We start from the raw sequence: 116,009 nt of genomic DNA, 5'->3' as shown, positions 1-116,009 counted from the left end.
TACGCAAATACTGACCAAGATATTGTAGATTGAAATCAATTTATAGATCATATAAATCGCATTTTGTCTGACTGGGCCAGAATCATTATTTCACGAATCTGCAGTGAATTTTTTAATAACAGTTTTAGTCTAAAAAGTTAAATAAAAATACCTCAGGAAATACCATAATAGGTCGGTCATTGGTTATTGGAAATTGGATAATATCTGTATAATATGTTATAATAAGACTTGAGAAATTGTAATATTTTAAAACGATTTAACAAACGATGATTACACAATTTTACTCATTTACCAACACGTTTTTTTTTCTGTCTGTATCGAAATAATTAACCACGTTTTCACTATTAACATTGTTAACAGTTTTTAGCGTTTTAAGTAGGTACTCAACCTTACTTGGCCTAATAACGTCGCAATATCATATGTGGGGGTACCTAAACGTATTTAGCCACTGGTTAGTTCCAGAACAAGTTATTTATTAATATTAATTTTTTAATGAAACCCAATGGCGCTAAAAAAAATAATAATAAGTAACAATATGCGAAAACCAACATTTACGGATTATTGTGGTTTGTGGTTGCTACTCAGCTAAATAATTTGTATTATTAGTAGGCAATAGTTGTTACATATTGTAGTACATATTATAACGGTTTACAAAAAACAGGATTTGTTGCCCGAATAGTTGAGTATTAAAAAAAAAAAAACTCTTATGTACCGCCCTCTCGTGGAATATTAAACTTAAAAATAAAGAACACGAGTATTTATTATTATATGGCTCTCGCAATCTATTTTTTTCGGTATTACAACTGATATAAATCTTAATTTATGGTGTCTTGAATCTTGATCTTTGACCGTGTTTTAGATATCAAATGTTACCCATATTATTTCGTTTAACATTGCAAATGGTCATTATTATTATTATTATTATTATTATTATTATTATTATTGGAGGGCACCCGTTCTTAAAGATTTAATATCGATTATCTGAATATTCTGAATAGCGATCAAACATTATTAATATCACACTACTGCAGAGTCACTAATATTAAATAATTCGATTTATTGTGCAGTATTTATATGTGATGCACTGCAATGTGCGCATTAGGTCTTAGGTATTGGCGTGTTGCATACTGCTGTGTCTTATACGATCATAGGTGCAAATAGAGGGTGGCTGTTAGCTCCCTCTAGAATTACTAGCTATAGCCCCACAAAAATATTATGATTTTACAACATAATACATTGGAAAGAAATATCACTTTTTGCGCATCACGAATGATTCGATTGGTGCATCGAGAACTACATGTTATCAACGGGTAAATTGGTGGGAAATGTCTGATAAGAATTGGTACTAAATAAGTTATTAGCCCTCCCAAATTTCAAACACTATTTGCGTTTATGTATAGGATATTGTAGTAAACTAATAAACCAATATAATGTTGTTTGTAATTATAAATAAATAAAATTATATTTCGAATTAAGTACGAGTTAAAATATACTATGTTGAGTATATTGATGTTGTGTCAGTTTTCCAGTAGAGATTATCAAACAATTTATAGTCAGTTTAGTTATCTACACTAAACGTATCGGCACTCATTAAATTCTCTTTGTTTTTGAATATAGGTTTTCAATTTCAGAATTTAAAAATGTTGACAACATAATGTATTAATTGTATAGTGACCGCAAATAATAATTATAATAGGTGCATAATTTTACTAATTAAAACGTTTAAAAAACAATCAATCAACTTTCCTAAGTAATTTTATAATTTTCACTTTTAATATGAGTACATTGAGCAATAAATATTTTTAATCTATAATATATTATTACATCGTTACAATAAAACTATTTACCTATGCGATTTAATACGACTGTGAATGCAAACAACGAAATGCAATAATAATATTACCAGCTGCGGCACAATATAATATTATAATGCAACATTACGCCTACATATAAAGCAATAGGTAACTAAACAACAATACATGTGTAACACATGCGTGCTATTCCTATTTCATTGTCCATATTATAACTAAAATGCGTGAAAGGAATAAGGATTATTGACTGAATATTCTAGCCAGATAACCGTAATAACTGCATACGTATACCAGCATACCTAGTACCCACGAGCCAAGAATGAGAATCATTATAATAATATATTATTATTATTCATATGGTGCAAAGGCTTAATATATTATATAAAATATATATGCCATAAACGCCAACCAAACATAAGTTTGGTTTCGTTTAGATAAAGGTGGGAAAGTTGTTGAAAATAATCAACTCAAGTTAAGTTCGATAAGTTAAAAGTTAACAATTAACAAATCATAAGCGTAACTCGATAAATTAAAAGCTTGTATGGAAAAAATTTAAATTAAATCAGTTTAAAAAAAGTTTATTATTTTTTTTAAAACTAGTATGTGGATTATACGAAAAGTTACTGCGTTCTTTCTAATTTCTTAAATTATAATAAACAATAGTTATTGAACTTTTAGCGAAATATACAAGTGTATTGTGTATCTATTTTACTGTTCATGATAATTAAATATTTAAACTGAAGGTAAAAATCTCAATTAATAATTTAAAAAATATTATTATTTTTTATATGGAACAACAAATTTAAATCATAATATTAAATAACACATATGTTTATTATAATATCGGATTATTTTAGATTCTGAGCGGAACGATGAATGTATTGATTTTACCATGATGTGTGATTTTATTTTATTTTTTTTTTGTCTGTCATCACGTTTTGGAGCAGTAAAAGTGCTTCGATTTTTGACTTCAATGTTCGACTTAAGTTGAACTATTCATAGACATATACAATTTTTGATCATTATTAGTTTTTTTTTTAAAATTAATATCGATAAAAATGTATTTTTTGGGTAGAAGATCTTGAAAATTTAATACATTATGTTACAATAGCAGTTGAAAAATAAAATAAATTCACAGTCATAATTTTTTTTTATAAGCATTCAAAGTTTGAATTTCGACAAAATACGTAAAAACCACGAAAATTCGCAAATTATTTTAAGCTAGAAATTCATAAAAGTTTTTCTTTTTAGATCTAAGATTTGAAAATTTAATACAAGATTCCTTACAAGTTTGTCAAACAAATGACCGCAGATACATGACATTTTCACTGAATGTTTATATAAGAATTTGATATATTTGATATAATTTTCAAAATATTTAGATTTGTTTTGAGCTGTTTACTGACATTTTAATTATTCAATTTTTTGCTTTTTTTTCTATAAATATCGATAAAAATTTATTTGTTGTGTAGAAAAGCTTGAAAATTTAATACAAGGCTTCTAACACATTGTAACAATATCAGCTGAAAAACATAAAAATTTTCTTTTTAAATCTAAGATTTGAAAATTTTTAATAATCTATAATATATCCTAGACATACCTACAAACCGTTTCCGCTTAGAATCAAATTATAGAATCAAAGAATTAAAATTTAATTCCATCCATTACAGTAACCCACTTGTAACCTACTGTACAGTAGAGCGACATTCACTTTCCCGCTTTTTATTTATTTATATATTAATATTTACCATGAAAATGAACAATTTCAAAACATAATATTTTATTTGCCGGATTATTTTTAATTAAACCGAGAAAAACTAAGTTTTTATTATTACAACTGTCAACTAAACTAGTTAAGACCATAATTTTATTAGTAACTGGTTAAGTTAAAATGTTAAAAATTATATTATTTTCAACTAAACTTTTTGATATTAAGTACTCTCTGAAATAGTCAACGGATTTGATATTTATTTTAAAGATTTTTGAATTTAAAATTGTTAATGTTTTGACACTCGTTGATTTTGGATTTTTTTTGTTGCAATAACTGCATATTAAGTTCCCCGTTTTGAACGCTTCACTTGAACGAATGCCTTTGCGATTTATCACATATCTTTTTCGATTGCCCCTCACTCTCTATAAAACGTTCTCGTTTAATTTCTTCTCTCAATTCCTTAAACGTCCCCTTCAATCTCTTCTCTATTTTAAACTCCAATTCTGAACAAGTTGTCACCATCATTGTTTCTTTTATCCAGGAGGCTGGCTTTGTCATTTGACCTTTTTATATTATTTATTTTTGTATTATAATTATATATATATATATATATATTTTATTATATAACTTGTTAATATTGTTCACACATTGTTAATTTATTTGGTTTAGATGTAAGATGCTTTCATTGTTGAGCCAAATTTTTATAAAGGCTAGTAAAAAAAAAAAAACTGCATAAGTACCTTATACTGATAAAGTAATAACACGTGAAACATCAGAAATTATGAATATTATTCATGATACGGTCACTGCAGTTCACCCTTTTCATTTTTACACAAAACAATTATTGACATTTTGAACCCACCGAGTACTTATATAGCTATTACATAAAGTGTGCTGTTCCTACTGCACACGACTTGAGTACCCGAATCACGACTACTAGTGCGACTACACAAGGTGTAACAAATAGAACTGACTTTTAGAATAACTTTTGTTCAAATTAATATTTTTTTTTTTCATTAAGAGACTAGTGCTACAGTTATAATTAATTTTTTTCTACTGAAAATAAAAAATTTAAATTAAATTAAAATTTTTTTGAATAAATTCAAAATAGCCTATTTTATATTTATTTATATATAAATATTTACTTTTATTGATGGATCTGATTATAAGGATAATTTTAATGGTAAAAAAATGTATCTAAGTCAAGTAAATTACTTTTTAGAATTTTTCCAAAATTCAATATTTTTTTTTGGTTAAATTTTTGGAACATCCATCTTTTTTAAAAATATGATTTTTGAGAGTTTTCTAACATGAGTATATTTCTTAAATTATTCACTTATCATATAATATTAACAACTTTTGTCATACGTTTAATGAGCATAATTATTTTTTGTCAGGTCTTTTTACTAAACAGTGAAATCTCATAGCACTATCTATTGTATTGTTTTGATGTATACATTATTAAAAAATAAATGTTGTGCTCAGTTTCTCCTCCTGTTGCTCGGTTTCGTTTAGTTACATATAGAACTACAATTTAAAAAAGAATATAATGGTGCTGGTTCAACGGGATAGGTACCTAAACGTGTTGAAGAGTTCGACGTGGGCTATTTTCCAAGTGTGTGTGTGCGGCTGTGCACGCATGTCATTTAAATGTTGTACTTAGTAGGTGATCATGATTCATGGCAGTTGGTGGGTAATGTTTTTCGCTAAATTGCATAATAATATATTTATGCGTTTTGGACATCACATTCCGATACAACTAGTAATGTGATAAATGATAATGTATCCGACTATTGACCGTTTTCAAATCTCCCGACACACTTTACAATATTCAAAATGTATTCATTACCCAACAAAAAATATTATGTTCCTTTAGTCTATAGGTACTATAACTTTTTTTTCATTATACAGTTTACTTCGTTTAATTTTAATTTCTTACATGATTTGTCTGAATAATTAATGTTTAAATTTTAAAATCGAAATTCAACGGGGAATTAAGTATCATCATTTGAAAAAAAAATTATAAATATGATGATAAATACCCAGTTAATTTCATACATAATTGAAATATATTTTGGGATTTATCACCTCATATAATTAGCGTTATGGATACGAAAATATAGTCATATTTTCTAAAAAAAAAAAAAAAAAACGGTCTATTTCGACTTCATGTAATGTCAACATTTTTAACGATTCGTACGGTTAAAAAGAGTAGATTTTAAAAGAAAAAACCTATATATTGTCTTCTAGTTTAACTCTTTCAAGATATCATCTAAACGTCGTACCGTCGAAAATCCAAAGTTCCCATTCAACAATTAATATAATGATAATAATAGGTAATAATCCATTATAAACGTACGGCGGCACTGTTGTCCGCGTGGGCGTTCAATCCACCCGGAGCAAGCAGAAACCGATGGTTGAGCGCATCGTGTGTCGTCGTCGTCGTCGTCGTCACAGGTATCGTAATTCATATAAGCCGATGGTTTTTACCGCGGTTCAGGGTCGGAGAGACCGCGTTTCTTATACCAAGGACGACCGAGTTCCGTCACGATTTCCACGTACGATCTGGAGAGCGGGGCTGCCGCTGCATCACGAACACACACATATTATATACAATATATATACATACAGAGTGATTCATTGCGTACCAGTGTGATACACGACAACTCTTATTTTGCTAAGTACGATTTTGTGGTTTTGAAAAAGATTTTGTTTTTATAGTTTGGAGAATATAATATTATGCTACATATTTTTTTACTATGTATTACACCATACCTATATGTATAGTGGCTAGTGTTATTTTTAACATTTTTTTTTTTAACCATTAGGTACCCTTATTTTTAATACAAAATATATAAATATATTTATTACTTTATGATATAAAACTATTGAATTTATTTTTATTTTTTACTGGTAAACATTTAAAATTCAGATGAGCGCAGTAAGTATATAAGACGGTGGTATATGGAAAAATAGCTCGAGAAAAAACCCCGGGAAAAATGTTTTTTAATTAGATAAATTTTATTACAATCTTTGTGTATGTGTATAATGTAAAAATGTTTATACCATAATATCTATATAGTGTGTCCCAAAAAACTTCCATATAAACCATTCTTGTTATATCTATACCAAATCATGCGGTTTTGTTTACAGCAATTTGTAAGTTAATTCTTATTGAATATACAATGTGTCTCAAGAAATAGAGCACACTTTATTATAACTCATTACCCTGCAAATATCTTTCAATTCTGTTTGTGGTATATTAAGCGGTAACTTCATTTTTTTGATATGGTAACCCTTATTTTAAATATCATTTCGGATCGATCAATTTTTTTCATGACATTTTCTAATTGTGTTGTAAACTCAAAATTGGCTAAATTAGAGCTATACAAATAATTAAAAATTTTTTTATTAAATTTGAATATTTGTATTATTATTTTTTAATTGTTCATATTATTTCCTTCTGAACACCGTGATGTAATCAAAATCATTATTATTCAGTTATAAATTATTTACATTTTTTTTTTTTTTAACAATACGATAAATATTTATTTACAATTTAATTTTCAGAAATTACAAAAACAGGGCTTGGAAGGAAATAATACGAGCAATAAAAAAAATTCAAATTTTATAAGATTTTTTTTTAAATTATACCTCTAATTTTGGCAATTTTGAGTTTACAACACAAGTCGATTAATCAAAATGTCATGAAAAAATCGATAAATCCAAAAATGGTATCTAAAATAGCGGTTGCCATTTAAAAAAAAATGAAGTTGTGTTCCGCATGCGTAAAACACACGAGTTTAAAGAGTTTCAAGTCATAGGAATTTATGATCAATTAGTCAGTATTTTATGTCAATAGTTTTTCATATTAAAATTAATATTATAACTAATAAATAATAATAGTGAACTCTCTAAGCCCACCACAAGTCTTTACTTAAAAGGATTAGGAATCGAGTGATATTAGATATATGTGACTAAAAATAATTAAGAACTGGCTTTTAAGTAAGATGCCATGTTACTCAATAATATCTTATGTAAATGCGTATGTGTCATAATTATTCTGATTCAAATAAATAAATATGATGTAAAAGTATAAAAATATATTAATATTAAATTTATTTAAAGCCCGGCTATTTACATAATGCCGAAATACACAATAAATAATATCAATAATTAGAGCATAATCATTGAATTTGTAGGTAATGGCTTTTTTCCGGAGATTTTTTTTCATAGATTCAAAACGGCAATAAAATGGTAGGTATTCCACATAATTAACTCAGTAAAACTAAAAAAAAATAGTATACATTATTTCTTTGTGGAAATGTACCTAGTGTTTTAAATTGTTCAAAATATATGTAGAAACTCAATAGATGACTAGGAATATCGCTGTGTAGCCAGTCAAACGAATCGCACCCTATACGCAATAACGACAATGCTACATTGTGCAAACCGACGAGGCAACGAGTTTAAAATAAAAATACGTACAATAATAACATCATTTCCTTCGTCTCTGGTGCTATTTTTATACGTTCAATGTCATCAGCGACGAAGACGATCTCATATAATATCGGTGTCATGATCACTATCTGAAGGATCGATCTCGACCAGGGTGAGTGCCATGCTTACCCAAGTCGGGCCGACAAATATGTATCATATTAGTCATTTTGTGGGTGCTTGCATGATATTGTGTATTATAGGCACCTACACAATATATTACGTGTTAATTTTTTTTTTCACAAGATTGTTTTATTCATTTTTACGATAAATCACCGAATTTTTAAGGTTATGGAAGTTTTACTGGATTATACTGCGAGAGAATAACCAGGCGACCGCGACCGAACTATTTCATGGAGATGGATTTTACCGAAGGTACTCTTCGTCAAACATTTATACAATATTCAGAGTTCTGAAAGATACTGAAAAATTAATATTAATATAATCTCGATTAGGTACCCTTTATATAGTTGCAGAAGTACATCTGATGCTTTTCTTTTTTCCATGCTATTATTTATTATTTTTATAACTTTGTTTTTATATGCTTTTTGTTCTATTTGAAATAGATTACATAATATAGAATTTTGAGGAGAAAAAACGGTACCCTTTTAAAATCCAATTTTTTCAAACTAAAATGCATATTTTTTTTAAATTTAACGATATCATGATAGTTATTATTTTAGCACAAAAAAAAAATAATATCTAGATACAAGAAACAATTTGCATCTTTGATACGTATCTTGATCTTTTAGATACTGCTCGACCATGCGTGTATAATTGAATATATCAATTGTGATCTGTTTATGTTAATCTCGTGTGGTAATAGAATATTTAATGTACACTTTAATAAGTATAATTACCTATCTAAAACCTACGTAATAATACATTTTTATTTACAAAGATTGAATAGTATATCATTATGTCGATCTGTCAGTGTTACATATTTCCATGATCTAGCTAGTATTCGAACAAACTGAATACTGATAATATTGTTTCCTTTTTATATCGATGTACACATTATTATACGATAAAACTGTTGTCAATCGATTTCTTAGCATTTATAATTTTTTGAATACATTATAATTTATAAAATAGTCATTATTTCATTAATGGAGAACACTATAATACACAAAGGCACATTGTCTCCGGAAGTTAAGTATGCTATAAAATATTATTATACATATTGTATTATTATGTTGTTACTTTTTATGCTTGTACGCAATTGTAACTATAGTGCTCGTGCCCGAATTCACAATTTTAGTAGGTATTTTTGATTATAATGTCCAATGAGTATTTTAATCAGTAATATTAAATGTAATATTAATTAATAATACATAATATTATCTAGGACGATATTGATAATATTGTCCCTTATATTCTAATGCGACTCAATAGTAAGTAATACTACTAGTTACTTGCTATAGGTTTATACTTATACTATACATAAGTAGGTATATTATACTAACCTAACCATAGTGTTCACTGTTCATATACTTACGTTTAATTATTGTTTTACTTAAATGTTATAACTGAATTTCAGTGAAATTATGATTGGTTTGAATGTAAATTTAAATATGTTGATTAAATTGGGGAGGAAACCCAGGCATATTTGGTATGATAATTTGATGAAGACAATAAATTGTATGGCATAAACGACATTGACGCTGATTTATCATTAAATTGCTGAATAATATGGAGAATTATAAAGTGTGTCAACTTGTGTGTTTAAAAAATTCAAATAAGTTTTAATATACTTTAATTTATTTTAGCCATACGTATAAAAATGTAAAGTGAATTAACTTCAAGCATATAATATAATATAGTTATATTTTGACAAGATAATATTTCAAATTATGATATACAAATAAATGCTAATAGTTGATAAGTTCAACATATCGACTATTCCTGGAAATTATACGCATACTTATTAAACTATAGGTACATAATATTATTTTTACCTTGTTATAACCTTAAATAATATTTAATTTTAAATACGCATTTGATAAAATATTAAATATTATACTTATTTCGTATTATATTATACTAAACACGAAACAGAACAAATTTCTCAATATCCTATTAGGTACCGGTAATTCACACGATTGCATATTTTATCGTAACATAAATAATATAATTATATATACATAATATTATAAAAAAATCATATATTTACATATATATATATATATATATATATATATATATATATATATATATATATATATATATATAGTATTAATATTATTGTGTATCTTTAATCACTTTAGCTTACTGTAGTAATAAATCATGAAATCTAGTTGTATTCTTCAAACAACAACGATCATACCTATGATATAAGGCTATTTAATTCCTGCAGTCCCCGAACCGGCCGAACTCAATGCATATTATGTTGATATTGTGCAACATATAACGAAATTCTTCTTTTTTTTATTATTTAAAAAAATACCAGTTTTTAAAATATGGTGGTGGCTTCATAAGATAAAATGCTCCAATTATAAATATACGGGGTGTTGCAGACTTATTTTAATTTTACTATAAATTTAAAAAAAGCATGGTAAAAATCTACCTCGATTTACTTCTTAAAAGCAAAAATCAACTCTATCTTAAACCCTCCCATTCTAGGACCATCGTCTTAAATATTATCGGTCGAACTAATCACAGTAATCAGACATCTTAACTAGACTGCTCTAATATTCAAACAATAGGCAAATAATCAAGTTTAATCAACTAATGGTATCTTAACTGCTGAGACATCCTCATCAAGTGATCATCATATAGGTAGTAATAATAATACCACTAAACTGTTTTAACAATAAATTGTACACAATAACTAAATATTGTACAAAACTAACAGATTGTAAATATTCAATAAATCGGTGTTATAAAATTAAAATACATAATATAATATATATATATTATATAAGAACAATGAACGTTAATAATAGGTGCGTTAGTATAGAAATTTTTATTTTTAAAACAAAAAATGGTCCAGGAACTTTTTTCAATTTTAAAATGTATTTTTCATCGTATTTACATGGTGCGCCATGCTGACTATTGGGTAAATATTCACAATAAACACTAACAATTCCCAAGTAGATTATTACAGTGCTTACTATGATGCGTATACAACTGTTGTCTGTTACATCCTATATACTCGTTAAAAATATAGTATTTATGCCCATCAATTGGATTAGGTATAGCTGTATACAATAACATGATATCGAAACAGGATTTTAATGTGTGGTTAAGATTTGGTAGTACGGGTATCAACCCAAATATCGTTACACATTACGTTATTTATAACGCGTTTAATAATGCGTACAATATTACGAATTTAATGACGTTACTGTTGAGAACAATTTTGAAAAAATAAAAAATTGTTTAATGGCGTTCATATGTGTAACGTATGTAATGCGTATCAATATCAGCTGTATAACTATTAAATACTGATGACGACTAATATTAGCGCGAGAATAAAATAAACGAAAGAGAAAGTCAACGAGTTTTAATCCACAAAAACAGTAAATTGGTTGTACGTTGAACTTGACTAACCACGTTAGTGCTCAAATTATGGAGGGGAGACCATGACCGCTATGACATTAGCACATTACTGTTTGATATCAGAATATTAAGAACATTAAAAAAAAAAGTTAGATGCTAGATTCCATTGACGTATCCACGTGTGTAAGTATAATATTTTATTATGTTTTTTACCTTATTTTCGTTGAGTTAAACTAAAATACACTTAATATGCAAATATTATTACTCGTAATCAACTAAAATAATATAATATACTTTTAAAACTCGTAAATTGGTTTTTTTTCAAAGTCATCATATATAATATATTTTAAAATAAAAGTGTATTTTGAAATTATTAATTCTATCAAGATATTTATATATATATTCCTAGTTTCGTTAAAAATGAACGTTAACTTATTCAACTCATATACGATTGTATTATAGTATTGTACCCGAATGTATTTTCATATTATTTATTGTGGAATATATTATTACGTAATGGCTATAGACTATGTTAATTATCCATGCACACATGTAATTAAGAAAATCAAAAATATTGAAATACATACATATATTTGTGTCTTAATCATCTTTACATTTTTAATCAATTCATATAGCTTATTTGTTCAAATATTTATATAACCTCTATAAATATATGAAAATAACAATTAGTTTCGATTTTATAACATTGGTTCGTAATTAACATTTTGCCAATAGGTACTATAATAAATCAGTATAGTAGGTAGACGAGGTATAAGTTTTTAAATTTTTTTTTTTTAAATAAAACACAGGACTGGATAAAATCTTAAATAAATATTTTCAAATAATAGATAATATATAATATATCGACCTAGTATATTATTTAGCGTTTAATGTGTTGTCGTTAAGTAGTTAGGACTAAAATAAAAAAGATCAATACTAGTCTGTTAATCGGCAAATTGATACTTGGTAAAATTCAATTTAATGTATCAGGCCGTGACTTTCATTACACTTATGTTAGGTATGTTAATATTTTTTAAATATTATTGTGAAAATTTCAATTATTATATTTTGTATTTTATATGCAACCAGTTGTTATATAACATCAACATTTGAAATTAAGTATTTCTTGTAACAAATTACTAAAAATACTATAATATCTGTTAAGCCAGTGTTTAATTAGGAATCGGTCCGGCTTGGCTAAGTTATAAATAAATAATGTATATAAATTGTATATTATATTTTAAATCTTGAATTGATCTACTAGCTGTAGGCAACATTATAGTCATATAACATTAGAATCTATTACTCGGTATACCATCTGAAATGGGAATTATATGGTCATTTAAGTAAATGAAGTAACGTAGATACCTATATGTACAATGCTGTGGACTTATAGTTGTCTGTTGGTTGTAGACTGTAAATGACTTTCGTTTTTAATGTTCAAATTATAATGGAATTTTTCAAATACTCTATTTTTTATTTTTTAAACTTTAATACTTACATTGAAATTGTACTAAAATATACCAACTAATTTAAATTAACAAACCTGTAATTATGATGTACCTATTCGTATGTACATAAATGATACTACTATATAATTATTTATCATATAAGAAGTTGTAAAAAATGATTTGACATAACCAAGAACTATATATTTAATTGAACAACATCCGATTTTTATGTTACATAATATGTAACATGCAATATTATGATTATTTTTATAGTATTAACTATTTATCTTGTTTGACTTTCTTGGACAATTAATAAATAATATTGGTTAGAGTATTTATTTTAATATTTAATATTTATTAAAATATAATTAAATTATTATTATTATTTTAAAACGTAAAAAACTATTTTATTTGAATAATAATTGTGCAACTAATAATAGTTTAATATTTGCATAGTTACATACTTATTTATACAGTTAGAAAAAAATGTCTGTTGTTTTTTTTTACACATTTGTATAACTACGGTAAAAATATAAAATTTATATTCATCATTATTTTGAATATAATATATTAAATACATTTTGTGTTTAAGGATTTAATTAATTTTGTGACTAACATTTCAAACATATAGTAAGTACCTATCTCACCCACTACAAATGTATTCAAATGATACAAAAAAAAAAAAACTACAAAACTACATACATAATGTGTACAAAAATTAACTTTTTGACTAATTTCGTAGTTTACAGTTCCACAAAATTAATTGAATAAGATAAGTTTTGAGCGATAGAGAGGAAAGTAATGGAGAAAGATTTTCTCATGTAATTGTCACTAAAATAAGTACTCGAACAGTGAACACCGTGAATTTTGTACTTCTGAAATTACATTTCAAAGTCATGAAAACATATTATGCACTCCAATACTTATAGGTACACGAATCTACATAAAAAATTGGAACATTTTAGACATTATAAAACTAAACAGAAAGCAAGCACACCTAGTAATATAAAAATATTCTTACTTCAAACATTGATAAAAAATATTATACTTTAGAGAGAAGGCTGTCTAATTTAAAACCATAATTAATGCACTCGGATTTTGTTATGTACGTATAGATTGTAAAGGTATTATGTATATTATAGTAATTTGTGGCCATTAGATATAACAAATAATTTGTTTAAAAGCCTTCAGACTATTATATTAATTGTTATGCTTTACATCTTCGTACATGTTTATGCAAATTGTTAAAGAAGAATACTTTTGACAAAAATTCCATTTTAGATTCTGAACGATGTGATGAATGTATTGATTTTACAATGATGTGTGTTTTTTTTTTTTGTGTGTGTGTTTGTGTACAGCATAACTATAGTCGAAATAATGCTTCAATTTCAAACTTTGGGGGTGGTTTCCGATGTAAAAGTGAATATCCTTGGTGCATTATAGAGGTCAAAAGTAAACATTTTTCTACAGTTTTCAAAAAAATCGAGAAAAACAACAAAAAAAAAATGACAGAAAAACGGGAATTTTCACGCAAAACCAGTTTTCGACCAAATCGATTTTTTTATATGGTTGTAATCCAAAAACTAATCACTTTAAATACTTGAAATTTTCACCAAATGTTTATATATATTAATTATATATATTTATTTTATTTTTCAACTGCTATTGTAAAAATATAATAGAAGCCTTGTATTAAATTTTCAAATCTTAGATTTAAAAAGAAAAACTTTTATGAATTCCTATCTAAGATAATTTGAATATTGCCGTAATTTTTACGTATTTAGTCAAAATTTGAATTTTAAATACTTATAAAAAAAAATTGTGCCTATGTATTTTTAATTTTTTTCAACTGATAGTGTTACAATGTGTTAGGATAGGAGCCTTGTATTAATTAATGTTTACTTTTGACCTCTATAATGCACCCAATGATTTTCACTTTTATATCGGAAACCACCCCCAAAGTTTGAAATTGAAGCATTATTTCGACTAGTTATGCTGTACACAAACACACAAAAAAAAACACACATCATTGAAAAATCAATACATTCATCACTTCGTTCAGAATCTAATATTTGTTTCAAAATAGAATATATGACAATATTTAAATATAATATATCCAAGACTGAAAAATCATCTCCGTTTAGAATCATTTTTCGTATACAATGATACCTATCATTGCATTCAAATCTAACCTACCCTAGTCAGAGGTCCACCCCACCACCTAATGTACAGCAGAGCGACATCCACTTACCCGCTTTTTTTTTATGGTTTTGGGAGGTCTATTAAATTGTAATAGTTTATTGATATTATGAGTTGCAACTGTATATTGATTTCAATTATGTATTTTATCGAATCAAATCCTACAGTATTATAATAAAAATATATCGATATTATATGTTATTAATATTATTATGTAACTAATCAATTAAAAACCTTCTTAATTCAAATCACATAAAAAAATATTAATTTTGTATGATGCACAAAAAACCAATATTATGTCTGTATAATAATATATTATTACGTATTACACGTGTAGTAGACAGAAACATTAATAATCACATATATTTTAGTGTAATAATTATGGTATTTAAGTATGATTTATGTCTGAATATTATTGTTCTATTATGTTAAAAAGTCTTTTTATTCTACATTCTTCGAATTCTTAATGTTACCATAGCTGGATCCAGTTCACATAACTATATAATAATATATATATGTATTAACTATTAAGACATAATGATATTTAATTACGATTTACATATAATTAACTGATTGGTGATATAGGTACCTATCGGGTACATTAATGTTTCAAATTTAAAAATCTAAGAATTTCAGGAAGTAGTGATATGAATTTAGTGTATTTTTTGATAAATGACATGACTTTTTGAATATTTATTGATATTTAATTTCTTAAATTATTAATATAAATGTTATTTATTATTTATAGGTCATTATTACAGAAAACATAAAACAAACGAATTTGGGCTATCGAATTTGATCAAGGTACTTCATATTAAAAAATACTTATGTGAATAAATACTTATATCATTATTATAGGTATGTCATTAAAAATAATTATAAAAATTGCAATTACTCTTTCTTATAAATATTGAATTACAATGAATTCCTAAAAAGTGATAAGTACCTATTTTGTGACACATCAAGTTAATGCATTTTATGCAACAATAATTGTATCGACCAAACCAGTTACAGTTGTCATTAAAAAATATAAAACATGTGACTATTTGAGACGGTTATTTAAATATTCATGTATATAATATATTATGATGAAGTGTAGGGATATGACAACAATTTCTTTGCGTCTTATTAACAGCGAATAGACCAACAAAGACAAATTATATAAAGAATAAAGATACATTTATTTGCATACTTTTCAGTCAGGTAAATTAGTTGTGCACTAATAGTTACAAAATAACACCATGAATAGAACAACATCGTGAGTATTTAAATGGTAACTAGTTACTAAAAACGCCAACGATAATAATGCTAACCACAGATTGTTAACATAAATTAATTGTTATCGTAGCTTTGTTGAAAGAAATTTAATAATAATACATTGATACATCATAGTATTATATTCTAACAAGGAAAATGTAATAATAATTTTTGCTCACAATTTAGCATTAAAAATATCTTGAAAATGCAGAACAAAAATTACATTTTACGTAAGAACCCATTTAAAATAGTTACATCGACATTGAAATATATTTATGATGGCTGGAGGATAAACTACAGTGCATAAGACGTGACTATGCGTGAACATATTATTATAGATTAAGCCGAAATAATTTTATTTGAATTACATGAATACATATTGCAATTATTAATAAATATTTAAATACATACTATAAGGATATGAATAAGACTGTATGATATACTTAATAATATTAATAAGACTTTTGAAACAATAGATGTAGCATCTTATAGGATAAATTAATTTCAATATATATATATTAGTATTATGAGTGTGTCGGTGCGTCTTATAAAGATAAACATTACTGTGGTTGATTGTTTTATATGATTATTCGTGTAGGTATTGGTACGCAATTTTATTGTATAAGTATTTGAGATTTTTTATCATTACTAAGATTGCTTTATTTATTTCTCCCAATTTTCAAACGTGAAAATTTAAATACTCTAGGAAATGTAAATAAATAATAACGATTTTATATTTATGCGTATGTATGCTGGATATAAAATATAAATTGAAGGTAAATTATATGATACGGTAGGTAAAAATAATTAAAATCGTGTTTTATATTATTATGAAATAGTAGTCTTAAGTACTGGTTTACTTATTTATACTAATAATAATTATATAGTGAAGATCATATTTGATTCGGCACGTGAGAGGTATTGAAAAATTAAATATTGCCTTTATAATATAATTATAATTATTCGTTTATTCAAATTACAAGACTAATTATTACGAACGTTATCATCAAAGTAAATCGCTTACTGCATGTTTAGTGTTATTAATAAGAATACCAACAATTTTAAAACATTTTAATTTCATGACAAAATATATCTACCTATAAATAAATATCTCTCTTTAAAAAAAAATTAATTATGATAATAATGTGATGCGTTTTCATCGATTTTATTATTCAAACACGCGCCATAAACTCAAAATCAAACACACATATATATATATATATATTTATATAATTTGTATATTAATCAGCTCGATATCAATTCATCATCCACATCCATTACTAATCTTCCATATCAAGACATAAAAAGAAGTATAAGCATATTTACTACTAATATGTGACAAACTTCCTGGCACGAAATACATACCTGCAAACATAAACAAATTAAAATCAATAAAAAAAGAAAATTACTAAATGGTATACTCAGCCCAATGCATCTAGATGTTCAGATATAATTAATACAAGAACAGCAATCGGACATACCAACCTCATCCACATTTACATCATTATAAACATAAAGAATAACCTATCTGTATTCAATGCAACGAACCTCTCACAATAAAACAAATATTCATATAGATTGTCCACTATACGTCAACGCAAGAATCATCTTCAACCAACCTTCTTCTATGGAGGAAACACTAAGAGAACACAATACTCACCTTATTCATAGCTTCTTCAAATCCATTGGCATCGACACAAAAATTTAAGTATTAAGCTAAATCTACGCATACCAAATAATAAATAATACTGTATCACTTAATCTATAATCACGTAACTTAAAATCATAACTAAAGTAATCCCTAATTAACTGTTGAAGCCTTATTCTCAATAATAATAATAAAAAAAAATATGTAGGTATGTTGTATACATATCTTCACACTATTAATATTTATGGTTTATTCGTATAATTTAACAATTTAATACCTTCAGAAAAATATATCTTACCAATAATGTTTTATAATAATTAGTCTGGTGGCTAATAAATTGCTGTCAATGGTTTTCAACACTGAGGTGGTAGTAAACACACACTATTACACAAATGTATTGAATTTATTAGGTCAAATATTATATTATGCTCAACAGTCTTATTTAATTTACAATGTCGGGTTTGTTTACATTTTTAAACTTGATCCATTCGATAACATATATTATAATATTTTGAAATCCAAATCAAAGCTGACTGCTAAATTTGTATCTCAGATGTGTCAATAAATGTACTTTCTAGGAAAAACAATTATAATTATGCAAGTGTAGTCTCGACTGGTGACCTCGAGTTTTTGTGAGATTTGTAACTTCTATAGAACTGCTTAAACGATTATCGCTGAAAGTATTAAGTACTACCAGGTGCGTACACGTACGTTGATGTTAATAATGAGTACACCATCAAATGTATATCAGTAAATTAAATTTCAATTAATCATAACTTCTGTGGTATTGTAGTGGATTATAAATGTTATACTAGAAGAACACAGTTTTCAAGACATGAAATGTATAATTAATTGCATTGACAGTCTTATATATATATGAATTATTAAATTAATATTATTCTGGTAAACCAAATTGAATAGTATAAGCCGATCAGAAATATCGCGTGTTAACTAAGTTATGATTCCAATAATGTCTTATATGACACTATCTAAACGTGATATATATTATGTATATTATAGTATATACAATATTATACCGTATATTTTCATAGGTAAAAATTGATTAGAATAAAATTAATCTGAATTTTCAGTTCTGATGTGTAGGGTTAAAAACATTCGCGCAAGAAATTACTGCAGGTTGGTTGATCACTATAGAATTTGTTTCGTGTGTGCACTGAAAATTATATAATTTGAAACAAAAGTGATAGTTCTCAAGAGATTAGTAATTATATGCTTTGAACAATTATTTTTATATATAATAATGAAATATAATAATGAAATATACTAATATAATATCTTTAAATATACCGACCGATATTATTTATATTATTTTTTATTATTATTAATTTATGCTATCTTTTTGTGTCAGCCATTGGGGGCATTGGAGGTGGAGATTTCTAGATATTTATTTACATTGGTACGGATTTTTAAAATCCACTTATATGCCATCATGAAATCGACTGTTATATTGATGAGACTTTGAGAAACATGATGATATTTATGAAAATAGTAAACTTCGTTGGGGGTAGTTTAACCATGCGTGTACTAACGTGTGACAATGATTATTATATACTATCGAATATTCTGGTGAAAAATATGTATAAAATATTGCGATTTTCAAAATGATTTCAATGGATCCTAGCAGGGTGCACAGTACGTATTATGACGTGCAACACTCGTAAACGTATATTAGGCATGCTGTATACGTGTGCACATGATTCAGGTGTATACTGCAATACCGTGTACAATGCACATGCAAAGTACCCATAATATATACCTACCTGTTTATTGAGTACGCGGATGAGGTCGTTTACGAGAGTGCAACAACGTGTCTTGTCCACTGCCGATCTACCGCGATGATAATTAGGTGTTTTTAAGTCATCTATTCAATTGAATGATTGCATCTAATACGTACATAATTATAATTTGATAATATGGAAAAATGCATGATCGAATCTCGCAAACAACACGAAACCGTCAGAACTTTACCGTGCAGCGTGTATAATATGGGTATATAGGTATGTGCCTACTCTTATTGATTCGACTATACTTACCGCTGTAGGTAATTAGTTCCTGCAAAGAGATCTATCGACGACTGGCTCGTATATAAGTATTAACTTCTTCATTATTCGTATATATTACCATGATATCCGACGCCGATAGTAAAAAAATATGCATAATTGTGATACCCTTGAAAACGTATTTTGTTTCAAATATTATTTTTATAGTCTGCTTGAACTTGTGCCGAGTATGACATTATAATATCATATAAACGTTGCACACATATTATTATGTGAATCAGCACGTCATAAACGGATACAAAATAAATTGCCCGGTCACTGGATGCCCAATTAGGAGTCCGTCAATAATAATTCACTCACGACCTATGTATTAAATAATATAAATGAAAAAACCATAACCGTCAATATTGCGTATACCGTCGTAATAATATTATCATGCACGTTTCGATATTATATTAATATAACGATTTTTAACTTAATTTTACCATATATATCGATTTGAAGATGAATCATGCCATATACGCGTATAAATACGTGTTTTATAGGTTCATTTGGTTTGAATCGACTCATGTCGTGTATAAGGAAGTGTTAAATACAAAGTAATCATAATTTTTCACAAATATTTTTTTCCATAAAAATAAAAATATATTAATGACATCACAAATTCAATATGTGTTTGTGTGTTATTTTTTATAATTTAATAAACCTGCCCACAAGAGTAAGTTGACGTCATCAAACACAGTAATAGTGAACGCGTAGCAACGATTGTGGAATGAAATTAAATTTAACAAAATATAATATGGGAACAAAAATCAATTTCAATAGTTATCGCGAGTTTTTTTTAAGTACCAGACGTTTTATCAATTATAGTTTTACTGAACTGCGATACAGTGTGCAACACAGTAAACAGTCAGAAAAGTTGGTACGCGAGATTCATGATTATATATTTAAATAAAATATGTTTCGCAAACAATTTTGAAAATTGAACACAATATTTACGAGTTAACTCTGACGAAACAATAACATCATGTTCCGCGAGGTTCTGTGTGTCAACGGATGTTTTCCCTCCTCGAAAAATTGTTCGAACGCAACAATATAAAATAATGTCATTTTATAACAGTTATTGGTATACGAGTATTTTATTATATTATTGCATATTTTATTCGTTGTAAAATTTGGCCAGGGCTAAATTTGGATGACTCCGACAACATGTTACAACAGCTAGTCCGTTTCACAATATTGCGTTGTACGCACGACGTTATGATCATAGATCGGACCCATATTCAATAAATACAGTGATAATAATATTGCTATTATTATATTTCTTTGACGAAAAAAAAAAAATAAAAAATTTGTTATTGTAATTTCTGCACGAATGGTTTTTATGGAGATCTCGACCGGCATATATTTTTCGAAAACGTTTTAAAATCGTATTAATAATTATTGTGAAAATATACATGTTTACCAATGTCCTATTCATATATGTATACTGCAGTATAGTGTCAAATCCTACAAGACGTGCAGGTAGTTTAAGTCACACCCATGACGTCATAATAAGTTATGATGTACTTACCTGTACAGAATATACACAACGTCGCATAGACGTGATTTATTTTAGTTACCCCGTCAATTTATAAGCGTATGTATATAGGTAATAATGTCGATAACTTTGAACAATGCTTAAGCTACGGTGATGTGATTTACATCACCACCGTGTCATAAACGTATGATATTATAATATGCTTATATTTAGTGACGAAACGAAATAATCTTACGGTTTTGTAGGTAGCAATATTGATTTTAAATCAATATCTTTCATTTTTTGTGTCCGCGGACGTCTTTTGACATTCGATTTGATACATTTTCTATTTGAAAACCAGTTATTTTAGTTATCAAGCATTAGTGGGCCGAGTCCAGGAGAATTTCTACTATCTTCTTTAAAATATCACTTCAAACAATATAATTTACTTACATTGTAACACATCGTGTCCTTCAGAAAAGTATTATATTAACATAAAAACAATTTCGATCAATGTCAAATATATAAACATACACATATATATATATATATATATATATAACATTTTTTCATTGAATTTAAGTTTTGTGACACTAAATATTAGGAGTCGGACGGGTAGTAAAACCGTGTTTGGAAACGAATAAAAAATAATCAAGTTCTGGAAATTAGTGGAATGAAAAGCAAAACGGGTTGGATTTTTTATTATATTAATTTACCAACGGTCGATGCATTTTTTATGGAGATTGAACACATAATATCATATATTATTAGGTAGGTACGTTATAAACACCACCGGGGCACTTTCTTTTTTTCATAAATTCGAGGCCTGTTATTGTTACACGAATGTCCGTCTGCAGTATTATGGTTTGCGGTGTAAAGCGCCGAGTCGTACCTATATTGATTAAAAAACATATTTTTAAGTCACAATTTTCTAATTGTTTTTCGCGGATTTTCGCGGAGGCCGAATATGTAATATACCTATACACATAATGTATACGGTACAGTGACGGTGTTGACTTACATGCGACTATAAATATTACATATTATCGGTATTATTGGTACAGGCGAAACAGTCATGATACGTTTATTCTTCTTAGAAAGCAACCGTGACTAGGTTAAATTTTAATTGGTATCTTATTATTGAAAAACACCTATCGTAAATCATCGGCATAATAATATCATACGCGCGTGTCGCTATAAATCAACGGTAATAATATTATTCCTGGACACATTTTGACATAACCAGACCGTTGCGTAACGTTTTTTGCGCGTTACAGTGATGTTATGATAATTAAAAAATAAAATCTTTTAAATTATTATTATTCACAGCTTCATCCATAGTAATATATTAATATAAAACATTCTAATAACACGTAAATGATATGCGCGTGTAGGAACACACACATTTTATTCTGCGGGTCTTTCCGACGATTCATGTCTCGTGTATAGGTAGGTAGGTAGGCAGGTAGGTATTACAGGTATCAGTCATCGTACATTCTGTCCGGCGGACCTCTTTAACAATTTTTCCCAATCGCCTTTCACACGAATCCAGATCACTCTCTTGTCATTTACTTGGTTTATATGTAAAAGAGAACGTTTTGTCTATTGTGCACAACTCTTGAGCTTTTCGTCGTGTCTTCGATCGTGTGTATAGGTATACACGGCGTACGTATTGTGTTATATTTATTATGCTTATCGCAGCACTCTGTATCATGGTACCTATTATTTTGCAAATCTTGTGCAACGGCGATATTGTTTTACGTAAAACGTTGTTGCATTTCTGTTGTTTCCTTACACCTGTAACCTGTTACTACGGTCCTTTGTTATTTAAATATATCAACGTAGTTTTTAACGATTAGATGTCCCAACGTATATACGTCCTATATACCAGAGACGAAATACTTTTCGCTGTATTCCAATTCGACAGCAACTCGGATACTATGAAGTACCCCTAACAGCATTTCACTCTGTTATTTACATTATTATGAACGTAATTGGGAGTTATTCCCTAAATTTATAAATTAATCACTCCTTAATGTACTCGTACAGCTACATATAATATTTAATAGATTTATTATATAATCTATTTTCAAGCTATTATTATTATTATATTAATATTGTTATCACACAGTATTAATGTTGATTATAGTCGAATACCATTAATTGTATGTATTAATATAATTATTTGTTGTATGTGGCACACCAAAAATGTTTAAAACCGTTTTTTTAATCTTAACCTTTTAATTTTGTTTGGCGATATTTGAAGTAAACCTCATAGAATATTACGTCTTATCCCTACACAGTGCTACTTATATAGTCTATATAGTTTGATAAGGTTGGCTGATCGCTTAATTTTAACAATCCAGTTGATCTAGGACATTTCTGCATGGCAATTTCAGCGTGAAGTACATTTCAAGCTATAAATGATAAAATACATGGAAATGTTGAATTATTTAAACCTGTAGTGATAGATAATTGTCGAATTAAATTTATTTTCTAGGACACAACTTACTAATATTCACTACTAACCTATATGTAGTTATCTAGGTATTCTAGGTATGTATATAAGTATTGTTAAATTAAAACAATTGTTAAAATAAAATTTAAATAGCGATGATGTTAGTCAGAATTCAATATTAAACGAATTGTTATACAATTTATTGTTAATAATTATAATTTATGAACAAAATAAATTTCCGAAACAGTTAGCATAGGTACATAATTGATGTGTGCCTATTTAATATATATATAGTATATTATGTATATTATGATAAATCAAAACACTTTTTACCTAATAGAAAAGAAATAAAAAATATTTTAGTATGGATCCATCGTTGAACTGAAATGCCGAATTGGACTATGCCTATAAAATTAGTCGATTTATAGCCTGATGATATATACTAGGCGTCTTATTATATTTATTCTTACGAGTTTATGCAATATGTGCAATATGTTAGGTATTTCGATGTCACCAATTCCTGAATGTATAAAATTAGACTGGTAAAAATGTTAATGAATTGATTATTTATTTGTTATTAAAATAATATCTTTTTTATGTTGTTATGATTATAAGAAAGACTAGGATTCAAAAAGATTACTGTATGATAATAATGAAATAGGTACATAAATATATCTTCTAAACCATATAAATACACTTTTCACAGTGTTTAATAATAATATATAAATATAATGTACTGCATTAATCACATATTCACTTAACTATTTAAGAATAAACCAAAATGTCCTAAGCTATATGCTTATATATATTTAAACACGCTCTTTTTAGATTCTGAGCGGAGCGATGAATGTATTGATTTTACCATGATGTGTGTTTTTATTTATTTATTTTTTGTGTCTGTCATCACGTTTTGGAGCAGTAAAAGTGCATCGATTTTTGACTTCAGTACCTCGTTCGATCAGAAAGTGAATCTAGTTGGTACTTTAGGGGGTCAAAAGTAAAAAATTCTTCTAAATAATCGGGATAAACAAACAAAAAATTAAGGGGAAAATGGGAAATTTTACGCATAATCAGTTTTCGAAAAACTCGATTTTTGTTTTTTATGTTATTTATGACCATAGATATATGAAATTTTCACCGAATGTTTATATAAGTATATTCTATCCACCATGCAATTTTCAAAAATTTTCGACTTAAGTTGAACTATTCATAGGCATATACACTTTTCGATCATTATTAGTTTTTTTAAAATTAATATCGATAAAAATTTATTTTTTGGGTAGAAGATCTTGGAAATTTAATAAAAGGTTTTAAACATATTGTTACAATAGCAGTTGAAAAATAAAATAAATTCATAGCCACAATTTTTTTATAAGCATTCAAAGTTTGAATTTTGACAAAATACGTAAAAATCACAAAAATTCACAAATTATTTTAAGCTGGAAATTCATAAAAAATTTTCCTTTTAAATCTAAGATTTGAAAGTCTAATACGAGATTCCTTACAAGTTTGTCAATCTTTATGACAAATAAAATTTCCGCCGGAAATTCAAATTAAATTTTTATGAGCATTTGGAATTTAAATTTTTACAACATTGGATTTTCACTGGATTTCACATTTAGCGATTTTCTTATTTTGGTGTAACTCTAAAACAAATGACTGCAGATATTTATATTCATTTTCACTGAATGTTTATATAAGCATTTTATATATTTAATAAAATTTTCAAAATATTTAGATTTGTTTTAGCTGTTTACTGACATTTTAATTTTTCAACTTTTTTGGTGTTTTTTTTCTATAAATATCGATAAAAATTTGTTGGGTAGAACAGCTTGAAAATTTAAAACAAGGCTCCTAATACATTTTTACAATAGTAGTTGAAAAATAAAATAAATGCATAGTTACAATTTTTTTTACAAGCATTCAAAGTCTGAATTTTGACAACATGTGTTAAAATTACGGCATTTTTCAAATTATCTTAGATAGAAATTCATAAAAGTTTTTCATTTTAAATCTAAGATTTAAAAATTTAATACAAGGCTTCTAACATATTTTTACAATAGCAGTTGATAAATAAAAGAAATGCATAGTCACAATTTTTTTATAAGCATTTAAAGTTCAAATTTTGACTAAAGATGTAAAAATCATGAAAATTCGTAAATTATTTTACGCTAGAAATTCATAAAAAGTTTTCCTTTTATATATAAGATTTGAAAATTTAATACAAGGCTCCTAAAATATTTTTACAATAGCAGTTGAAAATTAAAAGAAATGCATAGTCACAATTTTTTTATAAGCATTTAAAGTTCAAATTTTGACTAAAGATGTACAAATCACTAAAATTCGCAAATTATTTTAAGCTAGAAAATTCATAAAACATTTTCTTTTAAATCTAAGATTTGAAAATTTTTAATAATATATAATAATATATCCTAGATAGATAAACCGTTTCCGCTCAGAATCGTTTTTCGTATGCAATGATATAATATCATTGGATTCAAATTTAATTCCATCCATTACAGTAACGCACTTGTAACCTACTGTACAGCAGAGTGACATCTACGACTTACCCGTTTTTTTAAAAATTGATTTTAATCGCTTCGGGTATGTAAGGCAACACAATTTAATGAAGTTTTCATTTTTACATTAGTTAATACGATAAATCCAGGTGGAGAAAATTTTATAAACATAAACTTTTATTTAATGATAAAAACTGTATAAAAAATGATTATTATGTATACAAATACAATAATATAGTAATTCCAAAAATGTATTTCATACCAGTCGACAGTCATTAAATTATAGAGTTTTACATACCTTATACTTTGGTAAAATACTTATAAATGCACTATTTTTATCTTACCTCGTATACAGATAAATGCAAATAACAGTCGTATAGATGGTAACAAAAACTGTTTATAAATATGTATAATGCATATAATGTATAATATATAATAATAATAAGATATACAAACGAAATTTACGTCATCATCATGTGAAGTTAAGAATGCGCCAAAGTCGTGTTGTAAATACTCGTGTACGATGTTATGGCCCACTTGCGAAAACGTTGACCACCATTCTGACGATTAATGGTCAGGTGGAATATAATTGCACGAACAAATCGATCAAAAGCGAGCGGTGGATATCACCCCACGGCCCACAATATTATAATGCGATGCAAAGGTGATCAAAAATTCGGAACTCGTATACGTATTGTATAGTGACAGTGTATTATATTTCTTGATTTTATATTATTATTACAATATTATAATATCGACTATGTAGGTGTGTGTTGGTATAGATAAATAGTTGAAAAATTGATGTCAAATTTATTTTACAGTTGAAAAGATATTGTAGTTTGGTGCAACTTACGATGGTGAGTGAATTAGTGTGTTCGTGTAAAAGATATCACTATGTGATAATGTGTCATTCGTTCGACGATGATCTCCAGTATAGCATGATGCCCATATAGTGCGCTGTTTATATGCCAGCTAAACGATGAAACTATAGTATTGTTACTATGGCGGGTGGGGGGAGGGGAGCCAAAGAGCTAAAATAATAAAAGAAACTATTAGTGAATCCAGGGTTGCTTTACCCAAATACCCAATATGTACTAAAATGTAGCCTAACTAGAACCTCGCGAAAATAATATCGTCAAATATTTTCTATATTATTATTTATTACAAATATTAACCGTTTAACATTTTTTTTTTTTTTAAAACATACTCATTTATTCAAAGTATGTATGCATTATTTATATTGTACAATTCAATTGATTAGATACAAAAAATCGGTTAAGAATCAGATAGTCCCTATGTGACTACCTACTCATAATGTGACATAAAAACGTTAGAAAGTGCATAGACTTGTATTCAAATATCAAATGTATAGGTATAACTACTCGAGCCTACACAAGATTTTATATAATGCATATTTAAACTCCTTAAGAAAACATTGGTTATGTCATATGATGCTCTTTAAGTGGTATAGCAAAAATCTGAAGAATTTGAGAATATACGGTCATTCCAAAAATCAGATTTTCCATAACTGCATCATTGAAGGAAATGAAGCGGGCGATCATGACTTGGTGAATCACTCAGTCATTATGTATACACATACAGCGCAGTGCGCAAAGTTAATTTACCTACGCACGTTTTTATTATACCGGCAAAAAAAAAAAAAACATATTGTTAGTTCAATCAAAACCCACGAATACTGGTGCGAGAAAAAAGAACGTTTGCTCGTGAACGATATTATTCGTTATCTGATCACGCGGTCGGGGGAAAAAATGTATAATATTCGTATAACGCGTATAAAATATATAAAAAAAAAAATCAAGACAATAATTATTACGACGGCGGCGACCTACTTAAATGGCACAAGTTCGTTGATTGGTGGCGACCTCCCAGGGACGTTCGGTGCACCGTCAAACGTGTGGACGGACGGAGGGCGCCACTGATGCAACGGTTTTCGGATGAAATGCGATCGACATATTTTAGTTATTATTCGAATCGCTACCGAGTCCATATTATTATTTAATGTGACGGAGGTTATTTCGTTATGCGACACACCTTTTTATATCCACTGCACATCAAATACACACATCAAATAAAATATGATTAAATTGATTTACAATATAACATAATACTAGACGATATATTATTATGCATAAAATAATATACTGTGATGGTGATTGGGTATGCAGTGTATGTTAATTGCGATCTCTTTCTTCAGTCTGCTGCCTTCGTGTCGCCTCGCACACAAAATATTATAATATACATACCTGTAATAATATCATGATTTAAGTGGCGCCGCCGCGTGCAACACGACAAGTCGACAACATTCGATTTTTTCATTTCGCGAACCATTATTATTTTTATCGTAGTTTTAACAACTGCGCTATTATCAAGTCGAACTCAATATTCTGCAGTTGGAGACATTTTACCCAATGCCTTCTGACGAGGCGGTATGAAAACTAAATGGGGTACCAATTTTATATTTTACCTGGCTTTTATATGGCTATAAGAACACATTAACAAGTAACGATTGGCTCGTGATTGTTTTAATTATTTACCAATAATCTATATTATATAATATATTTTTATGTGCATGCAGGATTCAGGACTTATAAAATGTTCTTATCCATTTTAGATATGCATACCTAATACAACATAGCAGACTATCAGAGTGATGTACAAAATAAAATACATTTTTTTTTTATTATTATTGAACTTAAAAACATCAACATCAAAAGTTATTAGTTTTTTGTTTAATATATAATGAATGGACTAAAATTATACAATTAACATGATGTTTATTTTGTGTGATTTCCACTAACATTAATATTATGGTTATCGTTAGCTGAAGGTTCAACCTGTATTGTATAGGTAGGTTTGCTAACATATTTGCGATGTTTTCGATGCTTGGTCCTAATGTTTCAATTGTTTCATTTATGTTTGTTGGTGTGTTGAATTTTCTTAGTTCGTCGGAATATTGGTACCACTCTGTTATATATCGTATGTTGTACTGTTAGGGTAACCCCACAGACTGTATAATACATTTTATATATTATAGAGAATGCAAAATAAAAGAACAATTTTAAGTTTTCATGTTTTTACATATTATTATACAGTTTCCTATATTTGATAATGTTTGAAAAAATGTCATAGTTCAATGCGATCACACAGATAACGATTTTATTAGAGAAGGAACTATGTTGCCAATACTTCTCCTCCGGCCCCATCTATTATATAATGATCTAGATATATAATTTCTGACTATTTATTATTACAAACTTAATATAAAATAAAATAAATTATCCTTGATACGATAAATTGTATAATAAATTAATATGATAATACGCACGTAAACGTAAATATTTCTGAAGTAGCTGTCATATTTGAATCTAATCTTTCCTATAGATACTTCTTTCATAATATATTAAAAAATTAGCTTTAATTTTAGGTATCATTAATATGATAAATTTTATGGGTTTCACAAACCGTATTAAAAACACTGTCTATATTTATTTCCTTGGTTAGATCAAAGTTCAAATATGTTTCTTACTTATTTTCTTAAAGATTATTCTTCCAATGTTTAGAGAATTTTAAAAATCATTAGCTTCGTTTAATGGTTTTTAAATTTAATATTTAACATGTACCTTAAACTTCTTACCAAATATTGTCGGATAAATGTAATCTTTAAAGCTTATCAAAAAGAAAGAGTTGAATAACCTAACATATTTGTTTAAAATGTTAAATGGATTTGTAGTCTACTTTAGAACTATAGGTCCTAAATTTCATACATTTTATATCAACACGTCATATATCTTTAACAAATTATGCATTGGCTGATTCTATTCTATCAATAGAATGATATCTTTTGTTATAATGACTATGCACCAATAGATTTTTTTTAAATTCTAATCCTTCGTTCCACCGAATCCTTTAATATTTTTGTAAAAAAAAAAAAAAAAAATGGTTTTAAACTTAATTATTCTTGTAATAGCGTCATTATGTTGTATGTAATTAAATTATGCTAATGTCGTTTGTTTTTAAATTCATATCCTTGTGTACCTTGTGTACAGAACTTCGAAATTGTTTGCGATTGGGTGTTTTACCAATAATTATTTAATGAAATATACATAAATAAAAGATTTAATGTATCGATAAATGAAACGTGAGAAACCATAATGATCTTCGATCAGTTCCGTATTTGAAATTTACAAAATGTATACATCAAATAGGTACTCTTGTTTCCGGCGCACTATCTTGAGTGCAGAGTTATATTGAAAAATAAAATATTAATACACAAACGAAAAAGTCGAAAATTAAACACTAGTCTTTTAATTTCCGTGTTTCGCAGTTTTTACGCATAAATCAAAACACAGAAAACCTTGGTGCGATGATATGCACCACGCTGACTAGGTCACAATGTAATATTCGTATACACCTATATTGACACTGGTGGCTCGTATATTTTATATATTATGTTACAAGTAGCCGTTGTAATGATATACTTTTAATGCTACTACAACAGGTTAAATATGTATTGTATATAGTCGTAGTAAAAAAGGTCATTCCCAACGAAAATATGCGTTTGGTTGGTATCATATTTGAACATTACTTTCTTTCTATTTATGTTTTTAGATTATCAACTAGCATATAAAATTATGCGTAAAATGATTTATGGCTATAGGTACTCATGAAAATATCAAACCGTTAAATTTTGTCTGCTGGACATGAGAATTTAACTATAGCTTCCAAAATGCCTACATAGATACTTATTTTTGTGTTGTACTTGTCCTTGTAACATAAAAATATGAAATGTTTATTTTCAAATATTATCTATACGACCTGTACAAATTTACACAACAGTTGTAATATGATGCATTTATATATGTTAAAAGTACTTGAAATCCGTTATATTGTCCATCTTATCATATATTATACATTATTTATTGGTCATTACAACATTTTTCATTAAGGTTTCCAGAAGTCATTTAAAAGCAAAATAGACGCTTGAACATAAATATCATTAAAATCATTTTAATGACATTTTATGGTTACCCTTGGTCTATTTTCTAGACAAAGTTCTTTTTTAAGCATTATAATATTAGTATACATTTTGATCTTAGCTATACAACGCGCGACGTCTTAAATTTTGTCGGTGAAATAAAAATAATAATATTATATCAATATTGTATACCTAGGTAATAGATGATACTGTGTACATATATTATATAAAGAATAATATATAATAATTGTATATATATTTAGAATAATTTTTTTTTATTGAATTGATATAAAGTCTAGACAAAGATGAACCTAATGATCATATAAAAAAATGCATATTTAAAAACTTACGATTTTTTTTTAGGTTTGTCACTGTATTTATACACATACCTATTTATGCTAGACAAAATCAGATCGGATTTAAATTAATTATGTTTAAAAGTGTATAAAGTTGTATCGCAGGTATGGCAAATGGTGTTTGTCATTTTTGTGTATACAACATAAACATGCATTATATTTGTATATTATAGATGAATAGTTTTAATGATATTTATGTATGATGATCTATAGTGACCTACAATAATAAAAAATTTTAATGATACAATTACTGATGTCTTTAAAAGATGCAGAAATACTATTTCATTACATTGTACTACTAATAATACAGTTTGTCTGTTCACACAAAAACATTAAAATGTCAAGTCATTTGGATTTTTTCTTTCCTCAAGGTCTTTAATTTATACTATCTTCGTAATGTAAGTTTGAACGAAATCCAAATCCAGATATCCATCTGTACCTGTAAGTAACAACGCACAAGAATGTCTCTCACAAATACATTTGATTTATTATCTGAACATACCTTATATTTTTTATCAAAACATTTGCTATCACAGTTTTTTAGTGCCAGAATTTCACTCGCGAGGCTGTATCTTAGACATATTAGCATATAATATATATAAAAACTTAAAGATAATAATTTGTGAACAATTATTGTTTTCTCAATGAATGCAATAAATTATGGCAAAGCAATGAAGAGCTTTGGCTAAAAACGTGTTTCGGTATAGTAAACTCTCTGATACACTACGCGTTATTTAATTGAGTGTATAATACAAATGTAAGTATACGTTATAATATTGTTAAAACAAACAAATTGCAATTAACAATTAACTAAATATAATAGATTAAAACCTGATAATATTGAGATATTGTCCGTAGAATACCTGTCATTTGTTTATTATCCAAACATATTTATTTTATGAAAATAATATCATAGACTTATGATTTTAAATGTTTCTAAGTTTTGTATTTGATAGGTATATTTAATAGAAAAACAATTTCCTGCAAAACTTGAATGTTTATACATTTTTAAGCGAGTTATGGTTAGTTAATTTTAATCTTTTTTAGATTAGACCCTCAGAGTTCTCAGAGAAGAGAATAGAAATCGAGTGGGCATAACTGCCTATTCATGTTTATACATAAATATATAAATTAAAGTATATACATTATATTCTTTACTTATAAAACAGGTACCAATGAGCTTGCAATTATAAAATGAATTAAAAATATCATAATTTTTACTCGTTTCCATATTTAAATTTGATCTTAGTTTACATAACTTGTATATCCAAATTAAAATTTGGAATCTATTCACAAAAGTGTACATGCTTGCATTTCAAAATAAACGTATTTATTATTATTATGCTCATTTGAAGAATTTGTATTAAATGCATTTTTTTTTTTTTTGTCACATTATTACCAATGTTCAGGTACCATTGATATATCGAAAAGATTAACTATATAACTGAAGTGAAAACTACAGACATTTATTTTTTTATAGGTATGAGGTATCTAATGTTTGCACACCATAAATTATTATCATAGGGAACAAATTTTTTTTTTTGAAACTCATACAATTATATTATATAATTGACTCAAAAGAATTAAAAATATATTTAATTTTTGAAAAAACTGTAGTTTATATAATACTTACATTATAATCTATTGTAATAAAGTGTACTATAATCGTAGCTAGGATAAACAGATAATTAAATACAAAATATACAACTCTTACATCTATTATTGTTAAGTTGGCGTTATATTCACAAAATAGCTTTCGTTACTATTATATTCATTTATCAAACATTTATTTATCAAAGTCACAAAAGTGTTTTTTTTTATTATTATGCTATCTAATGTATTATAGATCAATACGTAAAGAAAAAGTTTTTTGACCTTTAACGTGTTTTATGATTTTAATAATAATATTATTTAGCATGTGAGGTGCCTACGTTTTATAAAACGTTAATTAGTTTTTGATATCATTTAATTGAAACTAGTTCTTGGCCTCATGTATGACATAGTTATGAGTTAGACTTGGACTAATTATGTCAAAAAGTTAACGAAAATATGTAAGACATGTAGGGGTTATTTTTTCCTTCAATTTCGAAAGGAATTAAGTACACCATTATATGATCCACCCGACATAAAAATAATAAAAGGGTCAAAGATCTATCAAAATATTCAATATTAACATAGACTTCTGCAAGTAAATATTTTGTTTTGATTAATTCAATTTTATATTATATTTATAATTTTTTTAAATAAAAAAGTGATAAGTTAGTGTCACAAAGTTGATTAAACAACATAATATTATATCCATTAAACTAAAAATTTCTGAAGTTATATGTTATATAATTATTACCTACTATTTGTCTATAGGCATCATAATGCTATAGGGCTAACGCTAACCAGAAAATAAGCTTACAATTAATGACAGCAGTTGTGTTCATCATCCTAACTTTTATACTTCAAGAAAAAAAAATATAGAATAATATACAAGAATTTTAATATAAAATTAAACTTCAATATTTCATACTTTTGAATAAAACATAACATTATACAAATAGTAGACAACATTTTAACTTTATAATTTTTTATTTTAAAATTTTATAGAGCTAATTGGCTATAAATCCGAACTTTTTTTTATTTACTAGGTTAAAGTTTTCAAGGACTGATGTCATTAGCCTGTGATATTTACAAATTAGTCTTAATGCTATAGAAGTACATCATGCTGAACAGTGGGACCGTTTGTGAAATAATACATACATTATTAGTTTATAACTATTTATTATACTTTTTTTTCACAGTCATTTTGCTAAGCCTTTGTTTTTGAAAATATTGTAAATACATTTTCAGAGTTTTCCTCCCCGAGTGCTTGTTGCGCTGTTAATAGGTTTCCGAAAATTCGTATAGAGCTGTTGAACTTGGGGCATTCAAGTGTATGATATGTTTGATAATTAGTTGTTAATCATCAAAGAGTATCATATACGTTATATGATTAGAAATATAGATGTTATAGTCAGTATTTGTAATTTATGTTACTTAATTATGGTCTTAAGACTAAGATTTAATGTATTGCCATGAATATTGTAATACAGATAACAAAGATATGACAACCATATAATACGACCGTTAGACAGGCTTTTAGTAGGTACACAATATTTATAACCATTTGACAGTAGTGCAGTCGCAGAAAAGGAATTTAGAAAATATGTACATATCATTATGAATTTATAATAGAACATTTTAATAAAATTTTGTAAATTAGATAAAATACATTTAGTTTTGATTTTAGATTCTAAACGGAGCGATGAATGTATTGATTTTACCATGATGTGTTTTTTTTTTGTGTCTGTCATCACGTTTTGGGGCAGTAAAAATGCTGCGATTTTTGACTTCAGTACCTCGTTCGATCAGAAAGTGAATCTTGTTGGTACTTTGGGGGGTTAAAAGTGAAAAATTCTTAATACTTTTCTCAATAATCGAGAAAAACAAACTAAAAATTAAGGGAAAGCGGGAAATTTTACGCACACTAATTTTTCGACAAAATTAATTTTGGTTTTTGATGTAACTTCAAAACGAATGACCATAGATACATGAAATTTTTACCGAATGTTTATATAAGTATATTCTATCCACCATGCAATTTTCAAAAGATTTCGACTTAAGTTGAACTATTCATAGGCATTTGAAATTTTCGATCATTATTAGTTTTTTTTAAATTAATATCGATAAAAATTTATTTGTTAGGCAGAAAAGCTTGAAAATTTAATACAAGGCTCTTAACATATCGTTACAACAGCAGTTGAAAAATAAAAGAAATTCATAGTCAAAATTTTTATTTATTAGCATTTAAAGTTCAAATTTTGACTAAATACGTAAAAATTACGGCAATGTTCAAATTATCATAGATAGAAATTCATAAAAGTTTTTCTTTTTAATTCTAAGATTTGAAAATTTAATACAAGGCCCCTAACATAATTTTACAATAGAAGTTGCAAAATAAAAGAAATAGATAGTCACAATTTTTTTTTTAAGCATTCAAAGTTTGAGTATTGACAACATATTATGTAAAAATCTATAATATGTTCTAAACAGATAAACCGTCTTCGCTCAGAATCGTTTTTCGTATACAATGATATAATATCATTGGATTCAAATTTAATTCCATCCATTACAGTAACCCACTTGTAACCTACTGTACTGCAGAGCGACATCCACGACTTATCCGCCTTTTTTACATTAAAAATTGATGATGTATAATATACATTACTAAATACTTATTATACAATATTTATTAAAATAAAATATATCATATTTCTCTATAATACCCATGAACATTGGAAATGATTATGAAATTCATACTATGAAATTATATTGCTGTAATATTAAATATTAATCAAGTAAGATACTTTTTTCCGAACAGTGAATAAATGGGGTTAATTATTAATATTATTTTTTTAATTTTTTAACTTATTTTGAGAGAAAAATTCTACAGCTCCTATATTTTATGGATATAAATGTTATAGAACCATTAGAACCTATACATTTGAACATTTCTTAATCCAGCCCTGACTCATTGAATGTTATCAATCGAACAATTTAACTTTTTCCCAATACTCTTAATTTTTATTGTTTTACCAACAAAATGTTTGTCATTTAATTTTCATCACCTTAAATTATAATTTTATTGGTATTATGGTAATGTACCATTTGTCGTTTTAATGTCATAATATCCACTTTCCCAACATATTCTTATATTATTTTTATATTATTGGTACATCATTTTTTTGCGTTTAAGTCATTGCAGTGTGTTGTTATTTATTACACGCAAACTTTAAATTTATTGACTATATTTAATTTTTTTCTCTATCTTTTAAGATGAAAAGTCATAAATGATTGATTTGTGAGTATACCCCAAGACAAATAAACAATTCTTTACAGTTGTAAAAATACTATTATTTGTAAGGATTTTAAATCAAAATTATAAAGAAAATATAATATTATGCCTTAAAATAAAATTCATCGAGTGTTAAAAGGTTAAACATGATGAAACCAACATGATCGATAAAGAATATGGTATTACATTTTATTGGTAGGAGAGTAATAAAATAGTATTGATTGCGAGTTGAAAGGACTTAATCGGATTTGAGATAATCAGAGAGGAATGCACATTCGTATAATAAATGGGCAACCATATAGTGATGTCGACGTATGAGAGGAGGCTTCACTTATTGAGTTAGTATAAAAGAGGAATGTTATTATTTATTATAATTCTGTATTTTGAAAAAATCAATTAAACAATAGGTACACATTTTACAGCTGTAATTATACGCATTCTACCTATGTTTTTATACAATCCTTATAAATATTATTTGTATAACCTTGTATATTATAAATTAAATATTATTCATTATAATAACTAATAATAGGAGTTTCATTCGTTAAGTAATAAGTGGGCGGCGCAGATAAATCGTAAATATTAATTAAACAAGACACATCGATGGTATTAAAATCGATTTCTTAATACAATAATACATAATGCGTACTAAAAAATATCATACTAAATCAACACGGATTGCTTTAAAACATAGAAATCAATTATAAACATAACAGAAATTATCTGAGGATTATTTTAGAACATCACCAAGTTTTTGTTTTTAATGATAATTAAAAATTTATAGTAAAAACATGCTTACTTAATCGTTTCCTATAATAGGCTATAGCTGTGAATCTGTGTTTGTGTATATGGGTGGGGGTAATTTTGTATACTTCTGCCAAATAAAAACAACTGATACTATTTAATAATCGTAACGATCATATTATACAATAGAAAATATGAATAACAACCAATACAGTAATTAGTCTTAACTTTTATCACGTCAGGTTTCTATTGTTCAAAATATCCAAAGGGAAAAAATATAACATCAGAATGTTTAAAAGTTTTAATAAATAATATAAATTTATATTTTCTAACTCTTTAGTAGGTATTATTAAAAACCGACCAAATGTATAAAATGTCTCGTAACTGCGTATAATGTATCAATATAATACATTATGATTGCAGCAGTTGTGCAGCATAAACGATCGAATGTCATATTCGCATGTCATATTATAATTTATAATATTATACTATTTTCATTGCCATCCCCTCAACTTCGATCATTTGTATTTGTAAACATTATTATTATTATCGTACACAACGGTGACCGATATTACGACGCGTCACTTGTTTACGCCAGTGATTATTCTTCGGGTGTCCGAGAGTGGAGACCTTCCTCCGGCCAGGGGTAACCGGTTTCCCTTATGTACATACATATATAACATTATTGTAATATGTATCGATTCTGGTCCAGAAAGAAAGCTTTCACCTCGGACATTACACATTGTTTAGAAAGTCGTAATCGGCGCATTGTTATCACATATATGGTATTACACAATGTCGCCTTAATTTTTGTTTTTTACTCCCAGGTTTTACACCGAAAATAAAATCGTGCACGTTATTCGAACGGTTTCTGATGAAACTCTATATAATATTATAATATAATATATTATAGACACGAATCTCGTCTAATTTTCTCGCCACGCCTAAAACTGTTTAAGCGCTTACACGCCATTTTATAATCAAAACAGATTAACCGTTTATCCAATTGAAAAACGTCAAAACTAAGTACACACACAAAAAAAAAAAAAAAAAATGGCTACATAAATAGCTGAATATATAATCAATTTAAGGTTTACGAGTATTATAGTAATTCCGAGTTTTGAACATCGTGAATTGATTATTAAAAAAAAATATACGTATAAAATAAAAAAATAGATTACAAGTTAATAAAAAGGCGTTGAAAACGATTGTGCAGTATTAAGTCAATAATAATAGTTTAGAGAGAATCGCATACAAAGTCACTAGTCATGAGGTGTGACGGTTTAATAACGGGTGATGGATAAATCCATTTATCGAAATACATGCGTGTATGAGGGTTCGTGAATTCTAACAGTAAATCAACACAAACAATCGTGGCTTAACAAAGAATTTATAATTTTAGTTAATATAGACCTCCCAGCAGTCCCAGGCTCCCGCCATTACCTTTGTAAACTTAGTCATATTTTGCCAAAAAATACTCATCTCAACTTGCAATATTTATTATTCAAGCGGTATACGTCGATCTTCATTAAACATAATATTTTACTATTATTTTAAATTTTGTATATCATTACATTTTGTGATTAATGCAATTTTAATATGAAAACACGACGCTTATAATTTTTTTTTATTACTTAAAAAAGTATGTTTCAAATTCAAATATTTTTGTACAAACATAACTTATTTATAAAAATGGAAAATTATAAAAGCGATACACATATGCTATTGTATAAAATAATATAATATAACATTATGACTCCATTAAATGTAATATTGTAATATTAGATTTGCATAATGTGAATACCTATATTATTACATTATTATTATAGTGCACAAATAACATGTTGTTATATCATTATACTGTATAATGCACTGATGTATGCATGCAGTTCTTGCATATCAATATATTGGTATATTATTATATATTATTATATAGCTCAATTTATTATTATATGGATGTGAATGGGTAATATACATACAACTATCCGAGTCCAACGTATGTGCTCTTTTATGCATTTATAGAAACGTCATCATTTATAAAAACTCCAACTGTTTCCTAGTCTTATTTTTTAATCACGTTTGAATATGCGCGTGCATCGGGATTATAGCTATTACATGCATCTATTATAAATAGGTATAGGATATTGTATAATATACGTAGGTACCTATGATTTTTTTCTAATTATTTCAAAAACTATTTCTATATTTCACTGACATATTTGATGGGTACACACTGCGTTATACCAAATGATTGTAATCGAAATGTAAAACGACACAATATCAACGTGTTTTCTAGTCTCCATTTAAAGCATCATTCAAGGCAAAACGTTGGTTTTCACTTTACAGTATACCTACTCACACCACGAACACTGGGCAAATACATAGGCTACTCGATGGCTACGTGCACAGTGTGCAATCTTCGATACGCATACGCACATACAAATATTTATGTATAATATTTACGATGTAATCCATTTAATATTTCGAATTTGAAGTGGTTATAAGACTATTATTAGCTTTTACAAGCAACTCTAATTCGGTTAATCATACTTCATAGTGACAATTTCAGATATTTTATAATTATTTTCATGTAAATCTGTCTTTTATTTTATTTTTATATTCGTGTACATATTATGCGTTTATTATTTTTTACCCACAATCATTACTTGAGACTTAAATGAGCAGAGTAAAATGACAATCCCTAATATACATATGCCGACAAAAGTATTTTACTTTCTGCTTATGTAATAGCAGGCTTGACAATATTTAAAATAAAAAAAATATTTTTACAATAGTTCTACTTATTTTATATTGATATACATCAGAATTTAATAAAATACTATTATAGATTTTCATTGGGGGAATTAAATACTTTAAACATTTTTATAGCATAAAATATCGTATTAGTAAATATTTTGCCATAACAAATGCAGGTAGTGAATTATAAATACTTTAATCCATGATGTATTATAAGTTTAATGACGACTTATTATTTTCAAAAACACGAAAACTATAAATCGTAAAACTACGGTAACGTAGCTATTTGAACACATCGTTTTGTACTTAACTATATAACTATATAAACAAATGTACACACTCATATATATATACACCTATATATATATATAATATATATATAACATGCATTATATTGTTATGTACAGAACGAACTTCTGCACAGTTTCATACAGAACGCTTATTTCGTATTCATCGCGATCGCTAAAAACGCCCGGACTCGTTTTTTTTTTCGGCCATCGTGAATTATTTTCATTTTCGGACGTCTTGGTTCGTATAATGACCGACTGCGCTCGCATTCCTCGGCATCCGTTCGTTCGCTGTTGACAATGAGACGTTTTTAAACATTCAAATCATACGCCCGAGCTCGGTCACCAGAAAAAAAATAATATAATTTATTGTCAGTTTGCTATTATTATTATTAAGCCCTCGGTTATTCGCTGTTATGAAAACGGTCTTGGCGGCGCTGAGGTCGTAGGTACTTAATATAATATTATAAAATCCCGAGAGACTGCTGATGACGTGGTGTCCCAAGGTTTTTAAACTTGACACTATTGTAATATAATGTATGTAGATGACCGTTTTCGGACTCGAACCACTATATGCAGGACGAGAACCGATTAGATTGAGGACGACGAATCATAATAATATAAAATATTTTATAGTTTCGCCTTCGAGGTGCGGGACCATCATGCAGATATGCCTATGCACAGATCCTATATTAACAACAATGCCTACAAATAAATTAATAGTATACGCAACGCACGTAGCCTTATATATATATATATATTAATAATATATGTAACGCGTTTTCGTCGGCCACCGCGTGAATGCCAATGTGATGAGTAGGTTCCTGATGGACTTAACGCATATATTACATACATTAATGTTCACGTGCAAGGCGAAAACATGACCGGTAAACCGTGAGGTTATAATAATTATAACACACACGCGTATGATATGTACTCGATTTTATTGATGAGCTTGTGCAGGAGGCTTCACGTACCCGCGGGCTGTGTACGGCTATTACGATATATTATGTCTAATATCATTGATTTCCCTACGGGTGAGTACCTACTTCCGGAGGCGGAAATCCGTGGTGACTTCGTCGTTCGACTATACGTCTATAACACATAGTATATTAGTATAATACAACGTTGCAATCGGTACCGTGCACTATGGATACCTACCGTCGTCCAAGAAGGTTATGAAAAACACGTATAATTTCACTAATAAATTCGATTGTTTATACGGTTTTAATTATAGTTTATGTACGTGCAAAATCGAAGATTAGCATATTTTACGAGTATTGCGTACCCATAGTGAATTACTAATCGAACGGCGTTTGCGTCTGAAATATTGACAACTCATTCGAGGATATATATTGTGACTGCGCACTGTGGCTGGTTAAAAAAATTATAATGTAGATATGATAATATTATAATTATTTATAAATGCAATATACCAACTAAATACCAATTTATGTTTAAATGAAATATAAATATAATGTATATTGATTTTTTTTTATATAAAAAATAAATCATGTATTAATATTTACTATTATAGTAAGAATTTAATTTATAGGTGTGCGGTATGCCATTACCAGGGCTGTGAATTTCATGCACTAAAAAAGTCTTGAATATGCATGCATTTATGCACTAAAAACAAGTGAAATATGCTTTAAAATATGCACTATAAATTATAAAATTTAAAAATATGCAAAATATGAAAAAAAAAATTATACTCACATATACTGGATGAAAAAACGTTTTATTTAAATAAATATTGTAATTACTAATTATAAAATGACTTGAAAAATGGACTTGTAATAATAATAATAAATGCTTCAATGTTCTATTGTTCTTCGACGCCTGAAAAAAAACATTAAATATAGATAGAACACATTGTTTTATAGATATTTAAACAATTTATTTGTTTACCTGCAAAATAAGTATTGCATTGTACAATCAGCGATTTCTTTATATTTTCAAACTTGAATGATCTCCTATTTGGCGCCAAGAGGTTTTTGTACACAGAAAATGAACGCTCTACATCAGCTGACGTGGTAGGGGCATACTTGAAATATCCCATGTCACTACTTGTTAAGTTTTCAGGTATATCTAAACAACCAACGTTTTCTTCTTCTCCGTTTAATATTTTTGAAATATTGCAAACAATTTGAAACCCTTTATTTTTAGTTAGAACTGTCTGTAATTTCTCGTTAATTTTGATTCCGGTCTGGCTTTTTAAATTATTGAATTTGGCTGAAACATCTTCAATAATCTGTATCGCTTCTATTAATGCCATGCCTTGTTTTTGAAGACGTGTTATAGCCGTAGGAAGGCACTCAAAGTTTGATTTTATAAATGCTAAGTTACCTTTAATCTGTGGTGCTTTAAAATATTTTTGAGCATTTCTAATTGAAATGATAAAATTACAACGGTAAAATTGTATCGTCCAAATTCAAGAAATTTTACAAATTAATGAGAAAAACATATTATTCAAATGAGAAAAAAGCAAAAACAAGAGGAACTCGCGAAATCATGCATTTATATGCCCTTACCGGTTAAATATGCAAAAATATGCAAAATAAGATTTCGTATTTAATTTATAAATAACGCAAAACAAATTTTGATCAAATCCATTTTCTTATACAATGTAGCAAAAAAAACATGCAAGTGCATGAAATTCACAGCCCTGGCCATTACCTAAAAAAGTATAATTAATTATATATTAATATATACCACAATTAAGTAAAAATATTTTCTAAAAATTATCTAAGTTGTTGTGTGTCTATGTCTATTATGTGAGAATGTGAGTTATAATTTAATAATATTATCTTATATGTATTTAAGCTCACAATATAATAAAATTTAAAACTTAAAATAAAATTGGTAGCTGTATACAAATTATCTGACAACTATATATTATACAAATCGACGGTAGATAATTTGTTTGATGAACACTGTACACGTCTGATATCACCACATTTTGTGTATAATTCGAAATCGAAATTGGAAAACGTAAACAACGATACAAAGATTTCTAAAAGTCCATTTGATAAATGATGAAGTACTTATTATCTATTGGTTAGGCGTGGCAAACAAAAAGTGTTCAACGTAAATATATGACTAATATTTATTCAGTTGGATTTAAATTATTTAAATTGAGTCTCACATAAATTCCTACGATGGTTTATTTTATTAAATTAAATAATTACCTACATAACTAGGCAATAACTAGCATAAAATAAAAATATGCTATAAAATAATATACATTTTTAAAAGGCAGAAATTAAAATCATTATAAAAATAAATTGAAATAAACATACAAATTACTTATGAAGACATAAAACATGTGATAGCGTCATTATTGTTACCTCGGTATTGGTAGACAAGTGGTATGGTAGGTTCATATTAATTAAACCATACTATCAAAGGTCTGTGTATTTCAATCGAGAAAACATTATATGTGTGTGCACATACTGCAGACATTTGTAAAATGTACTATTTATCTTATACCTATGCGGTGTATTCAATATCCCGGTAATCCGGTTAGATTTCGGTTATCAGGATCTTACGTCAAAGTAACATAGGTCGTATAAGCTGATGCAAGAGTCACGTGGTGTCCATATAGATGCATATAGAGGCCATTAATTGGATTTTGCAGAAAAAACAAAAGGTTCACAGTTTTAAGCGACAATCTCATTATCTCTAACGGTGACAGTGTTCAATGAACGGATAATGCAAATCCTAATAAATAATAACAGTCATTCGTTTTCTAGCATTGAATAACCATTCTGAACTTACCTACATGGTGTTTAGGTTTGTTGGCGATTGCAGGTTTTCAACGGAATATTTGACTAAATAATTGTTGTGAGTGCTCGTTACACTATAACATATATTAACGCAGGTATTGTTCGTAGAGATAGAAATTTCATATTATATGCAAATGGGTCAAACGCCGTCGTATGATTTTCACATTTTGATGATAATATTTCTCACAGTTTAATGCATGCTGAGGCGACACGATTAGAATAGTTTTTCGAATGGTAAAATATGTACCTATTATTTAAGTCCCACTCACATACAAAATCTATCATTCCAAAAACTTTTCAAGAAATCGTTAAAAAATGTTATACATTTTATATTTTTGACTTATGAAATCAACCGAACTTGTATAATAATGACGGGGAGTCGGGGAATAATCTTAGGCTGGTTTAGTCGGGACTTCACCGATTAAGTACCTTTCTCGCTCGCCTGTCCCTCTTACATGTCATCTGAGGGTACCGATCCTGCAATGTTTAAAGAGGTCGTTATGTATTCGAAATATTATGATATGTATACAGAGATAATATTCCGATTTTCTACCGAGACTGGAGAAATTTTAATTAGACCTGACTATATAGGATGTGATAAATGAAGCATATAAAAACATATAAAAGAAATGACATTCTGTCATATCTTTCTGCCACACATTGTATAGTGTATATTATATATATTATGTTACGAGTTACCAAAACTGCAGTGCATGGAACTTTACAAGCTGACAACAACTGCACTGACAATATTAACAACAAATCCAACAGATCTACATAATTTCGATTCAACCATCGTATATAAAACCATGGAGCTATATCATACCTGTATGTAGATTTTTCAATACTAAATGTTGAGAAATATTATCAATAAGTCTCAATCATCGTAGTTCACCACATACTGTAATAATATACCTATGCATATAGTTATTCCCCTATCAAAGCTTACTCTCGTTTTTTACTTCAATAATAAATTTATTCAAATTTTATTCCTGGAATTTTCAAATATACTCGGACCAACTAAAAAAATTCTTTTTAAAAAAAAAAACATAATAGCTACTCATTAAGTAGTACAAAAAAAATTCTGATTAAAAATTAAAATTCAACTGACATTTTATTTTCATCGATAAATATAGTGATTACGAGTACAAGTGTATGTCAATATAAGGGTGGTATAACATATTATGAGAATAATATTAGGTATGGTATATTTTCCATAAAGAAAATTTCACAAGATTTCAACGATTTTGGAAAGAATTAGTGTGTACTGTCATAATAATCGTCATGTATATAATATATATTATATAATATATTCCAGCGTCTAGTAGCGTGCCATTGTCCATATTTTGTTACTTTAGTCGTGTTTACATCGAAGATTAAAGCTTGAAACAAAACCAAGACCATTCCGGTTTTATTGAGTTATTGGTACGTTTGTATATCTGTACCACGTTAAATATTCATAACTGCATATCAGCCAACGAACCTGTTCTAATATCGATTTACTATGCTACTTATTACACCCACTCAGAGCAAAATGGAAATGCTCTTGTACCTAACGTTTACCACTCGGCTATTTTTATATATTAGCATAGGTCGACTAATTGCACATACAATGGAAACTTACCCAACTTATAGTTCACCCACTCATTTTGATTTGTAAACAACACTTATGTAATGCTGATACATAATATTATTATTATTATTAGATTAATCGAATCTTTTGTGTCTTACAATATTTATTGTGAGTGAAATGTTTTTTTTTGTTTGTACGATATAATACATGTACTATTCGATTAGTCGCTCAAATAAGAAAATCAAATAAATAGTGTGTAACACGTATACTATCGATGAGTTGTTCATGTCTATTTTATTGATTATCTACATAATTTTTACTTGCGCGTTATGCTTTTGGATTTACAGTGTGATTATAATACCTAGTCGTATGGAATATAATACATTTATTTATGGTTTTCATGAATTTCTTAATGAATAAAATACTGTAAGCTTTTAATAGGTTTTTGTTATTTTTACATTTACAGCATTTTTCGTAATATAATTTATGAAGTAGTATACTCGTAATTATATTAAATTATTATCGATAACCTTCAGAATATCACTTAATTTTTCTTCATATAACTTTATACGTAATTTATCGATGGAAACAAAAGCCAAAATATCAAAGCGAATTCAATAAAACACAAGTCTATAATTTTGTTTAGTCAATAATTAATTTAACTATTAATACGGAATAATAATAGTAATAATACATCGGGAGCAGGGTAATAAAAATATAATATAATCGTAGGTACATAATAATATCTAGGTGCTCATTTTATGGCCATCAACTAACGTAATTGGTCCAAGTATAATAATGGTGAGGAAAAATGTCCGCGTGAGGTCTTCGTTTATTAATATTTAATGGTGGAGAAGTTCTTCTAAACAATAGCATCCCAAACAAAAGTTAATATTCATTATAATAATTTCAATTATAGTATGTAACTTTATTGCATATAATTATATAATACGGTTGCATACTTGACATTGAATTTTTTATTTTTTTGAATGTTAATGGTTTGAACTTATAAAGGGTATTAATTTATGTTTTTATTCAATAATTTGTTTTGAATTTTAAAAATTCATTAAAAGGGAAAATAAACACCAAAATGGACGTATTTACGTCTAAAATATTGTTTTTATAGTTATTATTTTATAACTTCATGTTACTTACAATAATAGACTTCCATAAATTTGATTAATTCATTATACAGTAGAATCTAGTTTAATAATACAATATTATACAAATATAATTAGTTAATAATTTTTGGAGATTAATTTTTTTATACACATAAATTATTTCAAATACATGTGCATTAATCAAACCTATGCGATAAATAACGATTACGCATAGTATGAAACAAATGAACAACTTACTAGTCGATTTTCAACAATACAAAAATCAGTATGTTTTATAAGTAAAAAATACATCTAGTTTTCAATTCCATGCACTTTCAATAAGCTAAAGTTTTTGTTGGGAGATCAGTTCGTATCAGCTAACTTTACACAAACAGAACAAAAAACATAAAATATTTTAAATACTATACCTATAATTTGATATTGAATTATTCATTTATACTCAATGTTAATATTATTATTTTTAAATTTTAATGCACATTGAGGTTTGAGTGATATTTAATTACCGGTTTATTCACTATAAGGGAACACTATACATATGTTGTCTTCGTATATTAAAAACTAACTTTATGACAAATTTTAGATTAGTAGAATCTATTTTTTAGTGTTATCACTTACCTTTAATTAATATCACTTTATTGGATAAATAGATCTATTATTAAATTCAAAAGAATTTTTAGTAATGTTCATTAACAACTGTGTGTGGAGTTTGGTTTCTAACTGTACCTATTTATATTTTTAAGCGAGTTATGCATTTTTCAAACATTACATTTAAAAAAATTCTTCTTACTCATTTAAAAAATTAGAATATCGTAAGAACCCGAAGTGCAAACATGCGGGACAAGATTAAGTGTAAATATGATACTATTGATAAATTAACTCTCATATTCAGCTGACAACACAAAATTGGTATTTCTAAGCGCATATTTTCTATTAGGTGTGTAGGTATTCGTTTGTTAGAGAAGTAGACAACACTATTCGGGTGGGGTGTCTTTTATTAATTCCGTGAGTAAATAATTTTAAGACATATTTGTATTTTTATACCTATAAAAACCAAAAAGGAAAAAACAACTATACATTTTTCTTCCATAAAATATAATATCGATTAAAAATAGAGTTTCATTAGATCACGTTTTAGCAATTAAATACTTAAATATATTAATAATAAGTCAGATATAAATTAGCAACCTGCTGTATTAAATTTGAAGGATAAACAAGGCATAATATGCATACATGCATTTGCAACACAACGATGGTAATGCAATTCAATAAAATATAAATATGGTACTTTGTGCATACGTATGATAATGAGCATAGAAATGTTGTATAAAATCATCTATTGTTGTATTGCAATAGGTATGCCATTAATTGAATACGTGTCATTAATATGACCCGAAAGTCTTTAAATTCAATTATCCAATGTAATATAATTTGGCCCCGTTAATCACTTTTTGTTTCACTTAATTGATATTCCTCATCTATAACTTATAGGAATTTATCGAATATTTAAGTATAACGCGTATATTATAAACTAGATGTTTAATACATAACGTGTACCATAGCAGCTTACAAACATCATAAGCAGGTGCAGGTATTATCTAAGAACCTATATAAGTACCTATCCATGTATAATATAAATTTTATGTTGCTGATAAAATTCAAGTGCCCGTTGGAAAATAATCTTACTAATTCTCTATTACTATGTAAATTGTCGTTATAACGATAAAACATAAGTGTCAATAATAAGTGGTAACTATATTTACGACAATAATTATAAAGTTATGCAAACAAATCAATAAATACCCTGAAAATATTATATTGTGCTATATACATTTTTAATATTTCTGTTTGATACGCCACTGAATACAATAGGATTTTAATGATGTATGCCATTAAAGTATTATACAACTAATATAGTCCTTTTGTTGATCGTTTAATATTTAAGTATTAATCAATCATTTGTCATCACTCACCACTCGTCATAAAATAATTTTCTCTTTGAACTGCGATGCGTATATTTATGAGAAATTTGACCGTACTCACCTTTCTTCGACCTATACAACCTTTTGTTACGATGCAAATTTTCGTTTCGTATCATGACCGTATAACATATTTAATATACGTTACACACGAAGTACGTACAATATAAAATAATATGAGTAATAGGTAACCTGTTGGCTGTAGGCAATAGGCATATATAAACAATTTTTGAATAATAAATCATGATATAGGTTTTTGTTTTAGTAATCATACATAGATATACCAGTTAGGAGTTATGCTATAATCAGAAAAAAATTTAATACTATACGATAAACGCCAAGTTCATGCTTAAGTTTCTATACAGTTACTATAAGTAAGTAGGTAGTATAAAATTAATGCAAATTAATGAATCATACTTATGTGCTAATTACGATAATAGTGAGATAAGGTTTTATTTTTGGGAATTAGGTACATGGTGTGTATTATCATAATTTACAAAATATACTTATTAGGGACCTAATTATCATGTTCGCATTTTGTTTAATGAAATGATAACAAATATGCTTGTGTTTCTTATTTCTTTATAATTGCTAATGATTTTCTTTGGTCAGTATTTGTAGTCACTAAAAGGATTTAATCATTTTACGTCTACATCAATTTATTAGGTCAATGTAATTAGAAAAAATGTTTGTATTTTTTACCCAATATTAAGCGAAATAGATTAAAGCTCAATATCTTCCGACATCAGTGTGTTAGTTCTATTATTATATTAACAAACTATTTTTTGTCATAAATGAATTAGAAATATTTAAATTAATTTATTGTACGTTAAATAAAATATTCACATAACGTTATATATCGTAACCCAACCTAATTACGCTAAATAATTATACAGCGTAACACACATAATATATACGAGTATAATATATATATATATATATATTTCTTAAAGTTAAATTAGTTTATTAATATCTTTATCATATGCCCTTCCTTTTGGTATACAATAATAGATAAATGATTACATCTATACTCTATCATTAAAGTCTCCGGAAGACGATGAAGTTACCATTTCTTATTGTTTATATACCCAAGTTTCAAATATATTTACAAAAAATTTGATACTCTATAAAATTATTGTTTTTAATATCATATCTTGATATAGGAGTCTAACTAATAGAATTAAAATGTTATAGTTTAATAATTGACGATTATAATGAATCTTTTCAGTGTAAATGTAGTAAATGTATAGTACGCACAGTACTTGGCATTAAATCACCAATTTTTTACATTGTGTCCCCACCTGGAGTTTAAATTTTTTTTAGGGGGTAGAAACTGTTTATGTAATTAGCCTTATACGCATACTAACTTATATAATTTGCATATATTTTATTTAAATGTAGTGTCAAAAATTAGATAGAGGAGCGCGTTTATTTAATATTTGGCTACCATCTCTCAATCTCCTCACACATAACAAAAAAATGATTTCCAAATTTTATCTCAACAAATATTTAGCATGTTTTTGCATGGCAGGTCTTAAAACTAATAAAACTTATAGTTAAGCTTAATCTGTTGGTTCCCAAAATTTTTTCTCTTAATCAATATTAAGCATGTATTTATAGATTGTACGGAAGGTGCAAAAGGCAAACCATACATGTGGGATATTCGTATACCCTCCCACCATCAGTAATAATGTAAGCAGAAAATATCCAAAAACAAAAAATGTTACTATTTGTTTTTATTTAGATTAATTTTGTAGTAATAAAATGACAATAATGTGAATACTATAGTTATTTCCAAGCAAATATTAAATATTATCGTTACATATTATGTCCTACTTGTAAGTTATGTTTAAAAACAAAACATTTAAATTAATTCAATTTATACATTAATAATGTTAGGTATGAAATATATTTAAAAATTCAATGACAATTTCTAATTTACACATGCCTAATGTAAAAAATCTAAGATCTATTAAAAAATAAAATAAAAATTTTTAACTTCAGAAATTTATCTTTATAAGTTCATCACTATCCTAACCTATAGTGTTTATATACTCTTTCCCTAATTATATATTGTGAGTGCAAATATTCTACGAAAATCATGCATCCAATTTTAATTTCCCTATGTTATTTATATCTCCAGAATGAACTTTGGAATTTTTAGTTAGCCCGAATAGTGGCATATCCATGTATTTTGGATGATGGGTAGTATTTAACACATAAGTAATGGCACATTTAAATAAATAATGGTGGTAATATCAAAGATGTAATTATAAGAGTCTTCATGGGACAATTGGGAGAGATATTATAACCTCTAATTTCCCGTTCTGAGCATGCTTTTGTACCTACGCATGTAGATAATATTCTTCGAGCATACCTTGTACCTACCCTCATTATATATAGAGGGAAGAGTATAAATAACTTAGGGAATTTTACCAGTAAATTAAAGTATTCTACTAGTCTAGGAAAATCATACCTGGATATTCAAGCCCGGGGGTTTTATTTACAAATTTTTTTATTATTTCCAATGTGAGGAAAGGCTGTTGATATGTAAGTACGTCTATTTTCGAGTAACCACAATTTCTTAGAATAATATTTATCTTTATAATATTATATACAGTTATTGTAGATTTTTGAGCTGCAATTTTCAATTTCAAACCGTATCGATACTGCCGTGGCCTGGTATACGTGTCATTGAAGTAATTCAATTGTTGACAATAGTTGATTTAACTATTATAGACATTTTTTGTTATTGTCTATACTGGACGGGGAAAGATTATTAATCATCTCAAAATATGTTAAATGTTTCTACAATTAATAGTACAATGTATATTTAAGTAGGTTTGCAAGTGTTTACCAAGTCATTATAAGACCTATGATGCATTTCAAATGTTTACTATGAATACCTACCTATAATACTATTATAAAGGTAACTGGTGTACACCCCGAGGAGAGAAATATGTTTTCTCGTACACGTAGGTATAATAGATGTATAATAAAACGAGAGAAATAATGTTTACACAATATATAATAATAACATTAACAATAATATTAGGACAATACATTAATAATAATATTAACATATTTTGTTAATCATTATAGTCAATGATGGTTTACGAAGATTTCCTCATATCATCTTATCATATTTTCTGACATCACTGCAATATATTTAATATTATGTCATACAAATACTGAAAATCCGTCCATTAGTATAGCAGGTATACACATTTTGGTGTGCCCACATTATGGGCGAAAAGGATAGGAAAGTTACAAGGATTTGATATAGACAAAAACACATGTAAAACAAAAATACCTATAATATGATTAGGTATAATAAACGCGGTACCTATTCTCAGCTGGCCGGTCGGATGAGTTACGCAATTGCGAACGGCCAAGCATACCACAAACAGTGCAAGCGCCTCCTCTTCGTACAGCGGCGGCTGCGGCTTCGGCGGCACATCGAAAGTGACCGTCGGTTCACTCTCACTATCGTTGTTGCGCTCCCAAGTCGTACACACACGCGTACGAATCAAATATATGGTAGACACGAGCACACACTTTATTATCATTGCAATAATCACTGTCTATCCGATAACGAAGTGTACGTCGACGTACATTTTTCCAAAATTATAAAACAATATTAATACATTTTTTTTACGGTCTTTCTATTCTTGTCTCACTCTTTTTTTTCTCTCCATATTTTTGAAGAAAAAAAACTTTTGCCATTGGATTAGACAAAATATCTGCAGATGGAAGTCACGAAGTACGCGGTGCTTCTTCTGTGCACCACCGCAGTCATCTACACGCCCGCATTTTCGGTAAGTTCACCGCAGTTAGTACTTATATACCTATTATTGTGCACAGTGTTATAATATTATATCATTTTAAATGCATTTTTGGCGTCATAGGCATCGTCTTGAGCACATTTCGTACTTACCTCGTAATTGCGTACGGTTTGTTTATTGCGGTTTATCGGTTCGTTAGGGACGGGTTCCTTAGCAAAGAAAGTATTTTCTATAATATTATTTGAATTACCAGGATAAAAGGATAAACGATTTTATGTTATATAATATACAATATTTTAAAAAGATCAAAATAATATTTACTGATTTTTTATGACGAATAGACAATAATATTATGTTTTTGAATTTCATGTAGTAGGTTTTTAATAATGCTACAACCAGTCTTGGAGAAATATAATGATAAAATAAAAGTAATAAGTGTTTGGCGGTAACGGAAACGTTATGGTGTTTAATGTTGTAGTTACAAATATTTACGTTATTTCTGATTCAGAAATTTATTCATATATAGTTAATAATATTCAATAAATCAATATAACTTTTAATACTAACGAGTTGTAAAATGCATTTATTGTTAAAAAAGGAAAATTTTATAACATTAACGGATCTATTGGTATAATATATTTTATTCAATATTCATTGAATCGAAATTTTAATATTTTCAATTTTGTCGACTAATCAATTATGAGAATTCTATCTATTACCTCCATACATCTATTATCATAGTGACAATCGCCCATTAGTTTGTTGACTCGTGTTTTATTTTAAAATCAATTTTGCAAGATACACATCTAGAGTGATGTGTTAAAACATGAACGTCAGCTCTGTTGATACGTATATACAAGTATCATACTTAAAATATTAATAATTCATCGTTCAATATTTTTGATTCAATTAATCCTTATACATTATGATAATATACTAGGTACCCACGTACATTTTTTAAAATTGTTTTTCAACTTAACGTATACATCAAACATATAAAATAAAAATATGATAAAATTATCTTTACTAGAGAGTATAGAGACGTTTAATTTTAAATATTCGATATTAATATTACATAATAACAAAATAGTAAACAAAACTACCTATCTATTTATTTATACTTCTGAATACTTGAATGTTTGCATATGTATATAAATATTTGAAAGTTGATCTGTAAACAAGTATAGCTGGTAAATCGTCAAACGAACATACTAATGATTATTATTATTCGAACCGTTATATTAAAATTTATTATCCTAATATTGTACGTGGAAGCGGCAGAGTTGACCCACGGAAACGTTTAAGTTTTGTTCGTTAAATACAAACGCGTGACATAATCACAAAGCGAAATTTCACGGTCTCAAACGACACAGAAACCGGTCACTACATCGGTTTCCTGCCGAATAAATGATAAATTAGTATATTATAAGCATTTAAATTCAAAACGCGTCGAGTACTCCGGCAACGCGAAATTCCATGAATGCACTTCTCTGGTTGATCACATATTAATTAAAACATTTTTTTCCCCACAAATATATTGAGTGCGTATCAGAATGATTTGAAAGTAAAATATTTTCAAAAAAATAAATAATGTTCACCTGTTGTTACTGTATAATATAGAAAATGAATGTTTAACGACGAAAGTGTCACTCGCTGTATAATATATATGTATATATTATATAGTTACTGTTTATATAATTATTATAATATATTATTATTATTATTATTATTATTATTATTATACTTTCCTGTACCACCATACAAACGCGTGTGTGTGTACACTGCAAACGCGGACGCGAATGCATTAATCACGGTTTAATATTATATTATTATTGCTATTGGCGTGCATTCTATACACAGACACACACACATATATATATCATATAAATCCCGACGCGGAAGATGATATTATTAGAACCCATAAATCGCGCGGGTGCGAGGATGACTAGGTGTTATACTATTATTGTATTAATAAAGACGAGCATGAGGACGAGCAGCACACCGAACGGGTTACTCATAATCCGACGCGTACACAATAATATTTACAAACGAAACGAACGTCGCGGACGGACAAGGGCAAACGGCAGCGGCGCGACATTGGGAGCAGCGGCGCGACGGCGTGAAAGGGAGCAGCGGATAATAATATTATAATACCTATACCTACTGCCGACCGTTTTCCGATGATGTACCGCATTGTAACCATATCAATCACAATAATATCATAATAATAATAATAATATAATGGAATAATATATTGTGATAATCTAATGTAACAATAATGGTAGAATGTCACGCTGCTTTTTTAGGTGACGGGTATGTACCCCATAGCGGTTTTCCCGGTGTTTACGCCCGGTGCAGCACTAATAATCGTGTTCGATGAACGTTTCATTTTTTCTTCGTAATCCGCGTATATATTAAGATACTCGAAGACTACCCATATTATAGCGGACCGTTTTCAATGAAATGTATATCAACAGCCGATTCCTCAAGACTCTCGGTATTTATTTTGTTTTTTATTCATTAGCTGGCTAATATACAAAGTGGCTAAACTCAGGAATTTGGTTCATTTTTTAAATGGCACCCATATTGGTTACAGTTTATATTTTTTATGCTACTCCACAGTACAACTATATGGTACACAAGAATTGAAAATATGAGATACATAAAAATTAATAACGGGCAAAACGTAATTAATCATCTAGGTATATATAGAAATAAACGACGTGTACGAACTCAACGTGAACTGAGTAATTAAAAATATTATGTAAATATTGTAAATAATTGGTAAACACGTAGTAAAATTAGATAAATTAAACAGGCGGTACTACCTATATTTCTTTCAAAACTGTACGCGGGCGCGAAGCCTGGTAATTCTGCAGCTATAGTAATAATATGATTAACAACAATGATATTATCGCCGTCGCCACTCGCTTTCATCGGGGGGCGGTATTCTTGTCTAGTTGAGACGTTTTTTTTCGGTGTATACACGTCGATGGCCGCGACGATTAGTGCATCGTATTTTTCGACGACCACGACCTTGAACTTGCTTCAGCGCTCGAACGCTCCGCGGTCCAGCAGCGTCTTCACCGCGGGCCGTCACGACCGCCGCCGACCAAATGGCGTTTTTTTTTTTTTTTTTTTTTTTTCATAACACATACTGCATCGATATTATATTATTATTATTGTAAGCGACGGTCGCGGACGTAGCCTGTAATTACTATCGCGTACGTATTAAAATAATAATATAAACTCGTAATATCGTACCTATATAACATACGACGCGTGTGATAAGTCTTTTATCGCGAAAAACAAATATATACTTTGTATTGTGCTCACTGTTTTCGATGTTTTTTTTTTCCCACTGTTTGTTGTTTGGACGGGCGGCGGACGTCTCGGGAGACGTGTCATCGTTAACATCGTGCGAACAGTCCTCAAGTACCAACTGTAGAGCGTCGTCGTCCGAGAGATGATTTATGATTGCAACGACGTACGACGCATTACATTACTATAGTGAATATTAGGATGCACTGAGTTGCGTGCATTGCTTTTTAGGTAAATAGTGACTGTAGCTCTATACACCCGTTGTCTGAGTGGATTAGTGGATTTTTATGTTTTTTTAATAAAAAATGTTTCTATTTTGAAATCATTATATATCTATTACCCATATTTAAACATTTAATTCTTTAATTAATTTGTTTTTTCTTTTTTTCATAGAGATTTTCATTAAAATAGGTATATGTTTTATTTAGAATCACAATATTTTTCTGAAAATCGAACACTGAATATTAAAGTTTAAATCAGCGAAAAGAAACGTTTGGGCAACTTTAGTAGTGAATTTTTTCGCCCTTGTAAAATATCAATTATTTCGCTCATCTAAGTAAATTAAATACAGTATATTATTATATTATTAAAATATATTGTTCTGATTGCCACATAAAAATAACAGTTGTTGTTAATATCATTTAAATATGTATCGTATAGACACGATGAAATAAGAAATATTAATAATTTGAAAAAAACGTATAGTAGAATTAGATCAGATAGTTAAATGGACACACCACATGTTATTATATAATATATAATATATTTATATTTAATATTTATACAGTTTGGTCCGCGTGATGAAAGTTTAACGCGATACTATAAGTTGTGACGAATAAAGTCATTATATCGTCATCATGATACACTATCAATATGACATGCGATAAGGGATGATTAAAATCGATAGTGTGTGCAGCAATTGCAGTAAAGTTCATCGCGGTATGATCGAATTATTATTACTATTATAACACATAACCTACAAGTTCCTATTCTTCATAAACTGCACGTATATACTACGATATACATGATATTTCATTATTATACATATAATAATATAGCCATATAGGTAATATAGCACCAAATTCGTTCATTTTCAAACGCTAATATTATACACATGAAAGTCATAAATGGCAGGACTACAATGCATATTGTATAGATATTGATTTTTGAATGGCACGCTCAGATTGACGATAAATAAGTTATGTTAATTTCTTACGCATATTTTTTGTTTTTTAAATATAAGTAAAAATCTATGTACCTATTGTAGATTTTGAATATTGTGACATTGAGACGTAATATATTGTATACATTGCGCGTGTTCGGTTCTTTCAAAAAACACCAGAAATATGTACCATGTAAATTACATAATAATATGAAGGCTTTTAAATGTTTATCTACCGTGTTTTAGTTCTTTTTAGATTCATATTTATTGATTTTTAAATCTATTTTAAAATGTCCGCCCCACGAGCTTGAGAATTTCTATCATTTTATACTAACGCACATCGATATTATATATAATATATTTAGATTGATACAATAAAGAGATATAAAAACATTATAATACGTCATATTATCAAACTTTTGTTTTCGAAATAAAATATATATAATAACAAAGCGTATTTACAAAAACATTAAAACGTACTAAACGACGATCGATGTAACATTATTTTTCTCATCTTTTTTATAGTTATGACTTATAAATTGCGAAATAAATTACATCAGATGTATAAAGTTTTGACGATCCAGTCTGATCTGTATAGCGTGTGATGTTTGAAGGAAAATCGTTTTATTGCTCTAAACATGATCTTATACAAATACCTTCTTGGCAATCCGGAAACATAATATAATAATATATTATATTATTGCTTTGCTATTTACTCGGTTCTTTTACACAAGTAATCTAACACTAGTTTTTTTTTCTGTCATACATGTTTTTAAATCGAGACAACCGTTCGCGAAGACCAGTCACGACTTCATAATTTTACAAAAGAAATGACACCAACGCACCTATATAATGATCTCGTATAGTCCGCTGAGGCGTGTGACGAAACAATATTAATAGTAAAACTACTGATCAGCTTTACGCGGAGTGTAGACATTCCTGGCCGCACAGATAGACTTAACCCAGACGGTCTTGACCTAAAACCATATGTTCTTTATTGTATTTGTTTTCAAATCGTATAAGTTACATCTGTTATTATTATTAACGACGTGATTAGTATAATATGGGTAGGCACATCCAAAAGTGGAGTTTGATAATATATCGGTGATTTGGGCTTGTTAATTTCTAATGATTTTTTATTTGATTTTCGTAGAAATAGTTCACCAAGAAGTTGACCATTTTTATCATTCAATCACTGTCACCTGTCAGTAAATCAATTTACCGATAACCTTTTTAAGCTGGTCAAATGAAATTAGGGATATTATTATTATTTATTACATAGGTATCTATATACATTTACTGTATATTATTTTCGAATTAAAAATGTACGTATTTTTCAAAACAAAATATTTAGATGACGAAACTGAAACTTAATTTGATTTATACGGTGTTTTTGATGCCAAGGTTTTGTATTTTATCAATGCGTATTATATCCCTGTTTACTGTCGTTGACCACGTCATATTATTTTTATTAAAATATAATAAAGTGCTTTAAATTGTTTAAAATAATATAATATAATGATATTATTATTATTAATATTATTAAGGTGTAAAGTTTACTGTTTAGTACCCCTAAGTTATTTTAATAATACGTTAGGCGTATGTTATAATATGTGTATCGGATATAGCCACCGCTTGAGGAATATGCGGTGCACGGGGGCCATTAGATCACCGACCTTGGTCACGAGTGGACCATAAACGATGTAACACAGAGATACGAATGTTCCAAGGAATTTATTCAACTAAAATTTTAGAATGTTGGAAAAAATGTGCACCTAGTCAATGACTTCTGCGTACTTGTACGCATATTATGTATTTTGTTTTATTTTAATGGCGCTATTGTTGTTATCAATTATAATATATTATTTTATTATGCGGGGGCAATTAGTTTTTAACAAGGAATTTAATTGCTCCGACACATTAACTACTGCATGTTTTGACGTGTTGTGGCGTAAACCGCTGTCTGTTGTGAAACTTGCGCCTATATAAAAATATTATAATTTATAATCTATTATATAATATTATTATTTTACGCATTTAGCTTGGTTTTAATGGATCGTCAATTTGACACGGAAAAAAACATGACGAGTAATATAATTTATTACCAATATGATCTTATTCGCAAATTGACTCGTCACCTACGCTCGGTTAAATGGTCGGTGCACATTTTATTTCCAAGAAAAAATGAAAACGATTACGACACAAATAAAATAATATAAGTAATTACATTTAACACGTTTGAATTAGTACCTATTTGGATTGTGAAACGAGCGTGGACGTATATCATGTACGCCGTTCATCATGTATGCGCCTACTATCTCGTATATACATTATACAATATTGAAGTTCGGAATGCGATCGTCGTAATCATCATCTAACAAATTCATTACGATATTGTTTGCGACTTGACGGTCTGTATGGATATAATGGTATACCTAATAATAATATATTTAATTGTCGTTTACAATAACAACTACGGTGCCATTGAAATATCCGAAGCTATTGTTTCTTATACGTACATCTTCTATACCTATCGCATTTGCATGACATTAATTTACACATACGTTCCATCATTCACAAGTTCATCAGTCGTGAGATACGATAATATTATAATGTCGTCGATAATAATAATTATTATTATTGTCATTTCACATACGCAAACGTTGAAAAAAAAATATTAATAATAACAACGCGTGATTACATCTTGGAAGGTATATTTATATACACACACAGTGAGTTGTCATCGGCTATTGGCACAGATGTCCGGAAATAAAGTATCGTTATAACGGTTCGTGTGCAGTATGATATAAAGATTAATGCAAATTTTTATCGCATTATTATGATTTATATATTATGTATTTCTACAGACGACTATGTATTTATAGAAATGCAAATCGTACAGACGAAATAACATAGGTACAAGATAAAAAGCCCATAAATGGTCTTCGTGGTGTAGTGGATTTACGAGATTTTTTTTGGTTATTCATGAGAAAAACAGTTGTCCGGATTTTAGGTCAAGACCATTTGCGTTGCACAGATTAGGTAATTATCGTATTACAATAATTCTGCCATTTGTTTACTAAAGTGCCGTAATATGCATGTGCGTATACGTAGGTACAGTCTTTTAACCAAAGAGTCCAATGTCAACCGGGTCCGTGGTATAACAATTTTCGTTTTGGTAACATAAATAATATTATTGTTTAGTATAGTTAATTGAGGCACGTTCGGTGCCAAGCATAATATTCGTATTCAGATGTGTTTTGGTCCAATTAAAATCGCATTATTATATAGGTACCGTCCTTTACTCCTTTTTATATAAAATCAGGAGATAATAATGCAGAGTAGACGACGTCTTGCAGGAGAAAAAATATTATTATTTTTCACTAACGACGTAAAATGTTGTAGTTGGTATCTATACATATATGACTATGCGTGCAATATTCGCCTATTTATTGTTTTAGTTGTTGACAATCGGATAGGAATATTATCAACTATATTATAGCCACCTATTATATATTGTGGCTACATATATTATACAAACAATAATGATATAATGAAATAGTCATTTAATCGTCGTCGCCCGTCGGTTATTCTCTTGATGCTGTAGTTTCAAACGTAGGTACACTATATAAATTATATTATCATCAAGCGTCTTTCATCATTAATTAGCGGATGATATATCATCGGAGACAATGCGGTTATGGAGCGACCGCATCGGAAACCTCTCACACGATATATGTACGTATATAATAATAATAATAAACACAATGCGCACTATAAACATTGCAATATCCATAATAATATGTTATTATAATATAATTTATATCGCGAGTGCGTCTTTATTGATGCACGTCTCAACTCGCGTTATTCTATACGGATCTCAAACACTAAAAACGTATATGTATACTCATCACGATTGTGGTGCAGTATAATATTACCTACATGGCTACATGTATATATATTATATATTTTATTATTATTTCTTCGCGACGCGTTACGGCCGCAGAGACAATAATGACAATGATAATGTTATTATTAGGGCTAGGATTTTGTAGCATTTGCATTTTCTTTCATAGTACTCCAGGACATAGCTAATCTAAAACAAAATTCGATTCATTCATCACAGAGTTCAATATGCAATTTTGTTTTTTGTTTTTTTGCTTTTTCTTGTGATATTCGTAAATAAATGCTTTATTGGTACTTTTTTGTCAGTTTATTAGATTTTTGTTAATTATACGCATATTTAACATTTACGTATATATTTATCTAAATTATTATTTTTTCATTTATTTTAATTGTATAATTATATATATTTTGTGAATTCGTAGTGAAATATTATCGCCTTATCGGAAAATATTTCTGAAAATAGATTCTTAGATTTTGTGATGACAGGTACCTAAAATATAATAAAACAGTTTTTAATTTATTTTTTTCAATATTTATAAATTGTACTTAATTGGTGTGAACATATAAAAATGTGTTTAATTAATTATTTTTTGATTTTCACCTAAACTTAAAAATGTTTAAGTCTTTTTTAGTTGCATTTTCCTGGTTAAATGCTTTTTTTTGTAGCATTATTGGCAATTTTTTAATTCCTTTATTGTAGGTTTTTAGTGCTTCATTTTCCTAGCCCTAGTTATTATTATATTACGACGGCGGTGTTGAAGTAGGTGATCGCGGTAAGGGTCAAGCGTTGCTGTTGTATTACGCGGTATATGATGCAGTGCATCGCAGATAGACCTATATAGGTGTACGATATAATATTATACCGTATATGCATGTGTTCTGCGATCACGAAGCGTGTAGACAGTATTACATATTCATAAAATATTATTATCATCATCGAGTTTGTGAAACGCGAAAAAAATATACGCCGGAAACCGTTGTTTTGATGTCGTGTTTGGTGTTTCGGACTGCGACTTGCATGTTATGCAGTTTATTGTATGCTGCAGTAACATCGTGTGACAATACAGCAGATAATCATTTTTTTCGTGTTTTATGTGACCAGATAAGAGACGAGTGCAAAAAAATAAATGGATGATATTGCATCCTTCACAATATTTTATAACTGCCTATTATATTCATTGTAGACCAAAGTTTGTGGACGTTCTCATTGTGAGAATTTTAAACTTCTTTTCATATTTTTATATTTTTGTTTTTTTAATTTTTAAACCATAAAAATGACGAAGTTTTTATAATTTAAAATGTTTTCAACTGTATAGCTATAGGTAACTTGAAAGATAATATTATTATAATAGTAAAACTAATTATATTAAAGGAACAATACATTTAAATAAAATAAGAAATAACAAAATAAGTAAGTCAAGTGAAGGGTTTTTCGAAATTACTTTTATAGTTCTTTTTTTTTCGAAGAATTTTATTAGAATCGTTAGATTTTTTTGTTTTGAATTGTTAGATTAAGCCATGTTTTTAGAATTTTTATAGAAGCGTATTAACGAGAAACTATAAAAGCCATCATTTTATTATAATAGATAACACCAAGTAATGGTTAAAATAGTAAAACATGTAGTAATCTAACCATGATATACATTTACAAAAAATGTTTAAAAATATATTATGATGATGATGATGATAGTTATATCATGTTCAACTATGAAATATCATAATAATACTTATTTAGCCACAATGTTGCACAGTGTGGGCCCAAGCGGCAAGCACTCGACAATAATTGAAGTCTCCGCTATGTGCGGGTATAGGCGCGGCATAGGCATAGTTATGTTGTATACTTGCCTATATATTTATTATAATATTATTATAATGTCTGTCGACAATTATCACTTGTGTTTTAACGGTGAATTTTGATTTAACGGTGTAAACGGTTTGATATTTCCGACCAACCCGAATGAGACGTCATGACCGCGCGACACCGTCGACGGGGGTGGGCGCGGTGCGTTTCGGAAAGTCGCGTGCCACGGCGGCGACGGTCCATTGTCTGTGCGATGCAGTGTCGGTATTATATTAACGGAGACTTAGGTATATTTACTACACGAAACGCGTGCGGTGTATGCAAATCGACTTTCTACCGTTTTGTCATCATATAATATGCGACGGGTGTGTGTGGGCATAAAATATTATACACGTGTGCATATACGATCTTGACATTGCGGCGAGCGGACGACCGCGGAGATTCTCGCGCGCGGTCGCGAAAGCGATCGATCTGCCGCCAACATCTCCTCCTCCTTCGACGACGACGACGTTTCACCGGCACCTAAAATAATAATAATAATATCATAACGATACAAATTATTATAATGGCAATAATTAGGTGTATATACGTCATGTACCCATATTATACGCGCACGTAATTGCATATTATTATAACGTGCGCGTGTTCTATATAGTCCCACGCGAACCCCATCCGTCGATCGTCTTTAGATATTGTCGAACAATATTATTATTAGTATGATGTGGATACGTATAATATTATGGCAGTTTAGCACATTATTATATTGTATATATAGGTATAGGTATCCGTATCTGTGCCCATCGCGTTAGTGGCTAGTGGTTATCTACCGCTACCATACAATAAACATTTTAAATATTTAATCATATTTACCATCATTATTGATGTCCATGAAATTTCCCCTCATCCTCCCCACTGAAAAAAATTATTGATTCGATCCCAAACCAGTGCTGATAATTGTTTTCAATTTTCTCACAAACAATGTTTTACAGTAACTTTTAACTTAATATTTTCACTGTGATTAAAATTTTACAACATGGATGAGGATATCAACTTTACTAATAGCTCATCAAGTTGTCACGTCGGATCCAAATCGGTACAAATATTTTGCGACATTTCGCTATTCATTTACCACTATTGGGAATTTGACTTGATGACTCGAGAGGACCGACTTCACGGACATTGTTATTATTATTTAACATTATTATATGTACCGTGTACGGCAAGGCACTATCCCTAAAACAGGTACTTAAACTGGTAATCGTCATAATAGTGTCTATGTATAAATAAGGCAGTAACCTTTCAATGAAAAATAAAATCGTTTCCGTGATAAAAAAAAAAATACATATTTTAAAGTTTTATTTTATTGCATTGGAATGAGTAGTGCACATCACGTATGTAGTATTGCAATTTGCAGCTGCCGCCGTAGGTAAGTGGCTCCGACACTAATACATTTATATAGTGAACTTGTGTGTTCTATATTTATACATAAACATCATTGAATTGTATGTAATAATTTGCATTGAAGTACTAAAATTTCAAAACGTATTATTGTCATTTCTCCTACGATAAACGTAATAATGTGGTCATAAAATAGTTTAAAAACAAAAATTGAGCGAGAATAAAAACTGTTTATAAGTACCTATCTATACGTAGTGCAGGCTACGATGTTTTGTACATGATTTAAATATTTGGAAAAGTGTTACGGTTTTAAAGCAGACGCAAAGTTTCTTATTCTATATACGCACGATAAAACAATCATATTATAATATAGTATTCAAACATTTTTATTAGATTTGTAGATTCGTTTGTGTTGTTAATAATAGGTAACCTAAATTAAAACGTATAATGCACGATTATTATGGTGCTATGATATCATATCTAAAACAGTCATCAATTTGTTTCATCGCGCTGTCGGCACATATACAATTATTCTTTATTAATTTATTTCACACGATTTATTAAATTCAATTTTGATTTAGTACACAGTTTATGAAAATAGTAATCGTTCTTCGTCTAGTCACGAACACCCTTGAGTTGATTTTGTGGCGATTGTATTAGACAATACAAATTATAGTTTAGAAAAAAAAATTGATATTCCAATTAGTTGTACAGTTTTCAATGTTTGTATGAATGTATAGGTATGTACTTTGTTGAGAATGTTTAAATATTTTATCATTAAAAATCGTTTATTAAAATAAATTCAATGTAAAGTTAGGGATAATAGATTTATGTTTATTGTTTTAAAAATAAGTTTGCGTAATTTATAACCATTTGGTATTCTAGATCAATCGTATTTGGCACTTCACAAATGGCAATTTCAGTAAGAGAAATTTTGAACTCGTATCAGACGATTTATTAATACTTTGCACTCAACGTTTTCTCGAGTGGTTTTTCTTCCGCATACAATTTCACATTATATCATAAAATCACAATAAATTACGAAATAGTAAACAGTCATCAATGGATTTCAAATACGTGTGTTACATACGAAATACATCGAGTTATATTATAATGGTATTGGTCTCAAAATATTTCCACGAATCAAAACGAAATTTACGTGATCAAAGAATTTCATTACTTGCGTACGATCAAATATAATATCTCATTAGAGAAACGTGAAAAAATAAATATATCAATTAGAGACGGACAACGGGTTGTACATTTTATTATTATTAATATTTGGTAATGGTTTTAATAAAAAATAATATGCATGACACGTCGATAAGGCATCACGTCCAAAACGGTCATCAGCGTTACATAAGAGTGAGAACAAGACAATAAACGTCGTTGGTCACAACAATAGTGTACGTACACATGATGGCATTTATGACGCTGGCGAGTCTAAGAGGTTTACACTTAAGGCTTAACTTTATTACGGACGTTAGCGCTTCTCCGCCGATTTCTCTCGATTATAGAATACAATACTATTATGTTATAGGTATACGTACAGGCGTATGCCATTATATTAAACCGTTGATTTTACAGTCATATTTTATTCTCGTATATAGTCGTATAGGTCACAGGAAACATACACATATATCATTGAGTTGCTCATAACATATAAATATATAATAGAGACGATAACATTTTATATTTCATTATTATATAGTTTGATCCTATTTTAATTTCGTTTTCTCCTTTTTAACTATATGCCTATACCATCTATAATAATATAATATATGCCCACTCGATATTTTTACACGACATACGACAGGAGATCGTAAATTGTTGAGTTTTAACCACAACACCACTCATCCACCCACCTTCTCGCCTAAAATGTATCCTATATTATATTGTCTAAAAAGTTACGTTCTCGTATACTATGATACCTAATAATCAGTGTCGTATAGTACTTGATAAAAAGCTGCGGATAATATACTCTCGCTGACGTGGTAACATACATGATACACACAGCACTGTAGAGGTGCTAAGAAATATAACCATATGAGAATTGATATCGAAATACGTCGCTGTATGACGTGGAGATGTAGGAATCACAATTTTTTTTTTTTTTAACACAATTTTTGAAAGTTTTGAATTTGAATAGACCACCATGGCGTTTGCCCGAATCTGTGCCTACGGGTGACGTCAGTTGCTCAGTTTTTGATCGCATGTAATTACACCTTCTCCCCACCCTCAAAACCACTTAAATAGCTCTCGTGGTAATTTTGTAACTTGCAGGCGCCAACAAATAGTTGTGGTCAGTGCGCAGAAGTAATAAACAGCTGTACGCATTACGTCATAACGGTATTAGATGTCACCTCGCCTTGTTTGAATTTCCATCGAGACGGATAGCGAAAGTGCGCGCATACGACTAGACCGTGATCTATATTATATTAAATTGTTTATAATAAAAAATACGTTTTCTTTGTATAATATTGACGTTAATAAAGCAATATATTATACTAAAGATTTCAATCGATTGATTTCGTTTTATTGTTTCAGACCAACACGAACGGTCGGACCAGGAGGCAAAGTTTCATCGATTTTTTGCCATGGAATTCAAGGATCGGTAAGTTGAGAAAAATATAAACGTAACCATTTTAATAACGAAAGGCGTAATTAAATGATGAGTGATATTATTTAGGCATTCCTACCTTATATTTTCCATTCGGGTTGAACAATTTTATTGTTCCGGGTTCCTATTGTTTATTTGCGGTCCGAAGATTATTCCGACCGCGGAACCGCATTGTACCGTAATTATAATATTTAATCTTTGAAAGTTATGAAATATAGTGTGTACTAGCGGCATATTAGTCATCTCCGCTAAAAAAAAAAAGATTAACAGCATCCTATAAAAGAACAGGATATGCACATATGTATACCTGTTTTTTTTTTATTCATAGTAGGTATATTTTAATTTATAATAATATGTAGAGTAGGATTAATAGCTTGTACCTATGAGAATGTCCAAAAACAGCCAGCCACCGGTTGTTTTAATTTCATTATTGACGTTAGTTGGAAAGTTTAAATATAAAATTAAATTGAGATTTCTATCCAATCATATAGGAGTGTCGAACAATAAAACGAGACATCAGGGAAACATATTAAATCCAATAATTATTGTTGACACACACATAACGTCATAACTACAGAACAAGATATTAACATACATTATTTGATAATAATTCTTTAAATATTATTTAAGTTTAGTCTTATTACATATAACAAACAATGTCAGGCAATTACTTAAAATGTATTTTTATATAAATATTCTATTAATTAATATTATATGTACTTTTTAAGACGTATCGACAACTAATGATTTTTACAAGTATTAAATATAAATTGTATGATCAATGTTTGATCAATGTCATTACGAAGTTGAGGTCATTCTAAGTACTTGCATATTATTATTCTGTTTTATGGTAATTTGTCGAAATATACAAATCGTGGTGTCTGAAGCATCGATATTATTGAAAATCCCATCATAATTCTAATGCAAAGTATGATACGTGTACCTCTTCATTATTTTCGAGACAGCAAGTTATAATATAAGGCTAATGTAACCTTAACATTCCTGCAGCTATACCAGATTGAAAATTTGAGATTTATGCAGGCAAATTATCGGCACGGTGATAAATAATACAGACGGTTTTTGAAGCGACTAATCAACTAATTATTATTATGCAAATCGTTGTGTATACGCATTTAGCGTACGTTTGAATAGAATCGAATAATGTAAACACTCAAATACCCACGACTAGTTCATTAATGGATCCTCAAGCATAGTTATTTGGAGGACATACTTAAGTTATAAAATACAAAAATCGTGGTCCTAAATGTTCTATAGTTATTTATTTCCGTAATTTATTAATCATTTAGTACACGGATGCATTATACAAATTTTAAATCGAGAAAGTAAATTAGAATATTATCTAGGTAAGTATTATATCAAACGAGCGACGTAAGTTCTGATATAGAACCTTCGTTTTAGTAGTTTTTTCTTCTTAAATACTCATCCGGTGATTTAACTCGAGATATTAACACATGACCATAATATTTTCATACTTCCTAGCTCGTAAGCAACGAACCAAACAAATTTAATTACCCGACCTTCGTGTTGAAGATAGCCGCTATTCGTTATACGAGAAATAGAAATGAGATTTTTTATATTCATAGATTAAGTATATTAATGATTTTAGCATGAAACATATTTACACATTTCCAAGATTTAACTTCAATAAGCGATATAATAATATTTTATAGTAGGCACGTTAATGTGAATATAATAATTATACAATTACGTCATAATGTATGATTTATGATTTATATTTTACAACAATTTCAAATTACCCATTCTGTAAGTTATAATTCGGAATTCGAACTTTTCTTTATGTAATGATTGCATTAATTATTTTATAAGATTTAGTTTAGTCTATGTGTTATGGGAATGATATTATTTTTAAGCGTGCTGCGCAATTTGATGCAAATTCTATCGTTATTTAAAATGCAATTGCAAATATGCCAATTAATTTTCTTGACAGTCACAATAATGAGAAATAATAATAGCGAAATTGTTATTAATTTCTAATAGAGAAATTCGAATAAAATATCAATGACTATTGAACATTCCGACTTTATGTATAAAGTATATTGTTGTATTATAAGACTAGATTGTTATCAAGTAGGTAACTCTAACAGTTTTGATTAATGAATTTCGGCGAATCGTAAAAACAAAACGCACAAATGCATAAAGCACTATTATTAATAAACTTAAACTTTTAATACGAATGTTATGTATATTATTGTACATAATATAATAATTCTGGTATGCATATACCTAGAAGTTTTCATTTATATTTTTTACAATTGTTCGACAAAAAAGAAAATCTCGAAACCTCAATCCATTGCAAAGTGACTTTCATTGAGAATCGAAACCAAAACATTATGCGCAGCCGCTATATTATTATGTACATATAGGTATTATAGTTTTATATATTATATAGAGCGTTTACGGGTGGAATAATAATAATTATTTTCTTTGTGATAAGACTACCGACGACTGCCGAAAGCTCTTTGTGTAGGCCGCGACGATAATATGCCCGCGATATCCATCCGGTCAAATTTCACCAGAGACGTACACAAATTATTATTTCGGACACGTCTCGCGCAACGATTTATTACGATATTATATTCTCCATCGACCGACCACGAAACGGTTACTGCGAAAACCGCTTCACAAACAGCACGATCAACGATTCCATACCACTGAAATGTAATAAGAATTATAGAATTATAAATTTTTCATCGAAATACGTTTTTCCCCCTCCCAATACTACAAAATATTAACATAACCACATAAAAAACCACTTACATTACCACCGCTCCATCGCTTCGCCCATCGAGTGACCATCTGCAAACGTACACTCCAAAATGTCGGTGGTCTCGCATTTAAATCACTGTCCCTATCTCACTGCACGGAGGACGTCCGAGTGACAAAACATTAAAATACATTTTATACTCATATGATTATCAAATCAATGATATTAGTATCATAACTTTAACGAAATTCTAACCATCGTACCCTGTATAGTGTATACGGATAGTAAGTCGGTCATCGCATAATAATAATAATATTGTTTTCTATGCACGACAAAAACGATCTGAACACGAGCACCGGGTGGCTGTGATGATAATTATTATTGTTCGTACTAGACGAGCGTCATCAACTCTACAATAATAATAATAAAAATAATTAATACCCAATATCATACCAAAATACTATAATTCGTCGTCTTAGAATGAAAAGGTTCTAACGTAATTTTTGTAATTGTTCAGGAGCACGTTTTTAAGTTAGAATTGGAATAATTTTTTTCGCCGTAAATACTAAGTTACCAAAATTTGATGCTGTATCCAGAAAGTTCAAAGGAACACAACTTTACTTGAATTTTGTTTTTACCGTAATTTTTGATCAAGTTAATAATAAAACACTAAAATATTGTATTTAGAATTAAAATGTTTTACGTGCAGAACTTTTTCATTCTGAAAATAACAATTATTTGTTTAGTTAATAGTTAGAACCTTTTTATTCTAAATAAATATATTATTGATTGAGTTAGAACTTTTTGATACTGATTTAAATAATATATTTTATTCAGTGATACCAACTTTCTAGACGTGTAAATTATTTTAGCTTTTACACCACGTACCTATATTATAAACTTTTTATTATTTAATATAATATTACATTTTTAAGTTGAATACCTATTAGAACCTTTTCATTCTGAGACGACGAATTGTCTACCGGTACATTTTTGATTTTACGAATCGGAAACGTTTTTCCGATGTCCGGATGTTACCATAATACACAGTGTGTTTGGACGATGATCGTGGTGATGGTACCCCGAGGTCACGTGTGTCCGCGTCTCGAACAATAGATGGCCTCCCGCGTTTCCTTCGTCTCACAGTTCGTACTTAGTTTTTTTTTTTTTTTTACCAGCTGGCACGCCGACGACGACGTCTACTTTTCACCGTATACCGAGCATACGGTATATCGCGTTCACGTCACGATGTATTGTACAGGGTGTATTTGGAAAATAAATAAATAATATTGTCGTGCGATTTGCGTGTAAAATGTTCACGTCGAATTCTTCGTTTACACCACTTTATTGTTCAGTATGCGTATTAAAATATTAAAAAGTATAAATAAATCGAATAATAGTATTATTGTAAGTTCCGTTGAGCGCAATAACGATGGTGTAGGTACCTATCTCATTCGTAGCCTTACGTTATTTTCACTTGTCTGTGTCCCTTTGGGTCGGCTGTATATTTGTGTTTTTTCTCTTATTTCTTCTATCTCTCCAAACGACCTTTACGCCACCGTCGTCGCCGTGTGGGACTTTCACTATTGAATCGTTTTCTCGTAGGAACACGTAGTTGTTGACGACGACGGAGGCGGCGGAATCGGTGACTTGCGTGATCGTCATCAGATTTTCGAACAGTTCAAAGGTGCGCCACGCACGACAGAAATCACTTATTACTGGCACCCGATAAATACGTTTTTTTTCTTTCGTCGATTGCAACGGAGTGCTCCGTTTCACGATCTTCGTCAAGGACACAACGTGGAAACGGTTCTCAAAAACTCGTCCGGACAGTGGTTTTAAACTTTTATAGTACCATTGACACGTTAATATCAATAGGTAACATTATATCTAAAAAAAAGAGACAGCGATTCCGATCAGAAAAACTGCTGGTTCGAGGAACCCAAAGTTGGAAAAATCGAATTTTCACGATCCGCGTCTATCTATACATACCTAATTGGTTGTTCACTCAGACGAGTGTGATGATTTGATTTTGGATTTTTTCACCGGTGATTTTTCGAGCAGTCACTGCAACAGCGTTGTTGAGTCTTCCGTCTATGTATCTCTACAAGTAACTGAAACTTGAGTATCTAACGTAGCCAGTCAATAATAATATTGTATTAATGTGGTTCAAATTGTGACTACATAAATCTGATGTTCTAAATTGATTTCACGAAAATCCATCATAATTTTGGTGGTCATAATTAAAATAATTAAAAAAATTATGTAACATATTTACATCATAAACGATAAATGTTTAAAGTGTGTTGCACGAAAATTTTTGATTGATAGAGTTATAATATATTTTATATTTCTATGTAAAATAAGTTAATAGTGAATATTACTTTAAGTGTTAGCGTATTATTTACAAATTAAATGATTCATAAAATAATGTTTATTGCCATTTAAGAGTTTTTTTAAAAAATATTAAATTATGTGAGTTATTATCATTATTCCGTTTTAAACAGTAAGTTCTGATACATTTTTAATCACGATTACTTCGGATTTCCGCTAGATAGCAGACTGTTTAACATATTAATCGTTACAGAAAATTAACTTATTGTTACGTGGTCAATTTACATGTACACAAGTACCTAACACAATTTAGTTTAAATACTAATGACCCAGTATTTTGTGCAAGTTTCAAAAAAGAACAATTTATTATAAATTATTGAAAAGCACGCCCAACTCTGTATAGTTTTACACTATTTCCTTGATATAATATACCTAGGTCACTTATTATTTTTTTTAAATCTAAAAGAAAAACTAGAAATTGTCTTATACACAAATTACCACTGTTTTATTTGTATTTACACTTAACGTGTGATTACAAGCACGGTATAGCGAGATTATTATACAGCAGTAATTGTTTTTTTATATATACATATATAACAAAAATATGTTTTTTTCAATCAAAAAAATATTATTTACTGTTACAAAAAAGGAATTTCAAGGATTTGATATTTATAATCTTACAAATAATTGTTTCATTCAAATTTCTTCATTTTAAATTTAAATTCTGTATTAATAAATTTTACAGTACCTAGTGGTTTTTTCACGAGTATAAGTTCAGATAAATATTTAAGAATTTAAACTTTCAAGTGGTATAGATCCTCGAGTATCCATTCTTTCATTTTACTTTGATTTGCAACTACATTTTAAACGAATGTCGTAATATTAATATTATATAGCATACTAGTATTTACTTACCTATCTATAGTGTCCTAGTAGGTATGTGTACCAAAACATTAAGTTAAATTATTATTTAATATGCAAAATGAAACACAAAACTACATTTGTCCTATATTGGTATCAATGTGGGTTCAACATTTTAATAATAATAATATTATGTAGTATGCACTACTCACACAAGTATTATTATAGTTATTTGAAAAATCGTATCAACAAATATTAGTTAAACTATCTTCATGGTATATATTGGATAGATTTTAATTAAATCAAGTAAATACAGATCACTAATAATATATAGGTATAATTTATCTGTATGACTATATATATCCGATGAAATGTTTCAATAATCCAAGTCTTAACTCGATATTATGCTGTCCACGATATCCGAGAAATTAAAAAAAATACGTTGGTATTATGCGAAAGAATGCTGCATTGACTGCATCGACACTCACACAACTCGAGTGATTTATCGTATTATCATCATTTATAGGTTGTAGGGGGGATAAATATGGGGAATTTTTTCTTACTGAGGGTGCTGCACTAATTGTTTGATTTTCAATAATCACCAAATCGGTTACCTAATATAATATACTTGTATGTAATATAAATGGCACTTGTATTCGGATTAGACATTTTTTCGCAACGTCCTGCGTGCTAGTAAAAAATTTTCCATCTCAACACGTTCGTAAGAAAACAAAAAAAATAGATAAATAATAAAATATGATTCGGAACAAGGTCACTCGTGAAACTGCTGCAGTTTAATCGACATTTGATTATACCGTCCATCCTCGTGCCTAATCCGACGCACGGTACCGTTTCACCGCGCACCGCTGTGGTTCAGACGAAACGAAATGAAACGAAAAAAAAAAAATAAAAAAAATATCATACTATGACATTGTGCCCACACAACTGCAGTGTTTTCGCGACCTATCTGTACGTTTGTTTTTTCATCATGAGTGTGTTTTCCGCAGGTACAGCCGACTCTCCAGTTGCCGCCGCCGTCAATGCGGGTGGCACGATGGTCACAGGTGCTCAAAGTGTGGCCCAGCAAAACGTGGCCGACGTTTGCCTGACCAGCATACCTTGCAACCCTCGGGCTCGGTACAGGAGCTTTGATGGTAGTTGCAACAACTTACAACAACCTGGATGGGGATCGGTAAACACGGCGTTGGTCAGACTGTTACCAGCTGCTTACCAAGACGGTCAGTAAACGTTACACCTAATATCTTTCTATCATAAATTAATATTGTACTATTATAGGATCATTATAATTAATAACATGACACGGTGGGTATAATAAAATAATAATATTAAGTTATAATATGTAGTTTATACTTATAATAAACGTCTTGACTATGCCTATCAAACTTTTGATATAATCATCATTCGACTACACCCAAACGTCTTTTTTTCGCTGTCGTTTACAACCTATTTAGTATAGGCGCACAATATATTAAAATTTAAGATCAACACTCATTATTTTTCAGATCCTATATTTATCTTTGTAACCATGTTTAATTAACTTTCTACTATGTATAATGCGCTTGTTTCACTTCTTACACATTATATTAAATGGTAATCAAACCGATTTTAAATTCACAACTTTTCGTGGTATAAGCTACCATGTCATAACGGTGCGCACTGCATACATAATATATGGATGTACGTTGGAACATTTAGATGACATAACTACTACCTATAATATTGTATGTATTACCTACTGATTAATTATAAAACACGTTTTAGACATTAACTAGACAATATTTATATAGATCTGAACGGGTCTGCTCTTATTTTCATGTATATTATAGTAAGTAATTGTAGACCGAAACAGTTTCACCAAGGTTACATATGTACTTATATAAGTATGTATCTATATCAAAAATATAAATTGATACACTGGTAAATAGTTCGTTGTAATTATTTTAAAACGTTATTTCAATATAAGGTGTTCATTTAATGATTACCTACTGCGCGTCAAAAAATCATTTCATATACCTATAAGTTATATGTTATAACCATTTATTATTATACCACCATCATACTCCATACGGTTCATTTCGACCGAAACAAGGTGAACCTCTTGAACGTTGAATTTTTACATTTTGTAAGTTACTTTAAAAGTAAGACACTCATTAACATTTTGCACTCCAGTAGATTTAATAATTTTACAAATTCGAAATGATGTATGGATTACCTACCTATTTATTTACACTTACCTATTGGTATGTTGTGAATAATGTCCTATTGTAAGGTACGTTTTAAAATTATTTTATTATATACTTTATACTCATACCTACATTCATATAATTAACTATAAAATCCTTAAGCTTTTATATTATTCTATCCTATATCAGCTTTTTCACGTTTTCGGTAATTAATAACTTTTCGAGGCTTTTTTCTGCACGTACTATAATACGTCACCTCAGGATCTCTGTTAAAGGGACGGGTAACCATGGTTACTTCTTTCGATCGAATGGCTTTTTGTACACACAGAAATGTCTATAACTCGTTATTATATTAATGTTACACACTACTAAATAGAATATCCGAAAAGTTCAGATATATTTATAGGTTTTGAGAGTATCAATTTTCATACAATTTTTGAGTTTTGTATATTAACCTAATACATATATTGAAGTTCTAATAAACATAAAAAAAAAGTCTGATTTGAAACTATTACAATATATTCATTATTCATCACTATAATAACGTGTCCAAAATTATTATTATATTAGTTTTAGAAAATAAGATAATATATGCTATATTATTTTGTTATTTAATCACTCCAATTAATGATTAACTACCAGAATATTATGGTTTCCGAGCAGCGTAACGAATTTATTATGAAATATTATTATGTTGTACGCGAGTACATATTTCGATGTAATTTAATGAAAAAATTGTGACTTAGAAACTAGTTTTATTTTAGCTATCGCCTTGGGACATATTGAAACCCAATGCACTTAGTGTCGATGACTACATTCGTATGTTTTCACCTATAGGCTCATACGCATAAATCATTTTTACTTTCTTTTTGAAACCGGTATGTTATTCCGGACCTTAGTCGAAACTTTAGGTTTTGTTTATTATATCGAGAAACTCGGAACAAAAGCTTTTTTTTTAAGACTTATATTAATTAGGGACCAATGACGGTCGAAACTATATCGTAAGTCATTATAAAACTTGCATTATTCTGCGTAAAGTGTATTGAAAATTTATTAGAATTATTGAAGACAGTGTTTTATAATTTTAATTGCATACAGTCATAAATGTCTATATTTACGAATTGATTATCTACTTATAATATATGTTGAGTATTGAACGCGTGCCTTTTATTAACCTATATAGTCTGTCTATACATTACGGGTTTTGCGACCAATTGATAACAAATAACTGAAATCGCCTAGGTAAATATGGCGTATGCGATGCATCCGTACAATATAATAATTACAATAATTACTACAACTGCTGCTGTGTTTGCTTTAGGTGAGAGCAGACCGAGATTGACCTCATTCGGACGGGTACTTCCCAGTGCTAGGCTGATCCGTACGACGCTGTTCCCGGAAAGGAACGTGCCTGACATACGGTTTACGCTCGCCGTTATGCAGTGGGCGCAAGTCGTTGCACATGACGTCACTCTGCTCACCGAGAAATCCGGTAAGTCGAAGCATAAACAGTATTATAATACGTAGCAAATTGCAGGAGCCTATGTGTTATACGATCCGGCGCATAGGGTGTGTTTATGTAAAACGTCTGAAAAAACGCTTAACGAACATGCGTAAACGAGCAAACAGTAATTATTTCGTGTTTGTTCTTAAGGCCGCGACGTTATCCCAACATTATTAAATATGTCTTATAACATTATTAAAGCTCTACAAATTTTTTGAATTTAATTATCTTGGAACGATGTTGACTTATCTTAAAACTAATTAATGATCATATTATATTGTAATGACCGTGAATTGATTACGCGTGTGTAAACGATTTTAGTCAGCTGTAAAATGTTAGGAATTACATTGAACTCAAATAAATAAAAATACACGTATTTCGTGATGAATAATTAGTACTGGCGTCCGTTCAAAGCAAAAAAAAAAGATCATAAAAAACATAACGCCACACCCAATACCTAGTAAATTGTTCAAGTCAAAACGAGCTATTGATATTTTATGTATTCTGAAAGAAAGTAAACATTGAATAGTAAAGAATAGAAAAAATAATATTGGATAATATAATATGCATTAAACAGTATGGTATACGATTTACCGTTGTCTAGTTTTCAACCATAATATTATATAGGTACGTTTAGAATATGTTCTGCGGTAGACAATAATTTATGTTTGAAATTTGAAAAAAATAAGTTATAATTCATATTCGATTCAGAAAATACGAGTATATAAAGTTTGATGGATAATCTTAATATTTTGTTATTTTTTCATGATGTTATACGTCAGACTTGTTTCTATAATATTGTGCTTGAATTAACGTAATAATATTCTATTTTAAAGTGTCACGATAAAAACTAACATAAACCCTTTAGGTTCAACACTACAACTATAATATTATAGCACTAGTTTTTAACTTTTGTTGACTAAAATTATGTGAATACTTAAATAAGGTAGGTATAAGGTAAATAATTATATTCAAAGTATAATTGTATAAAGTACTTTTTTTGCGTAAAACATTCCTTAAAATAATTTTCAGAATGTTATAAATAATCAAATTTAAATTTATAATATGTAATACTATCTTTATATAACATACCTTAGTGGCTTATATATAATCACTTTATGGCTGACTTAAAGTGCATACTCTTCATTTCAGACTCTTTATCGAGTTAATCTCTATTAAATCAACAACGATTACTGCTTAAAAAAATATTTAACGTGTTGTGCATAGTCAAAATAATTAAAAAAATTGTTTATTATTCATCAGACGGACCGAAAAAGGAAAATTATATTTTTTATTTAAAAGATACCAATTCACACTAGAATTAATATTTTTTTTCTTACAAAGGTTCTGTTTGGTTTATAATTAAAAGCAAGCATTATATTCTATATGAGTATAAGATCTAGATGCTGTTTTTTTCAAAAATTTTAATGTTTAGTAATCTTTTATTTTTTTCAAAGGACATCGCATAAATAGGACAACTATAATATAATTACGTGCCTACCTTCTGCCACAATACAATAATATCTCCTACATTATACGTACTATAATATTATGATAATATGACTTGGCCACATAAGTATATACACACGTAAGGTATGCAATATATATATATATATATATATATATACATTGTATACCGCACATATATAGGATTATACGATGTGTCCAAAAACGGAGTTCTTCGTTCGAATCTTTCAACAACAACAACAATCGTGCAGGAGATCGAACTTTTAAAAGGCCGTGAAAAATACGATTCATCAAACAAACATCAAACGTGAAATTACATTTTCAATAATACAAAATATATGATGACGTTATTGTGTAAACGAAATTTTCCCGACAAAACTGCGACACGACAAGAGCGATCTATCGGGGATTTCGTGCAGGGCACCCTGCAATACGTACGAGTATATACCTATATACCACTGGCGTACGACGTGTTTTTTACACGTATGGGATTGGTGGACGTGACGAGGTCGTGGACTTGACACAGTTACGGTCACGGTTGTATAATATAGAGGTATATATATATAGAGGTATGCGCACCACTATCATAAAGTAATCACTAATCGTATACTTAAGGGGATTGAAAACGGAGATTTGTCCCGCCTTTGCTTATAATAAATTATTGCACTCGTGACGATTGTTGTTATTAATAATAATCGCACAGGTACGTGCAATATGTTGTATGAATGTATAGTAAATATTTCAAACGGCACGCGAACGATCCGAGGGTGCTGCGATAGCAATACGTACAGTACAATTATTAAGAATTCATCCAATTTTATCGGCTTTAGTGCGAATAAAATCGAAAACAGAGGAAATGCGATCTTATTTATCAGTGCAGACTGCATTAGATCCTATATAACGAATTCAAATATTATGCTCGCAGAATGCGTAGGTCGATCGTGATTCGTTGAAAATAGGATCCGACTAGATAATATTATCCTTATATATTGCGACGTAAAAAACTGCAGCAGGAGACTGAATTCACTTAATAACGGGGATTACCTCGTTATACCGATTTGATATATCTATCTTAAAAAGGCATGATGCCACGGAGAATTTACATTCAATTAAACCCATTAAGTTTTGTTTGTTTCATTACTTGAATGAATTTACCTATTGTTCTATATTTTAAAGTTATGGGGGACATTTTATTTTTCTCGTTGAATTTTTTCTCCGATATTTCAGTTTTTGAGTGGTTCTATGAACATCATTTTAACTAATTTCGAAAATTTATTATGACTTTGTAAAATTCTCGCCAATAGTTGTACGGTTCCTCGTATTTTTACGAGTATCGATTCGAAATACTCTACCTACATTAGTTTACAAATCATTATCGTCGTCGTTTGAATATTTTTTTTTTCGAACAATATGTTAATATTTTTATTTTTATACGTATAAGTATATTATGTAGGATACGTTTAAATAAGAATAACTGTTTTCTTAAAAACATTGGCTGTGACACAATATAACACATAATAGTATAACGTGTACATAATATATATATTATAATATAATCATACAACGTTCATAATATCATAAAATTATTAGGCGTTAATCGGAATAATTAATGATTTAAACAGCGCGGACATTCAACATTCTGACGACACGAGGAACGCTCGGGGAAACGATCGTCGTCTGATGTGTATAGGTTAATATAATATTATGATCTTTCCTCGCTGTCGTCGATTTACGAGTGATATTATTATTGTCGACACACGAGACGATATTATAGATAAAGAAATACAATTACAATAAAATATAATACACTACGCTGTCGTTTAAATAATTAACCGGCGCAAGTCTTCCTCGTGCACACACATACATGACAAGTATAATATGTTATATTAAACGCATCGCGAACATGTATTATATACATATATATAGTTTAGCGTAATGAGACGTGTCAAAACAAATACCGGCGAGGTCTGCGGGACGACTCGTGAGTGCGTGCTCAACATTAATGTTACACTATATCACTATATTATTATATTATTATTATTAATACTCGTATTATAATATATTTTTGTTGTTTTTGGTCGTGCGATCGAAAGCGTTTTTAATTAATCGGACGCTGTACGCGATTCGAGGCCGCGCGAGTCTACCCCGTGATGCAGAAGCTGCATTCCGGTCTTCCCCGTTTTGGACAAGCAATCGCCTGTTCGAGGTCACTATATCCGCGAGCGTTTTCCCTGTAAGACGATAACATTATTTTAATATTATGTTATTATTATTATTAATTTATCGTCATCACTCATCATCATCCCCGCCTACGTCGTCGTCGTAATAACATAACATTATATAATAATATTATACATTATATATAAATATATATATATTTATATAAATAATAAATACATAACTATAGATTGTTAAAATATTATCGTCATATTGTAAGCCGTAACCCCCTCCCCTTCAGGATCAATCGCCGATGATCTACATAAAATAAAATTATTGTTGTCCAATATTCCGTCTCATTTCTATATAATATTGTGATTTGTGAATTATGAATTATGCATAATATTATATACTGCTAGTGCTTCAGTGTTTACAGTAAGTCGTTTAGAAAGGGTGTGCTTAGAAAAAATAAACTTTTTAACTGTAAGAGTATAACAGAAAAACGAAATATTGTCGAGTTATCTATACCTATTTGATTTCATATTTTTATTTTTACTCAAAAGTCGAAATCAATATTTGAGTTCAAACCAAAAAGTTTTTTTTATTACTGATTTCATTATTTTTATTGATCTTACTTTTAAGTTTATGTTTTGCACAGACTATAGACCGTACGGAGTATTCGCATTTTAGACATTATCATTTATCGATATAAGTAATTTATATAGAATATTATCGTTAACGGTTCGTTTATAAACACCATTTTTTCGTTAACAAAATATGTTTATGCGTTTTTAATCCATTTCATACTATAGGACATTAGATCAATTTGTTTATGACCTAATAGATGTGACTCGTGAAAAGCACTCGTTACCGCAACACTGTGAGCGACTTTTAGATAACGAGTGCAATACAGATTCTATATAAATCGCTTACGGTGAACCGTATAAATATATTATTATTCTATATTCAATTCTCAGTCAAAACGCAACCAGAATTTAAACGAAAAAAAGTTATGGGTACCATTTTGTTTTAAAATATTTACGATTTTTAGATACCTAGCTTGATCTCGGGAATTATTATTGTTTTTGCGTTTAAAATTTATTTCACGACCAGTGGAAGGGGTTGTGGGAGCTTCATATATAACATTATAATATATTATACACATATGGATATAGGTACTATTGTTATTACTATCACCATGATAGGCGGCACACTATATTATAGTACTATAATACCAATACTATAATGGATCGCGAAAACAAAAAAAAAAGGATGCGGTTAATTTTATCACGACGCGTGTGTTTGATGGCCTTATCGAACCACACGAATCGTTGAGTTCTTTATTCTGCAGCAGTGACTTACATGCGCAAGCGTGTGTTATAATAATAATAACGTAATACTATATTTACCGGTGCACTGCACAGTCCTTAAAAATAATTTGTTCATTATGCAGAATAATATCATTCTCGAAAATGCAATTTTAAAAATTGTTAATAACGTTAAAAAAAAAATAATAATAATAATAATAACAAAAATATTGTGTCAGTGTGTTACGCCGTGGTAATAATACTATCATTGGAATAATATAGAGTAAGGACGAACTCCTTCACTTACTTTTTGAAATAAAATTGTGTTCAATTTATTACCTATAACGTAATTGGTAAAATTTTGTCACGAGTTCACCTGCAGGAAAACAATTCAAATGAACAAACATGCAATTTGAAGACTGTAAAAATAATTCACAATATAGTTATTAAATAATTTAATTGATCAAAAAGTATAATAGAGTGTCACCGGATGCATTATATTTAATGATTTTTTTTTTCTACAACTACAGTTTAATGCATTTCATAATTTTTCCTATGATCAATTACGAATGTGGGTAGGAGCCGATATTGTAAATCAAAAATCGTATATCATTAAACGTAATAATTGGTTTTTTGACGTTTAGTTTTATTTTACTCACCCATATTATTTAAAAAATCATAACGTATAGACTAAATAGAGTCTTCAATTTTTTTGGGCAGAGGCCAATTTATTGTTTTTAAAGGCTCTTGAGCTATATTCGTAATAAAAATATAATGTATTACAATAGCGCACAGAAGTATTTTGAAAACACTTACAGCAGACATTCAGTAAAAAAATTAAACACTAACCCAATTTTTTCTTTCGAAAAAAATAATATTCTTGTTGCACTCCAAAATTATTTTGAATTTACTCAATTTTACTCACTTATTAATCACTGTAGGTATATCACGAAAATTAATTAGGTATTATAGACTTAAGTTTATATTATGATTTATAAACTTTCTTGTCAAACCAGTAATTTATACCCAACCCTCTCCAGAGCACTTGCAGCTGTAGTACTTTATAACTGGGTGCCATTGTTGTAATAGTGATTAAAAACTTACATATTATTTTTAAAGTTAGTTCATGTGCCTAAAAAAAAGACAATATACAATAGGTACAGTTAACAATTATATACCAAGAAAAATTAATTAAAATTGTATAGAACAATATTTGATTCCATTACAAAGTTCAGGTTAAATTTATTAGAAAGATTTAAATGATACACAATATTATGCTGGCGCACGAACAGGTACTCAAATACTAGCAGGCAATATTATGCTCTAAGGTACAATGTACAATATTTTGTTATACCTATGTAGTCGATATTTTAGAAACTCGACAAAACGACTACAGTATTTTCAACGGAAATGACAGTGTTCTTTTTTTTATAATGACTGTGGTAGCGATAGTGGATTTTTATTTTATTTCATACTTTTAACTTCTCAAAGAATAGACGTAAAAATCTCAGTAAACGTTAAAAATATAATATAATGTCTGATAAAATTGTAAAAATATCTTTTCGCCATTATGTGAAGCACTTTATACTCCCCTCTTTCATATCATATAACTCTATTTCTCGTGGTGATAAGTATTATTATCTAAAAAACTTAACATCTTTCAAGAGGTTAAATAGTGATTTTCACATCATCTTAATTAGGTACATCATTCTTATCACCTAAGTAGGTAGGTACTACAAATATTTTTAACTGAATTATATCCGATCAAAATAAACAATTTATTAAAAACGCATTAGAATGGAATTTAATTTATTATATATGTATAATATAAAAACAGTTATTAAAATTAATCGATATTATGCACTTGATTTAAATGAGCATTTCTACATAATGAATCTAATATGGCTTTGTCAGATTACACGTCATATTATTTTTTTCAATCAACCACTCGCAACGCACTAATTGTAAAAACCTATTTATTTATAATCCTACATATCCTATCACATCAAAATTCACTCCGATTTTTATGGATTATAAATCATAAAATGACGAGCATTTATTATTAATATTGTCTAAAGGCGTTAGCTACATTTTGTACGTCAATTCGTAAAACAATAAAGTATCTTCTAACGTTTGCTAAAATGAAGTGCTAATAATATGTACAGGTAGCATTAATGATTTAACAATATTGTTACCTTAAGAATAAATATTTATTCTACTCCGTGAATGTTAACACTATATATTATTACGGATGAACATTATTGTCTTACTAGGTGTATATACTACTCGGCTGTTGTCTACGACGACGAATTAATCGTTTTTACATTAATAATTTGATTAACGTTTTGTACGACATGTTTCGCATTTATTACGACTGTATATCATATTATATACATCATAATAATATAATATAGTGTTATGCGATATTCTAGAACTGTGTGCCTACCTGTAGGTATAATAATTAATAACCATATTATAAGTAGGCGATTTAATCGGATTACGTCATTAGTTACTGTTCAGTGGCTTTCGCCCCGGTCCGTAGCTTATACAACGACGATTATAATATTATAGTAGGCGTATATCAATATCGAATTTAATTCATTTTAATTTTAATAATATTATAACAATATGGGCGATGACGATTAGTCGTTCGAAACGGGATTTAGTAACAGTAGTTTTTTTCTTTCTCGATATGTCGTTCAGCCCTCCGGCAATTGTCGTTGTCGTTCGCTAACACTGCAACCTATATACGAATATTCGCCGACACATTGTATAACACATTTTATTATTATATCGAACATATAGCACTATAAGACCCGCGAATATTAGTAATATATTATAATACCTAATAGCAATAGTTTCGACTGTTTCGAGCATAGATGAATATAAAAATTCAATGGCAATAATAATAGACAATATAATGTTTATTGCGATGTACGCATTATACGACGTCATAATAACAAAGTATAACATACGAGTTGCCTATAAACGATTTTCGAATAGGTACGCAAATCAGCTGAACCATCCTAACCAACCTATTCACTCGAGTGGAATACGGCAGTTGTCGTTATTATTATCATTTTATACTGCCCATCGCGGACAGTTACGTAAATTATCACCTTCATCCGAAATATCTCACAGCTTTATTATATTATAATGACGACGATTTTTTATTCACCAATCAACGATTATAAAAATATCGTACAGATTGTATTATTCTAACGCGACGAGAATTATCACGCTTAAGATAAACTATTTTATTACATCTCCGGTGTATATTGTTGCGTTCGACTAAAACTGATAATCATTGGTCAACGTGTTTGTTACTGAACAATGCACGCGGTATCTATATATAGGTGACAATAGCCAATAATGGGACCTGCAGACTGCAGTAAGTTTTGGACATGGTGTAATAATGTTTCTATATGCATTTGATAGATTATTATTACAATAAGTCCTGCGATTTGAATTTGACGATTGATTTACTGCGATTTCTCACCGTCACAGGTCGAGTACTGGCTGGTGATGTGTATAAGAATAAAAAATGTTCTGAATTTATTATTACGCGACCGTTCACGTGACGAGTTGACGGGAGGCTCTTGGCAAAAAACACAACAATTTTCCAATTGATATTTTCATCCGTTTCACGAGATTTCAGTATTTGTATACTGTTATTATATTATCGCCATCAATGAAGATCTCCGAATAAGCTGAGCCCATTCTAAATACGACCAGCAATCGAACAGTGATTTTTACGTAACTTTGTCCGTTTGCGCATGTACAAAAGCACAATCGCTATGTAATGGTATATTATGTATAATATTATTATAATATATTGTTATTATTATTATGGCGAGTCGTGATCGTTTTCGCTAACGAAGCGATGTCGTTTTCACCTATTGTCGCACACAATATGAAATATTATTATAATAATGAGTTGGACACTCGGACAGTCGGGCGGAATTTATAATACAAAAAAAATATATGATTTATCATTTTATCATTATTATTGTCTACCTCTTCATCTGCAGTATACGCGTGCTGAAGGAAAGCACGATAATAGTAATATAATTATAACTAACGAGTAATAGTGGTCCATTATATGTATAGTACAGAGACACATGACTAGTAATTAATATAATATTAACGATATCACATTGGTAGCCATCGTAGTCGGATTATACGCCGAATGTGCGTTTTCGCTCGAAAATATATATACCTACGCTCCCCCCCTCTCACCTTATCACCCTCCCATTACGCTCAGCTTGGCTCTATAATATTGACTTTAAACATTGCTCTTGTGCATAGGCACTCGATGGGAACGCGTTATATAATAGTAATAATAATAATAATAATAATAGGTACGTTGTGTGTGCTCGGAAAACGCCCATCGTTTTGTGCCGAGTCACACGGCCGGAAACGGCAAATCAGTCCCGGTTGACGGCCTCATCACACCGTATACGTCTTGTCAGAAATAGAAATCCGCTATCGCTCATCAAATTTAGTCAATATCAGTATAGTTATAACGTAATCACATTTTATAGTTTTCCCGACCCTCAGATGGGCTCTCTATGAGGAGATCTGTGAATATTTTTGAGTTATGCTCTGAAAAAATGTGAATCTAACCAATTGCAACGTCATAGGCGTCATTACGGGGTAGCGAGGAAGGGGGGGGGGTAGTAATATTTCTACACTGCCATTTTTATAGGAGTAGCAAATTTATAGTTGTGCTACTCTACGAACCAGCACGATGTACGAGAAATTTATGAAAACAATAAAATTTTCTCGTTTATTTTTCTTCGGAAAATCACAACAAGTATAATATTTTTATGTTCTACTATTTGAAAAAAATCTATTTCTACGACAGAAAAAATGGTAATGCCTAACTTATTGATTAATTAGTTTAATGTCGTTTTAATTAATTTTGTTTTGAAAAGTTTTTTTTTAGATTTCACATGGGGGAGAGCTCAGTAGCTCTCCTCCCTCGGGGTTTCCACGGTTGCTATCCCATATGACTCTACTTCAAATTATGTCCCTGTGCAACATGGTATCCCCCGTTGTTACGATATTATGAGAGTTATCCAGAGAAGGTTTTCTGTTCCTTATAATATGGTGTAACGAATGTTACACAACGTATTAAGTCACGTATTTCAACAGTTATTATAATTCAATATGAGCAATGATTTGGTGTTCGCTGATCTCTTGTGCAGGGGTGGATATAAGTCCTATCGTTATGTATGTGCACCGGATGTATATTAACACAGACGGGTTTCGGAATTGTATTGCGTTTACAAATTTTATTTTTGTTTATAATATAGTATACAATGTGATTTATTTGTAACGTTATTGTACAGTGATTTATGAAGCCATGTGCCCATGTAAGTTATAAATGTGTGCTGTAAGTACACGGGTTGTGTCGTAAAGTTTCCTGGTGCAATTGTTTTCAATTTTCTGGTATTCTTGTTAAAGTATATACGCGAGGATTTTATTTTATGCAACTAACATTTAGTTCAATGAATTTAACTAAAATTTCGTGTTCAGACAATCTAATTTTTCGTTGAAACCTGTTTGCTGAGTAGGACACTAAAACAATATAATATAATAATAAATAATAATATAATAGTAGGTACGTCTTCGCACGTCTGTACGTCAACAATATAGTGGCCTTCTTGTTTACCCGCTATATTGTGCGTGTTACAATTACTTTTGTGTTTTTAGGACTGGATAATGTGTTTGTGTTGAGTACATAATACATGGAAAATTATAAATTATAATATTACGTAAATATAAAAATAAACCCTATACATGACCGATGAAGTTCGCACGTAAATATAAAATTTATAAATGGGTGAAAATTCCAAGGTGCACTTTTTGGGCAGCAGACATTCATTAATGAAACGCGACAATTAACCGATTTTCATATAATGATTAATTATTGTTTAGTTAGGAATCAGAAAATAATTTAATTTAATTTAAATTAAATATTATAAGATTATCGATTGTACATATTATACGTATTCTTGTAACTATGAGTTGTATACTGTTAAACTGATGAGTAATTTTATTCAGAAACCAATTCGAACAGTTGTATACTGGAAAGAATTTTTTTTGGAAACCAATTCGTACACTTTAATTGACCCAGGAACAAATTCCACGTTTGCTAATTTGCTGATTGTCAAGTATAATCTAATTGTATCCATAAGTAGGTACTCTTGTGTACATACACTTAAGATATTTAATTAATTCAATATCATTTTCAATTAATAATTTATTGAACTTGTTAAATGTTATAAAATATCATAATTAAATGTTTTAATTAATAAGAATACAAATAACATAAACAAGTTAGAAAAAAAACTTTGTTACTGCATTGTGTACTTGAAATAATTTTTTTCTTCTGGGCTTTTGATGGATAAATATTTTTTACTTGAAAATATTTTATGGTAACATTTAAAATGTTTCATTTTATTCTTGAAGTCGAAGAAATCTATATAAAAAATATTATCCAGTTTATACATTCGATGACTTATTTTTCGTAAAAAATTTTCCAAAAAGATGCATTTTTAACTAACAATATGTCATGTTTAATTTTTCAGCTCCTGATTGTTGTGCCAGCAATGGTAAACTGTTACCCATCGAAACTCTACATCCCAATTGTTTTCCCATTCCCGTACCCGCCAACGATCATTTCTATTCTAGATTTGGTACAGCGTGTCTACCGGCCAAAAGAACTGTATCGTCGGACGATTTTGGGTGCACTTTAAAACCACAGCAAAAGGTTTGTCGACTTGTTTGTTTTTAATTATTTTATTCATATTTCCGCAGTTGGGTGGAAATATGGGTAGACCCCTTACAACTCGTAAATTTATCCTGTGTGAAGTATTTATTAAAATGAAATAATGTTTGATTCATTTTTCAATACAACATCGTTACTACTATTACTAGAATATATTTTTAACTTCACAACTTCACATATGTATGACAGTATAGGTATTAGATTTAATTTATCATAGTTATTATTGTATTAACCTACTCAGATGTGATGGAAAACAAATAAAATAATAAGCATTGTTGAGGAGGGATTTATTAATTGAAGTTGATGATTAAATATTTTAACAAAACTATACAATACTTTGGAATTTTAACTATTTAATAACAATTGAATGTACAAATCGAATACCTAGTATTAAATTATTCTGTACATTTTTCAAACTTAAATTGTATTTATTTGATATCGAGTTTTATTCCTTTTCAACAACCAGTTAAATTGATGTGTGAACTTGAACGAGTTATTTTATTTATTATAGCCAATTATTTTTATGTCAATTATTTCAACCGAGAGATTGTAAACATTTAATAATTATATAACTATTTGGTCTAGAACGCAATTTCAATTCATATAGATTTCGATCATGCATAATAATTATTTATATTATGGAAAGGTAAAAACAAGAGTAGGTAGGTAGTTTAATTTAAAAAATAACATTAAACAAGAACGGTATTTTGGAGGACATGAATTTGACCACATAATAATAGATGCATATAGTACGTACGCGTTACAGTTCACGGAAAATCGCGTGCGTGGAAAGCGGTCCTCAATCGGTTGATCGGTTGATCGATTAATATTGATTTTTTATAATCACCCGCAGGTCATAGCAACGACCCATTTCCTGGATGCTTCACTCGTGTACGGTGCAACGGGTCAGACGGCTGGAAACCTGAGGTCGTTCAGGGGTGGCAGGATGAGGGCACAGATCACAAGAGACGGCCGAATGTTCATGCCAAATGTCAACACTCCAACGCAATCCTGTAACGTTGCCACAAACACAGAAGTCTGCTACAGAGCAGGTGATAAAAATATATTTAAAAAAAAATACAATTCAAATTGAGGTAAAAAAAAAAAATGTATTGGTTATAATACTATTGAATTAAATCTATGACTTATATTCAAACTTTTAATCGATTTTCCCATTCGTCTATACTGTGTACGCATGAAACGATTATACCAACCTGAATTTTATATGACTTATTGACCTATTATAATATTATGTGTTTGCATTTACTGCGGCGTATATGTAAAACAAAATAATTTAATCTTTTTATATTTCCCATCAATCGTGTGTTAGTTTGGTCTAGTAAATGGGTCAATTACTACAGCAGCGGTTACGGTTGTGATCGCATTTTGTTTGTTTAATATGTTGTTCGTAGGCAATTCGTAGCCAATTAAAAATGACATAAACTCACATAGACCATAATAAACACAATAGTCAAATCTCACACACAAGGTGGATAAGTTTAAATGGCTGGATTACAATGTGTACAACACAACTCGTGTATTTTGCATACGTTTTAAAACTTTAATTATTTTTATCCTTAAATGACGACGGTAAAATAAAGTTACGTTGCGGTCTCACAGCATGTGCAACAGTTTTATATAGCTATACTGATATGTCACGATTTCATCGAAGGATCAATATCGTTACTCTTATGTTTTGAATTTGATCGTGGAGATATATTTTTTTTATATATATAAAACACTTGAGTATAATATACGGATAAAAGTATTATGATGCTTCTTTTTGTATTTGAATGTACGATATTATTCGAAACATTTTAAATGCCGATTATTCTAATACGCGCGTTGTAAATGTTTTTGTGTTCTTATGCGTGTGAAAAATAGTTGAATAATGATAATAAATTGTAATATTATAATATCATTATGATTAATACAAATTAATGATGAGTGAAAAAAAAAACTCGCATCTTCAAAAATAATCCACCAAACAAAATTTTGTTCTTAATACCTATCACACGCCACGAGGCACACATAAAATACGCCTCTCGTTAATAATAATTTTAGAGGTACACAGTAAAAATGTCAGCATATTTATATAGTGGTGTATGAATGTTAAAACGTTATCGTTTCTTTCGGTCTCGATTAGGCGACGGCCGAGTGAATCAACATCCGGACATGGCCGTGTCGCAAGTGGCCCTTTTGCGGTTGCACAACTTTTTGGCGACAGAGTTTGCTCAGCTCAACCCGCAATGGAACGACGAGATACTGTACCAGGAAGCCAGAAAGTTTGTCATCGCCATCATCCAGCACATCACGTACAACGAGTTCCTGCCAATTTTATTAGGTAATTTAACTAATTTACAAAATACCAATGACACCATTTGGACGTCGCGGCGTTTCATTTACTGCAGGGACAAAACAATATTATCCAAAATTGAATTACAACGTACCATTATAATATCACATTTACGTTCAATTGTATTTTAAATATTACGATTTGCATAATATAATCTAAAAACTCAAGTCAAATAGGTACTCAGAAATATATAATTTAAATAGGAAATAAATACATAGATAATATACAGTTTCAAATACTGTTTATTATAATTATATGACTAAGATAAATTTTATTATATCCTAATGTCTTGTCATCTACACCTACTAAAACACTACAAGTTAACATAATGTGTAGTTGAAGTTCAATACTCGTTATATACCTATATCCATACAATGTTGTAAGAGTAGAAAAAAAAACAACAAGATGTTAACATTATAATAAACATTAAAAATTATACATAAATTGTATTAATAATATACTGTACTATACGTACGATGTGACAATATGAAAATCGATGACTACTAATAATAATCTTAACAATACTAATACCAAAAATTATTATAATATTGGTAAAAATAATGATTATATTGTGTTACTCGTTTTTATAAATAGTAAAAAGTACAAATTAAAGTTATAATAAATTACTGGTTACTTTTCATAAGATTATACCAATGGTAAGAAACCAATTCATTGGAAGTGAATACAATTAGGTCATCTTTAATTTTATTATATCCTACCTAGTAGACGCCATATGTATTTATATTGATGACAGTATATATACAATAAGCTGATAAGATTTGTTAATAAATATTTTCATAATAATATATTTAAATCAAATAAGTTTTTAATACCTATATAATATAATATATCTTGATAAATTTATTTCTAACTAAATTAATTAAATTGAATTCAATCAAAATTTAAAATCACATTTATTTAAAACTTTTCTTGTTAAACAGTTCATAAAACAAATATGACTTTATACCTTTCCCCAAAATACTAAGATTTAGATCCTTCGACATAAGGTAGTACATAACTTTTCTGAATAGGTACACGTATAAATAAACATAATAGTTCAAACTCGATATTAAATATTGATCCTTCTTTTATTACAAGTTTCACCACACGGTGGTATTATGCTTTATATTAAAAACATATCATAATACCCTGTACATTATATAATATGATATCTAAAGTTTGATGCAAATTTAAACCAGTCGATAACTTCGGAAAACAATTTATAGAACTTAAAATAGAAACATAAAAAATAAAAATAACAATAACTGTATAAAATAAGTATTTTTAACCTTGTGGGTAATAATAGTTTTGTTATTTATAGGTGAAAATTACGTTCGTGAAAATGGCATCTCCACACTAAAACAAGGTTATAGTAATTTGTACAACTCAAACATTAATCCATCCACACTGGCTAGCTTTGCTGGTGGAGCATTTAGATCATTGCACAGTCTGGTGCCATCCATTTTTAAGTGAGTGAAATAAATTACTCAAATACAAAAAAAGCGGAGTACATAATTGTTTTTATTTTCCAATTGTTCAGCTTGGTGAATGAAGATCGCGAAAACGGTGCCGCGCCAACACGTTTCAGTGAATGGATGAACAAGCCTGGTATCATACAAAGACCGGGTAACTATGATATGTTCCTGAGAGGTATTGCGACACAACCTCAACAAGCACAAGACATATTTTTCAGTGAAGAAGTGAGTACTTACCGAAATGGTGATGTGATTTATTACTTTTTCTCGTATGGGTTATGTTTGTGAAATAAAATACCTATATACCTACTTGCGCCGAAAATACCATACGACAGTTTAAGTTTGGTTGAGTGGGAATCTATTAATAAATAATTTATTTAATTAATAGTTTATTAGCAGCTATCACACTCATTAATATATTAAATAATTCCTGTAGAAAATTATGTATAATATCCGTGTTATAAAAAATCATTACATTTCTTTTGCATGCATTAAAATATAGTCGTTAACACGGAGAAAATATTTAATAATATACTGATCAAATTTATAGATATCGATTTTACCCCATAATTATTTTAAAATCCTGTTTTATGAATATGTTTTTTTCTTCCTTGGTCGAAATGTAGTATTATGGGATTAAAAATGAAGACGATCATTATAAACACAAATTTATACACCAAATTATTAATTTTTCTTATTCATCCGATCGATACGGTAAAATAACCAAATTATTATGTATGTATAATATATACAAACTTTGATCATAATTTATTTGATACCTAATTGACCATATAATTTTGCTAACGATTTAATTCAATTATGAATTATAATAACATTATATATTTTTTTTTAAAACATTTTATGTAATTACGATTAATAATTTTGTTTACAACAAAGTTAAATAATCGTAATGATTGAATAGTAAATTATTATTGAAAACATTAAAATACGTATTATTCAACTGAAGATTTAAATGATGGCTTTTGATTTTTAGATCACTGATTTGCTGTTCAGAGCGAATGGTCCCCTGGGCCAAGATTTGGTAGCGAAAGACATACAACGTGGTCGGGACATGGGAATACCTTCTTATAATCACTTCAGGTCGCTATGTGGATTACCGAAGGCTTCGACGTTCGATGATCTCAGAGACGTCATGGACGAAGAGGTAATTTTCTCAACAATAATTAATCAAGGACTGTGTTTATGATTGAAGAAACTTGAAAATATTTAATTTGCAGAGAATTGAACGATTAGCTAAAATCTATCCGACAACCGACGACATCGATTACCTGGTCGGCGGTATGCTCGAAAGAATTATTCCGGGAACGCTAACCACTCCTTCCTTTAGATGCGTCCTCGGGGAAGGATTCTTCCGTTACAAAGCAGGCGATAGATTCTTCTACGAGTACGATATATCGCCTGGAGCTTTTTCACCGGGTAAGCATTAAGAATTTTTTCACTGAGTATTGCTACAGCTGTTAAAAATATATATTATGTATAGACTATCTCCTAAAATGCTAATTTCTCATTCCTATTTTAGTGCTCAGCTATGTAGTATGTTGTATTATTTATTTGACATTAAACTTTTTTAAATTTCCTAGACGGATACTTAAAGACGGTTTTAAAATATAAGTAGATATATGTAATATTAAAAGTCCAGAAAAATTATTGTTAGTAAATTATAAAATTCCAATAGACAAAATATATTGATTGCTATAATAATAATTTTCAAATAATATAATTATTGCTCCGATATTTCCTGGACCCGTGGTATTTAGCGTATTTTAAGAGATGATATTTGAAGAAAAAAGTGAAAATACGATTCAAACAAATGTACCTACAGTTAAAGTACAGCCTAGAGATTCAGAATATGATCGGTGAACCAGCTGTGCACAGCATTTTACACTCGTCATTATTTATTGCCACGCCTGCACGTTCCCTCCAATCGCCGAAAGACGTATCTCCAATAACATAGTTTTAAACGTTTTTTTCACGGTTTCAGATCAACTTTCCGTCATCAGGAGGTTCTCGTTGTCCACTCTTATCTGTCTGACCGGCGATAACATACAAACGATGCAGAGAAATGCATTCCTGCAAATCAACCCCGGGTAAGTTATTATATATTGAAATAATATCTCATATATTATGCACCAATAAAATAAAATATATATACATATGTAATTTGCATCATCGCGCAGGTTATCAAAAATGTGATTTTAAATTAGTGACAAAATAAAAATATGTGACTTTCCCACACGTGTACACAACAATGATGATGTAGGGTAAAGAAAGGTATATTCGTGATACATGTAATTTCGTAATATTTCTTTCATCGTTTGTAACGAACATACTTATTAGCCGAAAAACATCGAAATAGCGTTACATAGTACCCTAGGTATTATTTTCGGTTGACGTAGAGTCGTTAGGCGCGTGTGGTACATCAATTGTTTCCTATTTTATAGTTTGTACATTCTTTATCATTATTTACATAAGTTCAGCTCATTTGTTTTAACGTACTTGTCCAAATCTTTGATTTTTTTGACTTGTGTTAAAGTTAAGTGAATTATTTTCATTGAATTTAAAACTAGAAAACATGCTTGATGGTTAGGGTAGGTTAAGGTTAAGGTTAGGTTAGATTAGTTATTAATTATTAGTTATTATTTATGATTATTAATTATTACCTAAACATTATCACGAAATTAAATACCATATCACCAAACTACCTAACTTTTCTCAATGACTTTTGAACTTTTATAAAGACTAACCAGACGACTTAAAATTCAAAAACTGAATATATTATAGTCACTTTACTCTTTGTACATCACACAATTAAATAAATTAAGTATAATTACCGAAATTTTATTTATAATTAAACTTTTAGTTAAATTATCACGAACATACCTTCTTTTACCCTATGTCATATGGAATTGCGATTTATATCCAACATAATTAAAATCGATGTACATACACTTAGTCTGCCGTTATAATAAACGCCATTTCACGAAAGCTTCGCAAGTATTTGTATTGATGTGCGTTTAACGCAGGCGTCGGTGTGTCTATAGTAATATTTGAACTTAGGCTAAGAACATAATCACGTTCTATATTCAACCGCGATTTGTAAACTTCCCGAGTACGACGAACGAATGGAATTTAATATCAAAAGTACCTGTACATCCAAAATGTAAAAGTAGCAAAATTATTTTTTGATTATTGGTTACGTCTTGTTACTATTATTATTACTCGATTCTTAGCGAGGAATATTATTATACACTTGTTATTGGTACCTAATACCTAGTTGATTGAGCTTATAGATACCGCGCGTGGATCGATTTTAATTTTGTTGTGAAAATTATTATAATCCCTGCAGATGCCACCCGCCTGTGCGTCGTGCAAATTAAAATTATATTTAACCAATTTTGGTCGGTAATTTTTTTAGTTGGGTAAATTTTTATACAAATCACACACAACTCGAAATGTTGTATTGGTACTATCGTATTATAGCTGCCATATCGCGATGAAAATGATTTTTACATATTCAAAGGTTCTTATTACTTTTTGTTTTGATCCCGACACAGGAACGCTTTGGTCCCATGCAGACAGATCTTGACGGAACTTGATTTGGCTCCTTGGAGATTCCAAAGTTAACAAGCTTAGAGAAAAACGAGAAAAAAATCAACGTTGCGTTTGTGATATATTGTGTGTATAATAGTACCAGAAGTTAGTCTTAGTATTCAATGTTTAAATATTTTTATGTTAAGTCAGGTAAGTTTAAATTATTATTATATGCATCGTTACCAAGATTTTAAACACAAATCGTCCAAAAGTCCGAAAACAGAATTAAATAGTGCCAATAATTTTTATTATACATAGGTTGTTTTTATTCAGAAAATTATAAAAAAAAAAAAAAAAAACAATATTACTTAACGCACTATTGATTTTCTGATAATTAATTAATAATAGTAATGTTATTTTTTCATCATAAACTTTTTAACTTGTCTATTCTTGAATTTTTAAATGCTATGATTTTTGTGTAACTCGTCTTTTATACTATGAAGTGTGTTGAACATATTATTACCTAGACTCTTAAACGTGCCATAGCAAAAAAATATCGAAAAAAAATTTAGTGTTTTTAAACATAATGTAAACATCTATACTTTTCAAAATGTTGAGCCGACATTTTACAATGATTTTTATTCGCGGTTTCCTTTACTCCGTGAAGTTATTATAAATGCTTCTCATGAATATAATATATGATAATATTATGTGTTTATTCCTAAAATATTAGTTTTGTATTTAATTTATTTAGAAAAATGTATATTTACATTGTATCGTAAGTTAATATGTCGATATAATTATCTTATTAATTGTATGTACTTGTATAAAATAATGTATTGACTTTTGTTTGTATTAAAAAGAATTAAGATATATAATAATATATGAATCTGTGTAAATTGTTCGTTTGTTTTTGTTTTGTCTCATCACAAAAACCCATCATTTTCCAGTGTCCGTTTGATTTTCCCAACTTTCTCGGTGCTAATCGGTGGCAACGGAGATCGACACAAGCCTCCTCTGTAGCCCAACAGTTCCATCGCTGCTTTGAGACCGGCTGGTCCACATTCTTGCATCAGCTGCAAAATAAACACAGTTGTTAAAAACGAGCAGCCCGTCAGTTTATTTACGATTCATATAATTGTGTTCAATATTATTATTGCGATCGATACCAATAAACCGATCAACCGCAATAATAAGTCTGATCTGCAGTATAATAAATACCTAGCTATTGCGTTATAGATGTAATCAGAGCATATTTTAACATACAAAGTACGTCGCACTAGTGCCCCCCCCCCCTCAGTGGGAAAAAAGAGTTGGGTCTGAAAATTGATTTAACTTATACTTGTATTCCTCTAGTAAAATTTTTCAACAAAAGTGCCACCCTGTAAACATTATTTAAAATATGCTCTGGATGTAATTATTCTGTCGTAAATCGTAGTGATATACCACGGTAGAAATTCAAACTTCATTTATATTATACTGTCCGTAACCCACAAGTGGTTTATAAACCATTTAATAATAAATAATCGTCCAAACGACTTACCAGCAAATCGATATTGACGAGTTTCCTTTGCAATTCCAAAGCCTCGTGCCATCGACCAGCCACAGCCAGTTCGTGCATCTTGCACAACGGTTCGCCGAGCACAGCGGCCAGGCCGTTTATTCCACCTGAGCATCCTTGAAGTAAAAAAAAAAAAAAAAATAGATAAAAATGATTCAAGCTCAACAAATTCATCTCAAAGGGACGGCAGACTTCGTTAGAATATTTAAATATAAGTCGCGCACGATTTACCGACAAGCATGGCGGCCAGTAAATAACTCGCCGACCCGGCAACGATTTGAAATCTCTGGTCTCGCGTTTCGTTGACCAGCGCTGCGAGTTTTCCCATCTAAGTCGGAAACAAAAACAAAAACAAAAACAAAATCTATAACTAAAGCGCGTTGTATCCTCATTTCCATTTATTCAAACAGCCTGGCGCCTTACGTCTTTATCCTTAACGCCAACTATGTTCGGATGTTCGGACATTTTCTTCAGTACTTCGACGCTGAGGTCGATACCGGTCACGGGCACCATGTTGTACACTATGACCGGAACAGGACACGAGTCGGCCACCGATGCGAAATGCTCGTACAAAGAGTCCTCCTGAAAGTTTTTTTGTTATATCGGATATCTTGGGAGGGGGGGGGGAGACTCGGTAAAAATAGGACATTGTGAACTTTAGATGCTTTAAATAGTAGTGATACAAACTGAGAATGTTATCATATAGGTACAAAGACAATGATTATTGACTCGAACAACAATCTCGTTGGAGTATTTATCGAATGGCATTCAAATATAATCGATTAGATACGGTTGTTGTTACTAAAAAAAAAAAAAGGTTGAACGAATTCAAAGCTGTTTTTATAATATACTCATATTATTGTATCAATAGCAATATTATTAATAATGGTTGAATAAAAATACAATTTTATTTCGGTATAATTATACCCGATTGAAATCTATTGCATTAATAATAAACGATTTTACCTCGAGACTATATTTTTTATTTTTATTTTATAACATTTTGATTGAACCTAAATCGATGGATTATGTGTAAAAAAATGGAAGTGGCTAATTAATAATCACCCAGAACATTATTTCCTTAATACTGTTTAATACCGGTCATCTATTAATAACCTTTGTGCAATGATAGACGAATTCAATATTTTTAAGTTTTTTTTTTTAATGATTTCTAGCTATACGCTATGGTTTTTATAAATTATATTATATTTTATTTTTTTACAACTAAAATTAAAGAATTTAAAATTTGTATTACATTTTTTTCTTATAACCTAAGATGGCTATTTTAAAAATAAGCATTTAAAAACAGTTTTGGCTTTAAATTTATTTCTTGCTTATCAGTGTTTTGTTATCCTTAAGAAGTAGGTGATCAATAATAAATACATATATTTTATCATTATTTAACATGACTGCGTGATGTATACCACCATCATTAGTCAAATAGAACTGTTACATAATGTATATTATTATTTTTTATACATACAAATTTACAATATTGTTGGTTTAAAATAATAAATTCTATGAAATTGTGTTAAATGAATATTATATAAATGTACTTGTAAGCTATAACGTAAAATGAAAAATTTAGTACTTTTCGGTAAAATTTTATGATATTACCACGGAAGGAGAAAAATTATCATGACTGAGTTGTACAGTTGTACTTCTTTTATTGTTAGTTAATATTGATAATAAATAAGAATAAATCACACCTACTATTATTTTTATTTTATTTTTTGTTGTTGTAAATGACCAAGTAGGTTCCTACTTAGGTATAATGTACAGGATGATTCATCACGTTTATCCTCGTCCACCCTCGCTGCCACTATTCATTATATATGTTATGGATAACATGTCCCAAACTTGGCTTCTTCCTAAACTTTAAAACGCCATATATTATGTATGTGCACAATATGAAAATTACCGGTTCTACTTCTAACATATTCATATTAATCAAATATACGAAATTGGGGCTCAATCTTTCAAGATTCACGATAAGTCAGGATATGGGTGCTACCAGCACTATTTGTGGAGAAGGAAGTGGGCGAATGATCCCCTCTGTAACCACTGCGAGTAGCTGGAGAACACAGTAGAGCATACGGCTCAATATGGAACAGTGCATCCAGTGCAACAGGAGCTGCTCGCTGATGACACGTCGAAGAGACATCAGATCGATGCGTCGGCCGAGAAGCAAATGTTTACGTTCTGTAGGATGGTGGAAACGATTCTCCGGCAGAAAGAGGCTGTTGAGCGAGACAGTAGGAAAAGAGAGAGGTGTACGGTTATGGTAAATATGAAGTAGTTCTGTGGACCGAAGGCTAGTTTTTCAGGGTGGTTAAGGGCCCAAACGTATGTATAGCTTCCAAGTTGGTGAATAAACGTTATGGGTGGCAGAATTGCGATAAACAGTTCCCACCAAGTCCGGGGGTTTTTTTTTTTGGTAAAAAAAAAGGTATGTAATTATGTGTAATTTTACCTACCGTCATTCTGGTTTTGAAATAGAAAGGACTCATCACCAAAACTCCGTCTGCTCCAACTTCAGCCGCGGCTTTACTAAGGTCGCACGTCAGCTTAGTCGCTATATAATTACAACCATTTAAACATAATTGAATATTTAATATTCATTAATAATTAATTGTTTTATTTTGAATATGTGCACGTGTATGATTTTATTTTGGAAATACCTACTGAATTAAGTAATAGACTGAAATACTCATGAAGGTATACATCATAATGTTATATATAGGGGTGGCCACAACGAATCAATTAAATCTTAAATCAATTTCGTCAGGCTCTTGAACCAAACTTAGACTAAAATATAAAAGTAAATAAATGTTCCTTCATTTGTTTTAAAATGAAAAATGCATCTTTAATTTATAAACATTGTTTTACAATGTATGGCTCACCTCGAATTAACTTTATAAATTTGCGGCTCCCAAAGTTAAGGTTAGTGGCCACCCTTGTTATATATTGTATGCCAATAGCCACAGACGCCTTGGCTTATTTATTTAAATAAAATAAAAAAAAATAATACTATTGTATACCTTTCTATTTTTATTTTGCATCTATAACTAAAGTATATACATATAATATGTTTGTATATAGCTACTCATCTATTATCATGCATGTGATGCAAACATGACATTTTATGTAATGCTTTAAAATAAATTAGTCGAATAATAATACATTCTTTGTTTAGGAATTGATTTCGATTATATTTTATAATTGACACGCAAGGACTAAAATCATAATCATCTGACCAATAGTATTCGTCGGTTGAACGAGATTCGCTATAAAATATTATATTATATATGATATGTATTTTTTCATCTCACATTCACATGTTGTCCCCGCTATCAGTAATTTTTCTTTTCCAATCATAGATCGAATTTTAGACACCATTTCTATTTTTTCTTCGGCTTTTAAATATGGTCCTTCACCATTAGATCCACCCACACAGTAACCTGAAAAAATAACACTTTATAGGTACTCAGTTTTTACATGACCGAAAATTCAATTTCAATATTAGTATACAATATCTTAGTTACGATTTTTTTCCCTCAAAAACAGTTAAAAATAATTATAATAAACGCGAGGTTTATTAAAAAAAAACATTTTACATTTTCAATTAATTTTTTAATTGAGGTTAAGCTAATATAGTGCTATTAAAATCACCAACAATTAAAAATGTTAAAACCATCACAATATGATAATGCATTATTAATTTATTATGAAATAAGGTTTGTAATTTGGTATTGTTATAAACAAAACTTTTATCTTTCTTATTAATGGTGTAGAATCAAGTTGGACAAAAAGGAAATGGTTTTTGTATGTTGTACAATATTGTTTGTCAATTTAATTAAAATTAATATGAATTACATATACCTATAATATTATTGTTACACAACATGTAGAAATATTTAATTCATGCTTATAAAGTTTCTGTGTTTATTTTATATATTTTACGCACTATTTATTGTATTATAGACTTATAGTTTTACTTGATAGTATTTTGCTTTGAAATAAGATGAAAATAGTGAAACCATAATGAAACGTTTAATGTAAACTTTAAAAAAATGAGTCTATATATAAATATCTTTATTCGTGAGTATTAATTTACTAAAATTTAATGAATTATACATAATATATATATACATACATGTATACTTTCAATTGAATGTATTAAAATATTTTATATTTATTTTAAGTAAATACACTTCACTTCTAGTGTCATAATCTTAACGGAACTAATTCTTCACACACGTAAACGTATGACGAAGTCGCTTAGATAATAAATAATAATAATAATAATAATATGATTGTTATTATTTATTAATCATATCGCATATGTAATTGTTATGAATTAAACAATTACGCATGAGGATTATAATATTCAAGTATCCACACTCATATTATCTAGTAAAATATTCAACATGTGACTATAATCGCCAATAAGGTATGATAAACTACTCAACCATATCACCTTTAAAATAATTTCAATCTAAATAAACACGTTATAATTTATAAACATAAAAAAAATGGGCAAAGTGGTACCGACTGATTTACCACTCTATAACAAAGTGCTATACAGATGTAAGTAGGTGTTGAGTGGGTCACTTTAATGGGAGTGTTAAGTTTGAATTCAACGATATAATATAATAATTTTATACCTACAAAACACGATTTAAGTCTAAGACGATCTGTAAATTTAATATATATTATATTTATATAAAAGTATATAATATTATATATTACTAAGTATATTTTATAATATTAATGCTATTTTTAAAGTAATTTATTTTACTATTAATAATACAATATAGATTTAGGTTTTTTAGTTTAATAAAATATGTATGAACTGTCTATGAGCAAACTTGTTTAAAATTTTCAACCCTTTGTTATTATTTTTGACTACAAAATAACTTATAATATTTTGAATTTAAATTTTGATGAATTTAGTTGATTTACAAAAAAAACCAAAATCAAATTTGTTGAAAACTGGTCTTGCATAAAAAATCCCGTTTAATCTTAATTTTTTTGAAAACTTCATAGAATTTTCATCCCTCAAATACACTATAACTATATATATATTTTTCCACTAAAAAGTTATTGAAGTGGATAATCGAAGCATTATTTCGATTACTTATCGTATACACAGACACATAACATTGTATAATATGATCAATACATTCATCACTCCGCTGAGAATCTAAAACGATACCACAGCGAACAGATACTGACTCCACACTTGATTCCAAAAAACGCCATCAAACTCAATTTTTGGTTATTACAATAATTGTATAACCACGTGACAACGAATATTTGTATTTAGTAAAATCTTAAATTATCCGTGATATTTTAACCAGAGCATCGAGTGATGTGAACGTCGTGGTAATATTATAATATTGAGTGACGATTAGAAAACGAAAAAAAAAACAAATGGGAATTTCATCTTTAATTCGGAATCTGATCATCACAACAATCGCCATGCCCCCCCCCCCCGTTCCACCGCTGAACAGCAATTATTTCACGTGACGATCGTTTATTACAAATAACTTGAATTTTGAATTTAAATCATGATTTTGCTCTAACGATTTTCGACAATAGTATAATATCTTTGATATACAGTTGATATAATAATAATAATAATAACATGATTTTTCATCGAAAACATCATCAGGGAACAGGAGATTATACCATCACCCGTCTTAAGATAGGGCACTCCCACATCACCCACCAACACCTCGTGAAGAGAGAAGGTCCTCCAGACTGTTTTAGCTGCGATACGCCTTAACCTAAAATCTAAGTAAAATCTAAACGTATCTGTCTATCTTTATCATGTATCTTTCAATAGCATATCGTATCATAATGTACAATAATTATCCAATAATGTATAGTAGTCGTATTAATTAACGTAGATATAATGTCAGTCTAATGGCCATAGCTGCCGCGGACATTGTTTGATAAAAAAAAAAAAATAATAATAATAATAAAATATATTATGTTGTCACCTCTGAATGGTATTTTTTCCCATCGCTCGAAATTGAACGCCAACGCTCCGTAGTCGATGTCTCCGTTTGCCCTGTAAGGAGTGGGTATGGGCACGAACACTCCGCCGAGATCGAAATTCGCCGCCTTGGACGAGCTGCTGCTGCTGTGCCGGTGCAACGCCATCGCCGGTCTGATCGTTTTGGATAAAAGTTGCAGTCCACGCATTTCGGGGGTTTTATTTTATTTTGTATTATCGTTTTTTATCGTCACTCAGACTAGAAATCAAACTCGGAACTAGTTCAGTTTCGGAATCGGACTAGGACTGTGAAACGGACGGCACACTCAGTGGCACATTGTGGGCATAATGTTATGTCGGAATTCACGATACGTCGTATATTTTTGTTATGAAGTTGCCGCGAAGCCACAAAGGGTTCCAATCGGTAATAATAATAATAATACGATATCACTGCCGGTACGTATCGCGTTCGGTGGTCTGAGACATTAGATCCCATCGTGACGTAATCATGCACGGGTACAGAGGTTCTCAAATTATTTTTGTAGAAGCATATTAGTTTCACGTCTTGAAGTAGACCCACTGCTGTCATGATTTACAGAAACGGTGGGAGTTACATCATATCATAATATACTTAATATGTCTTTCTTCTCAGCTCGCCAATTCTCATTATTATATGAAGGTATATGAATGTATAATTTATGTTAAACATAAAACACCATGTTGTGGTATTGGCCGAAACTTTAGAATATAGAAAGAAAAAAAATTGGTTTGTGGTTCACGAGAAAATGATTTGAATATTAAATTTTTCTGAATGTTATATATATAGAAACATGCACATCCTCGGGGTCACAATCCGTGGTTTGAGAACCACTGTACTCATACCGTAATGGACATCATATAATAATACACTGAATTCAATATTATTATTATACCATAGTATGTCATATTACAGATGCCATTCAAAAGCTTTATAATTGTATATATTATTATGCAACCCCATGCTGGTCGGATGCACTTCACGACTACGAGTCTATAATGTAGTATTATAGGTTCGACCAAGATGTATACATATGTGACATATTAATATATTACACAATCACACTCTTATTTATTTATTTATTTTTATTAAGAATAAGGATTCGTCAGCTAGCAGGTGTTTAGCCTACGGTTGACGGTTGTAGATAACTCTTATCTTGTGATATATATTGTTTTGTTTTCATCGTTTTTAATTTTTAAATAAGTACACAAAATGCACGGTTCGTCCGAATCGTACCTTACAGGTATTAGCTGAGTTGACAGTTCAACGAAAAAAGACACCCATTGGCGTTTCACAATTAATATATCATTTTGTGACTTGGTGAGGCGTGGTGATATGCTCCATCTATGGAAACTCACTGAGCGTACGTACCGGCCGCAGTTGCTAGGTCCCAGGATTTTTATCAACATATTTTTCTTGCCACACATACACAAACACTTGTTACAAACCTACCAACTCAAAAACTTACCAACAAAAATATTCAAAAATAACCAGACTATAAAAAATTCTCAAACATTTGATATTTTTAAGTTATTAATAAAGACATGGTTATTGACTATAACGAAGTAAATTCTTAGGATAACTTAAACAAACTTCTGTTATCTTTTTTTTCTTTTACTCAACATTTATATTATTTTATATTTAATCATTAACACGCTATTTATTTCTGTTATCATAGCGACATAGCACTTAATACTTAGCATTATTAATATATAAACATTTTTTTCTCTTTGAGACTCACGTTTATCAAAACAAGGAAACATCTTTAGTGATAGACGTTGTAATGTAACTCTAAAATATTAATATTTTATAAATAATTTCAAAACTGTTAAATAAATATTCATTATTATTATTATTATTCATCTATATATATATATATATATATATACTCAATGGTAGTGGAAGAAAATAATTTAGTTGGAGGGAGTTACATTGTTTCAATAAATAATAATTATGTACAGTCAATAATACAGTCATACAGATGAGATAACATGCTGGCAGCAAAATACTAGGCGAAAAGTCAAGATTTCGGGACGGAGGTTATAACCCCAGCCCCTTGCCTGATTATATTCCTAGATATACTAAAAACTAGTAAAGGTTAGATTTATTAGAACTAATCAACTATGCGGAGCTCTAAAATAATTTTATGACAGTTTAAAATATAAATAGTGTTATATGATAACTGTGTAAAAATATTTACTTTTATAACGGTCATAATTTTTGTTGCACACGTATTATTGGTTATTCAACATTCTAGAAAAAATCATTATTTATATTGTATAATATTAAGTTTATACTGAGGTCTGAGCGATTACATGAGACGGAATATTATTATCAGAATTTCTTAGTATCACGCTTTTGTGACGTGATATAAGTTAACTAAAAATACGTTTAAATCACTGAAATGAATATCATATTAAATGGAACACGTATTGGGTCGGTCTGAAAAAATATGTCCCACATTAGTAGGATGCCATTTTCTCTCTTTTCGCGGGATAAACCATTAAAATTATTTGCGTGATATGCATAGACATAATACTTATTGATGGAAAATTGTATAGTTCACATCCACCACAACAGTAAGTGCGTCACAAAGCACGAAAACACTGCACACTAAAGGCATGCGAATATAGGATATATATATTATTTACGGATGACATAATATTATGTTATGTCCATTATTATTACTATCAGTTATCCCTGTCATTTCTTTAAGAGGATGATACACTGGCATATTGTGTTGTCTCCGCCTTACAAATTTAATACATTGCAAAAACTGTTTTCGTGGGAAGTAACCGAGAAGACTAAAATGTCATAAGAAGGAAACAACAATTAAATGTTCACCACAAAAAAAAGAGAACTTTGGCTGGGAAATATCGTTTTTATTTTTCGATATCGAGACTAAAAAGAGTTATTCAATTTTGAAAAACAAAAATAATTATGGATTTTGAAACAATAAGACATTTTTTTCGTATAAGTGATATTAACAATAAAAACGATAATTCACAGATAATATTCTCAACTATATTTTACATACATTTGGAGTTTTAGCTATAACTACAGCCTGAGTGGCTGAGTGGTTCTTCTATCCCACTCAAAGACGGCCCTTTTTCGGCTAGTCCCTAGGTACCTATAGTTGTTTTTAGAATCTAAAAGCATCGCAACTGGACTTAGTAATTTTTTTTTTTAAATTAAATATAATTGGAAAAAAAAAATTAAATTTCGATTAACATAGTTACTTACAACACAGTTTGAAAAAATAATAAAATAAAATGGTTTAACATATTCAAATATGTTAGTCAAATAAATAAACAATTAATTTTTGTTTGAACAATTTTACTATTTTTATAATTTTCACCCTTAAATGTAAAATTCATTTCATTTATTGCTGTTTCTTGGAAATAAAGATATACCAGTACTGTTCCTTGTTTGATATTATAATTTATAATATAGTATAAAACATGACCCAATCATATTATGCAGTTATAACAGTGATGTGTCCAAAGTTATCATTTTTTTAGTTTTTTTTTTACAGTTGTAGTTACCAAATAAACCTATGACATTTTGAGAATTTTTAATAATAGTTAATTATTAAATATTCGATTTGTAAGTGTTATTAGTCAAACTTCGTTAAATAAATGTATTTTGTTCTTTCTGAATTTTTTATCAAATCGTATACGTAGAAATATAGAATGTACCATTGCACCGTGCTGACGAATAATATTAAATAATTTATAAATTAATAATACCTATGTTATAATATACCGGGTGATTCTTTTATTATTGAACAATCGTTATTTCAAAAATTACTAATGTTTTTGAAAATATTTTTTTACATAGTTTCAAGTTGTTCAAAAACCAACGTTTTTATTAAAAAAATTTATTTTAAAATATTTTTTATCCTTATCATTTTTTTACTTTTTTAAATGACATCATAGAGTTTTAATTTCATATTTCAAAGCAGAATATTTTTCTAAGTATTTTGATTCATAAAAATTGAATTCAGGACGAGTAGTTTACCCAGCAAAATGTTTGTCCACTACTCCGCTTGTCTAAACCTTAAATACTTGTAACTCATAAACTACTCGTCCTAAATTCGATTTTTATGAATCAAAATACTTAGAAAACTATTCTGCTTTAGAATATGAAATTAAAACTCTATATGTTGTCATTCAAAAAAGTAAAACACTTAAAAATGATAAAAAATATTTTGAAATCATTTTTTTTTATAAAAACGTTGGTTTTTTGAACAACTTGAAACTATGTTAAATAATATTTTCTAAAACATTAATAATTTTTAAAAAAATGAGTGTTCATTGATAAAAAAATCACCTGGTATAATACTTGTAGGATTTAAAACTTTAATACAATTTAAAACGTACATTTCGCCAGACCCCAAGTATGATTTTTGAATTTTTTTTTTGCTAAACTTTAGTGTGCCATTAGTATGAATTTGTGTGACTAATTTCAGAATTTGTGCGATACTGGTTTAACCATAAATTCAAAAATATATAAGGGGCTGGGGAACATTTCTCCCATTTATAACTATTAGGAACACGGAAAATATTCGGCCTGACGTATGGGAATACGTGCGGCGCGGCGGGTCACATGTTTGATAACATTACGGTGTTAAATAATTCGCAATTTTTCTCGAAACTAAAAAAAATATTAAAAATCAGGAAATGAATGAAATTAAAATTTTGAAACGTCAATATTTTCAGAAAAATTAACTCAACAAAATGATGGCTATCTTTAAATATTTTTTGAAATAATTAAATAAAAAAATATATTTTTTAACTTTTTTACCAAAACATTAAAATAAATTAAAATATGAAATAATTGCAGTTCTTATCCCTGTGAGTCTTATTACAAAACCAGAATTTCGATATCACCATTATTTCGGGAGATATCGCAATGGGTAAATCCTCACGGGGCACCCTATTGATTGTATGCACATAGTATATTGGTGAAATATGTAATGTAAACAAGGAAATATTATGGAAATAAAAATAAATCACTTGTACCTTAGTATAATAATAGCCCACGTCGTTCATCACCTAGTTTTAAGTTTCATAACCGATAACTTAGTTCCGGTATTTTGCGATGAAAAACGACACTAGTTTTTTTTCGATGGGTTCTAAATACTCGATTTGCTGGTGATATGATTGTTGTTTTCGTCGTAGATAGTTTTAGTTGTAGTAAAACTGTGTATTAATCATGTTTTACGATTATTTGTGTGAATATATCTGTAACACCTTTTTTCAACGATTCATCAAATACCTAATAATATATAAATATTATACTCAAGCATAATATTGAACTCCAAAAATTAGATTACTGTTTCATCGAACGAATTGTTTAAATTCTGGAAATTATCTGGTTTCATAAACGGTGATTAGTGTAGACTTAAAAAGACTCTGAAATCTGTGATATCATTTTATGAAAACCGATTGTCACGAAAGCGTCACGGATCAATGGCATTATGTCACCCCAAACATGAAGAACAATAAAACAAACTGGTTTGTTTTTGATTTGGATAAAGTTGTATTGGAAACAATCAACTTCTCGAATCGCAAGTATGATAACGCAAACAACCGATCCAAATTACGCTTAATACTTCACAGAAAAAAGCAAGTTTTAGCAGATCAAATTGTATATTATGTCTACATCGAGTTCAATAAATTTGACAATTAATATGGATACAACATCCGGTTCACTAGATGAAATTGAGACAAGCTTTGTAGAAATATTCAAAACATAGAGACGAATGGTGTGAAACCATCAAGCTATTTTAAAAATCGATAAAAAATTAACTATCAACTATTAAAATTATCATTCATATTTATTTGTAACGCCTTGTATAATTCATGATAGTTAAACTTTTGGATGTACGGTCGTGGAGGTAAAGCTATATATTATGATACCTATTAAATACAATTTTTATTCAATATTACAACATTGCATTTATTATACTAACGGTAATCAATTAGTGATTAATAAACCACGAGATCTATGTATAAAATATGTTACCTATGTGGTTGAAATGTCTACGCCAACCCAATTTTTGTCAAAACCAAATTTCATAAATCTAAATATTCAAAACTTTATCGTCACATTTATTATTTTATTGTTATAATATTGTCTTATACAACATAAATAAATAGGAACACGCCCAGTGGGGCATATATGAAAACATATTTAATTTTTTTTGCATAAAAATATTATATATAATATACTTTTATATTTATATCTTTATTTTTCACTAAAAAGTAGACATTATAAAGGTTTTATACGTAACCGTCGTTGTCAGTCTCGGTATAACATATTTTATTCACATCGAGTTAGTCATTATATATTATAATTATACGTTTGTAAACTATATAACCTTACGTGTAGTAACATAAAACGTCCGTGTAATGTAAATATTTTTTTAATTTTATTTCAGTTTTTAGTTTGTGAAAACTTGGAAATGGAAAAATATTTTTAATACTTTACAATATTTTTAAATTAATTTTGAATATAATATTCAAACGTTTGATATTTACATTAATTTATTGATTTGAAACTTAACTTTTTATGGGGCAATAACCATGAGTAGGCTGATTTATGACATTATACAGGTCGCTCCATTTCTGTGGGTACACTAATTATTTCAAAAAATATTAACTTCTTTTTTAACTTTAACGTTTATGTTTTTCCTAAACCATTTAATATTTTAATTTTTTTCATCCTTACATTTATTGGTGAAATCACTATCAATTTTTGATTTTTAACATTTAAAAATAATATCATTGATTAGGTAATAAAACCATTTTTATTCAAGCGTTAACATTTTTATTTTTATTTGTTTCGTTTAAAAGATGTAACTCCTCAAAGTATTTGAGGTTTTTACTATTTTTTCAATAATTTTAAGAATAATTTGATATTATTGAACCCGAGGTAACAAAATAAATAACAATTAATTAAAGATTATTATTGTACTTAGAACCTAATCATTTATCAACTTACCTATCGTCTAATTGGACATACCGAATTACCTAAGAATAATAATCGAGAAACTAGAAATATTATGAAAAAATTATTTTAATCACAGTTTCACAGATAATTATTTAAAAATTAAAATGGTATCACCACAGAATTCTATCGTATTTCCACTAAGACTATGATATACCTTGATAAGTAGGTGATTGGTACTATAATTTATTATAATACGATTGTAATATTATGCCGAAAGTAAATAATAAATATAGGTGTCTAGATGATAAAAATGCGCAATTATGTCATGATGATAGTCCTATAAATTATATAGTAATATTTTAATATGAATTACAATTTAACATAATAAAATATGGCCATTAAGTTCATTAACAAAAATTAAAATAGAAAATATATTATTCTAAGTGTCTCATTAAGCTCCCTCATTAGTGTAAAAACAAATTTAATCCTTGTTACATAGCACTACAAATTCAAAACGAATTAAAGGAAGCAAAAAGAAGAAACAATACTATAATTCTTATTTGGATACCTGGACACATAGGAATAAATGGCAATGAAAAGGCAGATAAACAAACCAAACTTACTATTCGCTCAAATGACGCACAATTCATAAACATTTCCCAGTACACTGACGTAAGAAAACAAATTAGACAAAACATATGGAGCATCCAAACAAACAAATTAAACCAAATAATTGCATATAAACTAAGTAGTAAGTATATTATTGTTTATTTTACAGCAATTTTTTTGGTGACTGCGGTCTATGCACGATTAAAAATAGTTTTATCTTAAATGGTGGGTATACTTTTCACATAATAAAATTAAGGTTTTCTTCAAAAGTTACTCATTCACAAAAAATTTATAAAAAAATCGAATGTTTTGATGATACATTAAAAATTTAATCAATCTATATCATTGGTGTAATGATAATGATATTATGTCACTTAATATAGACAAATATTCCGTTATCAATTTTTCTTTAAAAAAAAAAAAATGTGTAAGCCTTTGATTATACGTTAAATTATCTAAGTATATCACGTAAATAAACGAAATAAACGTAATAAAAGACTTGGAATGTTTTATTTAATTCAAAACTTTCTTTCAATCATAATATTGATTATATTATAAATAAAACATTTATGAAATCAGGATTTTTAAAGCACACTAATAGAGATTTTAAAGACGAGTCAACACTTAGAACTTTATACTTTTCACTAGTACAGTATCATTTTGACTATGCTTCATTAATTTAGCACACCGATAACATCATACAAAATCAAAGCATACCCTTTGTCTAAAATAATGTTATGAGATACTTATCGTATAAATGCCATTTAGAAAATATCCCTCACTCAAGATACGATTTTCCTTGTAGTCTTTTTAGGATAATACCTTTGGATAAAAGAATACATCTGGTAAACTGTAAATTTCTTTATAAATTATTACATAACATTATCAACTGTCCTGATCTTCTTGAGCGTTTAAATTTTAAAATAAACCAACCATGTTAAGAAATAAATCCTTATTTTATATTTCATCAATCAATAAAAAATACATGTTATACACCCCGGAAAAATAAAATAAACCCCTATAACGCATAAAATGGATAAAAGATACGTATTGGTCATGTATCACAAATATAGTTATAGTATTTTGTCGTAGAATCGTAGATCTTTATTGGTTAAATATAATATAACAAATATATAAAAAGTTCACAAATAACGCGAACCATTTATTTTTCACCTATATTTTTTTTTTCAAACACACATAACACATTTTAAACAAATTGCATATAGATATTAAATAATTGTGACAAAAGAATTATAAAACTCGTATGTTGGAAAGTTTTGGTAAGAGGTACCCTACGTAGGTATACATAGGTATACGTAATTTTTTGAGAATTTTCATGACAAGATTTTCAGTTTTATCGATTAGCGGTCTAAAATATAATATGTTTACCAAATCGGTAAATCATACTGATGGAAGAAAGTTGTATCCTTAAGTTTTTAAAAATTAACATAAATTGGTTATATTGTGAAAAATATAAAACTCAGATTTAAGTAATTTAATCCAAAAACTAAGAGATTTAACTGAAACGCATCTAAGGGTCATTTTTACCACAATATGTTGAAGAGTTTCAAACAAAACTTTGGGGGCTGAACTTGAATTAGTACGTCCCTAGCACCAGAGGTTAAAGTGGGAAAAAATTCCAGAGGGGACTAATGTCCATATAGTTTTAAGCGTTCCATATATAATTTTATGTGTAATGTCTAATGTATAAAATCCTGATTTGTTAAAGGGGACGCTTTTTAACCACCGTCAGAGGTAAGGGGACTGAGTCCTCCTGCGCCCCCTCCCTACTTTAACCCCTGCCTAGCACCCCCTCCCTCACCATACGATAAATCAACAGTGGCGTACCTGTGTGTGTGTGGGGGGGGGGGCAACAGGGGCATTTGCCCCCCTCCCCCGAGAAGTTTTTTGATGTCATAATGCAAATTCATTGTCCAGCTTAAATAATGTAAATAATAAATATTTTTAATTTTCACTGATTTTAATCGTGTTTGATATCAAAAGTTTTTGATATCACTTATCAATGTATTATAAAATAATTATAGTATAATATTATCTATATATAAAATTATCTATGTATAAAATTTCAATATTCGACTAAATTGGGATTAGGAGTAATATTATATATAGTCACTATTTCATAATGTGGTTATCACTTATAATTGATATCAAGTGATCAACATGAGGACGTTATCATTACTTATTTTGTATATGATTCATATTTTGTTTCAGATTATATTATAATTTATAACCATAAAAAATTGTGCAATTAATTTATCCCCCCCCCCCCCAAAAAAAAAAAAAAATGTTTCACAGGTACGCCACTGTAAATCAATAACTTTTGAAAGAGTAGAGCAGTAGAGCGCTAACAACCGGACAAATAATATAGTGAAGCATTAACGAAGCATAAACAAAATTAAAACAACATTTTAAGAGATTGAGCATTATTGACGGGATGAAAAGCACTAACGTGCACTTACGAAGCACAAACGATCGGGGCGAAACCAGGGGCGGGTTTGGAGCTGAAATTTGAAATGGGGAGTTCTGGGGACATGGATCTAACAATTCGATTATTTCATTATTATCAGTTGTAAAAATATAAAATACATACCTAGTCAGATATATTAAATTAATAAAAATGTTATCATGTTCATCGTTTTGAAAGAAATTTTCCCAGCATTCATTACAACATCGTATCATCAGATTAAAAAATATGTTCATCATTAGTATTATATGATATCTGTGGTTATTTACCATACTCTTAATTTTTATATCAAATGGTCAAACAATATCAATTAATTGTCTTATTTTTTTTTCAGATACTTCATATACACATTATTCTAACAAAATATGTTTTAACAACAATGATATTAAACATTTTGATGGAAATTAAATCATACATTTTAGCAGATGGTAAGTAATTTATTGTATAGGTAACTATAGTTTAAAAATTAAAGTTTAAAATCAGCCCCTTGTATACACATAAAAAATATAAAAGTCCGTTAGTTGTTTTAACTTCAAATGTAGTTCATGTCTTATACATTCAAGATTTTACGTTAAATCGACATATTATTGTGGTTAATATAAATTACTATGCAGTTGATATTTAACTAGTAATATTGAAAATTGTATAGATCCAACATTAATTTGAATGTATAATATTGTATACATCATTAATTGGATGTACAACGGTGTTTACGGTCAAAATTTTACTATATTTTAGACTTGAAGTGAAGATAGTAAAAAACACATCGAATTTTTATCATAATCATTATAATGATACATATTTTTACTTTAAAGGTATTAATTATTATAATAATAATTATAGTAATAATAACAATCCGAATTTAACAAACAGTTTGCCGTTGGTGTCTAATTTTAACGACAGTAACATATTATATTAATATAATAATATTTTTCGTATAGTGTTTGCTCACCAACACAATAATAAAATAAATAAAATTCCAAAATGTATTGCCATTATAAGTCATAACTATTTAACCATAATTTTAAACAGTCGTAATAAACGTAAATTTACATATTTAGTGAAAATGTATAACAATGTTTTACTTATTTAGATACATTTCCTCAGCCTCCCTACATAGATATTTTAAATTTTCATTTATTCCTTAATAATAATTATTTATTAAATTTTTTAAGAATTTACGTGAGATACTGCAGGAAAACCAACCGAATGAATATAAATTAAAATATTTGACCATTTTTATATTTATCTTGCCATTTTTCTTTTAAACTTAACATTTTATAACATCGTGATATATATATATATATATATATACAAACATTATTATGTTTTTGATATTATCTTACGTATAGTAATAATGTTTGTAATTTCATGCAAATTAATGGTCAATTGTTTCCACGACAACATATATAAATGAGTAGCTTTTCAATATCACGATATAAGCTCGTTTAAATGAGTTCCTTAACCACTAAAGACATTTAAAATGTAAATAATAGGTCACAGTTATAATATTTTTTACTATTTATTTGTAGATTCTGAATAAAGTAACTCTTGTAAATTAACTATTAATTGTATATGCTTAAATATCTCAGTTCAATAAAATAAAATAATTGCGTAAATCATTTCACAACTATATAATAATAATAGTTCTCTGATGCAACGCTGTTTGTCATATTATTTACTTATTTGTTTTGACCTATTGTTCAATATCGAAATCATACAAGCGTGGTACTATATGAAGTAGTAAGTAAGCACTGAGAACCTACGTATATCATACTTTAAAATAATATACATAAACAAAGTTTGAACAAAAAACAATAAGATAGGTACCTATAATTACAATATGCGGGCATCCGTTCTACGTCAAACGCGTGTTTAGAACTCACGTCTGATAAGAATTTATCGTAGAAAATTTGTGTATCACGCTTCTTGTACACACTCCATTCACACGCGTACGGCCCCAAAAAGTTGTAATCGATGTAAAGAGAAGAGAATTAAGAGACCAATAATCTTCTGGGTATTTCATTAGATATGGTACTTTGAAATTATTTGCGGCGCCCAAATGTCTAACGAGTGGTTTTATTCGTTTTCCTTTATACACGCAGTACCTATATACACAACACACGATCATTACTATCATTATTATTATTATTATATGTATGCATCATGTTCTGAACACACATAAAATACGTCTTGGACTTTTTGAATTTTACATATCGCTCAGAAGAGTGCAATACGTAGATGGTAGATATTAAGTTAGAAAACAATATTATAATATAGAAGTAATATATTATAAAATAGTTTATTATTATTATTTCTTTTCATCAATTTGTTCTAAACAATATACCGTGATGTTAAATAGATTGACATCTGATTGGTAACAATCAAAACCAGAAAGTAGTGGAAATATTGCACTAAGACATAATCAGATAAACATTCGTAAATTAATGGAAAATGTGTATTATTAAATAATAATTCATTGGTTTCATGTACGATAAAAAAATTGTTTAACACTGCTGTTAATGGCTTATA

The 116,009-nt window shown here is 29.0% G+C and overlaps 3 protein-coding genes and 1 long non-coding RNA gene across 4 annotated transcripts; 1 reads left to right on the top strand and 3 right to left on the bottom strand.

The window, feature by feature from the left end:
* Positions 1–42,439: 42,439 nt before the first annotated feature.
* Positions 42,440–43,006, bottom strand: LOC149058038 (uncharacterized; the record flags this gene model as incomplete). Its single annotated transcript, XM_089218290.1, has 2 exons — positions 42,440–42,456; positions 42,526–43,006. Coding segments are annotated over 2 exons (498 nt in total), but the record flags the coding sequence as incomplete, so codon positions are not given.
* A 9,526-nt stretch (positions 43,007–52,532) lies between these two features.
* LOC107163971 (peroxidase-like) lies at positions 52,533–96,723 on the top strand. Its single transcript, XM_089219384.1, has 13 exons — positions 52,533–52,890; positions 66,993–67,059; positions 74,014–74,244; positions 76,532–76,702; positions 88,242–88,423; positions 89,295–89,493; positions 90,588–90,785; positions 92,119–92,266; positions 92,338–92,497; positions 93,267–93,437; positions 93,511–93,709; positions 94,275–94,380; positions 95,848–96,723. The coding sequence occupies exons 1-13, from the start codon at positions 52,822–52,824 to the stop codon at positions 95,915–95,917; spliced, it is 1,971 nt and encodes a 656-aa protein (XP_089075510.1). The 5' UTR covers positions 52,533–52,821; the 3' UTR covers positions 95,918–96,723.
* Positions 96,110–103,759, bottom strand: LOC107163989 (4-hydroxy-2-oxoglutarate aldolase, mitochondrial-like). Its single transcript, XM_015511649.2, has 7 exons — positions 103,394–103,759; positions 100,718–100,846; positions 99,863–99,960; positions 97,809–97,967; positions 97,617–97,713; positions 97,368–97,501; positions 96,110–96,900 (listed from the first exon to the last, which is right to left on the bottom strand). Exons 1-7 carry the CDS (start codon positions 103,596–103,598, stop codon positions 96,751–96,753), a joined length of 972 nt encoding a protein of 323 aa, XP_015367135.2. The 5' UTR covers positions 103,599–103,759; the 3' UTR covers positions 96,110–96,750.
* LOC149058037 (uncharacterized) lies at positions 97,999–99,852 on the bottom strand. The gene is made up of 2 exons (XR_016190241.1): positions 99,099–99,852; positions 97,999–98,186 (listed from the first exon to the last, which is right to left on the bottom strand). It is a non-coding gene; the product is annotated as an uncharacterized LOC149058037 (long non-coding RNA).
* Positions 103,760–116,009: the final 12,250 nt, after the last annotated feature.

Source organism: Diuraphis noxia, unplaced genomic scaffold, assembly GCF_037042655.1.
Source record: "Diuraphis noxia isolate RWA-SAM2 unplaced genomic scaffold, SU_Dnox_SAM2 contig0002, whole genome shotgun sequence".
Taxonomy (NCBI): domain Eukaryota; kingdom Metazoa; phylum Arthropoda; class Insecta; order Hemiptera; family Aphididae; genus Diuraphis; species Diuraphis noxia.
Note: the sequence above shows the minus strand (reverse complement) of the source record. Positions and strands in the feature narration are given on the sequence as shown.

What these genes read in the sequence shown, in the direction of transcription:
- LOC107163971 (XM_089219384.1), top strand. Translation starts at nt 52,822, where the DNA reads ATGGAAGTCACGAAGTACGCGGTGCTTCTTCTGTGCACCACCGCAGTC. An exon ending in TCTGCTCACCGAGAAATCCG is followed by an intron (nt 76,703 to 88,241) that starts GTAAGTCGAAGC and finishes TTAATTTTTCAG; the next exon opens with CTCCTGATTGTTGTGCCAGC. An exon ending in ACATATTTTTCAGTGAAGAA is followed by an intron (nt 92,498 to 93,266) that starts GTGAGTACTTAC and finishes TTTGATTTTTAG; the next exon opens with ATCACTGATTTGCTGTTCAG.
- LOC107163989 (XM_015511649.2), bottom strand. Translation starts at nt 103,598, where the DNA reads ATGCGTGGACTGCAACTTTTATCCAAAACGATCAGACCGGCGATGGCG. An exon ending in GGAAAAAATACCATTCAGAG is followed by an intron (nt 100,847 to 103,393) that starts GTGACAACATAA and finishes TTATTTTTTCAG; the next exon opens with GTTACTGTGTGGGTGGATCT. An exon ending in ATTTCAAAACCAGAATGACG is followed by an intron (nt 97,968 to 99,862) that starts GTAGGTAAAATT and finishes AAAAACTTTCAG; the next exon opens with GAGGACTCTTTGTACGAGCA.